The sequence below is a fragment of the Uloborus diversus genome, chromosome 6 (assembly GCF_026930045.1).
Source record: "Uloborus diversus isolate 005 chromosome 6, Udiv.v.3.1, whole genome shotgun sequence".
Taxonomy (NCBI): Eukaryota; Metazoa; Arthropoda; class Arachnida; order Araneae; family Uloboridae; genus Uloborus; species Uloborus diversus.
The window spans coordinates 78,599,559-78,743,737 of record NC_072736.1 but is presented as its reverse complement, the minus strand read 5'-3'; the positions used below and the strand labels follow the sequence as shown (position 1 = coordinate 78,743,737).

General features: G+C 34.2%; 1 protein-coding gene across 1 annotated transcript; it reads left to right on the top strand.

Annotated features, from left to right (window-relative positions):
* The first annotated feature begins 58,546 nt into the window (after window positions 1-58,546).
* Window positions 58,547-134,371, top strand: LOC129224121 (delta-like protein C). The gene is made up of 10 exons (XM_054858531.1): window positions 58,547-59,353; window positions 91,714-91,998; window positions 96,209-96,257; window positions 118,055-118,312; window positions 123,302-123,362; window positions 124,952-125,082; window positions 126,109-126,278; window positions 127,013-127,232; window positions 128,423-129,314; window positions 132,626-134,371. Exons 1-10 carry the CDS (start codon window positions 59,276-59,278, stop codon window positions 132,753-132,755), a joined length of 2,274 nt encoding a protein of 757 aa, XP_054714506.1. The 5' UTR covers window positions 58,547-59,275; the 3' UTR covers window positions 132,756-134,371.
* The last annotated feature ends 9,808 nt before the right edge of the window (window positions 134,372-144,179 follow it).

Genomic DNA, 144,179 nt, shown 5'->3' with positions numbered 1-144,179 from the left:
AATAAACGATAACGGGGCTAAGTAAAGAGACATACTAGGATTTTTATCACAAGTAACTTGTACGCTATGAACCAATCTTTTGCTTATATCTCATCAACTAGACCACTTAGAGACTTCGGAATTTCAGTAAATGACTTGTTTAGCGTTAAGTTGTACCTTAAGATTAAAAAAATGAAAATCTAAAATAAAATTTTGTTTGAAAACGAAAAACTTTAAAATAATAGATTTAAAAAAAAAAAAAAAATACTAAGCACTTATCATAATGCGCTCAAAAGGATAAAATAACTTTTTTGGGTCAGAAAAGACAATTTAAGTATTCCTGCAGTTTTCAATTATTCCAAGAAAAAGACTTCACAAAGGAAGAAAAGTGCGCTCAAGTCATTTCAAACTAAACTTTCCCATTAAGAAAAATATGCATGTTTCAACATTCAAATTTATGATTGAAAGCTAGATAATGATAAAACATTCTCTACATGACTTGAGCCACACTTTTCTTCGTTTCTGAAGTCTTTTTCTACGAATAATTGAAAACTACAGAAATACTTAAATTGTCCTTTCTGACCCAGAAAAGTTATTCTATCTTTTTGAGTGCATTATGATAAGTGCTTATTATTTTTTAAAAAAATCTGTTATTTTATTTTTATTTTAAGCGTGATTGTTGAACACGCGTAGCTTGACATAACTTTTATTTTCGAGGTAGACCGTGCAAAGCCGGGCGACGCAGCTAGTATAAAAATAAATAGTGAAAAGCGCTTGCCAAGGGGAGAAAAAACTGTTGAAAAATGGTAAGAAATTTCCACTGACATTATTAATATTCAACTAACGGAGGCTGCTGTCGGATATCGCAATCAACTCTAAATTGGTTGCTTGTTCTCTCCTGTTGATGTTCGGATTACTGTTGTCGTCTTCCGGACATGGGGACATGTGTAAACGTAAATTATGGTTTTAAGTGTTCTTAAGTGAATTAATTCGATCTGAAGGTAAATAAAACTATCAAAATATCAAAGCAGTCCCTTTTCCAGAGAAATTCTCATAGATTTTTTCGAATGTCAACAAGGAATAAAAAATATTTTTCTTATTCGATTTGTAGATTCAAATACATACAATAAAACCTATCTACAACGATATTGTTGGGACCTAAAAAAGTATTGTTATAGGCTGGTTGTCGTTATAGACAGTTTGATTATTCATGCTGACATTTTGCTGGGACCAATGAGAATATCGTTATAGACAGGTTTGTTGTTATAGACAGTATCGTTATACACAGGTTTCACTGTACTCTAAACAAGGAGAAAGTTCCCGATTCTTGAGACCTCTCCTAACCTTGTCTCTCCCCCCCCCCCCTCTTGTGTTTTTAGCATTATTTCGAATTTTTCAAGGATATGGGCGTGCAAACATATGTCAAGTGGTATTTTCTTTTAAGCTAGCCTTAAATTCATCAAAAAGTTTGGGAACCCACCCAACTTTCGAAGTAGAACGTCGGAAGTCTTACATTTTTTTTCTTACGCTGGGTTAATTATTAATCTAGGTTAGTCTAATAAATTGTTAGCACAAATCTTTAGAATAAATTTGGATTCTCAATCTAGGCTATTCGTCTTTTATCCTTTAACCAGTATCTGTTTAGAACACTGGATAATGAGGTCGTTTCCAAAATTTTAAAAGTATTTTTTTCTGAAAGAGCATGCTTAAAAACATAGGATCTGACCATTTTTTAAATAATTTATTTAAGTTTAATATTTAAAAAAAATTACTTAAATCGGTGCGCTTTCATTGTTTACACTTCTGTCGTGTGACATCACAAATGATGAAATGCCATTCAATGTTGCCATTCACAGAACAAAATATTTAATTCGCATCTTTACTCACGTGTATTGGCAACGATATGGTTGATAGCAAGCGTAAGCGCAATTTTAATTTGCTGCTTGATTATCATAACGTAGAAACGTAGTAGAAAGATGCGCCAAATTGCATCATTTGTGCCGTCATAAAGACCACGCCTTGTTTGAAAAATCGGACGTTTTAAAAAATTAATTAAAAAAAAACTGTTGGGAAAATAAAAGTATTTTCTTGGTCCATGTATTTTTTTTTTCTCTCATTCTATCCATTTCAATGACTAAAAGTAGTACTTTTGACTGAAGGAAACCACCCCATTGTCAAGCTATTTCTATAAGACTACTTTTTTCGTTATTGTTTTAAAAGATATTCTTCAGCTTATTTCCCATTGTTCTGAAAACTTTCAGCTCCTCAATGCAATGTTGAGAAAAATACATCTACATTGCAAAAATAAATAACAACGTTAAAAAATAAAATTGACAAGAAAAAAAAGTGCAAGCATGAGTGTATGTGTTTCGGGGTTGCAGAAGCCTCTTTTTCCGAGCAAAAAAGATGTGAAGACATCCGACAAAAGATTGCTTTGTTGGCTATCTTTGCATCCATAATAATTTTTGCATTGGAAAGGAGTTTCCTTGTAGCTCCGAAGCACGTGCCTGCAATTTTTTAAAACGAAGCGGGTTTTTTTCTTTTTACGTTATTAACGTAAGAATAAAATAAAAATAAAACTTATTTTACGTAACTTCGAAATAAAAATCTACTATAAACTTTTTCAACGAACAAATACTTATGGTCTGCTATTGGGTCTCACCCCTGCTCACTTCGCTCGCCAACACTCGTTCACCATCTCAATGTCACCTGCGGCTGGTGACAATTGATGATTTTAATGCTTTTCCCCCTGGATATCCTCCGAACGTTCTAGATGTCCTTCCTCTCCCATTCCTTATGGCTTGGACGCAAGGGTCTCGAAACTTTTTGGCCAAAGGGCCAGATTTGAAAATTTCTCGAGAATCGCTGGCCCCTCTCTTCAGACAGAAGAACTGTCATGCTTTGGTATTAGAACTAATTGAAATGTGCATTTTTAATTAAGTGTTACTCCGGCATACATAGAATTTAAAAACAAATTTCAAATTTTGCTTCAATACTTCAGTGCTCATCTGTCAGATGTCAGAAAAATAAACAAGGGAAGCTAAGAAAAATTCCTTACTAGCATCAAAACTAACTCTTGTTAATTAAATTATCAAAGTTACTTAAAAATCATTCCAATTAGGCTTATTTCAGCTGCTACCAAATCCATTATTTTTTTTTAATTAATAATCATTAGTTATAATTCGTGAAAAAATAGCATTCAGCACATGTTAGAAATAAGTAAAACCAAACGACAAATGAACGAAAAGTTTCGCTAGCGATCCAGCTTTATCCCCCAACCAAAAACTATGGTTAGTAAAATCTTTGGTTCGAGAGTATTTATGAAGATAAAGTAGGCACAGAACTACCTAAAATAATTAGCCATCTGTGGTCGCTGAACTCAGAGAAGGTTGCATTTATTTTTTTTGATGATACTTAAGGAAAAAAAAAAAGATCAAACCAAAGAAGGCTGCGAAATTAAAATCCGAACTAGGAGATAATGAAGATAATTGTGATTTTAGGGATACAAAAGCACAGCTCAGTATGAAAGAAGCTTAGTTTATCACACAAAGTAGATTTTTTATTTCTCCTCAAACTTTTTAAGAGATTCAATTTTTTAAGGAGATTTAAAATCGATACAAAGGTTTTAAATACTGATCTTGATGAATAGTGTGAAAACCAATATGATATTAAAGCTAAAAAGATTGTAAAGCGATTAAGGGTTGTCAACAGGCCCGGACTGGCCAGGTCGGCTAGTCGGCAATCGCCGAGGGCCCCCAAGCTAGGAAGAGCCCCCAAATAAAGCGAAAAAAAAATTTGTTGCAAAAAATGATTTTACAATTCTTTGATTTCCTTGTAACTATTTCAATCTGTTTCCTTATACGTTTTGCCAGGATCAGGGCCTGATTACTGAATGTACTAACTAGGCTGTGGTCTAAGGCCCTTGCTTTTTAGGGGACCTCCAATGGCGAAAGTTATTTTAGCTAATGACTAAAAGTAAGATTTAACTGCATAGTGGCTCCAAAAAATATTTGCTTAGAACCTTCCTATATCTTAATCAGGCTCTGTCTGGGATGCTTTTGATCTCTAGTTTTATACAAATAGCACACTGGACCTAATTAAAGCCAGGTAGGGCCCTGGGGCAAACATTATTTTTAGGTTAGGGGCCCGTAGGGCTTTAAATTCTCTGAATTTGTCCCGTAAACAGGGCCGGATTAACAAATAGGCAACTTAGGAATCGCCTAAGGGTCCCCAACAGAAATGTTCAGCCTCCCTGCAAAAAATCATCTGGGCCCCTAACCGCCCACTGAATTGCCCCCTCCCCCCCGCTCAAAAAAAAAATTAAAAGAGTGGTTGTTGTTTGTGTTTGTATGCTTCAATATTTCTAGGTTCAAGTTTTGGGGAGCCCTGTATTCAAACTCTATACATTGGCTAAAACAATTTTAGCCGCAAACTAAAGTAGTTTCAGCCATTTGAGGGCCCCTAAATATCCAGGGTCCTAGGCTACGGCCTAGTTGGCCTATTCAGTAATCAGATCCTGGAGGTGTTTAGGTGTTCGATTTATTTTTAAAAAGATTCTTTGGTTTCTCGGGCCATGAGCCCCTAAGAGGTGTGCCCTCCCCCTCTTCGCATTACAGAGTCTGCGAGTACGCAGATCTCCAGAGTAATCCTAAAGTTGAAAAAAGTTATCTTTTGCAAATTCCAACAAATAAAATTTAACCAACAACTTTTCTTTCCTTCCTTCTTTCTCCAAGTGTACTACCGAGGCCTCCGGGGGTGTTGGCGGTACTACACAGGAGTTCTCTCTTTGTCAATTTGGTTCCACGCATGGTTAAGTTACTCCGGTGACAGGAGTAAATTAGGACCCCTTGGAGAGTGATGTCAGCTTTTGTGATCCAGGCCGCTAAAGGTGCGTTTCTCCACGTTTCTGCAAGTTCTTGTAGAATCAAAATGATGAGATAAGACAAGAACTTAGAATTTGGGTATGGATGATGACCGTGTGAAAAAAACTCAAACAAAAGAGAAATGCAGGTGTAATAAAAATAGGAGTAAATAAAAACTTCATGACTCGTTCAAGACTCAATGGGTTTATGTTGATTGCTTTAGTGCCCCATCTCCTTTTGCTTTTAAACCAGTAAATAAATGGGAAAATTGAATGCATATGGAAATCTTTCGGATAGGGTCCGACCGGATATTGGCTATAAAACTATTCCACGTGGGGTTTTGTCTTCTGCAATCTGCATTATAGTAAGATAATTGAAGGTTTGTATTTTACTTGCGTGCAAGCCAACTATAATTTTTATTATGGAAATTAAAAGATAGATACATTGGGACAAAATAGTGACAAGATGAAGCAAAAAAGGTATGATAATTTTCTACTATTAAGGCATTGCTTTAAGCTTAAAATAGCGTGTGATAAAAAAAAATCTCAGCCCCTTCCAACAGTGGCTCACCCACGGAGAGGATAAGAGGCTCCCTCTTAGAGACTAAGCTACCCCTCCCCCCCATTAGGCCTAAAAATGGAGAATTTTACATCTGATTTTCAAAAATTGTTTTGAATTTATATTTTTAATAATCAAATCAGTTTTCCCGTGCGGGAAAAACAATAGTATTTCCCAGGACGGTAAATACCGGTTGTGGGAAAAATCTTTCCAACCCTGGCCCTGCATCACAATCCTTCTCCACATAGTCCCCGCTTACAAGGTAAATAAAATTAAAAAAATAATAATAATAATAAAGGAAAAAAAAAACGTTCAATTCAGAAATAATGATAAATAAAATAACGCACTTTTAATAGATTTTGTAAAAATGGTATGAAATTTCCTTCTGCTAAAGGGTAAGTCAAGTAAAACTTCAAACACATGTTTTTTATACATAAATTTAACATGTCCAAAAAGAAAAAGCAATTTTTGAAACAATAACTTTCTCACATTTTCGCAGGAAAGGGCCCCAGGAACCTCCGTACCAGGAGGCCGGGGCCCCTTTCTAGCACCTAGCCGACCACCCCAGATGGAGCCAGTCCGGGCCTGGTTGTCAATGGCACAGCTGAAGGAGATGTAAAACTAATTTCTAACTAAAGACAGTTTCTATTACAAGTTATGACTGAATGCAGGCACATTTTTCCACATTCATCAAAATCTACCTTATCGAAGCTATTCCCACATTAACTCGTCAATGAAAAGTAATAATATAATGATAACTTAGCAGTGTAATTAATAAAATGCATTACTTTTTTTTGTAATTTTAACTCTTTGCTTTCTCTTCTGAACTGCTTAGTTAACTTTTATTTTAAACTAGTGGTACCCGCACGGCTCTGCCCGTAATAGAAAAAATTAAAGGTCTTTTGGTTCGCCTGTATATTTACAAATAATGTATGGTGAATTTTCTCGCCAATTGGCTTGTACCCGTGTTACGGTTCCACGTTATGATAATTTCGTATCTCGCCAATTGGCTTGTGCCCATGTTACGGTTCCACGTTATGATAATTTCGTAATTTACTCGTCCAACTTATGATATTTTTGTTCTTAAAATTGGAATAGAAAAAGAACAACATCGAATTTTCGAAAAATCGTTTTGAGGTGCACACCCCCATGCTACAAACTAACTTTGTGCCAAATTTCATGAAAATCGGCCGAACGGTCTAGGCGCTATGCGCGTCACAGAGATCCAGACATCCTCCGGACAGCGAGACTTTCAGCTTTATTATTAGTAAAAGATTAGCAATTTGTTGCATTTAATTTTTTAAATACCTCCAAATGAAGCCTTTTTAATGGCTAAATTAAAATTAACAAAGAGCAAATAAATGTAATTAAAAATTGTAATGCTTTTAGGTATTTGCATGAAAATTCCTTATTGATAATATCTTCTATGGCTGACCTGAAAAATGCCAAGTACCATTCTGTAAATTTTGTTTAAAAAATTAGGAAATCTTATCACGAGAATAAAATTTTATATAAAATGAGACCAGAACGAAGTTTCTAGGATGAAAAGTTTTGTTTTTAAAGAGGAATAATGAGTCATTCCATTTCAAATCAGGCAGGCAGGTATGAAAAGTGTCATATGACCATCACCGATTTTTTTGAAAAAAATACAATAGTTACAGCTAAGGGACATATGAAATATCCCAAAAGGATTTTACAAGAAAAATTTTTTTTCTTCAGTTACAGCCTACTAAAATTCTGCACAAAATCCGCAATTTTGGAAAAAACCGGCAAAACTCTCCATTTGAAATGGACACTATTTCAAAAGTATTTAACCTATTTGAATAATTTTTTTTCTAAAAATAAAGAAGGACCCATATATCCTCTAGACATCGTTTTTGCAAGTTTAGTTAGATTTTTTGATAAAGAAAAAAATTCATTTTTGCCGCGAAAAAACTGCATTTTTACCGATTTTATGATTTTTTTTTCTCTATGAAAAAAAAGATTTTTTACTAAACGGAGATGGCAGTCTAAAGCCCTTATATGATAGTTTCCTAACATATTTTATTATAATCCTTGGATGCATACAACCTCGGAAATAAAATTTGAAATTTTGAAAATTTTCAAAAATTAGCGATTTTTGAAGTGATTTTACTCAAAAAACCCATTTTTTAAAAATCTAAAAATTAGCTCATTTGAACTCCATATAATGCTTAACGAGTGGATAGACACCGCATCCCGTATTTTTTCCCATAAAATGTTTTATGATTTTTTGAAAGTGACCTTATCGCCTATGGCATGCATGTAAAATAAAAATTTCTAATAATTTCAGTCACTGAAAATCTGATTATATTAATGCCTAATAGCTACTATAATGGTGCACTTTATCAGCAGCAAATAAAATTTTACTGACTTTTAATAATATAGCAGAATCAAACCGCTTCTGATGACCCAGTCAATTCGTCTTTTTGTGCTTCGTTATATGAATATATTTTTCTTCTGATCAGCGCCTAATTGTTATGGGAGCTGAGCTCCCATACTTTCTTATTTGTTTCACTCAAACTTTTGTATTTTTGACCGAATTCAGGCCACTTAAGCATTAAAATAAGTTTTGAGGACTATAGGGATCCTGCACTTCTTTTGTTAAAAATTGTATCCCTGGCTATAATAGCTACCTTTGGTGATCTGTTTGGTTACCTCAACTTACAACCATGTTCAATTGATTACTTCTCTCATAAAACAGGTGGGCTTTTTAAATTCTTAAACTACAAGTGAGTTTTGCGGTTTGAATTTAGTATACATATTCTTACCTATAAAAGTAATCATACGAGGTATTATCTAAACATTATGTGACAACATTCGCCAATGACAACCAAAGCACGAAATTAAAATTAATTGTTTTAAATGCATTGTATTGTTTTTCCCTTTGATGGTTTCCCCTGTCGCGTAATTGAATTGAAGAGAAAGAGAATTGAAAGAGAAAAAATATGATTCGTTGCTGAATATGAAAGTAACGGTGAATGCATAGCTTTGGAGACAAAATAAACTAATATTTATAAAAAAAAAAAAAAGAGGAAAGATTTTAACTGTTACTGATAAAGTACATCATTATCGTAGCTATTAGTCATTAATATAATCACCAAAGGCTCTTCTATCTAAAGGTTATACACAGAGTCTTACAAAAAGACGAATTGACTGGGTCATCAAAAGCGGTTTGTTACTGATATATTATTAAAAGTCAGTAAGATTTTAGTTGTTCCTGATAAAGTGCATCATTATTGTAGCTATTAGGCATTAATATAGTCAGAATTTCAGTTACTGAAATTATTAGACATTTTTATTTTACATGCATGCCATGGGCGATAAGGTCACTTTCAAAAAATCATAAAACATTTTATGGGAAAAAATACGGGATGCGGTGGCTATCCACTTGTTAAGCATTATATGGGGTTCAAATGAGCCAATTTTTAGATTTTTAAAAAATGGGTTTTTTGAGTAAAATCACTTCAAAAATCGCTAATTTTTGAAAATTTTCAAAATTTCAAATTTTATTTCCGAGGCTGTATGCATTCAAAGATTATAATAAAATATGTTATGAAACTATCATATAAGGGCTTTAGACTGCCATCTCCGTTTAGTAAAAAAAAACTTTTTTTCCATGGAGAAAGAAAATCATAAAGTCGGTAAAAATGCAGTTTTTTTGTCGCAAAAATGATTTTTTTTCTTTATCAAAAAACCTAACTAAACTTTCAAAAACGATGTCTAGAGGATATATGAGTCCTTATTTATTTTTAGAAAAAAGAATAATTCAAGTAGGTTAAATACTTTTGAAATAGTGTCCCTTTGAAATGGAGTGTTTTTTCCAAAATGGCGGATTTTGTTCAGAATTTTAATAGGCTGTAACTGAAGGAAAAAAAAATTTCTTGCAAAATCCTTTTGGGATATTTCATATGTCCCTTAGTTCTAACTACTGTAATTTTTTCAAAAAAATCGGGGATGGTCATGTGACAGACCCTGCCTGATCTGAAATGGAATGGCTCTAATAGAACTTTAAAAAGATAATAAGCACTTTTCATAATTCACTCAAAAGGATAAAATAACTTTTCTTGTTTAGAAAGGACAGTTTCAGTATTTCTGTAGTTTTCAATTATTCCAAGAAAATGACACCACAAACGAAGAAAAGTGCGGTTCAAGTCATGTACAGAATTTTTTTTTTATCATTATCTAGCTTTCAATTATAAATTTGAGTGTTGAAACGTGCATTTTTTTCTTAACGGGAAAGTTTGGTTTCAAATGACTTGAGCCGCATTTTTCTTCGTCTGTGGTGTCATTTTATTATTAAAAACTACAGAAATAATGAAACTGTCCTTTCTGACCCAGAAAAGTTATTTTATCCTTTTGAGTGCATTATAAAAAGTGCTTATTTTTTAAAAATTCTGTTATTTTATTCTTTTTAGTGTTAATGTATTTCAGAAATAGAATAATGTTACCATCACGAAATTTCACCTTATTTTTTCACATAAATGCTCCGTACTAAAAGAAAACGAATCCTATATACGTGTCTAAAACTTTAAACAATTGGCCCTAAAAATTTATCCTTGTTATTCTCTAAGATTTATTTGTGTGCTAAATTAATTAGAATTATTTAAATATTAAAAGGTTTCCCCCAAACTATTTTATGTTTCACAGCGTACAAGTTACTAGCGATAAGCATCTTAATATGTCTTTACTAAGCCCTATTATCGATTATTGGCATAGATGAGGCAAGGCTTCACTTGATACGCGTCTTAATCTTGATATAGAAACACGTATCAAGTGAAGCCTTGGGTGAGGATAAAAATCCTATGAAAGCAATGATATTGAATAAATTTCATGCTTGCTCCAGAGAAGCCTTGATTCAAAATTTTCATTAACATTACTGTTGCAAGGCAACAAAATTTGTAACAATGGCGTTTATGTTTAAACATTTAATGGGGAAATTACATGAAATTTGCCATTTTCCATCCTAACCGAAATAATAATTTTATTTCAGAATTTTATTTTTTCAGCGTTAAGTTGTACCTTAAGATTAAGTAAATTATTTAGTGAAATCCAGAAGTCTCTAAGTGATCTAGTTGCTGAAATATAGCAAAAGCAAGCCTCAGATTACTCCGTGACAAGCAGGCCAAGTATAGGAAAAGTGCTTAAAAACTACGATATTTTGCTAAAAAATGCTCTTTTTCGTAACTTAGCCTCTTCGCTGTACGTGTTAATATTATCGGATTAAGCTGAAACTGTGCAAATCATGTTTTGTAGTCCATTGGCACATTTTAGGGGGTGCCGCTGAAGAAATTCGAAAATTGATTTTTTTATAACCACCCTAATGCAGCTTTAAACTCTCTCTGCTACATTTATTGGACAAGCTTGGAAAAGCTTTTTCACATTTTATTTCGCAACTAGCTGTACCCGACGCGCGTTGTTACGCCAACAAAAAAATACATCATTATACTGATTTTCATGACAATCGGTTGAACGGGGCAGAAGTTGCTACTCTGCAGTGCCACCTGGTGGCGAGTGGCTTCAATGAGCATATTATGCACCTTCTCCGTAGAAAAATACATATATATATATAGCAGTTTTCATAATAATCGGTCCAGGTATCAAGTGAAGCCGTGACTATACTCAAATTTTGTACTCACGCAGTTTGCAAGATCAATCAATCGCTAAAAATATCAAATAGAAAAAGTTTTAAATCCCCCCGTTGCATGAAAAGCCATAAAACAATAAAGAAAGAATTTATTTGTTCAAACTAAAGAAAAATGGCAACAGCTAACTTCTTATCAATGAGATCTTTCACGCGAATTAATTTCTGCAGCCGATAATTTTATTAGTATTTATCCAATGGATTGTGACTTAAATTGGAATAAAAAAGGAACTATCGATCGGATTTTTTTTCGAACTGATCTATAAACATTCCCAGTACCAAAAATAACAAACGGTGAAAGTTTCAGCCAAATCTGCCGGGTAGTTTTTGAGTTCATGGATGACATACAGACAAAGATTCATTTTTATATATATAGATAAATACAGTACTGTCCCATTCCTTCAGATTCTCTTTTCCTATCATTTCCTTGATCGAACTTTTTTTTTATTATGGGTCTTTTTTCTCCCCTTAATTTCTAATGAAAAAAAAAAGATTTTTTTTAAATGTTAGATTCAAGGGCTTATTCTAATTTGATAGAGTTAGATAGAATTGGATACGATCAATTGTATCTATTTAATTGCGCAGCAAGAAATTTCCTTTAACCCACCTAGAAGTAAATTTTTCGTTACGCTACTGGTAGATAGAATTCGATCGAATGGAACACAGTCGAGAAGAATATGACCTTAATATAGAATACAGGAACTAAATTACACGATGGTAATAGACATATAAACGATTGTTATTGCATTTTTTATGTTAATTTAGAAACTAACAAAATGTTAATACATAAGAAATTCTTGCTGTATAATTGAACATTTCTAGTAATTATGATGGTTGTTTTATTGAGCAGTTAGCCCGCAAGCCAGTTTGGTGACCCCTGGTTTATAGGGGTGAGACAGGGAAAAATGGCTTTCCATGGATGTCTTGCAACCCACAGTACCAGTATTGATCTGGTAGACATTGACAGCATGGGCGCCCATTTGCAAAATTGTAAGGGGGGGGGGGGGGGGCTCAGATATTTTCTCATGGTTTAGCAGGATATTTTCTCCATGGAAACCGGTTTCAAGACAGATTAGAGTCATTAAAGTTTGACATTTTTAATAACCCATTCATTAATGGCTGGAGATGAAATGTTTTTACATTTATGCAAAGAAAAAAGTACTAAAAGCAAGGAAGTTTAAATTTGTAAGGGGGGATCGAGCCCCCACTTGCCCCTATATGGGCACCCTTGTTGACAGTCCAGAGGAAATAGAGCTAAAGACACACAAATGGACGAGCACAAGTTTTATTTGCATTGTAAGTGTTGACATACTTTCATTATAGCGATAAATATTGTTATGCTATGCAGAATTTTTTTTTTTTTAGTTTATTTCTATTTTCAATGAAATTTGTGCATGATTAAAAAAAAAAGAAAGTCTCCATTATTTTGGTATAATGGTACACATACGACGCGATTAGCATTTTCTAAAATTGTCTTGCAATGCAAGTTTGTTTTCCTGCATTCACGCTATACAGGCAGAAAAATAACTTTTACAGAATTTATTCATGTTGATTTAATTATTTATTTATTTTTTCAATTTAAATGTATTTATTTTTCAAATTAAAGTAGATTGTTTCTAATTTATTTTGAATTTTTTTTTTTAATTTAATTTTAGTTTTAATCTTTAAAATTAAAATTATTTTTGTTTTTATTGTATTTATTTGTTTTGTCTGTAAAGGTAAACACTGCAAAATTATAACTTTTAGAAACATACTTAACATCTGGCGGCAATTTTTGACCTCGAAAACTTTAATTTGTCAAAATTGCATAAATATTATTGTTAATGTTAAAAATATCTTAATTTTTGCTTTTATTTTTCTGAACAAAGGTATTTATTTACTAGCTGCGTCGCCAGGCTTTGCACGATCTACCTCCAGAATAAAAGTTACGTCAAGTGACGCGTGTACAACAATCAGACATGATCAGAAATTTAAAAAAAAAGAAAAAGAAACCTGCGAAATTTCCCGACAGATTGCGGAAACATAACAAAAAAGGAAAAATTTTAAATCCTTCGATTACAGGAAAAGTCTCAAAACAAAAGCAAGAATTTTATTTGTTCGCAATCGAGAAAAAAAAATGTCAACAGATCTTTCTTCTCAATGATTTTATTCATGCTCATTAAAACTGAGCTCGTGGCAGACCGATTTAATATTGATGTTTCGTTACTTAAAAATGCTTATAATCTGGTGATTTTTTTCAGTCTTCGTGTTTTTGAAATTCGAAGGAAGTAAATTCACTTCAGGGGTAATTTTCGCGGGCTTTCGAAGGAGACTTAAATCAAGAAAATCGGATAATTATTTTGGGTAGAAAGAGCCATTTAATGCCATTTTCGGGTCCTAAAATTAAAATTCGAACGGTTAGGTACTATTTTGAAGTTTGAAAACATCCTTACGTTCCTTCTCGGGTGTCTAAGTACCTTCCTGCCAAATTTGATCGAGATTTACTGTTATAAGAAATAACTTTATTAGGTAATGAAGGACTTAAACTTTATTAACTCTCGACGTTTTAGTGGTCTAGGGTTAGAATCGCTGCTTATCACTGATATCCACCACTGACCTCGTACTATGAGGGAAGCCTGTAAAGCAAGGAGCCGGTATGGATAAGCTGTTAAAGAATTTTTACATAAGTTAATATTTTGATCGTCTTTATTATTTATTTACTGTAGTATTCAAATACAAAGATAAATCACGGTTGTAATAATTAATAATTACACATACACAAGTAAATAATTGTAATTATAACCTAAACAACAGGGACAAACACTACAAATAATTCATTCGTTATCGAACCGCTAATCCAAAACTATTGCACGTACAATGATGAGGAATTTGAAAGTAACCACAAACTCGTCAGGATTTGGCATTGTGTTAACCAGGTGGTAAAACGAAGGAAGTTAATACGAGTCAAGTGAAGTGTTTTGAAATGGCGACAAAACAAGAAAAGTTTCTTTTTTAGTGTGTGTGTGTGAGGTCCTGGTAGTGTCCAGCGTCTCTTGGTAACGGTCATCACTGCCGCATGGATGCTATCCTTGAGTTCTTCTAACACTTTTGCTAGTGTGGGGGGGGGGGAGGGAGTATGAACAAAGTTTTAATGTGCGGACAGATCATAGCAAGATTAGATGGAACATCACTCATAATGTAACACACACAGAGAGACGGGCGCGGATGGGCAAGGGAGGGGGTTTATGGGGATCATGACCTCCCTCCCCCTTAAGGTGCCAAAAAATGACCTAAAACTGGGCTTTGGGAACTTCTATTTTGAAAAATTCTTCCCCGACTCCCTATTTTTGCTCAAAAATGCACTTCTGACCTTCCTTTCGAAATGATCCTCTCCAAAACCAGAAGCTGAAGTCGCCCCTTGTACAGAAAGAGAGAGAGAGAGAGAGACAAGCACGTATACACACACACACACACACACACACAAAGAGAAAAAAAGCTTGTTTTGTTGCGATTTTAAAAATACTGTACTCGTATTACTATCTGGTTAACACAATTCTAAATCGTGACGAGTTTGTGGTTATTTTCATGTATTCTTCATCGTTGTACGTGCAATACTTTCAAGTTTCAAACATAACAGCGTTATGAAAACGAAAAAATTATTTGTAGTAACCCTGTGTAGAGTGTATAAAGAGATTAGAATAATACAGAATTAGATGTGGAACAAAAATAAATAAATAAATAAAGAAAAAGAAAAAGAAAGTGGGAAACTACCAGGGTTCGCCGATATATATCAGTGGATATACATCATGATATATATCACGATATATATCTTGATATTTATTTTGAAAATATCATGATATTTTGATATTTATTTTTTTGACTACAGTATTTTCAATATAAAAATTACATTATAATCATAGTAATATATTATTTACATAGTAATCATTTATTAAAAATAACCAAAAAGTTATGTACTATATTTTTATGGTGTATTAATACATCATTAATATAACAACGTAATATAATATTCTTTTTTCTACTGGTATTTTATATTCATAAAATTAGTAGTGATGCTCCAATTTTAATTCATATAAAAGTGCCTAATTAAATATCAGGAAAAAAAGAAAATATCTTGCGACTGTGCACTGCTTAATGCATATTATTACTGAATCATACAACTGTAAAAGTAGCTGACAGAAGAAAAATGGGTAAAACATAGCTAATGCTTAATTAACTCCATTAAAATTGATAGAAATGTAAAATGAAATGTTTGAAATAAATAATGAATATAACCTTAATTTTAAGCCTACATATTGTATTTATAACGTAGGAAAATAAAGAGCGATTTGAGGATGCATTTTACAATTTGAACACTTGAGTTTGTGCTGATTGAAATATCGGATAGATATCAAAATATCCTATATATGTCAAGATATCGGATATTTTCGAAAACATCATGATATTTTCGAACCCTGGAAACTACAGATATTTCTGACCGAAAAAAATAATATGATTTTTAAAATCTGAAATGTATTTAATGTATTACTGTATATATTATAAATATTATAATTCAAAAGCTGAAGGAAACATATTTTCGCACAGAAATCAATAAAGGATCTGTTTAACAAAAGATAAAAGACGAAAACCCTTGATGTTACAACAAAGTTCCCCTAGTTAAAATTCCTACATAGAGATAAAAGACATACAGTCTCTCTCAAAGTAACCTTGATTAATATTTAACGAATTTTGTGATTATCTCCTCGACGCCCGTTTTCCGTGGAAATATTCTTTCCCTGGGCGGATTCCTAATCCTTAACGAGTTCAAGGTTTCCGGAGGGAAAAATATGTTCGATTTATGTCGGCACAGCGACGCTTTCACATGGTGAAGCAAATTAGAAAACTAAATTATTTATGAAAGAATTAAATATTTATGCAGCCTTATATCCACAGTAAAATTTTTGAGAAATATGGAAATCACAGTTCGCGTAAAAAGTTAAACGCAATGTTAATAAATGGTATTGTAGTGAGGGATTCGATATACATTTATTTCGACACATTTTCAATATTTAATTCATAATTGCATAAAAAAGTGAAATATATAGAAAAGGTGAAGACCATTGATCAGCACAATTTTAACAACTTTTGAATCACAACTTTGAATAACATCTACTTCTAACTCATGGCGTAGTTAGAATCGTCATTGACTCATTGAATTGCAACTGCAAAAGAATCATTTAAATTTAGTCAGCAAGCTTTGTTGTAGTTTCAATGCTTAGAAAATAATGGTTACTGCTGGAATGATGACACCTGCAATAGAAATTAAAAAAAATAATAGAAGCTAAATTTAAAACTAAAACTGCCACAGTAGTAATTCATTAAAATCAAGATTTTTTGGGCACTTTGTCAAGTTAGGTAGTTGCAGGAAAAACTCAGGGAAAGATCGAATCTACGCTATTTAGATCGCAGGACAACGCTCTGCTAAACCGTTGAAAGTGTTTTTGATCTCGGATCATAAACTGCACGGAAAGTATAGAAGTAATCCTCATATTTTTAATAGCGAATTCATGATCGAGTAACACTCTGACGTCATCAACAATGAAACTCGCGACATAGCATGATAATTTGAAGTATTTTTTTGGTAATGTTTGACATGCAGGGAAATGCTTTATTTTGACAAGGCTGAACTAGATCCGGTAACTTAACTGTTTTACTGGTAAGACTGTCATTTTAGGAGAGTGAAGAAACTGAAAAGTGGTCAACAATGAACGCTACCTACTGGAATTGAGGGTTGATCCACTGGAGTTAGAATTAAAATTTCAACCATCAAAATATCACCAAACAGCAATTGCTTCGTTCAAATGTAGAAGCAGTTTTCATCCGTCATACCTTGACGGGCGATTTTCTAGTAAAGAAAGTGGAAGAGTTTAAAAACCAGAATTCGTTAGAAGGATACAATCTTAGTGTCCTCGCGAAATAAGAAATGAAATTCAGAAATTATGAAAATCAAACTGGATCATATTCTGCAGACAATATATTGTATAAGTATTGATGTTCCTATTTCCAAATGCGATTGTTAACATTTAATTGTGTGGGGTGAAAAGAAAGTCAGAGTGTAAAAATTTGCCGAGACTAATTTTGAAATGAAAAAAAAAAAAAAAATGTCGTTTCGCTGTATCCTGAAAGACATAGACCTTACTGATCTCCACACCCTAAGGAAGCGCAGGAAACAGTGTAAAAGGAGAAAACCTAGCTTGGGCCCTGCCACGGATATGGTATAAGGCTTGGCCCCCATAAAAATCTCAAGATTTTTTTCCTTCCTCTGTATCTACTTTCCCCACTCCCTGGAAAAACTCGTAATAACAAACAATATAAAAGCTAAGATCTCAGCCCGAAAGGCTGGGTTCTTGAAGGTGTGGAGGAGACTTTTAAAGACCTTCGCCACAAAAACTTCCCGGGAGTCAAGCCTCCTATTTTTTTTTCTCCCTCCTTCCTCTCCCCGATTCATTCACCAGGAGTTTTCCTCCCAATAAATCCCAAAATTTTATGACGAAGGGTCCGTCCAGATGTCCTTTTGCTTTGCCACTTGTTCCACTCAATTAGGACGACCTTTTCCTTGGAGAAGGGACTCGAGGCACGCGACCGTCGCGTGCCGACCCCCTCCCATCTTCCGTGTGTTGTGCCCACGAGCATATATACACACCTTGGACTATGTAGTACCCCACACCTGGGGAGATCTTGCTGGAGAAGAATTAGGAAGAGCTTATTTTTCGTCGCTATTATGTGCTTGCTGTCAGCTGGGCTTGCTCGAGGCACCAGCATATAAGAAAACACATGCTCTCCCCACTGCATGTATTTCGTCTTGGCACGCGTGGATCGCATTGAAAAGGAACATTAGGTTATTTAGAATGTTTGTGTTGATTCTTCTGACGTTTTGGGGTGCCCGATTTGATATTCGTCTTAGTATGTGTCTCGGTATGAATTCGATGAGAGTATATTGTCGAGTGTGTAGAAAAAACATTGACAAGATATTTCTGCTATTCTATTGCCGTGCAAGTCATCCTTTCAACTTTTTTTTTGTTTAGAGCACTCACGATTGCTAATTTCAGTTCTAAAATTTTTAGGATTAATTAAGTAGTTCCAGACTTACAGACCACACCTAACCCGCGAAGCTGATGCGTGTGGCCCGTTGTTTTGTTTACTGTTACAAATCGAAAACCACAATTTTTTTTACACAGATACAAATTTGGAGCCAAATATTCAGAAACAACCTGCGTCGCCTGGCTTTGCACAGTTTACCTCTAAAGTAAAAGTTATGTCGAGTGACGCGTGTTCAACAATCACGCTTAAACCAAAAAAAAAAAAAAAACAGTAAAATTTTGCGGCAAGTTCTGGAAAAATAACCAAAAAGGAGACATTTTAAACGTCCCGATTTCAGGAAAAGCCTCAAAACAAAAGCCAGAACTTTATTTGTTCATATTCGAGAAAAAAAATGGCAACAGATCTTTCTTTTCAATGATTTTCTTCACGCTACAAATTTCAATAAAAGCATTCTTGCGGAAACTTGAAATGAAGCACCGAATAATAATTTGAATGGAGGAAAGCCTTCGAAAATAGGGATTTTATGTTGAAATCTTAGTTTTCAATTGATATCTCCGCTAACTATTATCGGAGGATTTTGTTGAATAGCCAAACATAAAGACGGGGAAATTAAGAATCCATCGATACCTGGTTCGATGGTCAGTTTACTAGCGTTCGGGAGAAAAAATTCGAACACAGATACATAGGTACATACGCTCAGTTTTTAATTATGTAAGATTAGCTACTGGAAACAAATGCATTTAATGAAAGAAGCATAGTAATGATAACAACAATTATTCGTTTTTAATGTTCTTTCTTTTTCCATATTTTCCCATAATATTTAAGATTTTTTTAAAAATATTTTTAAATGTGTGTACTGACTAACGAGAAACATTTTGATGTGTGGTGCTGTCCTCGGGTCGAATAAGGTTGGCACCACTGAATAAGTCTTAGTCGTTGCTCGACTCAAAATTTTGATTGATGCGACCTACTTTAACAACTCGAAGATAAAAACTAGACCTTCATGAATGATGGCGCACGACGTGCTCGTGTGCGTCTACTGTCCAACCACGGATTGTATAGAATTTTCAAACGTCCAGATAAGACGAATCTATCTGAATAAGGGGGAAAAGTAAAAATTTGATGCCGGTATTCCGCTCATTTGAATGAGACTCTGCTTCTGCAAAAGCTGGCATCGTTAAAAAATAATAGATTCGTCCATTTCCGGCTGTAAAACGGATGTTTGTCTTCCCATACAATCCGTGGTCAGACAGTACATTATCTAGCTATGCATTACAGTATCATACATGATACTTTGGTGTTTGCGTATGATGTTTACAGGACTCGGGTAATATAATCAGTTTTTTGGAGAGCACATGTACAAAGCAGTCAAAAACACAATAGCGAAATTATTTATAATGAAAAAACATTTTTTTTTGAATCGATATATCATACTAATTATTGAGAAAAATTAAAAGCAATGTGAGTTGAGCATGCAATTACAATGGGGTGGTTTCCTTCATTCAAAAATACTACTTTTAGTCATTGAAATGGATAGAATGAGCAAAAAAAAAAAAAATTACATGGAACTAGAAAATACTTTGATTTTTCCCAACAGTTTTTTTAAATTTATTTTTTTAAATGTCCGATTTTTCAAACAAGGCGTGATCTTTATGACGTCACAAATGATGCAATTTGGCGCATCTTTCTACAACGTTTCCACGCAATGATAAGCAAGCAGCGAATTAAAATTGCGCTCTACGCTTGCTACCAACCATATCGTTGCTAATACACGTGAGTAAAGATGCGAATTAAATATTTTGTTCTGTGAAAATGGCAACATTGAAGGCACTTCATCATTTGTGATGTCACACGACAGAAGTGTAAACAATAAAAGCGCAGAGATTTAAGTTTATTTTTTAAAAATTTTAAACTTGAATAAATTATTTAAAAAATGGTTAGATCCTATGTTTTTAAGCATGCTCTTTCAGAAAAAAAGCTTTTTCAGATTTTTCAAATTTTCGAAACGACCCCATTAAAAGACTTTAGTTTCTGTTGATTTTAAACATGGACACGTATCAAAATATCAAACACATGTCGAAATTCCGGATATTTAGGAAAATGTCAAGATGTTTTCGAATTCTGACTAGCACAAACCTTTCCGAAATCGCATACATTACCTCCATTCATTTCTCCGAATGCACTGCCTTCTACTGCGTAGGTAGGTACATCATCTGCTGTTCATTCCAACCCCTCCCACCGTGCTTTCCAGATTCCTTTGCGAAGAGCGATCTGTTTTGCACTGGCGTCTTTCCCCTGTTGGTGCTCTTCCGCATTTCCAACATGGGATTACATTCGAAAGCGACTGATAAATTAATACGCCGAATGTTGTACGCCAGAAACAGGTGCCAGGTAAGTGCCCAGAAAGTCAGAAATTGTTGCGCGATGTAAATCCTCAATAATAATCCCGCTTACAGAAGTAATGAATTGATGAATTGCCGGAAGACCTCTGCACTACAAAAAATTAAAATAATAATCATAATTCTTATATATATATATATATATATATATATATAAGAATTATGATTATTATTTTAGAAGTTGCAGATATTTTACGCGACGCCCCCTCAATTTGTTCCATTGTACAAATAAATGATCCCTGCAAAATTTTATGTCAATCCATGAATATTAACCCGTGTCCCTAGGGCCCCCTTTTTTGACTTTCGAATAAAAAATTGCGGATTTTCTCATTTTTATGTAAAAATATTCTTACGTTTCATATTTAAAGTAATTTTGAACCTCAATAGATGTTGCTACTTCCAGACCGAACCATTCTCTCACTTTCATTCTGTAAAATTTTACATATTACAGATAGTACATGTACACTAATGGCCTTGAGACAGGCATACCGCTATTCGCGCTCAATTCAAACCAAGCGGCAGGGAAACATTTCTTTCCACCAAGATGGACACAAGAGATTCTAAAGGCCATTAATGAATGGCCTAGGCCATTAATGAATGATCTTTGACAACAACAAATTGACAAATTGCCTCCTCCAGGCTTTGGGGGTGTTAATTTAGAAAATTTTCTGTGTATGTAATAGTTGTGGCAAATAAGGTCGCTAGGTTTCAATGCTATAAATATAAGTAATGGCAATTATATTTTAATTCGCTGTTCTTCAGTTATAAATTTTCTTAAATGTTTATGCATTCTTAAAATATAAATTTTGAAAAATCCTCAATTACTCTACCATAAAAATATACTCTATTTTCCATATCTAAAATATAAATGTAAAAGAATTCCAGATCGGAATAATGTAAAAATCTATACTTTAAATTGTCTTCTTTTTCAGTACCCAGTCCTTTATTATCATCAAATTCTCCTTGCAATTCACAAGATTTAAAAATTGAAATGGGTATCTATCCTAACCTGCTGAAACTTTTTTTCTATATCTAGTCTACCACAACGCAAAAAAGCTTGACAACTATTGATATCTGCTAGCATTTCATCAATGTTAGACAAGTGCCATATTAAGGACAATGATGCTGTTCATGTATTAACAGCCTATGTAGATGCAGTAAATTTAAATCCAAATGACCCTATGATCAATCGTACATCCCTTAAGAGTGCAAGAAAAGTCTTCGAGAGGTAAAATCAGATTTCATGAATTTAAATTTAGATTTTTTAGTTATTCACTGAGACACAAAGCTACATCCAGATGTAACTGAAAAAGAAAAACGTCGATAGGCTTAACATGATAGCTTCAGGTCCCAATGTTGAACATACTCAGAATTCCTGAGATATTTCTTCAGTTGTATATGATATCTTAGATTATATTGCTCTTTATTGTTAACTGTTCAAGCTGTAGTGTTTGATACAACGGCTCACAATACCGGCCGTATAAATTGTGCATGTAATTTTTTAGAGCAAATGATGAACGGTGATATATTACATTTGGATTGCCATCATCATGCACATGAAATCGTACTGCAGGGTGTCTTTAAAGAAGTTTTTGCCTTTCTTAGTTCTCAACTCAATATTCCATTATTTAAGCACTTCAAAATTTTGTGGAAAGATATCCATCATTCAGAACTTATAACATTTCAATCAAATACACATGCCATCACTTAAATTCTAAAAGACGAAGTTGATGACACATTAGATTCGTAGAAAGCGGAATTGAGAAAGATTACAGAGAATTCTCATAACTTGTAATAATATTTCTTGGTAAAGTCGTCCCTCCTACAGGGTTATGTTTTCGGCAACCTGGAGCTTATCCCTGAGCCAGATGGGTGGCAAAAAGAATTTATTGTTTGAATATTTATATATTTAAGAAACAATTTATATTGAGCTTACATGAAGAGAATGCACGTAACTGCTGATTTACTTATAATGTTGCATGAAAATATGGTTTTTCGCAGCAACCCAATCTAGGCCCTTTAAAATAATGTGTCTAAAAAACTAGCAGTGTACAAAATGATGACAAACATGCAGGAGAAACAGTGATTGGAAAATTATAAATCAAACTTATGGTACTTAGGGGATGACTAGTAGTTTTGTCCGTATTGGATGAAAGAATTAACTTTGAAGATAGAAAAAGACTACTCGAAAAAAATGCTTGCTGAAAAGGAAGACGTCACTGATGACTGTATAAAAATTTCAGATAACAGTAGATGATTTGGAATACTTTCTTAGTAAAGATCTTCCTCTTTATAGAATCAACTAGCAAAAATACCCGGCGTTGCCTGGGTCAGAAATAAATGTAAGAAACAATCGTTACTTTCTTTCGTTTTCTGTTTTAACTGAAAGAACTCAAAACATATCACTTTGACGTGATTAAAAATCGAGTTTCTTCCTTACCCATTAAAGTAAAATAGCAATAAGTATAAAGAACGAACGAATATTCGTTTAGAAACGAAAGCACGAATTTAAGCATATAAAAATTTGAAGAATTTCCAAAATATGAACTAACAAAAACAAAGATCACTGAAAAAACCGTGCGCTTTATTTAATTAAATAGTACACACTCAAAAGAAAAAAAACAGCTCTCTACTATGTTTCTTTAAGGATGCAAAAAGTAGAGTTTCCAAATGTTTAAACGACTTTAAACTCACGTCTTCTCCGGAGAAGCCTTGATTCAAAAATTTCATTATGATTACTTTTATTGTTGCTGTTGTTAGGCAACAAATTTTTGTAACAATGGGTTTTATATTCGCAACTTCAAAGCTCGCATACGCTACCTTGCGGTGATTACCAATACTAAAGAAAAATGTAAAACATTTCATTCCACGAGTTTTCTTTGGTGTAAATTTCCGGCTTCAAGCAGTTTGTGGTGTAATGTAATTTCAGAAGAATAAAAAAGAAAGCTTCGCACGAATACGATGAAAAAGTACTGTCATTCACTAAACGTCAAAGCAAGTTATAAGTTATGGCATTTGTTTGTTTCACCTTTTTTCATCCGCCATTAGACAGTGGCTGTTGCGCCCCCTATAATTTATTGGAGTTGCGAATTAAATTATTTTATGGGGAAATGATATGAAATTTACTGTTTTCCACCATAACTTTTTACAACTAAGTTTTTAAGGAATAAATTACAGCCTAAGTTGCTCCCTCATAATGTATCTATCTATGGTAAAAAAATGGTTAAAATCCGCCCAGTAGCTTTGAAGTTTACCCCGGACATCCGGACAGAGATTAGCCCTTTATGTATAAAGATGAGGATGCAATTCCTAAGAAAGCAATGTCATGCTTGCTCCAGAGAGGCCTTGATTCAAAATTTACATTATGATTACTTTTAATATTGCTGTTGTTAGGCAACGAATTTTCGAAACAATGGGTTTAATCTTTAATCATTTGATGTGGAAATTAAATGACATTTACTGTTTTCGATCACGACGTTCTTAAACTAAGTTTTTTAGCAATAAATTATAGCCTAAGTTGTTCCCCGATTATGTAGCTATCTATGGTGAAAAAATGGTTAAAATCCCTCCAGTAGTTTTGAAGTTTACCCCGGACATCCGGACAGAGATTAGCCCTTTATGTATAACTAGTGGAACCCGCACGGCTTTGCCCGTAATAGAAAAATTAAAAGGTCTTTTGGTTCGCCTGTATATTTACAAATAATGTATGGTGAATTTTCTCGCCAATTGGCTTGTACCCACGTTACAGTTCCACGTTATGATAATTTCGTATTTTATCATAGTTTTTTTCTTAAAATTGGAATAGAAAAAGAACCACATCGAATTTTCGAAAAATCGCTTCGAGGTGCACACCCCCATGCTACAAACTAACTTTGTGCCAAATTTCATGAAAATCGGCCCAACGGTCTAGGCGCTATGCGCGTCACAGACATCCTACAGACATCCTACAGACATCCAGACATCCTCCGGACAGAGAGACTTTCAGCTTTATTATTAGTAAAGAAGATGAGGATGCAATTCCTAAGAAAGAAATGTCATGCTTGCTCCAGAGAGGCCTTGGTTCAAAATTTACATTATGATTACTTTTAATATTGCTGTTGTTAGGCAACGAATTTTCGAAACAATGGGTTTAATCTTTAATCATTTGATGTGGAAATTAAATGACATTTACTGTTTTCGATCACGACCTCCTTAAACTAAGTTTTTTAGCAATAAATTATAGCCTAAGTTGTTCCCCGATTATGTAGCTATCTATGGTGAAAAAATGGTTAAAATCCCTCCAGTAGTTTTGAAGTTTACCCCGGACATCCGGACAGAGATTAGCCCTTTATGTATAACTAGTGGAACCCGCACGGCTTTGCCCGTAATAGAAAAATTAAAAGGTCTTTTGGTTCGCCTGTATATTTACAAATAATGTATGGTGAATTTTCTCGACAATCGGCTTGTACCGACGTTACAGTTCCACGTTATGATAATTTCGTATCTCACCCATTGGCTTGCGCCCATGGTACGATTCCACGTTATGATAATTTCGTAATTTATGATAGTTTTTTTTTCTTAAAATTTGAATAAAAAAAAACCACATCGAATTTTCGAAAAATCGCTTCGAGGTGCACATCCCCATGCTACATACTAACTTTGTGCCAAATTTCATGAAAATCGGCCGAACGGTTTAGGCGCTATGCGCGTCACAGACATCCTACAGATATCCTACAGACATCCTACAGACTTCCTACAGACATCCTCCGGACAGAGAGACTTTCTGCTTTATTATTAGTAAAGAAGATTAAAAGTCAATAAAACTGTTTGATAAGTTACAAACACCAAAAGATGTTTTCCTATTTGATCTTGATTCATACGGCAAATAAAAGGAAGCTATTTAAAGGGAAGAGATATCGTTAAAATGCTGAAAGTTGTGAATGATACAACTGAAAGAGGAGCACAATTAATCGAAGAATTTCACAATCAATTTACCAAATATGAGTCACAAAAGCAATTTAGTTTTTTACAGATACTCCAAGATTATCGGGAAAAAAATGCACACGATTGAGATACATTGAGAAAAGCGTAATTTTAGTGCTACCTCACTGTAAAAATATTTTGCATACCTAGGAGAAACGATGTACTGAGTATGAAGTAAAAACTCGAAGATTTGTGGGAAAATTATCAAAAGTGTTCAAGTTCAACGTCCTAGGGGCACGTGTTATTATTGACCGATCGAGTTCAAATTTTGCACCGATTACTTTTTATTATAGTGTCACAAAACTAGGGGGCGTCACTTGTTGAATTCCGAAAAAATATTTTTCCCATATAAATAAGGACCACCCTAATATATATATATATATATATATATATATATATATATATATATATATATATATATATATATATATATATATATTATAGCGAATTCACTAATCGAGTAAAGCTCCTGATGTCACCAACAATGAAACTCGCGCCACGGCATGATAATAATTTGATAATATTTTTCGGTAATGTTTGACATGACATGGCAGGGAAATGCTTTATTTTGACAAGACTGAACTGGATCCGGTAACTTAACTGTTTTACTGTAAGCCTGTCATTTTAGGAAAATGATGAAACAAAAAAGTGGTCAACATTGAACGTTATCTACTGGAGTTTATTGTGAAAATTTCAACTATCAAAATATCATTAAATATTCAATTGCTGCGTTCAAATGTAGAATCAATTTTCACCCGTCATACTTTGACGCGCGATTTTCTAGTAATAATAATAATAATAAAATGCGTGCCTAGCATTAAACTTTTAATATCAAAATAGAAATTCTATTTCTACTGAAGTTTTAATAGCCATAAGCAGAGCATACTGATGACATCAAAAAAGGAATTTGAATTATACAACCGGAGGAGTTAGGTGTTAGCAGCGACAAGCAGGGCCTGATTTGCCATAAGGCTCCTGAAGCCCGGCCTAGAGAACTCCGTCCCTCGGGCGAGCCCCCAAAATTATACATCTTTAGCCAGAATACTAATTAAATATTGTTTAAATTTGTATTGTGATGTTTGAAAGCAACATAGGTGTTTAAAGTGTAGATCAATATGGCTTTTAACATTAAGACAAGCATTTTCCGCTATAGTATTTCTTTCAATTCTCAACCGGCGGTGCTCGCTCATATTAGATGCATTTCCTTACTTAAAAATAAAAAATAAATAAATAAACCCTCAGCCGTTTGCATATTTTTTTCACGATTGCTTAACGGTCCTCGAGAGTTTTTTTTTTTTTTTTTTTTTTGAGCAATCACGATTGCTTATTGTTCTCACTTGACTGTCTTGAGTTCCTATGATTTTATTTTCCCCCCGCCTCCCTTTGCAGCATCACCGTCGACCGGCCTCACGATGCTGCTCCTCTAGCGAAAACAGTCTCCAGGTTGCGTCCATTACATACACACACGCACATACATACACAACTACACACCTACACACACACGCACATACATACACAACTACACACCTACACACACACGCACATACATACACAACTACACACCTACACACACACGCACACACTTACACACACACACACACACAAGCCTACATACACACACAAGCCTACATACACACACACTCGTGGTTGCGAAAAACATAATTTGAATTCCAGTTGTCAAAATTCAAATTAATTTTTAATTTTTTTTTTTTTTTTTTTTTCAGAAGAAAACAAAAAGAAAGAACCCTCACCGGTTCGTGAAAAGATTTACGTGTTTTTAACGGTTTGCAAATGCAAGATTTCTCTCGTTTTTTCCTTTCTTTCTCTCTCTCTCTCTCTCTCTTTTTTTTTTTTTTGAAAAAAAAAAAACCGTTTTGCGATATTTTTTTTTCAAAAGCTTACCGGTCCGCCGGTCAAAAAGGTTGAGAAACACGTGCATATACATCCTCAGTGTACCGTAGTCTGTACCATATGCTGTGTACCGTTGCAACTCTATTGCACTTTCTACGATTGTATGGACTCATCGGCTCATATGATCAATAAGGGCCCTGCAGATGTGTTTGACCTATACTGTTCGAATTTTTCTAAATCGGTCCTCGGCTATAAGACATTTTCATCAAGGCGGCGCGATTTTAATTCTTCCTTTTTTTAATCTCCCATTCGCATCGTCTACATTAATTTCTTAAACTTTTATTTCACTTTGCATTGAAATTAAGTGATGGTATTTGTTATTTTAACTTATTATTTCTTGGTAAGTATTTTCCGCACGAATTAATAAGTTTCAACTTCTCGTTGCTTTTTTGTGTAATGTCGTGCGGTGTGTAAGTACTGTTCAATTGTGTAAGTAAACGGAGTGCCTTGCAAAAACTATTTGAGAAATGATGTTGTAATAATAATTCCCTTTCATATCAAGGTGAAATTCGACTATTTTTTCATTCCACATTGTATTTTATGGGTATATGCTAATGAAGGAGGGGTGCTAAAACTTCGACACAGAGCGAAGTTGAAAACGAAAAAAATTCTCAGCCTAGCTATTGAAGCAACACTTTGAATGATTCTTTCATTAGCAACTTTTATCAGCCCCTTTTGATCAGTTAAATACTTTAATTACTGACCAGGAAAACACGACGATAAGAAAAAGGAAGTAAAAAAGACGCCGAGAAAAACAACATGGAAACACAACGAGCAGTAATCCTTTTTGGCCTTCGCAGTAAAATGTTCGTGGGAAGAGCCCAGGGCAGACATTTAATTACTTAAATGTGATTCAAAAACTGACATCGAGCGAGAACAATTAGGACCCGCAAGTGGTCGTTTATATAAGTTATTTGACAATACTTTCGTGATTTCTTTCTACGCCAAGCAAAGGCAATTCATTCAATTGGCTTTTTTTTCCGTCCATATAACGTGTTTGCGCTTTATGTTTTTTTTTTCTTTCTTTCTTTTTTCCATTCTCTTCCATTTAAAAACGTTCATGCCAAATTGGCGTCCTTATTGGCGTTAACTGGGAGCCTTAGTGCAGAAAAAAAAAATTCTGGCTTTAAATTGAAAACTTCGGTGTAAAGAGGGGACAACTCCACTTCTTAAAAAGGTTTCATAAAAAAAGTTTCAGAAATGAATTTTCAAATATTTTTCTTTTCACAGTGAAACTTGTAAAGTTGACCACCACTCATTGTAAGTTGACCGTTTTTGTCAGTTACAGAATTAGTCTTCGTTATATATTTGTTTAAGTTGATCACTAAACTACTGCACCGCAAATGGTCAACTTACAAAGGTTTCGCTGTAATTAAAACTACGTTAGAAATTGCCTCTAAGACATAAATTTCAGTGATATTTTTATAAAATACTGTGCTACCCAAGAACTGAGGCCGACAAAAGCTAAATTATTAACGCCCATTAATGTACAACAATCTCTTAAGAAAACAACGTTAATCTAGGGGAGGTTCGGGGGGGGGGGGAGTCATGCCCTTTCTTTAAAGAAAACGATCGTAAGTAGTCTAAAGGTTGTTGATACTTGAACCTCGGGAAATTACCGGGGAAAAGCCTAACCTCCTATTAGTGCACGAATATTGCACTTTGATCCCACCGATAATGGTCCCCTTCCAAAATCAGAGGCTTGATCCGCCCTTGTTATTAAAAACTTGAAAAGAATTTTCTTGGGAAAGGGATGACGTTTTATGTGATAACATTAATTTCGCATATCAAGTGAGGAACAGAATTGATGCTCGTAAGACGGCAGTTTAGTAAAGTTAACAGGGCTCTGTTAACTGCAAAATAAACCTAATGTCATCTCTGGCGTAGAATGCCAAGAAATGCTCTTACTTTTACCGAAATCAAGAACTAAATCCTTTGAAAATATTGCACTACAGTATGTAACCGTCTTGCTGTTCAACTCCCTCTAATAAGTTGGTGTTCTTGTGGAGCGGTAGGGTAAGAAAAGGGTTACTGTGTGACAGTTCCGGTTCTCGTATTGTCGGCTTTTTCAAAGAGACGCGTCTGGTCCCACCAATCAATGGTCTGATCCTGTGGTCTCTTGAATGGAGTAATTCTGACGAACCTTCAGTATGTACTGGAGTCGGGATCCCTGGGAGTTATTGCTTACCCTTTTTCTGTCTTCCGAACAATGATTGCAATTTACGATTGTAACCCACACATGCAGCTATCGATAAGGCGAAGAAAATACTATTCTATGCCTTGATTTAATAAGAAAATCGGCTACTGATTTTATTGTTGTTGTGTTACTAAATTTCATTGCTTCTCTTTTGCTTGGTTTTTATCTGCAGCAGGATTAAACAAACATAAGCAGTCGCTGTAGTTTTAGTGGTGCAGCCAGAGAGGTTTCGGGGCTAAAATAGACCCTTGGTTTTAACACACATAACCAATACTAACACTACAAGATAAATAAATACCTTTGTGCTGAACAGTAAAGTAAGAAAAAACAACGTCAAAGAAAGCACTTTGCAGTATAAAGTATTTGCTGTAATTGGCAATTTGTGCTTTCTTTGACGTTGTTTTTTCTTACTTTACTAACACTAAAGTTTATGTGCATATAAAGGTGGTTATGACCAAAAGCCCTACCCAAAAGGTAATTTTTGGCTACGCTACGGTTTATTACTAATGAGCAGGGGCGTGCACAGAAATTTTGGGGCACGTCACATATGACTTTTCCGGGCTCCTTCCATATTGTTTACCCCTATATTTCACGCCAATTTTAAAAATATTGGACGTCTTTCAGGCCTGGGCACGGGCCAACAGGTGTCCCTTCTCTCCCCCCCCCCCCCCGTGCCAGACAATAAATCTTTCAATTGATTGCAATAGTGCATTGATTCCGAAGGAAAAACTTTTTTTTTTCTTTCAAGTAAGGAATTTTTGGAGGTTTTAAAAATTATATTCTTCTTTATTACTGCTTTCAAATTATTTCAATTGGTTTGAAATTGCTAATTCCTGAGGCATTGGAATCCAAAGTTGGTACTGAACTAAAGATCCTTCGTTGAATTTTAAGATTCATTTCCGTTCATTAAGTTTTTGAAAATATTAACTTTGACATAAGAAAAAAAAAACCTATTACTCTTAGATTCAAGCCCACACTAACCTTTATACAACACAAAAATGAAAATATCAACAAAGAGGAAAAGAATAAGTTAAAATCATAATGGAACAGTTTCGACTTAGTATGAACGTATATACTTTAATTCAAAATATGTATTATGACCTTGCACATATTGATTATATTAAGTTTTATAGTTTGATGCATCACTTCCGGATGAGCAATGTAATGTGATGGATGAGTTAAAATACAAAGCTTCTAAGAAATAAAAATCTTGTATATAAAAGAGAAAAAAAAAGTCTTGAATAAGACCTTCTTTTTGATAGTAATGCAAGCTCAAACAAGAAGGATAAATGTAGACAAATAAGCGTTATTTTGGCTGTAAAAATTGAAATTAATAAGCATTTTACCAAAGAAATAAACGTTTTTTTAAAATTAAGATAATGCTTTAAAATGAAATCAAACCTTTTATCAGTTACCTGTAGTACCAAAAACGAAAAATTTAGACATTAAGCGTTTTTTTTAAAAACATTTTTCGTGCTGCAAGTTTTTTTTTTTTTTTTTTTAATTCAATTTTTATTGCAATGATGCTTTCAAGTAAAAAATTGCCATTTCCATCATGTCATGAATGAATTTATTTATGAAAATAATATTGCTAAAATTAGACAATTGGTAACTAGTCAATTGTTCCTAATTGCTTCTTAATAGTTTTTCCCCATCTAGAATATTTGACCGGAATGAACTTCGAAGGCAAGTAAATAAAACCAAACAAATTAAGTGTATCCTCGATCGTTTAATCTGTTTCTCATTCAGGAGAAATTTGTAGTTCCGCTTTTTTGAAAAGTTTGCCAAAAAGCCGCAGTTTCCATGCATCGTGAAAGTGTCTCGGCAAATCCAAATCCAATAGGATCCGTGTCTTGAACCTTCCATCCGGAGCCTATCTTTTGTCGTCTACTGATCCGGCCGCAGTGAAGAAGCGTAGGGTGCGGCACCTTCAAACCCAGGTGTGAGTGGAAGCCAGGATGTTCTTTGAGGGGGGTTTGGCCCTTCGTAAAGGTGCTGCGAGACGGTCCTTTTGGGCCTGGCCGCTGGGCCTTCTTCGCCGAACGAGTTGTGAAAGGATAGGTTTGGATGCAGATGGACGGTTTGGTCTTTGATGCTTGGTTTGTGAGGTTGTCTTCGACCGGTGTCATAAGTACTGATTCCTCAACTGCGTTCTCGGAGCGTTTTTATGTGTAGGGGAGACCGGGGCACGTTTACGCAGTGCCATTTTCTCAAAACTAATTATAACTAGTGATAGAGAGTCAACAGTCATAACAGATTGATGCTACTCCCTAGCAAATATTCTCACAAGTTTTTGAGCATTAGTCAAGTTTCGGTCCAGCATGCAGATAGGATAATCTGTTTTCTACCAAGTTTGAGTAAATTTTGTGTTGAACGTTTTCAAGCTTATTGTGAATAAATATTAGTTAAGAAAGAACAAATAAATAAAAAATAGCAGAATTTTATCATTTTTTGAGAATTGTATTTGAATGAACTGAAATGTTATTAAATTTTTTTGCACGTTAGAAATAAATCCAAACTTGGCGACGGGGCAAGTTTACGCGTTGAACATCGGAGCACTTTTTACGATCGTTCTTACTGTGTCTTACTTAAACGTGCCCCTGACACACTTTTTTCACTCCAAACTGTCTCAAACTTTTTAGTGTTTTTCCAGCTATTTAGTTTTGAATATTGCCATTTAATTTTAAATTAAGTTTCACATTCGTATCTTATAGCTCACAATCATATAGTGCTGTCTTCATGCCCCTTCAGCTTCAATTGTATACACTATTCAGTCTGTAATAAATTTGCTTTATTTTAGCAATGGTAAGATATTATGTTCAAAACACTAACAGAACCACTATAGGTGTCGAGATAAATATGTGTAAATGAGCCTCGTGTCCAGGGCAAGTTTACGCAACCGACTTGGACTCAAAAATAGTTTTTTTAACGGTTAAAAACACAAGCTGAGCAACAACTGAATATACCAATTTTGACGCCATTAAACTGCTTCATAAAACCGCAATGTCTAAAATTTCCTAAGTTAAAACATAAAAATTAGAAAATTCATTGAAAAAAATCCGCCCCGGTCTACTTTACCTATTTTTAGAGAGATGTTTTCAATGCCCTTGTGCATTGCAAGATTTTCTGTGCTTTCATAGGAAAGAGGGTTTGACTAGTAAATGAGCAATTAAGCAGTCTCATTTTCAGATTTGCAACATCTCATCGTTAAAAATTGTGCCTTTGTTACTTGACATAAGAATATTTTGTCCTATCGGTGCAATAATTAAAAAAAAAAAAAAAAAGTCGCTTTTATGGTTCGCTTCAGATTTTTTTTTAGAGGTTTTAATGAAAGGTGGTGCAGTTACTCCGAAAATAAACACGTTCCTAAAGACCCATTGAAAAAAGAAAACAAATTTTAAAACCTTACTTGAAAAAAAAAAAAAAAATGCATTTTTGAGTGTTTGTTCATCTACTGATCGAATAACTTACACGAGAAATTCTTGTCACAGATGCATTAACGCAACCTGAATTTTTAACTGGGGAGGGGAGGACATAACAGTCCTTACATGAAAATATTAACCTACTAGGTTTTGTAATATGGCTTAAAACCAATGGTTTTGGGGGAGGATTTTAACTCATCTCCCTTCAATCAAGGGCGGATCCAGCTTCTGGATTTGGAGGGGTTCATTTCCAGAAGAGATCATAAGTAATTTTGAGCATAAATAGGAGGATTGGGCCAATATATTTTTGGAAAGTATTTTTCGAAATACTTTCTAATGGGGCTGCGTTAGAGGCACGACTTTTTGCAGACCTAAGAGCTATCTTTTAATATAGCATCCATTCTTTCATGCAGCTACACTACCGGCGAATGCCATTACCACGATAACTTTGACGCCCAGTTTCCCCACCAGACGAAGGTACCTGGACTCTCTTCAATACGAAACTGCACTAGGAATTTAATTTTGCCTCGAGCACTTCAAGCTAAACGAGTACTCGAGGAATCTTTTAAATGCGAATATACATACAGCATGGACGCTATTGATTTTCTGCATGTTGAAAATCCACCGACTGGAGCCAGGTTCGAATCTGCGCTTTTGGGCGTAAGAGACCAGTGTCTCACAACTACACCACTGTCTGAATTTTTCTAAATATAAGTCTTCAAAACGCAGTTTCAGCCTATCTTCGGTCACTTAAAGGTGATCCCTACATTTAATATCCAGTCGATATTGGAATGGAAAGGTATTTAGGTCTAATGGAAAGGTATTTAGAATGTAAAAGGAAATGGAGGATTTGATTAGAGTTTCTTACATCGATTTTTCAAAACATCAATGTAAGAAATTAAAGCATCGATGGTATTGATACATCGAAACAAAAAATATCGATGTTTTGAAACATCGATCTTTTTATCAATATATAACATACATTTTTGAATATACTACAAACACTACAGACTTACATATATGATAATCTCTAGAAAATGTTTCTAAGTGGATCAGTGAATTCTTTGGCATTGTGTCAATTCGTTGAATAATAGCTATTATTTCAGAAACTAGAAAGTCGCCCGTTAAGGTATGACGGGTGAAAATTGCTTCTACATTTGAACGAAGCCATTGCCTGTTTGGTGATATTTTGAAGGTGTTGAAATTTTAACCCTAACTCCCTAACTTGGTTAACCCTAACTCTATGAGATACCGTTCATTGTTGACCACTTTTTCGTCTCTTCATTCGCCTAAAATGAGACTTACCAGTAAAACAGTCAAGTTACCGGATCCAGTTCAGCTTTGTCGAAATAAAGCATTTCCCTGCATATCAAACATTACCAAAAAATAATATCAAATTACCATGCTGTTGCACGAGTTTCATTGTTGATGACGTCAGGAGCGTTACTCGAGCATTCGCTATAATATCCTCATATAAGATATATTTGAGGATTTCTAAATAAAGCCAATAATAAATTAAGAATACGTACCCGACGAATATACTGAAAATACTGAACCTCAAATCATGAATTCAATTTAATAGGAATAATTTCGCAACTCACGTTTGACAATGAGATCTGTATTTGAGAACTATAGGGCTTAAGTACTTCTTTTGTCAGACATTAATTCTTTGGGTATGTAATATAAGGGATATGACATAGATGTCGATGTTTCCGACAGTTTAATGGTTTTGGGTCTATTTATAGATGCCACCATTTTTTTTTTTTTTTCATTTTGAAAATCGATGTTTTGAAACATTGATGTTTTGCAATCAATGTCGCTCCTGTGTGAGAAATTTTATTACAATTTTCAATTAATATATAAAAAAAACATCAACACCGAAAAAACATCACAAGTAAAACATCGATAACGTCGATATTTTCAAAACATCGACATCGACGTCTCACCCCTGGTATAGATGCGTAATTTAAGCGTATTTGTTCTGGACGATAGTTAATAGGGGGGGGGGGGGACTTTCAGGGAGATGTCTTTATAAAATAAAAATAGAAGGTACCTACGTGTGAAGATAAAAAAAACAATAAGTAAAGTTATAGATTTGTGGATCAAAGAACATACTTTAAAATATAGTAAATTAGGTAAAATCGAGGAAAGTTTAATAGTTGGACTGGAAAAGCAGGAGCTCAATTCCTGTGAGTGCCCATGCAAAATTAAGCCCTGGTTTAATATACTTTACAACAAAAATGTCTGAAACTGAAATAGCCGCTCTTCTGCAGTGGGACAGTATCTACAGAAACAGTTTTGAGACATTTAAGGAAGCGCGTTTTGGATTCCATACTAACAAAATGGAAATGTTGGAATTTCATGTTGCTCTGATTTTTCAGATTACCATGGCGACGGTTGTTTTTAATGTTTATTTAAAGAGCAGGGAAATTTTTGTCATCATTGTTACACATCGTCTGCGGATTGAATTTAATTCATATATATTTTTTTTTCAGGGCTTCTTAACTCAAGCAGACTTCACATTTAAAAAAGTTTTTTGCACAAAATTACATTTTTTCAGGGGAAAACACCTATTATAGATGAACTTAAACAGCAAAACGTCATCAAAATGCAAAATTTTCAGATTACTAATTCCCATCATTTTATAAGAAATAAAAATACATAAGATTATACATAACTCTGTAAATAATCTTTATGATAAGGGTGCTGATGGATACCAGCTCCAAAATCATAATCTTTATTACCGCATTCTAATCACCATTTTTGTGGACATGCCTCGTTTTTTCTGTTCTGGAAAATCATCAGTTATAATATTACGGGTGCCTATTTCGTGGCCATTTCCCTTCCACTCCATTTGTAGAAACAAGAAACTTAACGAGTAGGGTTTTATCGCAATTCGTGATTACGAAAAATATAATTCGAATTCAAGACGCCAAAATTCACGGGAATGCTGGATGGTTATTAAAATATTTATTTAATGCTTTATTTTCAGCGGAAACCAATTTGCAAGCTTGTACAATAAAGTTAAAGTACAATAGACGACAAAAATGCAAAGTTGAAAATCCGCAGATACTGCCCTTCGCCTTTCCTTGACAGTATTATTCTCGTTTACATATGAAGGACTCGGGGAAAGAAGGTGATGTGCCACATGATGTGAATTTCAGTAGGCCAATTTCCAACTCATTAAAAATATTTGTAGAATTTCTTAAAGGTAGTATAATCCTGCATGCAACACTAAAACCAGATATATTTTTCTCCAAATGACGTAATCGATTGTCGTGTGATTTTTTAAATTTTTTTTTAGTTATGAGAAACAAAAAAAAATTGATAGAAAAGTCACTCCTTTTGGCAAGGGAGGATCCAGAAAATGTTCAAGGAGGGGGCGATTGTTTTTTACTCTTTACTCTTTGGAGCTTCAATTTCTAAAAGCTTTCGAAGGAGTGTACTGAACCCCTCTCTTACCCTTACGTAATTAAAGGTGTCCCATAGCTGTGTTGCTTTCGAAACATATTCAAGGTGTTCCTTTGAAGCTTTCCCTGATATCATCTAAGATCGTCTAAATTGAGATTTTGGAACTTCAATTTCGAAAAAATTCCTGTTGAAAGTTCCGGTCCCTATCTTCAGAGTAATATGAGATGTGCTACGATTGAAAAGGCTTCAATTCCAGAAGAATTCCGGGAAAGAGCTACCTCTCTTTCTAACACCATCAAATATCACGTAAAATTGCGGTTTCGAAACTGTTATATTGAAAATATACATAAAGAAATTTCCTGTCTCTCGGCTCAAGGAGGGGGCGATCGCACCGTCCTTGTATCCGTCCTTGCCAAGTGGCTGTCACATTTCTGCCCCGAGCCCTTTATATGGTTCTCAACCCTAAAAGCAACTTTTGGCGCCGAACTCTAGCCACGTGCTAGTAGATTGACTTCAATTCTTTTCTACCCGCAATATTAGTAAATTGGAAACATATGTAGGCTTCCGTTTCTCACGATTTTTCTTCTTGTTCCGGGTAAGCATTATCGGCAAGTGGTTATTTTTATTGCTTTCCTTTCTTCAGGAAAGAATCGCGGCGAAGACGTCAAACCACCAGGCTTTTGTCCTGTGTTTTGGAATGAAAGGGCTATCGGCACTTCTAAAACGCACTCTTATCTCTTCTCAGGCCGAATCGGTTGTTCCTTTGCGTTTTCAGACCCGGGGACGCGGTATAAAGATGCCCCAATGAAAATAAACATGGCCAAATGTTCTTTCAGCTTCACATCAGATTGTCAGGATTTTAGGAGCTCTGTGCTGGCTAGAGGAAGGCAAGGTAAACATTCGCTTTGTATTTTAGTAAATTATGTAATGAATATTTTAGCGATTATTTTACATTGTTGCATTGCTTTGATTTTTTTCTCGTACTCGGCGTACGTCAATGTATAATGATTAGAGACTGCTCTAGAAATTATATGCTTTAGAAATCATTAAAATATGTGTGCAAATATGCAGTAAAATATCTAAAACATTCACATTAAATACCTAAAATATGGGCTGGAAGAAATAAATAAATTTAAAAAAAAAAACTTGCGTTTATAGAAAAGTTGTCATATCTGAATTTAAAAAAACAACTTACGTTGAGGAAAGTTTTCACATCTGAATATATAAAAAAAAAAAAGAAAAAAGAAAAGGGATTGGTCTTTCTGCTTTTGCATTTCGTTATTAAGTGAATAAAACAGTGTATTAAAACAGTTTTGTTCTCTAGTATATTAGTTACTTTACCATAATTCTCATTAGACTTTTTCTTGTGTCTCATTAGTCGTTACGTACTATTTCTAAAGATGGAAAATATTTTTTCAAATTTTAGATGTTTGGCAGTATTTAATGTCTGCGCGAAATAATGTTTAGGTTTTTATTGATAACTTTTATTCTTTATTTCTTGAAACCAAAAATTAAGAATATATTCAGAATGTGAACAATTTTCTGATTTTTTCGGAATTAAAAATAATTTTTAGTGTTGGTTTCTTGTGTAAAAAGGTTTGAATTACTCCCATTTGAATTGATGCTAAAAGTTTTTGAATTGTTCATAAAATATCTGTAAACAATCGAATTCGTTTTTTGTTTTTTTAATTTATTTATTTTATTATTATTTTTTTTAATACTTGTTCTCCTATATGAACTTTGTCAAACAAATTTTGTTTGAAGCAAATCCACCTTTAAAATCAGAATGTACATTGGCCTTAAATTTCCTCGTAACCGTTGATGTTAAAGTACTTTAACTTAAAAAATTGATTAAACCAAAAACTGAGTTATGGGGATGGGGTGCCTCTGTCGAGAACTTGCGAACAAATATTTAAAAAAAAAAAAAGCGTTTGTTTGAATTGGACTATTTTTTTTTAAAATTATTGTTGGGAAGGGGGGGGGGGGTGCGTAGTCAGTAAATGAGTGAGGCTTATTATTATCTTGTCTTCAAAAGTCTCTTTAAAATATCAATGAAAGCTCCTTCGTTTTAACTTTCAACAATTACGTGCGAACGTATTTTCATTAACATTTTTAAGTATTTAGTTCCTTGTTTAATATTTTTTATTGATATAGAAAAGTTAGTCTGCTTTTATATTTTTATTTTGTTTCCGCATTTATTTTGTTTTATTTAGTTAGTTTATTTTTTGAAGATTCGATCGTTGCATTTGCTTCGATATTTTGATTTTAGTTCAGTTATACTCATCCTCTGACCTGCGAGTTTTTTGATTGGGCCTTGGGCTAATATAGTCAATTAAGCTCAACAAGCAGCGATGTAAACTTGTTTTTTGCAGGTGCATCCTTAAAAGCACTTTTTCCTTTTCGCTAGAAATTTCGGATATATTGGTTTAGCCTTGAAAAGGGCAGCGCATTAGCTGGATTTAGTGACTTCATCAAAAGACAACTGTTCGTTTCTGTTCGACAACTGATTTTTAGATTATAACACATGGGGAAGTTTTCCTGTGTAAGCGATCTAAGAGAGAGAAAATTTTTTTGAAGTTGAACTTAATGTTTTTAGAACTGTTTAAACTTCAACTCGAAGCGTCTGAAATATGGGGGGGGGGAGGTAAATTGCGAGGCAAAGTGAAATGATTCAATATTTTCAGTTTGCAATTCAGTCAGATGCAAACCACAAATCTGACAATACAAGTCCTTTTTATAATTAGATGCACCATGCACATATCATTGTAATATTTTGCGGTTTATCAAAATTAAATATTATTATCAAATGATAGCAATTAGCATTTTAAATATTAATTGGAATCTACTGATATTCGATGCATTACTTATTTAGTTAGTATTAAGCACTCAGTGAATAGCTCATTTTGTTTACTTATTCATTCATTTTATGTAATCGCTTACGTGTTCATTCATTAGCTAATCATTTACATCCCTTCATTTATTAGTTCACTTCTTTATTCACTAGTTCACTTATTCTCTTATTCATTCCCTGTTTTTTACTCATTTAGTTTTTGTCATATTAGTTTATTTATGAATTCCTTGTTTCATTATTTATTCATTGAGTCACTTATTTATTTATTCATTTGATGAAAAGATTTTTAATAAATCCAATAAAAATTACTTCTTGAGAATTTTTTTTATATTTTTTATTAAGAAAAATGTTACGCTTTTCCATTCTATTTGAAGGTACGAATTTACTGCCAAAAATTAAAAATAATTTTCAGTGCAAGTTTTATAATTATACATTGGTCTTTCTTTGTGTACAGTGATGTTCAAAACAAATCTCCAAATACCGCTAAGTTTCGTCATGTCTATCGAATGCCTGAAATGAAAGTTATTTTTTTACTTTTATGACATCGGTGATGGGATCTATGACTCAAACTTATTTTTAATTCTTAGAAACTGGAGAGGGAGAGGGGGTGGGGACATTGACTCAACAATCTCTCGCTCTTACTCTCTTTCATCTCTTCCTCTTCGTATAACATCTCTCGAGCGTGAATTTGAAGTTCTTTCTTCTTGTCCGTATTACTTGTTTATTCACAGTTTCAGCAAAAAAAAGGAAAAATACTTTGGGTAATTTGCGGTTTGGCAATATCAAAAAAGCTTTCGCTGCTGTAGAAAAAAGATTTTCAAAGTGATATGCTTTTGCTGTGTTTCGGTAGAGACCAGACCAGTACACTGTTAAAAATTTTCCGGAAAATTTACGGTAATTGTTACTGGCATCCATGTTGCCAGTAACTATTACCGTAAAAATCAAATGTTACTGTAAAATTTTACGGTTTCCTCGGTAGGCCACAGCAACCAGTTGGCGCTGGGATCGCTTATTTCTCCGGTATAAATTACCGTAAAATCAGCGATGCGTCGGCGATGCAATTTTACAGTAACAATTACCAGAAAATCTTCCTGAATTTTTAACAGTGTAAACATACAGAAGGGATGAACCGTGGATTGCTTCAAACAATACGGTTGGTAATTTATATTTTGCATTTAAATGCATTTTTAAAAAGTTGAGGAAAATAATTTGTGGTTGGGTTGAATGGTGCGTTACTTCTTTCACTGCACGGTAAAAAATAAATATATAGATGAATTAAAAATATCCTTATATGTATATATATATATATATATATATATATATATATATATATATATATATATATATATATATATATATATATAATAGTAAATGATCGAGTAGCGCGCGTGTTTCAATAGTGAAACTCGCGCCACGGCATGATAATTTGATAGATAATGTGTTTTGGTAATGTTTATCATGCAGGGAAAGGCTTTATTGAGACAAGGCTGAACCCGATGGGTAACTTAACTGTTTTACTGGTAAGACGGTTATTTCAGGGGAATGAAGAAACCAAAAAAATGGTCAACAATGAACGCTATCTACTGGAATTTAGGGTAAATCCACTGGAGTTAGGATATAAATTTCAACTATCAAAATAGCACCAAACAGGCAATGGCTTCGTTCAAATGTAGAAGCAATGTTCACCCGTCATATCTTGACGGGCGACTTTCTAGTATATAATAATAATAATAAAAAAGTTCATGCTTCGGACACCCTTTTGGCTCATTCTTGTATAGAAGAACCTCCTGAATTCAAGTATGATAAAGGAGCAGGGTAATGCATATTATGAGGCTGTGAAAAGCAAAGAGATGTTAGTGACGGAATTAAAAGTTGGGAAATAACTACATGTGGTATGAATGGTAAGAGAAACTTTCTTCTATTTTGGGACAAAAGATAATAGCTCTGGTAGTTAGTGGTGTTCCCATACAGTCATACTCCAACTACGCCGTATACTCTCAAATATTTTTTAGACATATAGCGTATACCCTCAAGCTTCAAAAATTATCATATAATGAAATGACATATTACGTATATGATCGCATACATATATTGTGCATAATGGATTACTGGGAGTATACCCTCAGAAAAATAGATGAGAACATCACTGCTGGTAGTTTTCCCCCCATCAGTATCTGAAGATAACCGAGGACAAATATTTTCAAAGCTAAAATTTTTGTAACACATTTTCCAGAGGAGAATTCTAAATCTCTCAAATCGTCTTCATCAATATCGTTTCGTTCTCCTTATCTTTTGAGCTAAGTAGTTACTTTTATTCCCATTGTATTTTTCTGTGCTGTTTATATTCGTTGTCAAAAATAATGAAAGTTAGTGCTGTTTGAAAAAACGTTTTTGACTGTTTAAAAATTTTTACATATGGTAAAAATATATAATTAAAATATTTGGGGGGAAACAAATCTTTGCTTTATAGCCATTAAAACAGATTGTGCGTTCTGCCCAACATTTTTCTTCCCGAGGGAGGCACCTCATATTAAAATCTTTCTCGCTGATCAGAACACATATAAAATTTTAAAGTAGTTCATTATTTTATAAATAACACGAGAAACAATGGGAAAGGAAATAAAATAACAAATCAATAAAATTGTTATCAATTTCTTTATGCTTTTTTCAATAAATGCATGTTTTTCAGAAACTAATTTCTGAATATTTGGGTCAAAATTTGACATTGTCACTAATCGTGCTTTTTGGTTTGCAACATTGAACGAAACAACGAGCTGCACGGATCACCTTCGCGGGCCGGAAGTGGCCCGCGGACCGTAGGCATTGGCACCACTGCATAAAAGAAAATAGGTATGCATAATTAAATAAAAATTTTTTGATGGTAAGTGAGTCGTATGGCACTTGAATATGCAGTTGACTAACTGTATACAGTGGAGTCTCGAATCGGGCTAACCTCACCTCGGATTACTGAAAACTCGGATTATCTGGGAAAAGTTTCTACATTTAAAATTTATACAGCTCAGAAGACATTATTAGGAGCACCTTTTACTTTGTATCAAGAAAATGAACTATTGTCTTCACGAAAAAAATTATCACTCAAACTTCAACATAAAATTTCTTTTTGATTGCTTTCAGACGAATTCAAGCTACAATTTTTTCTCGATCCTACTCATATATATGAGCAAGGTAACGAAAACACAATACACCTCTCAATGTATTTTTATTATTTACTGAACGTAGTCAAAAAGTTTTACTGCAGCAAAATATTTCTATTTTCAGATTTTAATGAAAATCAAATTTTTAGCTACTAAAAAATGTAACTTTAAATATCTCGGACTAAGCGGAACCTTAAACTTTCGAGATTCTACTGTATGTAGTAGCTATCACATCAACAAAGAAGTAATTTTCATCCGGCTCTTGGTGAGAAAGCTATATTTTATTGGCTTTTAAGCCCTTACTTAGCCATCATTTAATGAAAGAGCATATTTATGAGAAAACAAGAATAATGCAACGGCTTTCAGTCACGTTACGTCCAGGTACTGCTAAAGAGGAGCCATTTGCCGAAATTCCGAGTATTCCTGAGTGACTCAGTCTCGAACATTTTTCACTCCGCTTTCTGGCAACCCCTCGCCTGCCTTTTTAAAACAGTTAGCATTATCGAATCCAGAGCCTCTCTTTTACCAAGACAAGCCGATGAAGGAATTAACCGATCGTTTGGCTGAAAAGGTTTACAGCTCCGAGGCAAGGTGGAAGGGAGGAGGAAGAGCCTCTACAATGGTGTGGCACGAAACCGCTTTTGTATTATGGTAGCAGATTTCGTGAGCAAAGTGCTGGCTGCTGTCAATTAGGTTGACCTACCTGATTGACCTTGAAGGGGGAAAGTGTTATTCGGTAGCTCTTGGAGCTGCTGCGCTCGTTCCTCCGGGAACGCTTTCACAGTTTTCCATTAGGAAGGGAGAATATATTTTCTCTCTCTCTCTCCTCCCCCCTCCCACCAAATTAATATAAATTAACTCGTTGTTATTTTGCCGACTTTAGCAGAAGATGTCCACTTCTGTATCGAATTCATTCAAGTACCATCGTGTTTATTTTCCGATGGTGCACGGTGGAGTTATTGCAACATATGAAGCAGTGAGAAGCAAAGGGATGTAAAATTGGAGATATCCAGTAAAAATAGCGGGGGAACCTCTCCTTTGTTTTGGGGCAAGAGATAGTACTAGTAGCCCTGGTAGGTGCTGCTGTACAGCATGAGTTAGGGAAAAAAATCGATGAAAGCCTACCTAGGAACTTATTTTTAAACGCGTTTTACTCACAACTTGAAAATGTCCACTTAGGTTAGATCCCTTTGCTTCTCACTGCCTCATATGCATTTAAAGAGCATTGTATCTGCAAAATCTTATGTATAATATTGCAGTGAAAATCTATTCCAACGAACCTTGAGGGACAGCAAAATATGCATTTAAAGAGCATTGTATCTGCAAAATCTTATGTATAATATTGCAGTGAAAATCTATTCCAACGAACCTTGAGGGACAGCAAATTTTGTTCCTTGTAATGATATTTCACTGTATTTCAAAACTTAAAATTTATTTTAATATGTTTATACTTCATAAATGTAAAGATTTTTTTTTTTTTTTTTTTAAATAAACGATATTTGCTTCGCAGAAATTGATGCAATAGAGCTGCTGATCCTGAAAAACGGCAGTTTATTTACTTCAAACTATCTGTTTGTCCAAATACAAATTTGAAATTAATTTTGCGGATTTAATTTATGTTTTGAAAAATCAAAACTGAATAAAATTTTACGTGCGGATTTTAAAGTGAAATGCAAATATTAAATACTAGTTCGTTATAATGTTCCTCTTTCAAGGTCATGTTAGCATACCAGGATTTAATTACTTCGCTATTTTCGAAAAATGTTTCGTTTTTTTTCCCTTAGAAATACTGGACCATTTCACGCAAAATAAAGTACTTTCAATTGATTAGAGGACAGTCATCCATTTTTTCCCCTTTTTTAGCGGTGAAGATGATGTCGGTGGTTGTTATAATTAGTAACTAGGGTTACTAATTATAACATGTTCTCATGTTTGTCAAACTAGTCAAAGTTACACGGAAACTAGATTTTGACGATTTTTTACATTAATTATCTTTTTATAGACTTTAAAAATGTATCAAGTCATAAAAAATATTAAAATATAAAATAATCCACGAAAGTGGAAAAAAAGCCGTTAACGTTTAAAATTATTTGGCGTTGGCGGATAAATAACATAAGCCATGGAATATCATTAAAAATCCCATTTCAATGTTCAAAGAGAGAAAAAAAAGGAAAAGACAGAAAAAGAAAAGAAAAGGAAAAAGAAAAATTTAAAGATCATTAAAAGCTCCGTTAAAAGTTAAAAGAACGCGCCAAATCAATACGTTAAGCGATAAGTCATTAAAAAAATAAATAAGTAAATAAATAATCAAGTGTCACATTAAATTGTAAAATTGAAGTATGAGTAACAAATATACTGGTAAGTGCCAAAGTACCCTTTTTCACTAGACGTTAAATCCCGGTTATCACAAATTTGCCATTTCAACTGCGCTTAGCTTTTCGGGCTTTCTGTTTTAAGATTTAGTGTTGCTTCTTTATATTTAGGCTGAGTGAGAGTCCCACGAAATTAATGAATGTGATTAGATTATTCTCACAGCGATTTCGTGATATTTTATATGAAACTAACGGATATGAATAACTGATAATCTTAAGAGAAAAATGACACTTCAATATTTATTAGTTTGGGAATATTTATTTAACATAAATGTAAAACACGTTGTGTACTTCAAAATTGGTTGGAATATTAGTACAGAAATCCGTCTTTTGCGGTACATTTTTATTTAAGTTGAGGGTTCGGCTTTGTATTAGAAGTGATGCTGCAATTCTAGTACGTTCTTCTGAGGTTAAAAATTTGGTCCTGAAAAAGGACAGACAAATCAGACACCGAATCCATTAATAATTAAGACACAAAATTCAATCTTTACCGAGGCCTAAAAACTAAATCAGAGAAAACTTTGTGATTTCTAATTTTTATCTGTTGCTATCTCATTACCAAATTTAAAATTTTTGTAATTAATTTTCGCAAGATTTTTCAAATCAGCTAAGTCCGCGCGCAAGCGCAGTTGAAATGGCAAATTTGTGATAATCGGGATTTAACGTCGAGTCCCTTTTTCTGCCTTCTTATCCTGTACTATAAATCTGTCTAATTGAGGAATTTTATTTCTTCAGGGATCAGCGAGGCAGGGTTTTATTTCTCTTGCTCCTTTACTAGGAACATCTTGGAAGTTTTCTCACAGCTCATTCGGTTGGATTAAAATTCTTCCAGTCACATTCTTCCTGTTGAAGCTTTTTCTTCTCTTCGTTCTAAATTTTGTTATCTGCTATGTAAAACAATAGCAGCAGAAAGACATTTTTCTCGTTTCAAACGCTTTGATTTATTTTCAACATCTGAAACGATACATTTTTCCATATTTCTTAAAGCATGACCTGAAATACTATAACTCTTTACTTTAGATGATATTTCCAATTACTCTAAAATACATATTAGAAATTTAAATTTTAAATGGAATCATCCGTTAATAAAATTATGAAAGTAAATAATAAAAATGGCATTAAAAAATCTTTTATAACAGTTCACAATTTTCGAAACGCTTGTTTTAAGGTTATATGTGTGTTACAAATCCGCTTTTCCACCTTGATCCATTTTGATCCTCCACTTGCGATCAAAATTTTGTTGAAAATTCATTCACAATCGCAAACTTTGTGGATTTCGGTATTAAAAGCTCTTGTTATCTCTTTAATTCCGATCCATCTTTATCTTCTTTACTAATGATAAAGCTGAAACTCCGGATCTCTGTCTGGATGTTTGTGACGCGCATAGCGCCTAGTCCGTGCGACCGATTTTCATGAAAGTTTGCACAAAATTAGTTTGTAGCATGGGGGTGTGCACCTCGAAATGATTTTTTGAAAATTCGATTTTGATCTTTTTCTATTCCAATTTTAAGAACATTTTACCGAACAAATTATAACGTGAACGAACAAATTACCATAACGTGGACGAGCAAACTACAGTAACATCGGCGAGCAAATGAACACAGCGAATTGGCGAGAAATTCATTATCCATTATTTGTAAATATACAGGCGAACCAAATGACCTTTTAATTTTCCACTACGGGCAAAGCCGGCCGGGTACCACTAGTTTTCAATGAAACTGATCTTTGCATGCTACTAGACTCAGTAATACCTAACACAAAAAAGGATTTTTCCGATACAGCAGAAAACTCTTGTGTACGAATCATTCCCGAAGCATTTTGATACAATTAAAACGAATTTGTGATAACAGAGCATGGTTGAGCAAGAGAGTAGTAGAGTAAAATACCATAAATTGGTCTATGACAGCAATTCTCAATCGCCGGATCGGCACCAGTCTACGGGAAAATGTAACCGGTCCGCAGAGATTTTTACTTGTTCTTATTTTTAAAAAAAATCCAATAAATCAAAAATTAATAATAGTCATATTCACACGATACTTTTGCGCTAGTTTTGTGATTTATTTTTAAAAATTTTCTCTGATTTTTCTCAAAGGTTGATTTGTAATTGTGTAATGAGTGCACAATAACTTCCCTTCCTACCGATATATTTGTGTAAGGAAATCATAATTATAATATTATAAATAACTTATGTTGCATTTCTTTAATACCTAGACAAGTTTCTTTGTTGCTTTTGTAAAAATAAAATTAAAAAAAAAAACTCTCCAATCCGCGTGTTAAAAAAGATTCAGAAACGCTGTTCTTTGATCTATGATACATACTTAAATAAAAAGGTACTCTTTGAGCTAGTCATATTGATTACTTTTTATAATTTTGTAAAAACGTAAGTCAAACATCAGCTAACTGTTCAGTCATTACATTACAATTTAACAAATTCCAGAGTCCGTTTAATACCTGAAAATAAGGACGGCTACGCCACCTGGTTGATTTACATAATAACTTCCTTCTTCAAAAAAAAAAAAAAAGACACATTTTCAGTTCGAAAACTCGCTAATTTTCTGCTTTTTGACAAGTTCGGTCTGCATCACAAACCAATCCAAACATCAAAATCATGCTTGGCCAAAATAAGACAGTGCAGCATCACGGAGCACTAGACAAGAGCTTTTTTTTTCTTTTCTCCATATCTCTCTCATCCTTCTTTTTTTCCTCTCTCTCTCTCTCTCTTTCTCGGTTCTGAAACCGAGGTTATTTTTAGGTTCGTCGTAAAGGCAGACGCCGGTTAAAGTAGTCTGTACGTCCCCCTTTCCACCTCTTTTCGTTGACCCTGACCCCACAGAAAAAGTTCTTCCCTTACCTTCCTCTTGCTTTCTGCGTTATTTTTTACTCGCTGTTCTTGGGAAACACTGAAATACATGTCTATACAATTGCGTAGTTAAGCCCTAACAGTTTAAATTTTGTGGAAGAGAGTTGTGTAATGTTTGTTGTGATAGCTTGCTAGAGTAATGCAATAGGGGACAGGACTTTGAGATATGAGTGGAATGCAGTAGTTAGTTGTTTCAGAAGAGGTATCCGTGGTTTTAATGGTTTTACCGAGAACACTTGATATCCCCCCCCCCTCATTATAATAAAATTGGCTGCACTGAACGACATTAGGTCCAAATGTATGTTATTTTTAGTAATGAAAGCAGTGAAAGCTAAAATAGGTGAAATCAAATTAGCGTATGTTTTTAGTTTGCACCGAGTTAGTTTATCTTTATGCCAAAAATATCGCTTCTTTCTTGTTAGCGACTGACGACTGCACTACCAAAATTAATTTCTGGGTACGCCCTTCATATCAACTGCAGTAGACTCTGTCTATTATGAACACTCATGAGACCGAACAAAAGTCTTCAGATTCATTACAGAGGGAGACGGAATTAATGCATATGTGCTCCCCTTGACTATCAAAATGTGTTCAAAATGTCGGGGTATTCACATTAGAGAGTGTTCAAACAGAGTCCATTTTATTTTATACTCAACGTGTACTTACAGGTATAAAACAAACTTATCAACTTTCGTTAAATAAAAAAAAAGAAAGAAAGAAACGAAAAAGTTAATCAGAGAGTTCGGCAAAAGTTTTTATAGAACAACGTGATAAAAACTCATAGGGGAAGAACCACGAGTTCTTTTTACTTCCTTTTACAAAAAAGGAAGTATTGTATTCGCGAAAAAAATTTCACTCAAAATTCGGCTTTAATTTCCATTTTGCTCACCCTCGAATTACTGTTGAGTGTTTTTTCAACCCGACCACTCGCGGAGAAGTGCCTAAAAACGTATAAACATCCGAAATATCCATTTTGACATTCCCCGAGTTATTACGACTTTTCTCGTGACGTCCGTATGTACATATGTATGTATGTATGTGCGTATGTATGTCTCATAACTCAAGAACGGTATGTCCTAGAAGTTGAAATTTGGTACGTAGACTCCTAGTGGGGTCTAGTTGTGCACCTCCCCTTTTGGTTGCATTCCGGTGTTTCTAAAGAGGTCTTTTGCACCTTTTTGGGGGGAAATCATTGTTAATTTCGATTTATACTCAAGTGATGTTATAATTTTGCAGACACTTGGCGATGTATCGCCATTCTTTTGATCGCCAAGTTGGCGACAAATTTGGCGATTTTTTTTTTTTTAAATTTTAAATCTGGTTTCATTTTGGCCACTGGTGGTGGTATTTGGAGAGTAAACGATTGAATCACATTAAAATTGCCAATAATGGGAAAATGACACTAAAATTGGAGTAAAAGGAAGTCATGTGATGCACACTTCAGCTCGTTTGATAGAAAGAAAAATATGACGTTCTTGACTAATATTCATGTAGTGTATGGATACTTGAAATAAGAGAAGTTCCAGTTTCTTTGCAATGAAGATCTATGTTTCTCATATGTATATGAAATGACTTATTGCATGCATCTAAGGAAGTACGACATGAAATTCATTTTTACCCTCCGTTTTAGTCAGTTCAACAATGCTATAGCGAAATAAGGATAATAAACAATAGAGGTGTCATGTGTATAGCCTTTTGAACGCTTCGGACACCGTACTCACTTATTAGTCTCATCATAGGCCTGGACGCAGGGTTCACCGATATATATCACGATATATATCTGATATTTATTTCGAAAATATCATATTTTGATATTTTCGATATTTATTTTTCAAACTACAGTATTTTCAATATAAAATTATATTAATCAAAGTAATATTGTTCATTTGTTATAAAAAATAACTAAAAAGTTATGTACTATACTTTTATGATGTATTAATGCATCATTAATGTAACAAAGTAACATAATATTCTTTTTTTTTTAATTTTATATTCAGACGATTATTAGTAATGAAACAATTTTAGTTCATATTAAAAGTGTCTGATTAAATATTGAGCTTTGGTTAGAAAAAAAGAAAGTTTCTTATGACTGTGCACCAATTAATGCATATTGTTTATTTCAGAATGATATAACTGTGTCAAAGTAGCTAACAGAAGAAAAATGAGTAAAACAGCTAATGTTAAATGAACTCTATTAAAATTGATAAAAATCTAAAATGAAATATTAGATATAAATGAAAGAAATATTATTTTTTAAAGTCTATATGATAATAATTAAAAAGTGATTTGAGAATGCAATTGCAATTTTAAAGACTTTAGTTTGTGCTGAATGAAAATATCGGATATATATTTCAAAATATCCGATATATATCAAAATAACGGATATTTTCGAAACTATCATGATATTTCTGAACCTTGCCTGTATAGAGCTTCAGAAATTGAAGTACATACCTATATATACTGTACCTATAATTGAAGTACATACCTACTAATACTAGTGATCCAGGATCTTGCATTATCTCCAGAAGATTAATGCTCCACCACGGAAAGTAATTAAGAATCACACGTAAAAGAAGCATTTTATAACCCCTTCATTGATGAAGTTCGTTTTTCTTGCTGTTTCTCTTGGAAATCGATTTGTTCAATCCATTCTCGAAAGATCACAGGAGATGCCGGGGGAGTTTCAATGTCTTAGGTACTTCGTTCCGAACAAAATCGATCAGCTGAGGCACAGCGCGAAATTTAACTGTAACAGTTGGCAGTACAGCGGGCATGGACTTGCGCCAATGGAAATGTTTCCTTCAGTCAAAAGCACTACTTTTAAGTCACTGAAATTGATAGAATAAGAAAAAAATAAATAAATAAAACAATGAGCCATAAAATACTTTTATTTTCCGAACAATTAATTTTAAATCACTTTTTTTTAAATGTCAGATTTTCCAAACAAAATATTTGATCGCGTGGCGTCATAGCAAATTAAAAACAACACAAGTCAAAATAAATTACATAATTTAATGAGTATTGAAAAACTAAATAAATTTCAAAAATAGGGTGAAGACGAGGAAATGTGTGCGTCGATCGATCAGTCTGTTTGTCTGCATTAACTGGAAAAGGGATATTATTTCAACCATCGCCATCTCGTAATTTTGATTTTTAAATTTATTTTTACATTGCCGTTTTCCAACTTTTTAGATCTAGTGTAGCCTATGTTTATGAAACACAGGACGTGACTAAGCACAGATGAGGCTGTTTTCTTCTAACATGATTATCCCAACCCTTTATGCGTGCATCCGATCGAAATAAATTAACTTATATTTGAGACTTTATTCTTTCATTTTCACCTGTTTTTTAATTAATTCTTTAAAATGTCAGATTGTTCAAACAAGGCGGTGTCTTTATAATATCACAATTGACGCACTTTGACGTGTATTCCACTGGCACCCGAATGTTTACGCTTGCTGTCTACTGCGTTTCCTACTCATGATAATTCAAAGCGAATTAAATGTTGCGCTTTGCGTTTATGGCAACAGTGGATGGCACATCATTTGTGATGTCATGCGCAGAAGCGTAAAAAATAAAATTGACTCTGCGCACCGATATAAATATTTTTTCAAAAATAGTAAACTTGGTCAAATTATTTTAAAAATGATCAAAATCCTATGTTTTTAAGCATGATCTTTCAGAAAAAAATACTTTTAAACTTTCGGAAAGACCCCGTTAGGATCTTACCTTTTGTGCGTTTATAACTCGACTAAATTCTAAAAATTACCTTTCCAAAGTTAAATATAATGCCCTAGCATACTACTCTCGCACAAATTAGCAACAGATTGCAAACATGTGTTTCGGGGTCACAAGGAACTCTTTTTTCAATGCAAAAAAAAAAAAAAAAAAGTGTGAGCTTTCAGATGTAAAATCATCCGACAAGCCTTGAAACCCCGAAAAACGTGTCTGCAAATAAATTGCTAATTTGCGCATTTTCAACTTTGTTTTCCTTCTGTTATTTTATTTATTTATTTTCACAATGGTATTTATTCTTTTCAAAAAAACTCCTGCTTCACCTATATACAGTGTCTTTTCTGCATTCTCCCTTTCTTCAGGGGAAAAAAAATAGGACAAAAATCGTCGGAATAAATCCACAATATTTTCTTCAACGCAGTTCGTACATCATCACATAAAGAAAGCTCGTGGACCGGAAAAGCCTGAAGAAAAAAACGCATCAAACCAAAAATTAAACCTTCATCCGATTATGGCCTACACAGAAAAACCGCTAAATAAAAAGCGACTTTAAGCCTACATAACCAGCAAAAAAAGGTAAGAAAATGGAAGGGGAAAGCAAACTACTTTCTTTTTTTTTTTCTTGTGCGAAGTGGAGGCAAAGGAGTGCAGTAAAGCCTGCAGGCTAGAGCGTGGGAACTTTTCCTGTTCGACTCAAAAAAGCAATAGTAGCTGCTACTACAAGATAAGAAAAGCGGGCAGGTGTGGCGACTGCGGCGCTGATTGCAGTGCTTACTTGCGCCAATTAAAGCACGGGGCCTCTATTCCTGGCGCTTTCTCGCCAGACAATAGCAATGGAATTTCGTATTGTTTGGAATGCTTCCTTCCGTGGGTTATAGGATTACCACAGATTTTTAGAAGTCGATGAAATGAAAAGTAATCCGTGGGCAAAAAACAGTTGTAAGTAGGGAAAGGTTAAAGGATCAAAAATAATATTTTCCAATCAAGTGGAAAACACTTCCTCAGAAAACCCTAGAAGAACCTACTTGCAATATACCAGACAACCCGGTTATCGCATCCAGAGACTGCAGTTTCGTTTTTGTTTGTCCCGTTGTCGTTGATGATAATTACGGACTAGATTTGTAGGCAGTTTTTTTTAATGCTATGTTCATAAAAATTTTTAATTTCACTCTGAATTAACGCATACTACAAATACATCGTCTTTCTTTGTTTTTTTAATAAGACATTTTAGTTTCTTCATTATTATTTTTTTTCTTTTTCTAGTTTATTATTTGCTTCTTAATTTACGATACGTGACCGTAGGGAGCGTTTACGATCCACGTCAACGATCCCACTTTCCTATTTCTTTTCGCAGGCAGATTCGAGCTATGATGGTCACGTCTTTTGTAGGAAATATTTGTGGTGTTCCAATAAAAGTCTGAAAAACTTGCAAAATTTTTGGAAATAAAAAAAAAAAGTTATAGGAGCCATGGATACCAACTTATTATTATTATTATTATTATTATTATTATTATTATTTTTTTTGGTATTTATCACTTTTAGAGAAAGATTCGGTGTGGATGGATCAAGCAAAAGTGATGTCTAGGGATGCTAAATTTGGTACCTATCTCACAGGAATATCCCTATACTTTAAAAGTTGTTGCATACTAGAGAACCAATTGAATATTCATACCTATGTAATTTACACTCCTCCTACCAACTAAAATGCACACTAATGGGGTGGTTTCCTTCAGTCAAAAGTACTACTTTTAGTCATTGAAATTGATAAAATGAGCAAAAAAAAAAAAAAAAACATGGACCCAGAAAATACTTTTATTTTCCCAACAGTTTTTTTTAAATTAATTTTTTTAAATGTCCGATTTTTTAAACAAGGCTTGGTCTTGATGACGTCACAAATGATGCACTTTGCCGCATCTTTGTACCGCATTTCCACGTTATGATAATCAAGAAGCGAATTATAATTGTTCTCTACGCTTGCTATCAACCATATCGTTGCCAATACACGTGAGTAAAGATGCAAATTAAATATTTTTCACTGTGCATGGCAACACTGAATGGCATTTCATCATTTGTGATGTCATCTACAGAAGCCGTAAACAATAAAAGCGCTCCGATTTAAGTAATTTTTTTAAGTATTAAACGTAAACAAATTTATCAAAAAATGGTCAGATCCTATGTTTTTAAGCATGCTCTTTCAGAAAAAAAATACTTTTAAATTTTTGGAAACGACCTAATTGTTAATAATGTGAGAGCGGAAGAAATTTGGGCTACGCCCCTGAAGTTATGGCGCCCAGGTTCATGGACCCGGGGTAGAGAGAACTTTGAGAGAGTTGCTTTAACCAGGCTCTGAATATGGTTAGTTTGCCATCATTTTGCAATGACCAACTTACCTGAAAGGAAAAAAAAAAAAAAAAAAACCTTGAACTTTCTGTTTTCTAGTAATACTGTAGTAACTGAACTAGTATATGTAACTGAATTGTTCATTTCCAAATTATTGACATACTATTATTATCTTTACTAATAACAATGGTGTTCCCATAGGGTATACTCCATATACGCCGTATACTCTCAAACATTTTTTAGACATATAGCGTATACCCTCAAGCTTCATAAATTTTCATATTATGACATACTATGTATATGATCACATACACAATGGATTACTTGGAGTATACCCTCGGAAAAACTGATGGGAACATCACTGCTAATAATAAAGCTGAAAGTCTGTGTCTCTGGATGTCTGTTACGCGCCGATCTTCATGAAATTTCGCACAAAATTAGTTCGTAGCATGAAGTGAGCACATTGAAGCGATTTTTCGAAAATTCAATTTTGTTCTTTTTCTATTCCAATTTTAATCCACCATTGGTGGATTTAATTCCTCTGCAGCAATATCGAGCGATTACCATAAGATGGACGAGCAAATTACCATAATATGGGCGAGCAAATTACTATAATATGGGCGAGCAAATTACCAAAGCGTGGGCGAAGCAAATGAACATAGCATATTGGCTAGAAATTCATCATCCATTATTTGTAAATGTACAGGCGAACCAAATGACCTTTTAATTTTCTACTACGGGCAAAGCCATGCGAGTATTACCCATGCGAGCCCTCTAGTTAATAATATTTCTTTTGCACTTGTTTATACATATTCGGACAGTCAGACTTGAATAATGTATCTTCCAGGAAAAAATTAGAAAATGTTGATGACTGGAACTAGAATATCTAATTTTTTTACAAATGTAAATATTTTTTTACTAGTAAAATACTTTGCTCGGAAGTTTGAAGATACAGGAAGACTAAAGAAAAAGTGAAATAACGTTAGACTAAAAATTACATTTGTGGTGGACTTTTTTTCCCCCTAGAGCAACGAGAAAACCCCTCGAGCGGGATAAAAAAAAAATTCAATGCTTTAGCCTTTTTAGTATTTTTGTTTTCAGTTAGGTAAGAAATTTAATGAAGTTTTAATTATTCAATTGATTAATGAACCAAAATCAAAGAAAATAAAATAAAGGAAAAAATTGCATTCATAAAATTTCTAATTTATTGTCATTAACTTTAACTCACTATCTCTAAAATAAATGTGAACTTTTGCAGTTTAACAAAAATAGGTTTCTAAAAAATACCAAACGGCACCTCTTGTGAAAAATCAGTTCGGCGTGCAAAATGACAATTTTCAATCGTCCATATCTTTTCTCTTTATACAAAGTGAGCATCCGCTCCTCCCGAAAGGACTGAAAAAATACCTGCTGTGTAGATTAATTCTTACCCACCGTGATTTGCATTGCGAGATGTTGCACAACGCTGCTCGTTGTTCAACATTCAATTCGCCTTTGTCTTCATTTTGATCTGCGGAAAACTTGGCTTCTGCAATTTTCTTCTCTTTTCCGATTTGTAATTAAATTTCTTAAAAGCGTAATTAAATAATTAGAAATGGTGATTTTTATGAATGCATTTTGTACATAAGTTTGTATGAGATCCTTTTTTTTTCGATGAGGGGGTGAAAAAACTTTTACTCAATTGATTTACAAAATTTCTCAATTAATAGTAAAACTTGGTAAAGCGGCAAGGATTATAGCTTCACTGTAATGCAAATGGGCCATTCCACCGTCCCGTGCGGGACAATCAGACGCTAAAATTTCACAAACATTTGGTCATATCTCTTAATATTTTAATTAAACAAGATAAAGCAATTTTTTTAATCTTTACATTTGATGCAAAGATACTCTCCTGACACAGTTATATTTTTATTAAATATTTTTTATTTTTATGCGTCACGGGCATCCAAAATCAACCTCTTGTAACTTGCTATATGAATGAGTTAATATTTTCGCTCTACTAATATAGCAATGACAAAACAAATTGTAGATTTTGAAAACAAAGGTTCCGATGTAAAGGAAACATATCTCATTTATTGAGAAATAATAGTTTAAACCCTTGAAAAAATTATTTATAGACCCATTCTACAAAAAAGTAGTCACTTTTCCCCGCATGTGACGGTTCATATATTTCATCAAAAAGTAATAATTTAAAAAGGTAATGACGAAATCTTTTGCTTAAGGAATCACACAAACATTTGTAATTTGTTAAGCAAAAAAAATTTGCTCATTATCCTTTTAAGTTATTATTTTTAATGAAATATATGAGGCTTCACTTACTCGACAAAATGATCGTTTTCCGTGGAGTGGCACAAATTTAATTTCAGTTTATTAGGGAGAAAAATAAGCTTTAAAAACGTGGGGGCTTTTAAACGAATAATCTTTATTATTCAACGATTTCGATTTTAATCAATTTCAAGGTTTAAGTATTGGTCGAGCCAAGTTGCAGCGTCATTGATAACTGCTGATGAGGTTAAAAATGGTTGGAGTATGAAGAGGAGAAAATATGTTGTGCTTATAAAGTCTTACACTGCTAGAGAAAGTTTATTTTAAAAAGACTATTTAAGATTTATGCTTTTTTTAAAAAAAAGAAAATCCTTTTCTCAATTAAGTTTTTTTCCCCTCGTTGGCATAATGTTTCCCCCATTTCACAGTATTTTGTCCAAATGTAGAGGCCGCAACATAACACTTTTATTGCCTAATTTTTTAATTTATTGTTTGATTAGCACAGAGTTTTATTTTGAGTTTTTGTGTTGGTAGGACTAACTCGAAATAAAATTCTGTGCTAATCAAACAGTAAATTAAACAGTTATGAGGAGAAAAAGTGTCATGTTGCGGGCTCTACATTTGGACAAAATACTGCGAAATGGCCCTTAAAGACAAATATAGGGAGCGTTAACATGAAAACTGAAAATGGCGTCAATGAAAGAAAAAACTCCCAGGGGAGCTGCGTGGGAAGATCTTAGAGGCAACCCCAAAAAACCTTTGGTTCTAACACATATTGTCAATTTTAATATGACAATTTATATCGATTTTGAGAACTACGAACTTTACTACGTAAAACCTTCGCCCTCCAGAAGGTAAATTCCTTATAGAGGTGAAATTAGTAAATGGAAGGAGCAAATCCGAGCATTGGCTTAGCAAAAGCTGAGGCAACGAATCGTTGACACGTTTTTCGTGAAATAGCGAAAGAAACCTTATTTCTTCCAATGCTTTGCTTTTAAAGCCATCACGTGACTTGGGGGGTCTTTGCTTCACTCCCTCCGTTTTATCTCTCCGCAATGATACATACTGTCTGCTCTAGTGCCCAGCGGGAGGTTGAAAATCATCTAAATCTTCGCATAACTACATAAGGTGCAGAAGTAGACCCTCTATAACGTCAAAACATTTTATTGATTTTTTTTGAAAAAAATTATATGGAAGATTTTTTAATTTAAGTATTGTTAAATTCAGAAGTAAAACTTTTATTTTTTCGTTGCTGTTTCTAAGAAAGAAGTGCTAAAAACAATGTTAAAACATTAATTTACAAAAATATTGCTCGTGTTTCGGTTTTACAACGAGCCCCTCTATCGATGCATCAATATAGTTGTGGATTTTTTATTATTTAAATTTTTGTTAATTAATGAATGATGATTTTGTGTGATTTCACCGTAATTTTTTTTTTTCACAATGCTACGAAATGGCTGAATATTACCTGTTACATGTTGAAAAATTAATTTTTCTTATTATTACATTATATTGCTAAAATAAGCATATCTATTTGACAGTTTTGCTTTGAATTTAAATAATTCAGTTGGAGTTGGTAACTTTATTTAAAACATTAGTAAAATCGAGTTTTTAACCAATTGGATATCAATTCGCCATAATAGAGTTTTTAATTTTTCAATCAATCGAAATGTCTAAGGATTTCTTTCATTGCACTAGATGAATTACTGCAATTGAAAGTTTGAGTGTTGAGTGTGATATGCAAAGCTTACATTAGCCTTATTTCCTGATTTCTCGCAGTAAAGCACAGTTAACATGACAGGTGGAGAAAAATATTTACCTTACTGCAAGAAATGAATAAATACTTTTCTGCAACAAAATAAAAAAAGTTATAAATGTACACATTTGCAACAAATTGTGAACATTTGTTTTGAAGCTTCAATGAACCCTTTTTCCTTGCAGAAAAATGTGAGCTTTTGGATGGGAAGTTATCCTAAGAAACATGCAAACTTTTCTGCATTGAAAAAGGGTATTCTTGAAACCCCGAAACACGTTCCTACAATCTGTTGCAAATTTGTTTAACTCTGAACCTCGGAGGATACAACACTGTCTAATCCCCCCCCCCCCCCAAAATGACATTACAGAGTTAAAATCAGCTTTTCGCATATTTCCTAGAGGCATAGAGCACTATGTCCAAAACCAATTATTAATCAACGCATATATAGCGTATTTTAAAAGAACACCAAGTCCACTTTCACTTAGAGGGATAGAACACCATGTGGTTAAAACTACTCTCCTTCCTATAAAGTTATGAAAATGGACATAGTGTTGCATCCCTCCGAGGTAAAGAACTATAATATTGTTGTCCCGACTGTAAAATCGTACCGCATTACCGCATTCTTATTTCCATCGAAATGAAAAAACATGTGTGACAATGACAGAAAAATTCGAAAATTTCGTTCCCAACTTGGCGTCAGTTTCGCTCGCCAAACCGGCGCCGCGTTCGATCGCTGTCCGCTATCTGTTTCCCAGAGCGGCCCAATCGGTCGTGAGGAGCGGATGCAGCGCATTGCCTTTCTCGTTGACAGTAACCATGGTAACGACCAACGCGGTGCACCCCTCAGGGAGACTCCGTGTGGATGTAGTACAATCGGCATCATCGAATGGCTGCGGCGGCTCGGATTATCTCGCTGCTATGTGACGGCGCTGCATCTTTGGCCCCTATCCGCATCCTCAGATCAGCGATTATCCGCATCCGCACCCATGGAATCTCAGGTGAGCCCGGCCCAGGCTGGCTGCGGCTGAAAATCTTGCGCGCGAAATCCGCATCTTCCTTTTCTTTTCCTCTGTTTTTTCGCACGCCAAGGAACTAAATGTATGCGTTTTGGAAAAATTGATCGCGCTAGCAAAGAGCGTTTGATGCACGTAGAATGTGATAACACGATGTAGTCAACTACCTCTGCAATCCTGCTCACACAAAAAACACTCGGTGACGTTTGAAACCTGGATCTGCTTTTTATTTTTTGCGGTGAATCTACCTGTGCACCATTAACTGAGCTTTCATTACTTCTGAATGCATTTATTTCTACCACCGAGACACGAAAATGTGAATGTTTGAGTACTGTGGACCATTTGTTCTGCATTTCGTAACCTTGTGGATTATTTGAAGACTATGTGTTGTACTGAGTGCCTACTTACAAGGAGCTGCTTGTGTTGTACTTTTAGGTGATCAGTGATCAAGAAGGTGACTAACCTACTGGCCTGGACGGTGCCGGGCCATGGGCACATTGTGTCATAACTTCATTACTGCAACAGCCACCTTGTTCCTTATTGTCTTTGCGGCGCACCTCTGTGAGGTAAGGCTTTTTTTTTTTTTCCACCTTACTCTTATTCACTCCTATATTTTGTGCTGTTTAACTTCAGGCATTGAGAAGCAAATGGATGTGTACAAATGGCAAATTTTGCAAAGTATCACTTTAAAAGTCGCTTTACTCTTGAACTGAAATGTCCCCTCAATTAAAAAATAAGGAAAACAAATAAAAATTCGGAAAGGATTGAAAAAAAACTCTTAATTTTCTTAGCTCTGGGACCCCCCCTTTTTTTTTGGAAATTCAAATAAAGAGAAAGCTGGGTGGGGGGGGGGACCCTTTTCACCCTAGTAGTAATTTCTTTTTCTTTTCTTACATAAAATAATTTATGTTGCTTTCGTTTTATCGCTATTTGAAATTGAGGCGGTGAGAAGCAAAGGGATGTAAGTGCCAAAATTAAAAATTTGGAGATAACAGTACAAATCGCAGGGGCTGTCTTGGGGAAGAGATAGTAATAGTAGTCCTGGTAGGTGCTGCCATGCAGCATGATTTAGAAAAGCTTTTCAGTGAAAGCCTACCTAGGAACGGAACTTCAAACGCGTTTTACTCAAAACTTGAAAATGTCTACCTACATTCCTTTGCTTCTCACTGCCTCAATTGTGCCTGAAATCACTTTCTTGTGAATGCTGCTTATATCTACGCTTACCAGACGTCCCGGTTTGACCGGGACAGTCCCGGTTTTCAGACAAAATCCGGGGTTCCCGCCGGTTTACTTCATGTCCCGGAAAAATATAAATTTAATTACAGATATGACCAAAAAAGTCTGAAAATAATTAACTGGGAAGGATTATCTAGGATAATTACTTTGCCTTTGTAACTTAAACTTGAAAAATTAATATCGGATTAGTTTGTGAGGATTTTTACAACATGATTGAAACGAAAAGAGACTTTGTAAAAAGAGCCCTTGCCAATGAAAAGTAAAAGTAAATAATATCAAATTTTTTTATTCCTCATGCAAAGCGTTTCTTCTTACTAAAACCACTTCTAAATATTCACATTAAAGAAGTAAAATTTTTGAATTTATCAGCTTGTGTCATTTTTTATTACCCTTGTTTTAGGTTCATAATTAGTACTCATATCACTGAGACTGAGAATAAACTGCCCCATAAAATACTCTAAAGGCCAGCCCTTTTAAATACTCACGACGCTGAGGGGGGGGGGGGGGCGTTCCGGTGTCCCGGTTGAACATTTCAGAAATCTGGCAAGCCTACTTATATCGTGTTCCATTGTAATCAGTAGTGTAGCACCTGGGGGAAAAGTGGTGCTACGTTAACAGGTATGAGCGCAGCTTCATGAAATCGAAATTAACTTAATGAAAAATCAAAAAGTGAGGAGACACACTTGTGTTAAAAAAAAAATAGCGTACACGGCGCGAATGCAAATTATACAAATTCCCTCTGCTTTCCCTCTTGGCTACACCTCTGGTCGTATTTCATAACTCTTTGGTAATCATTTGTGGGTCAATCGGCCCGAAATTCATAAACACCCCCCTTTTCCCTCCCCTCCTGAAATTTTAACTACATTTCTAGAAATAAAGAATGGTAAAAAATAAAGTGAACATTTATTTTAGGAGCTGGATAACAATGTTTAATTATTTATTAAAAGTATTTATTTCTCTTGGAAGAGAAATCCATCTTGCGTCAACATTAATCTTTCCTTTCCGGATAGTTCGTTAGATTTGTATTTGAACACCCCGGATTTGTTTTTAAAATGACGTTTTTGATAGATCAGTGAAACTTTGACTGAAGGTAGTTTTCACCGGATTGGCGTGCTGTAGGCGCATAAATAATAGTGTTTTTGAAGTCTACCCCGTAAATCGTCGATTGCGTCCAGATCATCAAACTCCTTTTTTATTCATTCCATAATCAGTTGCTTGAGTGAAATAATTTCCATATTTACGCGGCAATCTCTGAAAAGCAAGCTAGAGATCCGACACAACTTCCATGTTAGGGGGGGGAAAAACGAATCATCATTTTTTTTTAAATCATAATAACCTGTAACAAATGTTTTTATGGGAAGAGTGAATTGCAGTACCTGAATTTATCAATTTATGATGTAAGACTTTTAACCTGTATAATAATAACAATTTTATAATTATTGAGTTTGTAAACTGTATCTTCAAATTAAGTAATACAAAAGAACAAGTATCTAATGTTTTTTTTTTTAAAAGACAAAAGACTGAAACAGGAATTCAAATTAATGGGAATAATTTTATTACACCTTAATAAATACAAAAATGTAAAAATAAGATACTCAATTAACGATTAATACAAGCTAATTAGAGCAGTTACATATTTTTTTCAAACGATGACGTGGGGGGGGGGACTAGTAAAATATGAACTATAAGAATAAATAGGTCTACGTAATATTTACTTTCAGTTGAACTACGAGGAGGAGAAGAGCAAATTATATCTGAAACGTAATATATACGTTTCAAAGGTTATAAAATACTTGTAGCGATTTGAAATCTGTTACTAACAGTATGATACGTCTTTCAAAAAGAAACTAGTATGTTGTGGCCATTACGAAACTTTCTTCTATATTTTTCCTTTTTCTGATCCCTCCCCATGCTTGACGAGGAAGCAATATTCCTAACAAAAACAAAATTACACATGCAAAAACTTGACGACCATCCCAATGTCTAAATTATTGTAAAAACAAAACAAAGAGCGAAAATTGAAAGTTACTTTAAAAGCCTTACTTGAATTAATTACAAATATTTTATTTATTAACAAACATAAGATGGCAACAGTTAAAAATTTTAAATCATTGAGATAATATTTCCGATCATTTCTATACAATTAAAATCACGAGAAATACGCAGATGACAATCTATTACGATTTATCTTTCTTATTGTTGCATTAAAAAAACTATTTTTATTCGCAAAAAAAAAAAAAAAAAAAAAAAAATAATATCAACACCTCTTGGAGCGATTGGAGTCAAAATTGAACCAAAGCCTGTTTACGTATGGATTCACATATATTCCAAATTTCAACCAGAACGTAGCATTACTTCTTGAGATAGGGCACTCACAATGGAAAAGAAGAACGGGCGATTGCGCTACCCCCTTTTTAGCTGTTGACACCAAACTAAAATCAGCTCTTATACCCACTAAGGGGTACTTGTCAAAAGTTTTTTGTTTGATTCCGTTCGTTATTTCTTGAGATACAGCAGTCACAATTGACGACAAAAAAAGTTCTATAACTCAACCCCGTTTGAGCTATTGACACCAAAATTGAATCAGCACCTGCTCTTGTTAGGGGCAACATATGGACCAAATTTTGTTTGATTCCGCCAGTTACTTCCTGAGAAATAGCAAGCACGCGTAACTCAAAAAACGTCCCATTGCTCCATCCCCCTTGGAGGAATTCGCGCCAAAAACCAATGGGCACAATTTCACATAAGGGCACATATGTGTACCAAATTTCGTTCAATTTCATGCGGTAGTTTTTACTGTAGAGCGGCCACAAAAAAAAAAAAAAAAAAAAAAAAAAAAAAACTGGTCACACACAGACGTGACACACACACAGACACACAGACAGACAGACATTTTCCAAAAATAGTCGAAATGGACTCAGCACACCTCAAAACGTTCGAATCCTTCAAAATTCGAAATTCGAAAATTTGCACGAATCCAATACTTTCTTCTATACATTAGATATAGAAGAAAGTAAAAAAGGCATTTGAAGTAACGACTTAAGAAGGAGGGGAGGAGGGGGTGGGATAAGTATTATAACGCCTTATGTTTGCTATGTTTGCCAAAAAAGGAGGTATGTTCACTTTTTTCCCCAATGGAGGCTATTTTTTAACTGTTTTTAATGATCTAACGAACTATTGCTTTTTTTTAATTACTTTTTTTGTTAAAATATTAAACATCATCATCGGAAAAACATCGATATTAGAAAAGCATCGACCTCAGAAATAGAGCTTGAAATTTTTGTTAAAAATATTTTTTTAAGGCTTGAAAATACGCCTATAACATTTGGGGGGGGGGGGGGGGGAATGGAATGTATGAAAACAATAATTACCATAATAGTGATCAGTTAAATAAAAAATCTAAGGGTGAGATGGCTGATGGTTGGGAAAGAAAAAGTGATGAATTATTTAGGTTTTTTTTTTAACCTTTAGAATGTTCGACGTTTTGAATTTGAGGGGAAAAAAAAAAAAAACTTTCAAATGTAATAATTCCAATTGTTTTCCCCCACACACCTTTTCCTACGATGGTGATTCTTTTTTTCTTTCTTTCTTTCTTTTCTCCCCCCCCCCCTTTTTTTAATACAGTGCGTGAAAATGCGCTTGACTAAAATTTTCAGGCATATTTTCGATTTCCAAAGAGTGAAATACGCCTTGTAGGGTAACGGGACGACATCGATGTTTCAAAACATCGATGTTCACAATTAAGACATCGATACATTGATACACAACATTGATGTTTTGAAACATCTATGTTCTGAAACATCGAATTTTTCAATGCATATTCCTGCATAAATAAACTCTAAAAAATGTTATAATGCTAGAACTCAATTCACAACAACCAATTTATTAATTAAGATGGGTTTTGAAGTATCAAAGAAAAGCTAATAATAATAATATTCATTATTAGAAACATTCTAAATTAAGTAATGCATAGCGATAAATCTGTACCTTAGAACCAGAAGGACGTAAGTCACATTATGATAATTTTACAGGAGAGAGAAAAAACTTTTTCCAGGCGCATGCAAAAGATGGGACGCACGCTCTTTTAACACTGATAAAAAATTGAAAAGGATTTTTTTTTTAAAGGAATTACTTTCACATGGCTCGGAATAAGCTTTTACATACAATGCACTTATAAACGGACAGTCGTAATTTTTGGATTTACGTCACTCTGACTCTGAGCTATAGAAATACCCTATACATTTATTTAAAATACAAGAACTTAAAATATCAATATAAATTGGAATAAGTTCGTAACATCTTTTAAATTTCCACTTGAGTAATACAAAACTGGAAGTTATTTAATAATCAATGTGAATCAATTTGAGAAATTTGTAATTTTTTTCAAAGTTAATTGCACACACAAAGAAGAAAAAGAAAAGAAGAAAAATAAAAATTGCGTAGAAGAATTGTACAAACTGTGTTTAAAACTCAAACTATATTCAAAGATTATAAACATTTATAGCGACTTAAAATGCATACTAAGTACATATTTAAAGTATAATTATTATTATTATTATTTTTTTTTAACTTACTGAAAGCGATAACAGTATTATGGGTACTTATACTATATGATGTATCTTAGAGGAAAACTATGATTAAAAAAAACTCATGTTTATATTTGGGGAAAACTTTAGAAACACTCAATATTCTATTTAACAGTGTACTGGAAAAAAAAGGTTGTGTTTTTCTGCAATACAAGTCAGCTTCTATGGACTACTAACAATAGAAAACTCTTTCCAATGTGATAGATCTGTCTATAATTAATTTTTAATAAAGCTTTCATCATAACTTTCAACATATTCACATTTTTTAAGGATATTTTTGGTTCACATATAAAACATTGACATTGAACGCAAAACGTCGATGTTCGAAAAGACATCGCTCCACAAACATCGATGGAAGAAAAAAATATCGTCTATTCCAACCATTTGACCCCCCCCCCCCCCCCCGACCTCCATTACCTGTGTGCTGTACAGTGGGCATGATATATTGTTTTTAGTGGCGAAAATTCAGAAACACAAAAGAATTTCTGGTCAAAAACGGTATTAAGAAAAACACATCGTAATATTTTCTAACATGAATTAAGCTGAATTTATGAACAAAATCAAATAAATTCTACTAAGAGTTAATAACTTGAAACAGTCAACACTTGAACTGTTTCTTTGTTTCAATAAAAAAACTAGATTGTAATTTGTGAAATTATTGGTAAAGTGAAAGCAAGTAAACATTTCTGCCTCATTTTAGTAATTGACTGATGCCTCTAATTGAATGACATGAACATGACAAAAATGTGAACGGTCGAAAACGATCTCAAGTCTTTAAAGTCAAACATTTTATTGTTTTATTCTATTATCTTTTGCATTCAAAACTTTTCTAATTGCTTTCATATTTTCCCAATGATTTACATACTGTTTTCATATCTGATTATGTATAGTATTTTTTTTCTTTTAGTTACTTGTTAGTTTCAGATATTTATTTAACTAACTAATCAGTGATTGATTGTTGATGAGGATAATGTAAATTTTTGCGTGATGTTTTCAATTTAGTGTACTTCCCTAATCTGAAGGGAAACGGGCCGGTTATTTCCTGCCTGATCACCTTCATTTTAATTTACTAATTTATTTTTATGTACTTTAAAGCTTGTCAAATCTTCTGAGAAAATATTTGTACGTTTGCTTTGTGCATTAGATATTGTAATGTATGTAAAGGGACATGCACTATTCTCTTAACTAAGTGATGGAAAAACTTCTTAAATGGGCTTTTCGGTTGGTTCATTTTGTTTTTATCCATTAAGATTCAAGAACAATTGAGGCAGAAATAAGTCCCCTAAGTTCACGTTTAGTTTATACATTATCGAATCCAAATAATACCCCCCCCCCCTTGCTGTTGAGACATCAGAAACATACTAGGGTAACGGCACCAGTAACAGACTTGCTTAAGACATTGCTGTCAGGTTAACTCAATTTTCTGAACCTTTTAACGTATTTAGAATTTTTAAACTTTTTTTTCCTCATGCAACTGCATCTCATCTAACGTTTGATTGCGTCTGGGTCCTCTGAATGATTTAATTCAATTTTTATTTGCTCAATTTCGAAAAAAGGTCCCACCCACCAGTAACAGACACCGAAAAATCTGATGATACCCAGAAACAGATAGGATTAGTAATGGACAAAATTCCCGCACCGTTATGAGAACTAGCTTTGTTCGAATTGAATTAACACCTTTGTGCTTGAAAAGTAGAATAAGACATAACTTTTTGTCGCACAAAATTGCTTTTGTGGGATATCTTTTCACTTCTTTTGCATTGAAGAAGGCGTTCCTTGCAACGCCGAAACACGCACATTCAATGTTGTTTGAAAAAGCGTTTTTACATTCAAGTTGTTCGGGTAAGAAAGCGCAATAAATTCAGATTTTATTTCTTCTTCTTTTTTTTTTTTCTCTGCTCAATTTTACGTAAAAATGCGTAACCTTACTATTTATTTTTATCTCTCTGTTTTTGTTTTCTTAGTAAGAATTAAAAATTACCGGGAAAGCTATTTTTAGTTCTTTATCCATATCGCTAGTTATTTTTCCACACTACCTTCCTTGAACCGGGCTCCGAATAAATATTTCTATTTTTACCATTTTGATTTGGTTATCTATTCTCAAGGCTACAAATCTTGCTTGGCGATTTTAAAAACTATTATTTATTATGCCTGTTCATCATCCTGCTGACAGGACAGCCAAGTCGGATTCCTTTTATTTCGGAAAGCAAATCGTATTTGCAGTGCAAATCAAAAACCAGGAACAGCAAGCCTAGTGAATCAGTCAAGCAAGTTGTTAAGAAGATCCTATTCCACCCCAATGTTTGCCTTCTCCCGTTTCGGAGTGACTTCTACGCAAATGTTACGTTATTTATTTCAGCTGAGTGATTTGAATGGGAATACCCGAGAGACATTTTCTCCTGAGCAATTTCTCTTTTAGATCTGATTTTGTGCAAAAAAGTGAAAAACATAGCATGATTTTCTAACGATAAAAGGATAAAACTAAGGAACAAGCACTATTTGATAGTATCTGTTGAGAAATACTTTAGCATTAGCAGATCAGCGAGAACAAGTAAAACCCTTAGTTTTGATCAGATTCTAAGATTTGCAATATTTGTTGTAACAAATAGAAGAAAGAAAACTACGTGGTTGACATGGATAATAAGTTTCTTTAATGCTTATTCTTCCTCTATTTCGAAAAAAAATACTTCGGAGGGAAAAATATCTTCGAAATTTTGGCAATATGGCACCATTTTCAGACGAAATTGGTAAGCTATTCACCGATTTTACCCAAGTATCACATTTCATTCCATAAACGTTTTAAATGGTTGTCAACGTTATGACAACTGTTGTAAAATGTTTATGAAACATTCAAATGTTAAGGGAGCTACCTGAAAATCCCTCAATATATTCTTCCAACAAAAGTATGATGATGAATAATCAGGGAATCTCAACTGCTGATCCGGTGAACTAGTACAAGTTGGCAGATAACTTTAACCGATCCACTGATCTTGACCTTGTCCTAAACAATGTCCTCAGTAATTTTTTTGATGGGGGGGGGGGGAAGAAAAGAGAAAGATAAAATTTTGCTCGATATATTTTTTTGTATCGATTTTAATAATTTTAGGATCAAGAATTTATAATGTTGTCTTTTTCTAAGACCATCTATAGTGTTGTCAATACTGGAGCGTGCTTATATTTGAGGCAGTGAGAAGCAAAGGGATGTAAGTGGACATTTTCAAGTTTTGAAGTTTTGAGTAAAACGCGTTTAAAGATAACATCCTAGGTAGGCTTTCATTGAATTTTTTTTTCTAAATCATAATGTATACAGGGTTCGTACGCCCTTGAAAAACCTTGAAAAGTGCTTGAAAAAAAATGTTCATTTTCAAGTGCTTGAAAACCTTGAAAAAGTTTTAAAACCTTGAAAAAGTTTCTTAGTGCTTAAATTCTCCCAAAAATCAACGAATTGTGCTTAGAAGTTTTAAAAAAGTATTTCACCAATGCAATTTTCTGAACATGTGTTCAGTATGCAACATCGCGAAAAATTGCTTCCGTGTTTGGGATTTCAATCCTTTTGCATCTTGTAAATATTTTGATGTTTTTTACAACCGAAAGATATTTTGACATATGGTACCTTAGATTAGTTTATTTTTTGTTTAATTTCATTAATTAACAAAGAAATTAATTTGGAAACCATGACAACATTGACCTTACTCGGGTTTCGCGGAAAATTGCTCTTGTGTTTGAAATTTTAATCTTTTTGCATCCTGCAAATATTTAAATATTTTGGCTAATCAAATGTTAGTTTCGCATATGCTACCTTAGATTAGTATATTTTTTGTTTAATTTTGATAAAAAAACAAACAAATTTATTTCATGGGAAACATGCCACGTCGAACGAACTCAGACTTTGCGAAAAATTGCTTCTCGTGTTTGAAATTTCAATCTTTTTGCATCTTGCAAATATTTAAATATATTCACTAATCGGATGTTATTTTCATATTTGCTACCGTAGATTAGCATATTTTATGTTTAATTTCAGTAAAATATAAGTTTATTTTATGGGAAACATGACAACATTAAACTTAATTCGCGAAAATTTTCTTCCCTTGTTTGAGATTTCAATCCTTTTGCATTTTGTAAATATTTTTATATTTTTGGCAATTAGTAGTCATTTTGACACTGCTACATCGGATTAGCTTATTTTATTTTTTATTTTAATAACTAAAGAGTTAAAGAATTTATTACCTTGGTCTTGTTTAATTATTTGCTAATTTATTTTTGCAATTTTGAATGATTATCTTTACCTAATTTTTGGTCATAGCAGATTTTTTTTAAAAAAATTTAAATTTCAGCAGTTGAGCACCTAACAAATTAACTTAAAGTTTGTATTTTAAATATAAAGTTGATTTATATAATTTTATTTATAAGTACATCATTTTTTTATGTCTGCTAAAATAAATAAGGTGTATAACAGGGATGGTTGTGTTATGATTATTCACTTGAAATCCAGTAGTGTTCGTTTTTATGCTTTTACCTCCCTATATCTCCAATTTTCCCATTTTCCTCAAATGTTCAAAATTACTACTTTATTAAGGTTGTGGGTACTTGGAGCTTACCGAAAGAGGCTTTAATCAGCAAAGGGGTAGATAGCTTAAGGAGGGTCATTCATCTTCATTTGGATCTAATAAATTGACCAGTACAAGCCTAGCTAGGCCCAGTGCCTGTTGCTGGTTATCAACAGGCACTGGGCATGGTATTTCTATGCAAAATATTTTGACTTAATAAACTATTTTATGAATTGTATGCATAGCAAAAGTTGTTGTTGTACATATGTATATTCAAGTAATAGGGGTCTTAGTTTTAAAAATTATTCCCCCCCCCCTCGCCCCATTTTGCTCTTTGAAACTTTCAGGTAATTTTTTATGAACTCACAAATCACCTGAATATTATTGCCTTTCTAAATTTACATTCTAATTTCAACAATAACCCATTTTTTCCCAAAATAAAACTACTTTTGTCATAATATATGTCAACTTCTTGTGAATCTTTTCAATTTCGAAATATGGCTCTATAAATCTGAACTTGCACATTTATTGTCTATTGCAAGTTAATCAATGAAAGCTGAATAGGCTCAAGTTTGCATTCACAGTATTTATCACTGCTTAAGCTGCTTTTGTATATTTTGAGGTGTAGAGACTGGACTGTGGACTTACATAAACTTTTCTTACTTCCTAATTTTTAAATTTACTCGAGGACAGTTGAAATGCCTTATTGTCTGAAAAGCTAATAAATACATACGAATAATTGATTTGCATACTTATAAATGATTTGCAAACCTAATATTTTTAGAACTTAATAGTGAAAACTGAAATAACTTTCTGGGTAGTGTTTTTGTCCTAACCGCCCTTATATTGTAATAAACCACTGTATAGATATTGGAAATAAATGTTGAAACCCGGGGGGGGGGGGAGTGACTTCAAAAACTCCTCTCTGGCAATGCCATTGAACTTGGGTATTTTAGTTTCTTCCCTTAAAAGTTAAAAGCACTTATGAAAGGTTTTTTTTTTAAGTATTAATTTGCTGATTCTAGAACATATACAAACCTCTGACTGCTGCAACCTTTGAAAAACCTCAAAATTAAACCTTTTGGTATCTGCTTCTCTTTATGACCAAACTTTTCAAACATTTTCAGAAAAACTTTCAACGCAGTAGATCTTTCATCAAAGCGTCTCTCGTTGTAGAAAAAGCAATTTTGCTTTCCTATACTTTTTTGTATTATTGCCTTATTGCTATGTGTTTGTAGTAAATGAAATCTGCATACAATATTTTTAGTACAAATTTATGATATTGCCTTGAAAACAAAATTTTTTACCTTGAAAAGTGCTTGAATTTTTTTCTGCCTAAAGGGTATGAACCCTGGTATAGCAGCAACTACCAGGGCTACTAGTAGCATCTCCTGCCCCAAGACAGAGGAGAGGTTCACCAACCATGTGTACTGGATATCTCCAAATTTTTAATTTTGCCTCTTACATCCCTTAGCTTCTCACTGCCTTATTTGTTACTTGTCACATCTCGCCTCAACTTCTTTACCTCAACTTCGTAAAAGTTCAAAATCATAGCAATCGGTTTTTTTTTCTCTTTCAATGAAGATTAGATCAAGCTTATAGTTTTTGCCCCTGGGTCAGTGCCGTTCCAATGACCATGGAAGTTCCTCTTCCTTTAAATATATAGAAGAGGCTTACAGTTGTTCTACGTTGAAGAAATTGATAGAAAATTTACATTTTAGGTTCTTTTCTGAGTTGGCCTTTAATCAGTAAGTAAAGGGTGCTGGGATGTCGACCTTGCTCTCGGCACGTCGCCAACACGTCCGTTGTTTCAAGTAAAACTACCAGAAACTTCAAAACTTCTTCTTTACTTATAATAAAGCTGAAAGTTAGTATGTCTGGATGTCTGTTACGTGCGTAGTGCCTAGACTGTTCGGCCGATTTTCATGAAATTTGGCACAAAATATGTTCGTAGCATAGGGGTGAGCACCTCGAAGCGATTTTTCGAAAATTCGATTTTGTTCTTTTTCTATTCCAATTTTAAGAACATGTTACCGAGCAAATTATTGTAACGTGGACGAACAAATTATCATAACGTGGACGAGCAAACTAACATAGCAAATTGACGAGAAATTCCTCATCCATTTTTTGTAAATATACAGGCAAACCAAATGACCTTCTAATTTTCTATTACGGGCAAAGCCGTGCGGGTACCACTAGTATTATATAAAACGTGAAATTTATGACAACTATCAAACACTGGCTACTTTCGTTTTTTTCCAAAGCGTGATTTGTTCACGATTCCGCTAAACAGTGATTTTGAGACTAATAGATCCAAAACTTCCTGTGTCGTGATATTTGAAATGGCGAGACCATGACGAAAACCAGTTACGTTGTTTTCGTCCATCTCTAGTTAAATTCATGGTCCAAATTTTGTTCGTGGTCACTCATATTTAATTTTATTTTGTTACTCCTTGTCACTTCTTCAAAACGAAGTCCAAGGATCTACTTACATCTGTGAAAACGAGGATAAACATCTATTCAAGCTGTGATGTTTTGTCCTGGAAGCTGTCGTAGGGTCCTCTCCCAGGCAACTCTTTTGCGTCCCACATGCAAATGAGCTTGCAACTGATTTATTCAACACTTGTTTTCGGTTAGAAAATTATGAAACACTGTACTTTTGGCATTTTTTTTCAGACATTTCAACGTTATTGGTGGTTCACCGCAGAACTACGTTCCAAAAAATTATTACTTTTTATTTTTTTTTACAATTTTCCATAACTTTCATTTTACTCCGATATTTATTTTATTTAAAAAAACTAAAAGAAAATAAAAAAAACGCTGTTATCTTAAATCTTCTTAACTTCCACCAAAAAAAAAAAAAAAAAAATCGAAAACCCGCGGGAGTAAGAAGGCGAGTGGAGGAGAAGGGGTAAGAGCAGTTTTGAAATTGGGGGATGTAGGCGCGAAATTGTCAGAGGCCTTACTTAGTGTAACCTTAAATTAAGTATACATTTTGCTTATACACAAAATATTCCTTTTGAATAGCGTATTTAACTAATACTTATTCCTCAACTGTTGTAATTTAAACAGTTTGATTTTTAATTTTATAGTTAAAAAATATTAATTGTTGATTCTATCACTTTCTTTATTGTTTGTTTGTTTTAACTTGATTCTTTAGGTATCGAAAAATAAATGTAAAACATTATGGTAATCTGAACGGAGTGAAAAGGTGCTGTAGTTCCAGCAAAAATCTTATTCACTTGAACGAGTGCCTAGTTGATAATTGAAGACTGAAATTGGAAAACGCATCAAGTGACAAAAAATTTTTCTTGTTTTTTTTTCGTCAAAATGAAGTAAATGCCAAGTATTTCACTGTGGTATACAATTTATGTGACTATCCCCCCTAAAAGTAGTTAAAACAACGTTGTTAGGGTTCGCCAGTGGAGCAAGTGTTAGCGCCCGTGCGGTGGAGAACGCAGTAAGTGCCATTAAAGTTTTTGAAGGTTACTATCTTTGTTGGTCCAAGTCCTAAATGCTAAAAAACAGAAAACGCCGTAAGTGTCACAATCCGCCTGGAATCTTATTTTTGATGCCCTGTAAAATTTGTTATTTGACACTTACTGCGTTTTCCGGTTTTAGACTTCAATTTACAGATTATGTAGGTAATTTTGCTAATTACGAAGCCAATTTGGGAAACGAAACAATTTTTGGTACTTCAACCGATCATCGTAAATATTCTGTAGAATAACTGAGTCCAGTACTTCAGCGGCATCGCATATATAATGTTACCTCCATTAATAACCATTGCTTTTTAATGTGTAAAAGGGGCCCCTTCGAGATTTTGGGGAAAGCGGGGCCTCTAGCTGCAGTAATATAAAACGAAAAAAGGGGTTTTGTTTTTATTTAAAAACATGCGTATCATTGAAGTGCATTGCTGACAATTCGAAGGTGAGATGTTTCTCCTCCCCCTTTCATCCATTTCGAGGGTAGTGAGGCGGTTGGATTAGCGATGATGTTCGAAAAATTATCCTCAGCATCAATCTTAGCACCCCAGCCCTCTTTCTCTTTTCATCCACATGCAACCCCTCGCTTTCTTTTTGCTTTTCTTTTTTTTTTATAAGGCGGGAGGGTTGTTCTAGTTACGGAAACGGTGAGATGTTTGCTTTAGGATGCTAGCAGAGGGGGGAAGCTCGCCGTCCAGGAAATGTCATTTCGCTACAGCACCGGAAATACAGCGAAGTCCGGGTGTCGACACTGTGGGAAAGCCAGATTCTGTGAGGGATGCAAAAAAGGATAAGAAAAAAAAAAAAATCCTCCCGACTTTTTTTGTTTATGTCTTTCTTGAAGACATTATCGTTTTTTCTTGCTCTTTCCTCTTTCTCAAGCACTGACAGAGAAAACCCCGGCTCTTGTTTATAAACGAGAGCCGATCCGTGAAAAGTTCCATGATCGCGCTATGTCATGCTATTGTAAAAATGTATTAAATATTAGTTTGTTTTTCCCTTTCGTGCTTTCATTAACAGAAGAGAAAATAATTGGTCGTAACTCATACAAACTATATCTTAAAGTCTTTTAACAAGGAATGTTACCTTCCTGGTACTTTTCCCCCTTTCAAGCTTTTCCTACTTCTGAATAGAATAACAGATGAAACGGCTGTACCTGTGTAATTCAAGGTTTCGATCCCTCGTGTAGCGGAGATAAGGTAAACGATATCCACGCCTTTGCGAATTATCTAAGTGGGCGCAGCGTAGAAGTTGTAATCTTGACAAAATCTGCACACTCCAAACGCTGGAGGGAATGGCCATCTACTCAAGGAAAACGAAAGAAATTTCTTTTGCCTAACCCAGAACGAGCTTTCAAATTATTAGGGGGGGGGGGGAGTGACGGTTTTAAAACTTCAATTTTGAAAAGTTTCCGAGAAGAGCCTCCGATACCCTAACGACACCACAGTCGGCCTAGACATAACTTGGGTTTTGAGAATAATTCGGCGGAGGACCCCTATACCACTTTTTCCCTTAATTCTTCCAAAAATTGCTTGAACTTAAGATTTTTGTCGTTAGTTTTGTAAAAAAAATTCTGAAGTAGATCCTGACTCCCTCCTTTCCTCAATTTTGAGAATTTCTCCGAGAAAGATCTTTGAACTCACTTCTGATTCAATCTACCCTTTTAAGACTTTAATTTTGAAACTTTTTTTTTGGGGGGGGGGGGAGGTTCCTCGACCCCTTAACTCTTCACTGCATCTGACTGTCACCTGTCACTAAAGACAGTCTAAAATTGCATTTTAGATCTCGTAACTTCTATTATGTCTTTCCTTTAGAGCAATAAATTGGAGAAAGAAATTCTTCGTTGAAACTTATCTTCCTTTTTTTTTTTTTAAATTCACGCTACTTTTGTTTTCTTTCTTTAAAAAGTAAATAAATAAATTAAACATGATATTGAAACTTAAAGGAAGATGGATAATTACGGCATTTTGAAGTATTTGTCTCGCATTGGATAGAAAATCCTGCACTTTTTAATTTAAATGAAATCATTCTGTTAAGAGGCCTCGCCAGAATTCTCCATTCGGGACCCTCATTTGCTAAGACCAGCTCTACAGCCTTTATCAAGAAGAAAGTCCTAGTTATCACAATTCTGTCTGCGTAATGTTTTGTGTCAAGTTACTGAAAATATTTTTGTCTGATTTTAATGTAAAAATAATCTGTAGATAATGATTCACGGACAAAATGGGTTCCACATCAAAAGTTTTCCACAATCTTAACTCATATGAAGAATCCAAATGTGAAGGATGTTTTCCGATTTAAATCATGTGTGATCGATCACTTATCGATACTTTGGTCGTTTTGCAAAAAGACCGTTAATATTGTAGAATTTGAGTGATGGTATTGTCAAAAACGTTCATTGGAATATAAAGTTTTGTAACAGTATTCTAATATGATTAAGATGAAAAAACAACGTAAATAAAGCACAAATGTTCGAGAAAGTAAACATATAGCAGCACAAAGCTTATAGATAATTTTTCATTTAATATTCTAATATCTCCAGTTGGTACAGACGACCTCGCAGGCGCAGCATGATTTATAAAAACTTTTCAATGAAAGCCTACCTACAGTTTAAACTTCACTCGAGTTTTACTCATAATTTTAAGTAAGCTTACAACACTTTGCTTCTCACTGTTTCTCTCAATGTATGTCTCACTTATGGTGTTTTTTGTTACATTACATCTGCGGGAGGACGGGATGAGTTACAGTTAGGGTTGCCATAATTTTGATCTAACGAATCGAGATATCAATGTAAATACTTGTTACACTGGGTTTGGAGTATTATTCCTCTTTTTTATTTTTATTTATTTATTTATTTTTTCCAATGATAGTATGCGAACTTTTATGGGCCATGTATTGTGTGGGAATGATATACTTAATGCAACATGAAATACGTTTTGTAATAATTCGTAAATGGATAGAAAAGTAACGGTTCGGCCTCGTACTTTTTATTTTACAGGATACCCTTTAGCAAAAACGTGGAATATTGCACCAGTAAATCATTAAAGGAAAATTAGACATTTAATATTATAAATCAATTATTAAATTTAGGTAACTAACAAATAGTTCAGTAATAACAGAAATGCCCGTTGCAAGTGTGGATACAGGGTTTGAGTTTTAAGGATCATGTTTCTTCCTCTCTGAGAGAAATCGAGTACAGACTGAAGGTATTTCGTGCTACTAACAGGAAGCTTACGTACAACTCTGTACCTCAGAGAGATACAACACTATGTCCATTTTTTTCAATTTTTTTTTTAATTATAACAAATGCATGATGTAAATAACAATAAATAGAATGTTCTGGCAAAATATTGTTTCAACATCTCAATAAATAGTTGTGGCAATAATATTTTTTTGCTGAAAAAAAGTTTAAATCTACGCTCTTGTAAAGTTATGAAAATGGACATAGTGTTGTATCCTTCCGACGTACAAAACTGAATTAAAGGTAGTGTTGGAGGGATGGGGGGGGGGGAGGTAGATTTTTCTTTTTCATTCTTTTTCAGCAAACTGCATTTTATTATCCTTGTTGGTATTTTCGTTTTTAACGTTCAAGGTAGTTAAGATCTTTCAAGGTCACGCTGTATTTTGTTTTCAAAGAACCAAAACAGAGTATTCTAAAACTTTAAGCGGTGCTATTTTGCCACCCTAAAATAGGGGCAATCCTATTTCTCGGGACGGATGGCAATCCTAGATTTAGATACAGTTCAATGCTGGCTTTGCGGCGAGCCCGAAGAAGGCTACGGCGCTTATTTACGTTTAAGTTTCATACATCTCGAAGTGTATATATATATATATATGTACTACTGTGTATGGGTTGGAGGGCCTCCGAGCGTGAAGCTCAAGGAACGGATGAGGGCTCTCATTGAATGAAGATGTGTACGTGCGAGAGCGGAAAGACAGACACGGTGCTTTGCTCCCTACTACTTGGCATTTAGTTCAAGGACCAATGTAGTTTTGGTACTCCCTTCTGGAATATCTTCACGCTTAATAGGGTTTACGGTTTCGTTGCCGAAATTGTTACAATCTGGGCTGGGACGGGCCCGCCCCAGCCTGATGCAATTCATTGCTGTCCTAGGATTTCTCTTAGAATTGAAGGCATCGGTGCAAGGAGGGGGTACCTCTGCTTTTTTACGGTTTTGCGTTTTGCATTGAGTACATCGTCGCCTCAGAGCAACAGTAAGACATCTAATCCCAGGAATAACAGTAAGATTTCATACTGTTGCTTTGAGGAGACGATAATACAGATGAACTGATACTTTTGCTGCTGTGCAGATATATACATCTGCTGTGGAAATAGGCATTGTCCGATAATCGTTAGTTAAATCTCAATACCAATATTAAACATTAATTATCTTAAAATATGTTGACAAATTAATGAAAAAAGTTGACCTCTTACTTTTATGGAAACATGATTGAAAGTAAAAAACATCGCCGAACTAAATATTGTGTCCACCCACTGTATAGTTTTTCAAATAGCACACCTAATACAACACCACCACAAGTCAAAAATTGTCGATTTTCAGTTATGTACATGTCCTGGTGCATTTTTATTAGTTGAATTTAAAATGTAAAACAGCCACAATCGAAAAAAAAAACCTCTTTTTTGAGATGTGACAGTACCTTATTTTCGTTTTGAGATGTGTCAGTGTGTTACTGTAAGAATTTAAGCTAAAGCGCATTACATTTAAATTGATTTTACTCGAAAAGTAGTTTTTGCAGATGTGGCAGTGTTGTACTAGGTGTACAATATCTGCAGATGGTTTTGAGTTGTGTGCGCAGATGCTTTATATTTGTGTCTTACTTTCATAAGATATTAAAGCGAGATAGCTGAAAACAGGCTAATTACATTTCAGGAGAAGAGCAATGCAGCTCCTTAATAATTCAATGTGTATTATTTTTAACTTTTTTTTCTTTCAAAATTCACGAGATTCGCATTTTTTTTCTTATTAGAACCAAATATTATTTGAAGCACTATTAAAAATACATAATGTAATTGAATTATTCAATGTATTTGAAGCAAGAATAGGACAGCTCTAATTCATAACAATTAATTACACATATGTGATATTATAGGTTAATAAAAGATGATTGAAATTGGTTTTATGAAGGCAAATGCGAGCGGAATATTATATATAAAAAAACAAAATCTTTAAAAATGAATTTTTAAATTACTATTTTTATTTAGTTATTTAATTTTTGATTCCAGAACGTTTAAAATGTGAAGATGTCACCTTCTTGCTTTGAGGTCTTCAATTTTTATTGCGAATTTTTTAAATTCTTTAAAGAGAGGATCAAAACTGAAATTTTATTTGTTAGGTCAAGACGGTAATCGGTTTAGGTGAAATGAAGGGATTCATAAAATGTTTTACAATTCATTTAGCTTTCATTATTCATGCATTCCATTCGTACATGTGATCTTCCATGTGAGGGGAAAAAAGTTAAATCGAAATTCAAATTTTAGCAGCTTTGGGCGAGTTCAATTTGGAAATTTTTTCTTGAAAATTCATGATTTCCGTACTTTGAATTTCGCGGTTTCATCCCATCGCGTTTTTTCCCCTTCCAGATATATTTATTAACCTTTTTTTGTGAGGCTTGTGTTAAGGAAGTATTAAAAAAAATGTATAATGTTAATGATATGGTATTTGTCGCGTCTAATGTGTCTTTTTTTTTTCTCTTGTGTATTGGGTAATAATTGAGTCTAAAATGCGTTATTTCATGTCCAGAGGGCTCTAATAATGTTAAAAACCATGCATTAAAGGTCTGAAGTATGTTTTCTTCGCTGTAACTACTACGGGGTTGCCATCTGCTAGCGAAACTCCGCAAAGAAATTATTTTGCTCCGCATTTCCCGTTTGGTCTTTATTCTGACCAGACTTACCAAAGATTTCAATAAAATTAAATTTGTTTTTGTTACATTTGCTGGTTTATTAGGCATGTAAATATGAAAATTAAACCCTTATATTCAAGGCATTACATAGTGTTTAAAGTTCATGACAAAATTATAGGGTTAAAATGGTTAAAGTATTATTAATTTAAAAATAATTATTCTTATGCTCTTGAAATGAATGATTATCAAAGCTCAAAAGCAATTTTAGATTAGAGGGTTTTTTTTTATTGATTTTTATACAAAATACCGAGCTGCTCCGCAAAATTTTAAAATGCTCCTCAAAATCACCACAGATGCTCCTCAAATTGTTTCTCCAAGGTTGGCTACCCTGGTACCAATGTGTTTGATTGATAAGTGAAGAATCATGCGCGGAAATTCATTTATCGCGGTAGCGTCCAGACTTGATTTAACCGTGATAAACGAGAACAGACTGTATTCATGAAAGGAAAAAAAAAAAGAACGATGCGATTGATTTATTAATTTATATTACAATTTATTTTTGCCGTTGCATTTTTTTCTCCCTTCTGCATCAGTATTTGTGAAGTGATTTCACATTGAATTCGAGGTGTCTAAAACCCTTTCTTCTCAGATATGGAAAACACTTACACACGCACAGGAATATGCGTGTGCTCCGTAGCAGAAACAGTGCGACGTTCGTCGCAAATTCTTGAGAAAGTTTGCTAACCACTTCTTAATTTGAGGGAGAAAAAACGAAAATTTTAAGGAAAATGTCAAATTTTCGCAAACAAAAATATGCACCGTACTTTCTGGGATATACTGCTGTACTAAGCGAAAAAGTTGTAATCTGCTACTGAACCCAAAATGAGAAACTGCATTTTTAAGTTTTACGCCTCCATATAGTAGTTGATTCAGATTCTACTTTTCAAATTTTTTAAAAAATATTTTCCGTTCACAAATAATCATAAAACATTACATGTGGGTAAAATATGTCATTAAGAACCATCTGGTGATAATAACAGTTTATTTATTTATTTATTTATTTTTTAATTCGGTAGATAGGGATCGCATAAAAAAAAGTCTCACGTAGAACATAACTCAAAATGTTATATTTAAACGAAATCAAAGTAAACCAAGTGATGATAATTTTTCCGACTCCCGAAAAATTTCCCGAATAAAGAAATTTTTGGGAGGTCACAGTGACTTTCGATCGGGATGCCCCTGTCGTCACTTGAAGATACTACCTCGCACTCGTTTTATAAATAATTTTCATAAATCACACAAAAAAAAAAAAAACGCACAAAAAAAAAATCGCTCAAAAAGAGGTTTGGGTGTATTTACGGAATTAGTGATTAGTGGAAAAACGATAAATGAAGAGAAATACTTCGTATAAATAAAACAATATGTATGTCTTTTTTTTTTTTTTTTTTCTCTCTTTTCAAGACTTGAGGCGCTCTCTTGGATGAGCAATTTTTGATAAAGGAGACATTACTCTTTCTGTTTTCCGGCTTGGCGCAGGGAAAGGAATTTCTCGCCCTATCCTTTCGCTGTTTCCTGAAACAAAAACCTTAAAGTTGATGAAAAAGTTAATCATAAGTGCGTGTTATATATTTTAGGGCGATTCCACCGTAACGTGTGCGACATTTTTAGTTTCCTTTTTTCAAAGTTTTTTTTTTTTCATTACCTCAGCATAAAAAAAAAATCAGGCATTGGTTAATATTATCTTTCCTTTCATAAAATACAATGTAATTTTATATGCATCTTGCACAATATTTCATGTACAATATAATTATTTCAGTATTTTTATAATAAATTATTAATTTTATAACGTGAGGGACAGCTGAAAACTGAAATTGTCACACTTATAAGTTTTATAAAATGAATAATTAGTTTTTAAAAACTGAGAATAATGATATTCTTCATGTAGTTGAAAGTAAAAGAACGTAAAATTAGATAATATTAACCGAAGTTTGATTTTTTGATGCTGAACTAATGAAAAATAAGTTTGGAAAAAGAAAATAGTGCATAAATGCCACACACAATACGGTAAAATTAGTGGGTCATAAATGCAAAAAATGTAATTTTTTTTTGCGATTACATTCAGATTTTATTTGCAATTTATATTAATAATTCGGAAAAATGAAATGCTAGTCCCCCGTGACAAACTAAATGCACAATTTGTCGAAGAGACCGTCGACAAATGATATCTAGCTTTGATGGGGAAGGGATGGGGTAACGATAAGTGATATCAGAATAAAATTATAAATTTTATTTCGACCAAAATGTGTAAATGTTAGTCGATATAAAATCATTATTCCTGTTATTTCTTGTGACAAGGGCAGGGGAGGTGGTAAGGTGATGTGTGACACTTTTTAAACCAAGAAAGGGAGAGGGGATTAAATATGTTGAAAAAGTGTGACATTATTTGTGGACACAGGAATGTTATCATACGAAATAAAAATTTCTGAAGCGGAAAAAAAAAGCAACAATACTTATTGAGTTATTTTTGCTTCAAGGAAATTTCTCTTGAAATAAATAATCGCATATTTTTATCTTATGTTTTATAAAGTATTACTCCTTTACATTTGTTTTTCACTCTTGCAGAAAATAACTCTCACATTTTCTATCATCTCAGAGGTCCGAGATCTTTGATAAGTTTCGGTCACGCCATCTAGTGTAATAAACACTAACCAATTGGATCTGCAGGAGAAAAAAAACCCTACAATTTGTTTTTCCCGACAGATTTATTGCTCTTGAAGCAAATCTTTTCCCCGTTTTTCTTTTCCGTATTCGTTATTTACTCTTTGATTAGAGTGTGAAGCATATTTTTATTGTGATTTCCTTTTGTTAGAAGGATTTTGAAATTCATTAAACTATTTATTTTACTTGTGAAATATATTTTAAAAGTACACAACATTATATTTAGGACGTTATTTCATGTTTTCAATTACGTTTTGAATGAATTTATATTAGAAAATTAATAATTTTGTGAAAAGTCTTTATTTTCTTTCGATTACTGTTTATCTATTTATTAATTGTACTTGTGTGTGACTGCAATTTTTGTAAACAGTCGTTTCCCCCCCCCCCTTTTCCTTTTTGCGGATAGGAGCTTTCAGATCCAATTTTAGGAACCCAAAAAAGGTCTTGAATTTGCCATCGAAAACTAAAGCAAACGCCCATCAAATGACTTCCTCTTTTTTTTTTTTGTTAAATGTGATGATTGTTCTGAACTTCCAACCCCCACCCCCTTTCCCAGTTTTATATTTAGTATTGAGAACGGTATGGTAAATTTAAAAAAAAAACTGCTTTTTGATGAAAAAAAAAAAAATACCGCAAAAACTAATTTTCCTAAGTACCTATGGCGGCAGCGAGGGCGGTTTTAAGCTATGGCTAACTTCTTATGTCTTAGTTAAGCTAATATGATAGTTTATATAGACTTGTAAGAACTTATGATGAAAACCACTCTCCCCGAGATTATTAATTCTATCTGCGTTAGTAGTTGAATTCGTAACTGATAGAAATAAAATTCCGTTTCATTTTTAAAAGTAAGAAACGTTTATTCCTTTGTGAAATAAAAAATAACTTATATAGTAGTAAAAATAGTTTCCAGTAGAAATGTATGTGCTTCCACTGAACACCCGCAGTTTATTATAATATGTTGTACTAATATTTTGTTAATTCTTGGAGCTAGCTCTCTAAGGTTCTTTCAATAACTTGCGAATATTTATCAAAAGTTTGATGTAATAATTAGTAAGGTTGAAGGAACTTTTTGTGTGCCTTGACCGTTAAAACAATTTTATAGGTTGCCATAACTTAAATGAAGAAATTGTTTAGTGGAGCATGTCAAGAAGAGGCTCCGTTTTGAAATGAATATTTTTACAACATATTTATCAGCCATTAGATTTGGGATAGCTTGAGCGCAAAGGGTTGCTTTATTCAAAAAACAAAATAATAACTTCACAACATGAGGGTCTCTAGGAAGAACTCGGCCCAACGTCTGTCCCTGACTGTATCCGGTGGCACGGACCGAGTTTTTCAAGCTTCCTCCCATGCCTCCACAGGGCCCGATCAATTTCCAACTGTGTAATGAGAGTGTGCATATAACGGTAGGGCTAATGCGGAAAAGAGGCAGTGTCGGCTTTTGTTGACAAATTGGCTGCGGCCTTTTTATCCATCGTAACCGTTTCCCCGGCGGAATTCTTCTGAATTGCGCCGGAAGTGGACAGCCGGAAACAGAGCACTGCTAGAGACTGCTAGATATATTTTCCCCCTTTTAGGCCCAACTCTCTCCGTTTTGTAGTAAATAAGTAATAGATAAACTACGCAGAAAGTTGTTCGGCCCGTTCTTCTGAATGAATTGGTTCTGGGAAGCTGAAGCATGGGAGATTAATCTGGCGATATTCATTAGAGAGTTTTGCATAATGGGCAGAACTACCACGTGGTTTTGCTTATCCTTTGTTTTGTCGGCCAGGCATCGCTGCGTCGTGTTCTTTCCTTATTTAATTGATATTTATTTATTTATAGAAATAAACATTGAAAAATAAAGAAAAAAAAAAACCATTGCGCCGCTAAGTATAAATATATTTGCGGTGCAAGTTGAATGAGTTGATACTACTCGTTGAAAGATGATTCCTCAAACATATTTTTCGATGAAATAATAAATTATCCAACGTATTGAAGCACAAAACATGCAAATTATTGCACGTTTTGTGCTTCAATACGTTGGATAATTGATTATTTTAATTTTCTGCACAAAGGTATTTATTCGTTATATTTTACGATGGTTTAAAATTTAATGAGAACAATAAAAAATATGTGGGATGAAAAACAATGTAGGTGTTTTTATATTTTGCGTATGTATGGTATAATTCTCTGGAAACAGAAAATTTGAGATGAAATCAGGCAACTTGGTCCGACTCAAGTCCTTTGAAGCAAGTAGGAGAAAACTGGAGCAGTTTGCCCCGAATCCCCAGCTTCAGGTCTTCAGTGTTTAAAAACAATTATATGTATTAAATTCCCCCCGTGTTCTATACAGTATTTCAAAGGGACTTTAAAGTTTTGCATTGAACTGCCAAAAAATAGTTAACCGTGTCCACCTGAGACATTACCGAAATGAATTTATTCAAAAACATTAGCTGTGATAATCGGTCTAAATTGTTTATTCCGGAGATGATTTCACTGTAACAATTATTTGTCTTAACTCAAGAGTTCCCAAAGTGGGTGTCGCGGCGAAGTCCCCATGCCATCAGTATGTACTACATACATTGCAGCGATAGACTAGGCTGCCGCGAAAAAACTTAATTCTTTAAAGGGTGCCCGAAAAGTGTGGGAAAATCTGTCTTAACTGATTCATTCTATGCTGAATCTGTCACTTTTTTTTTCGGTTCTTTTATTATAAAACTCGAGGTCTATATTTATTTTCACTTAAAGGGAAGGGGTCATAAAGGTAAGATTTTCTCCTGGACTGAAGCATAACAGATAACAGCCTCAGTAACATATTTTTTCTAGCATATTATTGTTTGCAATATTGCTTAAAACGATAGGTTCGGGGCAGGGAAGTAACTCCTGTAACTTTCTTTGCTGTGCTCGGGAACTCATAGTACTTTAAATTTACCAGATATGATCATATTTTGTGTTTCCTTGTAGATAATTTTCTGTTGTCATCAGTGTAAGTTGTTTTATTTATCTTCTAATTCTAGTCTTTCATAATTTCAATATTTTGACAACGAAATCACCTTTAAGAGGCAGGATAAGCTAGCCCACATAGTGCGCACTTTCATCGATCCTCTTTGCTCTTTCAACATCCATAGTTGCGCTCCTGCTACACCTGTTTCCCAAGCGTTATGAGATCTTTAATAAGCCTTGAAAACCTGACCACGAAATTATAGCATCGGAGATGGAAACCGCTTAACCGACACTTGTCATCCTTATGGCCAAACAGGTTTATCCCAGCCCAGCTATAATGTGTCGGCAATTACGCCCAGAGAAAATTATTGGGGAGGGCAGCGAATAAAGTAGGGGCAGGCAGAGTGAATCGACTCCGATTGACCTTAAATCCAACCTCCCCCCGTCCACTTCAAGTTGAGTCATTTACAATGTCCTCTTATCGAAGCTTTGTATCTTTTCTTCCCATGGCAATGGAGTAACAGCTTGTCTTGTTGGTATGCAGGAGACAGATTTTTCGGAATAGTAGGATACATTCTCATGGTTTTTTTCCTCCTAAGTTTTTGTTTTGGTATTGGCTCTTGTTGAACTTCACTCGCTGAGGATATATTGTCATCGTTAAGAGGTCGATTATGGGATCGAGATTAGCTGTAATTGTCATGGTCGTTGGCCAATGCAGTTTTGGTTAGTCTCATCGTTTCGTGCACTTGCAAATTTAGTATTCGCTGCGACTCATACCTCGATTTCTCTCTTGATGGGTGCAATTTTTGGTCATACGTACGAGCCTTTAATGGGTGCTGTTGGCAATTGGCAAGAGTGAAAAATCGTTCTTGTTTGACTGTGCGTGTCTTCAACAATCAACGCTTTGCCAAGTTCGCCGTTAGCAGAAGTTACTGTTCAATAGTGAATAATAAAGTGGACAAGAGTTGAAACGTAGAAATTTTCTTTTTACGAGTGTAAGTTTCATTTTAGAGATCACTTTAACATATAGTGGAGAACATTTTTTACAAACTTTCTATCCGATTTTTTTTTTTTTTTTTAATTTCCGTTACAGGTAAGTCAAAAAATCGAATGTTTGCACTTCGCGGAAGTGTTTCGAATCAACAGCGGGCGGGAGTTTCCCGTACTATTTTCGAGGAAAAGATCTGATAAATTTCTGTGGTAATCCTGCAATCCCGCCGAAAATTTGAACCCATGTGAACTAACTATGTAATATATAAAATTCAAATACACGGGGTATTGGACTGATCAGTTGTTTTGAGGGTTTGAAACAAACTTTCTCTACTTCGTATGGGTTTTACTGCTTCTTGGCAAGATTTTCATCTCTAACGATCTCTACTTTTTTGTGAGTACGGTAGAATATAAATTTCATTCACTGGTTTTATTGACTTGAAAGAAAATATCTGAAAAAAGAAAAAAAAAATTAATTTGAATTTTTGGCATCTTGAATTCAAATTATGTTTTTCGCAATCACGAGCGTGTGTGTTTGTGTAGGCGCATGTGTGTGAGTGAGTGTTGTGTAAGTGCGTGAGCGTGTAGGTGTTCGTGTGTGTGTGTAGGCGTTCGTGTGTGTGTGTAGGCGTTCGTGTGTGTGTGTAGGCGTTCGTGTGTGTGTGTGTAGGCGTTCGTGTGTGTGTGTGTAGGCGTTCGTGTGTGTGTGTGTGTAGGCGTTCGTGTGTGTGGGACATGGACGCCACCGCCCAGCAAAAGTGGATTCCGGGGGACAGTGCTCAGGACCAGCCGCGCCGCCGCCGGTGGACGGTGGTGCTGCAGGCCTGGTCCAAGCTGAAAAAGGCACGGACACCAAAAACGGTCAAGTGAGAACAATAAGCAATCGTGATTGCTCAAAAAAAAAAAAAAAAAAAAAAAAAAATGCTGTGGAAAACATACGTGACAGAAAATTGTCTATTATACACTGATTTACTTCAAGATCTACATTGCTTTTGGGGGAAAAAGTACGAATAGAATGCGTTCAAAATTCTACGTCTGAAAGGAAAGACATTATGAACTGGTAATTGACTAACAGTGGAAGACAAATTGAGTAGAGTTAATTTCCAGGATCAGCCTAAATAGTGACCTGCAAAAAAGGGCTGTTTTGATTAAAAAAAAAAAAAAGATGGGGGGGGGGGGGGGCTCTATTTATAATTTTAAGATAACTATCTTATGCTCACTTTTTGTTGTTCTGTATTGCATAACAGGATTAACATTTAGTGTAGAGTTATCTAACCAGTGAATGAACAGTACGGATTTTTTTTTCTTTTTTTCAAACAACGATTTAAAAAAAAAAAAAAAATTTCTTAGATGAATTAACAGCAATAACTTCTTTCTACTCAATTGCAAAAAGAAAAAAAGGGGGGGGGGGAGAAAGGAAAAGAATCTGTTAAAGATTACAACATGTTTAAAAGTGAAGAGAAAACGCGTAAACCAGAAAGCAGAGAAAAGAATAAAAAAGAGAGTACATTTATAGACACTACAAAATAAATGACGAATGTGAAATAAGTACAAAATCTGAAGGAGCCTAATTGAACCTATGTTTTCAAACGAAAGTATGGCCTGTAAAACGAAAAGGTATCCGCAAAGAGTGGGGCAAAGTAGAGAAAATTTCATTGACTGGATTTTTTTTTAAAATTTTTTTTTGCTATTATTTATACGTCCACTGGGCTGGAGCAGAAAACCATAAAAAGAGTACAAGTTTGTTCGTTTTTTTTCTTTTTTTGAAAAAACTACATTTATATATAAAAATATTTTCACTGTCATGCACCCATGGCTACAGTTTTTAGTGATGAGTTTCTGTAATTGAAACTACTTAATTGTTCATTTACTGATCTGACAACCCTATCTAATATGGATCTTGTGATCGGCATATCATCGAACCTATAGTTTGTTTTAATAAACGTCCTATAAACCTCAATGATGGTATACAATACATTAACTATGCACATGAAGAATAAAATCATCCAATTTGTTTCATGAAAATGTATTCGGGAAACTAATTGTTCGATGAATCTTACATAAACTGCCGAAAACAGAAAACACTAGCTAATTGTTTTCCAGTCGAACCTCTGTTCAACATCACTAAAATATGTTACAAGTCATCTTTACAAGCTGATCTTAAATGCATCTTCCGTGATGTAGTGTCTCTTAGTTCGACTCATTTTGCCAGTTGTTTATTGGTCATTGTTCAATCTCTACTTTAAGGGTCACTGACTTCTCGCAGTAATTCACGGCGTTTCGTGAGATATTCCGTTTCTTAGACGCAGTTATTTTGTTTTCTCCATTTTAATTAGCTTTTGAACTACATTCGTTGTCAAAGAGATGAATGGTCCGTGCATATTGTCCATAGTTTGTTTCGTTGTACTTGTATATCATTATTTAGTTTTTTAAGCACCTTTTTCCTGTTGTAGTTTCATTTTGATGTCTCATAGTATTGACCGTTTTTTTAGAAATGAATTTCGTTTTAATCGACAATTGTATCAACTAGCTCATTTTTGATCGTTTTTAACAGCTTTATTTCATTGTCGATCCTTCAGAGGGTTTAATTTTGTTTTGATCCTCTTTAATTAGGATTTTTTAAAAGAAGTTTCGAAACTAAAATTTCGTATCGATTCTTTTTTTTTTTTTTGTCCATCCATTTCTCACTGAATGCGCCATATAGTCTATAGTTATTCTTTTAATTTCTGTAGTTCTTATTTCCTTTTTTTTCTTTTCTTACTCGATAGAGGCTGATTTCACATGAGTCCCGCTCTTTATCTATGTGCAATATATTTTTAAAAAAAAATGCTTTTAAAGAAGTTAAAAGTATTAAATCAGTGTTTTCATCGGAGTTGCCAGTATTAACCTTCATATTTTATGCGAAACAAAACGTTATTGGCTGAAAACATGAAAACACGTTGTTTAAAAGGGTTGCCATAAATAATCGTTCTTAATAGTTATAATAACTAATTACGTTAATATTTTTTTTAAAGGAAATGAACTTTGTGCGATAGTAAATTCATTGAAACTTTGCACTTTACTTTCTTTGTTTAATTCTCCTTTTGTATTGATCAATGTCTTGATGCACAATGCTTTTTATAGCATTTTTCAAACATCTTTTAATCAAAATTTGCATAAATTGGATTATGCGGACCGAAGCATTTCCCTACCATCCCATTTAATCTTGAGTCTACTGTAATACCAAAATCATTAGTAATTTTTCTACTCTCATTTTTTAAATTTTGTGGAGTGCACAAGAAACATAATGATCGGGTTATATCCCCCACACCTTATCACTTACGTTACGAAAAAACCTTCAGAGAAAGTTAGGATTAAAAATCCACATCTTCCTCTTGCTTTGTGTGGGAAAGTAACTTTTGTAAATTAAATTAAGTTCGGCAATAATTATAACTTATCTGTTTTTGGAAAATACTTTTTTTTTCTGTGAAATCTCGAAATTAGTTTTATCAGGAATCAGCTTATTTTACTTTGGGGCTGTCCATAAATGATGCCACACTTTTCCCCACCTTTTTTAACCCCAACCCCTTTTGTCACAGAGTGTCACATTTTTTTCATACCATATCCTTAAACAAATGCGTTATGCCACGCTTCTTCTTAATCCCTCCCCCTTGTCACTAACTCACAATTTCATGAACCTCCTCCCCTCCCCCCCAATACGTGACATCATTTGTAGACAGTCAGTTTACTGTATTTCTCAAAGTGTAGTAAAGTTTAATTTATTACTCGAAAGTCGAAGTGGTTAATTTCATGCTCTTTAATATTAATAATCTTTTCTGTGTTACATTATTCTTTTTCCAAAAAAGAAAGTTTCCCTACCTCTGGTGATCGAGCATGATTAGACAATTAAGTTTTATTTTGTTATTTAAAATATTAGAAAGACGATTTTACGGAAATTTCAAATCAGAGTTTCAACCATAAAGAACTTTTAAAACTAACCGCGGAAGCGCGAAAGAATTTAATTGACGAAACCCGTGAGTGATTTGTCCTTTATCAATCACTCCCTATTTCGCCAAAAGCTACGGGAAGTTACTTACAAGTTCATTCCTTTCACCTCCCGCGATTTCTAGTGTATAATAATAAAACAGTGGCTACTCCCTTCCTTAGATCCTGCTGCGAAAATAACGGTGTGGTCCGCCCCCAGCCGACACCCTCCAGCTCAGTTTTGCTTCTGCTAATCCTCCATGAGCAGCAGTCAAACTATTTCAAGATTCAATTTATTTAGTGTAAAAAAAGAGATCGCCTCGAAATTTCCAAATGACCTGACAAATGGACGATTAAGTGACCTTTTTGTTGCAACCACGAATAATTCATCTATGTATTTTCTTACGAAATGCGCTGGAAACCTAGAGATCGTAATAAGCTATCGTTAGTCGCAGGGGTCGATTATGATTTTTGAAATCCCTGGGCCCAAATTATTTGATGCCCCCCCCCCCCCAGCTTATTCTATTTCGTGAAATATTTTGATACTTGCGCATTAAAGGTGCTAACACAGTAATTCTAAATCTGGCGATATGTTATATTACACTATAGAGACGATATAGTACATATACGATAATTATTAAACATTATAATATAAGTTGTCGTCAAGCTTTGCAGGTTGCAGTAAGTCATAAATATCAAAATTGTGTATGATATAAACTGAATAGTGTAAATATAGACTACTTTTGGAGTGGTTTTGGAATTTGCAAAAGAAATTACATTTTTAAGGAGAATGTTTTTTCTTGATTTAGCATTTACAGCTTGCTATAGTGAGATATGAAATGAGTCTAATTAAAACTTTATTTACAGATTTGTTGCCTCCAAATGTTGGTGCCCTGGGACGGTGCCCCATGTGCACATCCCTTAATCTGGCTCTAGATAGTCGTATTTAGCAATTAAAAATTTTAGTTTAACGACTATGATTACATATCCAGGCGTCATTTTAGACGCCTATCTTTTCATTAAAAAAATTAATTTGGCGATCTTAATTTTATGCCAAGTCGTAATTTTTTATTAAGTGAGGCTGCGATTACAAAAATCAATATATTTTTTCTTGGTTCAAATCAAAAGAAACTTTTTCACAAGAGCATGATTATCGTAACAGTCGAAAGTTCAAAGCTTTCCTTCAGATATTTGAATTATTTGAAAATTACGCCTAACCAAGGCGTTTGGCAACTATAAAAATAGGCTAGTGCCAATGACGCCTCACTTTTTTGTCCTAATTTCGAAACCTTAGCCGTACTTATTGGAAACCGAATTTGATCATAAAACGCTATGTCGGATTCATTATTAGATGATATTTTTGCCACAAAATTGTATTATAATAGCCGTTGTAAGTGAGTGCTGATACCAAAGTAAACAAATCTTCTTGGTCGTTGAAATGAGTTTTAGTGTTTATTGTAGTTATGATCATGGGTGCTCAATGGGGGGGGGGGGGGGGCGCAAGTGGAGGCTCAAGCCCTCCTTTAGGAATTAGAACCTCCTTGCTTTTAGTACTCTTTTCTTTGCAAAAATCTTAAGAACATTCCTTTTTCAGCCATTAATGAATAACTTATTAAAAATGTCAAATTTCAATAACTAAAATCTGTACTGAAATCAGTTTCTATGAGGAAAATATCCTGCTGAACCATAGAGAAAATATCTGAGCCGCCACCCCCCTCCTTAAAATTTTGTCACAGTTAGGGCTATTAAATAATGGAGCTTGAACTTCTGGAAAGATAGAATCATAAAAATCACGTTCTTTCTGAATTCCTTTATTGCACAGTGATACGCCACAAATATTATGCCTAGGAATCAAGTTTTTCAGTGAGGTTTGTTTTTGACGACTAATTTTCAACTACATTACACCCTCCTAAAAAAAAGGAAGGACTTAAATGAGAACTGAAAAAGCACAGATAATCAAATATTAAATTGCAAACAGTTTCCTGTTACGGAAATACTGGGGGAAAAAAGAAAGGGGGGGGGGAATCATTATTTCGTTGTATTAAGCAGACTTTAAAAAGTTGCCTTTGGAACAGTCCTCCTGAGCTCTCAACTTTAAATGTGTCAACTAACCAAGGTCCTGAGGAGTCGTCCACAAATGATGCGACGCTTTGAAGGGGAGAGTTCGCGAAATTGTGACAAGGGGCAGAGAGGGAGTTACAACTGTGGCATTGCATATTTTGTATAACAATTTGCTTATAAGAAAAACAGCGTAACCTGCGACAAGGAGAGGGGTAAGGAGGACTGTGACACAGGGGGCGAGGAGAAAGGAGGGTTTAAATTTGTTGAAAAGGTATGACATTTATGGACAGCCCATCTCGCTTCTTTCAATTCGATTTATTTCCGTTCACTTGGAAGCTCTATAAAATAGATCTCAGCTGAACTATCTATTGACTTAGCTCTAGTTTCTGGATTTCTGTTCGAAAGCCTCGTGCTTGGTGCCTCAATAGTAAAAAGTTTGGAAAGGGTGCAATTGTAAGTGGAGGGGGAAAAAATCAAGTTGTAGGATAAAAATGTGGAATGCATTATATGTGTTGTTATTTCGCAATGACAAAGATGATATTTCTTTTTGCAGGTGGAATCTTCGGGCATTTTCGAGCTGGATCTAGTGTCTTTCGAGAACCGCGGGGGCCGAGACTACCTGGGCGGCTGTTGCAGTGGCCGGTCTGAGGGCCCTTTCTCTACTCGCTGCCAGGGCACCTGCCCCGTCTACCTGCGCGTCTGCGTTAAGCACTATCAAGCCACTGTTGAACCCGATAGCGCTTGCACTTTCTACGAATTCTCGACTCCCGTCCTCAACGAAACCTCCCAACTCTCTCAGCAGCACAACATGTCTTTCGATCTCAAGTTCACCTGGCCGGTAAGTGGAAGAAATTATTTCTTATGTACAGTATAACTCCAATTATCCGAATCTCTCACTATCCGAACTGCTTTATTAATTTCAGAAAAAAATAATAAGACGGAAACATGCTGCGATTCGCAAATAATGATTCTGTCTACGTGCGCTATTGTCCTTCTCTCTGCGAAACTGGTGTGAGCTCAGCTCGCACATTACTGATATGATGAGCTACCGTCTCTCAGTGAAATTTTATTATTGGCGGCGACCCTTTCATTTAGTTAATTAAAGACTCCTTTTCTTCGAAAAAAGAATTTCTTTTTCATCACAATGCAGTAATGAAACAAAATAGACCCATATTTTCGGCTAAAAATCCAATTATCCAAATTTTTTATTCTCCGGATGTGTCCCATCTCAATTGATTCCGATAGTAGGAGTTCTACTGGGATTACAGGATAATGCTCGGTCGCACACAGTAAGGGTGTCAGAGAACTTCCTCTTCCACATCATCACCTTATCTGTCTAGCTTAATCCCCTGATTTGTCCTAGATCGAGCATATCCGGGCTCGCTTTGGACGGTAAGTTGAACGGAGAACCTGTTTGAACAAATTAGTGGCGCCTTTGCAGTAAATGTGGAACAAGATGACTCCAGGGACTGATTATTGAATAGGTCAACTAGGCCGTGGCTTAGGGCCCCCAAATTGCTAAAACTGTTTTAGCCAATGGCTAAAATTGTACAGTTTGACTGCAGAGGGGCCCCAAAAAACTGTTTGGCTAAGGGCTTCCCAGTATCTTAATTTGGCCCTGTATCACGTACAGGCGCGGATCCACGGGAGGGGAACTGGGGGAACGTTCCCCCTCCAAAATCCCAAGTGTATCTAAAAATTTTCAGAACAGAATACAGCACAATTCTTTCGTTTTTTAAAACTTGAACTTCAAAAAGAGCGTCAGAAAAAAGCGAGGAGAGAATTGCAAAAGCAGATTCAAATAGGAGAACTGTGGGAATGTTCCCCCCCCCCCTCAAAAGGAAATCTTAAGTGTGCCTAAAACAGTTCAGAAAACAGGAGTACGAAATTTTGTTAAATTTTTTAGAACGTGAACTAAGGTATTAGGAAAAGCAATTAGACAACAGCAGAAGGAGATCCACGGAGAGGAACTGAGGGAATGCACCCCCCCCCCCTAAATCCCATATATACCTAAAAATTTTCACAAGAGTGCAGGAAAAATCTTCTATTTTATAGAACTTAAAGAAAAGCTCCAGGAAAAGCGATTAGAAAAAAGCAGAAGTGGATCCACGGAGGGGAACTGGAGGAATGTTCCCCTCCCCCAACATATCATGTGTACCTAAAAGGTTTTACAACAGAGAATAGGAAGATATTGTTTTATAGAACTTGAACTTGAAAATAGGCTCCAGGAAAAACGATAGGCAGTAAGCGGATGGCGGATCCATAGGGGAATGTCCCCCTCCTCCCAAAATCTCACGTGTACCTAAACATTTTCACAACAGAGTGCAGCAAAATTCTTCTGTTTTATAGAACTTGAACTTGAAGAAAAGCGCAAGGAAAAGCTAAGAGGGAATTGCAAAAGCGGATCCAAAGAGGGGAACTGGGAAATGTCCTTTTCCAAAACACAAAATTCCAAATAAACCAAAAACTGTTCAGAAAACAAGGTAACGTAAAACCACCAGTAGTTGACATTTTAAAGATTAATTTTTTCTGTTTGGGAGTATTCTGATAGCTTGGAGGGAATTCATCCTAGGAGAAACATTTAATAAGTGATAACTGTACCAACTAGTCCCCTATTATAATGCAACAAAATTAGATTAAAAAACGAATGCACATTTTTTTTAATAAAAAAAAAGACATTGTGTTGGAGTTGACACTAAACTAAAGCGAGAACATTCCATTGTTGACACACTTTGTTTTCAGTATTTGATACATGCTTTGATACAGAAAAACAGGAATTGCTTAATAAATGAATTCGTGCCTACTTGTGTGAATACAGGAATCGCACTGCCGGATCTAGGCAGCAGCAAGCCCTTGGCTTACCTTTTTTACATAGTCGATACCCTTTGCCATTCCCCCCCCCCCCCAGTTGCCGGGAGGCAACTTCTAGGAAGATGCAAATTTACTCTATTTCTGTTGTTTTCTCGTTGAACCTCAATATAAAATTTCAACGAAGGTGGGTAAAGGGTGGCAGGATTTGGATTTTGCTTCGGTTCTGAAAAATCGAAGTTCCGGCCATGCAGGAATGTAAATACAGTTATAGAGAAATATAAAAATTAAATGCTTCCGTCATAGGGGTTATAAGACTATGAGAAGTTCACATAAAAATTTGAGTTCGGGGACTGAGAAAATATTTTTCGTCGTACTAAAAAGCTCATCGATATGGCACAGTACAGCTTCCGAGTAGTACTTCAATTTATCCACTTTAGGGCTATTTCTAGCCTTCCAAATTTTCGTACTTGCTTTTTGCATCTGTTTTCCAGTAATCTTTCAAAATAAGTCTTTTTGAACACAAACCTGCTTAAACTATCTTTTGTATTCATTTGGTGTTGAGTTTATCAAAAAAATTTAAAACTTCTACAATTCAGTAGTGCAACCAGAGGGGGGTGAGAGACCACCCCAGAATGCTGATTAGAATGTTTCTCAAAAGTATTTCTTACAATTAGAGAAAAATAGAACGGACCTCGGAAAAGCGAAGTTTTTTTTTAATGAGTGGAAAAAAAGAATGTCGCGAAAAAATCTAAACTTCTTTTGAAAAGAAACTTGGAAAAAAAATTCAATCATGGTGGTTTATTGATCAGTTAATTACATCCCCACCATTTTTTTTCTTTTTCCTACTCGGTCTAAAGATAAGAAAGTCTTCATAATTGAGAAGCCCCCTTTTCCCCGCCGAAACCTTTAAATAGTGTCTCAAATCTCGTTTTCGGGGCTTGAATTCCGAAAAAATTCCAGGGGATAACCACCTAACACCTCGCATTCTAAAGACATCGAGAATCGTTTAATATTGCTTTTTTGAAGCTTCAAATTTGAAAAATTGCCGAAACCCTAATGTTACCAAATATAGTCTGCAGTCACGTTTTTATGACATCAATTACGAAAAATTTCTGGACAGGGGCCCGAATGCTCTCGTAAGAAATCTAAAAATGAAAAAATTACAATTTCGAAAAATTTTAAGGGGGAGAGCATTTGAATCCTTCGTCAATGAATATCGCTTAAAAACTTCGTTTCCTAGGACTTCAATTTCGAAACATTTTTTGGTAAGAGCCCCAGAACCCCACTGCTCGTAACATCATCAAAGTTAGTCTGTACCTGCGTTTTAGGAACTTCAATTTTGAAAAATTGGGCGGTGGGGGTGATCAATTTCGATCTATTTTACAAAAAAAAAAATCGATCTGGGGCAGCCCCCAAAAGTCCCGTCTTTTACCTTACCGTCAACAAATATCAGCTATAATCGCGTTTTTAAAACTTTAGTTTCTAAAAATTTCCGCAAAAAGCCCCTCGAACTTTTCCTCCCCGTAACATCATTAGATGCCGTCTAAAACTGCGTTCTTAGGGTTATAATTTCAAAATTTTTCCGGGGAGAACCCCCGGACCCCCTTTATCGGCGAAAATTTTAGGATTAAAAAAATATATAAGTTTAACAATAAAAATAAGTTTTTTTAAAAATATTTTCTGAAAATTATACTTGCAAAATTTATAAAGTAAAAATGTTTTATATAAGAAGCGTTAAGATTCAGAGGATAAGTTGTAAAACTCAGTTTCTACGGTTATTTTTTTAATGAGTAATTTCATACCCCTCTTCCCCCATAAACATAAACTGCTAAAAAAGTTCCCCTCCCAAATCCATAGTCTGGATCCGCCCCTGATCACGTAGGACATTGTACGATACTTTTTAGCCTCAATCCTAGACAGTATCTCCTCTTGCATTCATTCTAGAAGTGGCCCAACATCGTACTAGAATCTGCTATTTCATTTGAGATTTTTCCTGTAATAAATAATTATTATGCATTTATTTCGTTATCACTTTCTCATATCAGTGTTATTTTCGCATATGTAAAATTTAGTTTCATTCTGACTACTGCTTGGTGCGTCATTTCTTTTCTTTTTGTTTGTTTTGGAGAGTATTTTTGCGCAAAACTAATGGATGCAATTATTTTTGTGGCCAATTTATGAACTTTTTTCTGTAATGTTTGTATTGCTGACACTTATTCCATTTATTTGTGTTGCAGGGGCAATTTACTTTGATTGTTGAAGCCTGGCATCCTACCGCCAGAAAAGGTAAGAATATATATATATATATATCTATATATATATCTATAAGTGTTTATTCAGTTTTGGTGATTAACTCTTGTAATGAATTGCGCAAGCAACATGAAATGTATACTTGGACTAGTCAGGCTTGGAAGGATGTCAAAAAAAAAAAAAAAAAAAAACTTCGCCGAAAAGAGTGTATTTTGAAATATATTACTTTCAGTGCATTCACATTGACTAGTTGGACGTGGAAAGCCTTCCCATGATCAATTTAAATTAGGAATATGTTTTTTCCTCTATTCAATTTGAAGCGGAAATGAATGCTAATTTTTTTTAATAGTAAATCGTGCGCTCAATTACATTTTTTTTTAATTTTAGTTTTATTATTACTTTTAATTAATATTCTTAATCGCATAATTTATCAATATTTTTGGTGTATTGAATTTTGTTAAAGAATAATTAACTACGCATTCTTATTAGTTATCACTCTTAGACTAAAAATATACCATTCCTCATTTCTGTCAACATTCCTCTTTGAAGCAAACCATATTATCCTACGAGGCCCACCCATAGACTAATAAATTCTTATTAGTCTATGGTCTTACCAAGGCCCCCCTAAATTGTATTGTTTGTTTCCCGATTAGCCTTTTAATTGCTTATGAGCGATTTCCAAGTGTATGAGTTATATTTAAACCCTTGTCCCGTTATTTCATCATTTTAATCCCAGTAATTCATTTTCTAACGCATTTAGCCATAGTATTTTGCAAGCTACATAACTAGTTTAAAAAAGGGAGGGGGGGGAGACTAAGTGGAAAGGGGGAAAATTGTTACGAAACTAAGTTTGATGTTAATTCTTTAAGGGACGTTACGGGACGTTCCCTAACTCACATTTTAAAAAATAAATATTCGAACCCAAAGAATTTATAATTTTTTTTTGTTTTTAAATGTTATTTACGACATCAGAATCTTTTTTTTTTTTTTCTTTCTTTCTTTCTTTTTTTTTTTTTAAATGCCATTAACTTTCATCATCTACTGCAAAGCTTATGCCCAAAGGTTTAAGGCTGTTCCGGTAGAAAAACATGCTAAACTTGACTCTTTGGGAACAGCGACAAAAAAAATCTAATCGCCGGATTGCAATGAAACTTTTTACTATATCAGATGAATGTGTAAAAAAATACGTGCATGAAGTAAATTGCTGCTGAGTTACCTACATTTATCACAAAATGATATTAAAAAGTACTTTTTGTCAAATATGAAATATTTCTCTTAAACACATTCATGAAAAATCATCTAAACACAGAGATTCGAGATTTTTTTCTCTGAACCATAGAAACAATGTAGACGCATTGCAATTGAAATATTTTGTAAATATCATTAAAAAAATTTTCAATGCTCACGTGTTCTGAAACTTACTCGATTCTGTCCACTAATCTTATAGTTGCCTAAAGTGCCAATAGATGGCGTCAAAAACTCGAATAAGTAAGGATACGTGAAATTAAGGTCTATTTTATTAATAGCTCGGCTTTTTTCTCATTTTTATGCTAATAAATGATTCCATATGGACCATAAACTTTCTGTAACAAGTTTCATTCCTTCATATTCTTCATAAATCAGTCTAGATTTTTTTTTCTCTAAAACCAATTGTTCGTGATCGCGTGGAGATCCCGCCGGACAAATATCGCCATCAGTCAGTTTTGCAGATGAACTAGATTTTTGCGAAAAAGTGAGGCTTTCCATGCGTGTGCCCGAAGTGATGGCCAGTGGTATCGGATGTCAGTGCTTGTAGCTTGGGCTCGAGGCGGCAGTGATTGTAGTCAAGGAAAGAGAAAGGGGGGAGGGAGGACGTCCCCGTGTGTATTTTCCGTGTTATTAGAAACAGGTGGGTGGAGGACGTCCCCGTGTGTATTTTCCGTGTTATTAGAAACAGGTGGGTGAACTAGAATTGGAGGGTTGGCCTACGAGTGCTCGCCACACAATCTTTCCTAATCCGCAATGAATATCTTTCTAAATTGACGCAACAGAGATCATTAAAATTTCGTGATATTTTATTTCAACAACGATTTTAACTATTTTTCAAGAAGTAATTAATATTTTCTAATGTTAACGAAGGACAAAGATGATCTGAAAATAGTTCTTATTTAATTAAAAAAACCTTGCTCAATCCATTTGCGCAGGTGTGACATCTTTGTGCATATATTTGCCCTTTATAACAAAGAGCAAAGTATTATGTATGATAATATATGAACTTTCAAAAAAAAAAAAAAAAATTGAACTTGAAAAGTAAAGATTTTTACATATTGTGTGCGTACGCGTAATAGGCTCAAATCATTACCTTGTAGACACGAAACTTTTTTAGAAAGTAGGTACTTCGTATATTATGTAACGTTTAATGGTTTTTATATTTGAATGTATCAAAATTTTAAGACAAAGCTTAAAATTCTGGGAATAAATTGCAAATACAAGCATAAAAATGTCAAATTTGTGCAAATGGATTAAGTAAATCTTCATCTCAATTTTATACTTTAAAGTTTTAGACTTGGAAAAGTAACAGATTAAGTAAACATGATATTGATAAGCGTTTATTTAAATTGCACAGGAAGTATTATAGTGTGATCCGCGAGTTACTGACCATCAGCCAGTAAGTTGAACTAAGTTGTAACAAAGGTTTTGATTTGACCATTATGAAGGTTACGTACGATATACTTACAGAGACATCTAGAAGTTTTCAAGGAAGTCACTTTTCTTACTGGTGCAAATTGTTATCAGATAAAATGTTGAATCAACTTTTTCTAGGTTAAATTTAATTTTACAGGTTCATTTACTGAGATATGCTGATCAATGCTTATTCTCAGTGAAGGAAAAAAAATGCATTTAATAACTATCCATTTATGCTGTTTGTTATTGAAGGTTGGTCGATTACATGCATTGATCTAAAATGCCTTCAACGCCAGTAATTAACAAACACGATCTACTTGTAGTAATGACATAGTTAAATGCTAGTTTTAAAGCTTTTTTCTTTATACCAAAGTAATTACAAACATTTTTATGCTAAAGATATGAATGTGTATAGTACAACTTTTATTGAGAAAAAAAATATTTTAACCATTAATTGACTAGCTTGGTTAATTACTAATGCTCCAGATCAGCGGTTCCCAACCAGCATGTTGTGACTTCCAAGGGAGTCGCGAAGAATTTCTTATAAGAGAACACATTCAAAAACATATCATTAAACAGTTTAAAAACTAAAATATGTAGAGGAAAAAAATCATTTTAGAGAAGCATCAATACTTGAGCGTAGTGGCGAATTTAAAGAGCCTGATGATCCCTCAGCATTATTACATTTTGGTTTACGGACTTGCATCCCTACAAATTGCCGCGAAAGAGTCGAAAAAAACCTCACTATAACATTATCTAAAATTGTCTGAAAGTTCGTTTTTGGAACTTCAATACCGAATTTTTTTGTGAGACAGTCTCTTAACCCCAACCCTCATCCTGAAAGATGTCATGTAATTGCGTTTTCAGGACTTAATTTTGGAAATATTTCGAGAAGTTCCTAGAACCCTATCCCATTCCCTAAAAATAGCAAAGAAATGAATTTTTAAGCTTTCAATTTCGGAAATATTTCACAGGAGTGCCTTCTATTCCTTTTGCATAATTAAAGACCGTACAAACATTCCTTTTCAGGATTTAAATTTAAAAAAAATTCCGGGTGAGGGTCTCCGATCGTTTCGCCTTGCCATCAAAGATAATCTACTATTCTATTTCTGAAACTTAAATTTCCAAAGTTTCCTTCATATTACCCCCAATCATTTCTCCCCCCCCCCCCAATCACTAAAACTTGATTAAAATGCGTTTTGGTAACTTCAATTCCGGAAAAATTCCGGGGGAGAGGCTACCTATCCAAACATTTGCCTAATATTTAAAGGAACAAACAAAAAATACGAACAAAAAGACTACTTTTTTTAAAAATATTTCTAAAATCCAGGGGGTTCCAATGGCCCCTCCTCACCCTGATTTCTCAAATGACGGACCTGAAATAAACTTTGAAACGAAATCCGGGAAGGATAGATCGTTTTATTGATTTTTAAAATATTTTTGGGGGAATACCCCATTGGATCTCTCTTTTTGCTACATATTTTCCTGGTTTTCACCTCTCTAGCCCTTCCGAAGAATGCTCGTAGTCATAGTATATATTCCATTCTCCTCCAAATAAAAATGATGACAATCAAATGACTACTCATCATCGAAGTGGGGGGGGGGGGAGTTCACTAATCTTGCTAAAACAAAAGGAAAAAAAATCAGTATTTAGTTAAAATTTCATCACGTTTGGGAAGCAGAGAAGTGCTTGAACTAAATCCAATAAGTAACTTTTCTAACTTGGTTGTCCGTTTTCTGCTCAAGTCATTGTGGCAAAACAAGACGCATGTTTTATTCTGATCAACGTTTTGAATACAACCAACTTTAAACTATAATACTCAAAAATATACTGTCGTGAAATGTATGATAAATTTACATTTTCCCCAATCAAAATTGAACATTTATAACTCTCATATACAGTCGGCTTCCGCTCCAAAGCGATTCAACTTACGCCAAATGCCTATAACGCGAGTTTTTCTCGAGTAACGAATGTTAGAGCTAACGCAAATTTCTCACCCACAACACGAAAACTTTTGGGAAGGAATCGTGGCGCAAAATGACGGCTTCGCTATTTACTATTAAATATTAGTTTCGTGAATATACTTTCATCCTTTTAGCATCACTAACTGCTCTAGTTCCCACCCAGCGCTAGTCAAAACATTGCTTTGTTAGTGTGTATAAATAACAACTCCACAATTTTCTTTTAATATTTTAAATTCTAAATATGAAAGGTGATGAAATATTCTGCACCAAAGCACGCTGTTTCATGCTATGTTTGTGAAGATAGAAAGAAAAAGTGAAAATTTGTGACAAGATAAGGAATTCTTGAACGCTTGAAACTCTAAAAAATGGTTCGAAGGCAGTGGCGGATTTACCAGGGGGGTGGTGGAGACGACCGCCCCCTCCGTAACTGTCATTTTCGAAAACCAATAATATAGAATTAAAGGAATTACTAGCTTTTGCTATTAATTTCAATCAAGTACATTCCACAAATTTGCTTTAAATTAAGTTGAGACAGTGTAGTCGAAGATGGACAGCATTACCCACTTTTTAATTTGAAACCGAAGCTCGCCCCTCCCCTCTTTTTTGAACATTAATAATTTTTATATTTCTATATGTATCTTCCAACCTTTTTCTTCCATGGACTACACTATACTGGTGTGATGATACATTTTGCTATGATTTAGAACAGTGGTTTCTAAACCTGGGGGTGATAGCCACCAAAAGGGAGATTTAACTCTTGAGGGGAGCGATAAGTTTGTGAGGGGCGATAGGGGGTGATTAAAATTTAAAATACAGGCTAAAAGTGGGCAATTGATTCCCTCCCCCCTACATAGTGGGTTGAGGGGAGAAATATGGCTTCCACGTTTTTCAACCGCCACCCCCTTGAAAAGAATGTAAATCCGCCACTGATCGAAGATAGCACAGCAATACTGTATAGTACTATTACTACTGCATACTCTATATGTACCGTACTGTTTTTTTTTTTTTTTCATGTCTCTCTCTCCCATTGATAATTGATATTGTGCATCGTTTGAATACTGCTGTTTTTTTTAAAATACGGTAAAAATTCAGCTGTTTATGCAAGAAACGGTAATATATTGTTAAGAAATGGTCTGGAACAGTTTAAAGGGTGTTTAAAAATGTCTTAAATAATTGGATAAGTTAATACAAAATTCGTATATTGTACACGTACATTTGTATATAACACACACACAAAATCAACTCCTTCAAAGTTTCAGTAACGATACTAAAGTTAGTTGAAATCTATGATCTAATAAACTTTAATTTTAAAAGCACCAGCTTTGATACGGTGCTCCAAAACTTGAATTTGTTTATATATATATATATATATGTTTTTGTTTTTTTTAATTATAAAATGAGAAAAAGCTTACTGATGATCAATTGGGTGACGGAGAATTAAAAACAGCAACAATAGCGATAATAATAATGAACAGAAATTTAAAATTAACTTTAAATTTCTTTCTATTAGAATTATGTTGTCTGAAAATTAATTTTTTTTCTCTCTTTTTTCTTCAAGTCCTTATTCTATTATACCCTTCTCAAATAGTTTCAATTATGCGTGCTCAGTCATTTAAAACGAGGGGCATCATGACCGGATAATTGGACAGTTCGGGCAATTAGAGTTTGGATAACTGGAATCCTACTTTGATATAACACAAATGTAATGTATCTTCAAACTCAGAAACCTGTAATTCTGTTATGGGGGAAAAATTCACTTCAGAGAACTCATAATTTAAAAATATTGATTTTATTTTTAAAAAACCATTTTTTGTGAAGTTATTTCTGAAATTAGATTTTTTTGGAGTTTTAAATAATAAAAAATGTAATAAACATCCATGGAATGACACAACCAATGATTAAAAAAATTATAATAACGAAAATTTAAAAAGAATCGCCGTTTTTGGTTCTGGACCAGAAATGGCAGCCGGGGGGGGGGATTTTGGAATGCCTCCCCTTTGTAAAATTTTTGTTTATACAATGTCTACAAGCATGCCGAGTTTCATAATTTTATCACAATTTGCAGTTTCTTCCCCCGTAGCCCCCCGACTATTTCCAAGTTAGGCGAAAACTAAGATCGATCTCGGGGGGGGGGGGGGCTGTTCCTCCCCCTCTTTGCACGACTGGGCCCTGTTAAATGCCGTAAAAAACTGTTTTCTTCTTCAAAATTTTAAAAGATTCGTACCACCAAGTTTTCTCTGTAATTCCATGGTAATTTTTGTGGACCTTTGTCATGAACAAAAGGTAAAATTCCTCGTAAAGATTAAAAAAATGTGACCTTTCAAACACAATTTTCTTTTAAACTGTCCAAGTCTGATTTAACAAACTTTCCAGTCTTTTCTATTACTATTTAGCAATTTCTATAAATGCAGCATGAAGGAAACAAAGCTTCTAAAGATTAATATTTAAAAAAAAAAAAAAATACATTAGATTGACAACTTTTATTAGTAGATTTAATAGCCAAAAAGAAGACATTTCTAAAATATGTTGCGATAAATTTACCGAAGTTTCCGCGGTTAAAAAGATGAACCCTTAGTATAACGAAATCATTTCTGATCTAAACTTCAAATCGAAGCAAAAATGCTCTCATCTCATTTCTCTGCAGCGGTTTTGTTTGCTTTTCCAATTCCTTCGCGCTGTCAATGCCTGAAGGCACTTGAGGGGTGTGTTTCGAACAATGAAAGACATTCCTCCACTGACTCCTCTGAAGAACAATATCTCCTCCACACAAATTCCGGTTTGTCCCCTTTTCTGGATGTCGCGTAAATCCTGTCAGTTGTAAAACTAGTTTGCGGCTAAAACGTACAACGAGCATGATGCTTTCGTCACAACCAGGGTGCAACATTTTGCGCCATCTATTGGGTAAAGGAAGTTTTTTTCATAAAATGGGACAGTCTTAAGGATTCGAAATAAAACTTTGCCTTGAACCTTGTCTTGAGATTTATCGTACTTTGTATTTTCTAGCGTAATCTGGGTAAATTTAGTACATTATATGTATTTTATTTTTTTATGAAAAACATATGTCTATTTTAATGAGACTTCGTTAAAAATGTACCAATCAGAGAGTTTAATATCTTTAATTATTTTTTAATGCGGTTGAATAAAAAATGCCATTTTGGTTCATTTATTTTTCGAAAACTGCCTTTGTTTTGACTCCATCTATATTTATCAGTATTCAATTAATAAAAGTGAAGAACGATAAGTAATCGACATCAAAGTAATTTTTTTATCTTCACCTTACTGACACAGATGCATAAGCTAAACAGATGATTTTAATCAATTTTCGGGCAAAATTGATTGATTAAACTGATTAAATTCGAAGCTTTTTTCTACATTAATTTTATCATAAATATAATTAAATTCTATACTAATAATAATGTAGATTATTTTTTCTTCTGTATGTAAAATGTCCTAGTTTTGTCACTCAAAGACTTCTTCGGGCTGGTTAGCGAAACGAAACTGAAATTTTTCGTGATTTTAATTTAAGCTTACGTTTCCGGTTTAAGATTCGTCACGTCAACACCATTCTTTTTAAAATCACTTCGTTTGCGTACATACCATTGATATTGATCTTCTCTTAACCAACCATAATCACAGGAAAAATTTATGATTTTGATTCCAATTTCCGTTTAATTTCGTGGAATGTTCGGAATAGTGACCCAGTTCTTTTTTGAATCGCCCATTTGCGTTCCGCGCGATGCCGATCGCCTCTTAATCGCTCGATTTTAATTTAAGTTTCCATCTTCCATTCGACACATCGTCACAGTTCTCTTTGAGGGGTCACAGTACCTTCAAGACATTTTTTTTAGTTAAAAATTTTTTGTTTTTCTTTGAAACCTTAACATGCACACTTACTTCAATCACTTTCGCAATCAATTATTTACTTTGAAATGTATAAAAAATTGGCCACTTATTTAAAAATTCAAAACAATTAGGAAAATTTATAATTTTTTAAATTCCTAAGGCTTTTTCATTTTTGAACTTTTTAAAAAAAAAGTTTTTTGCTAAACTATCACAATATTCATCGCTAAAAATCTGTGCATTCATTTGCTTATATATTTATTAGAAAACTTTCTGTGATTAATGATATTAAAAATCGTAATCTTTTTGAAAAAAGAAATTGTTTTTATAGGTATAACATACTCTAAACATTTTAAGTTTTTTTTATAAAATGCTCATCCAATGCAGTTTTGTTAAATATATTATCCTAGTATTACTTTAGCTGTATCTTTAATCTCTCAGCTTTAAAGCTGTATCTTTAATAGAAAAAAAAATCCTTAGGGATTCTAATGACATGAAATCGCAAAAAAACTATCTTCGAGAAAAAGCAATTTCAAGTTTTTCTTTCGCATAGACATAGCGAGCATGACTTAAAACCACTCATAACATTTTAAATATTTGAACTAAAGCCATGAAAGTTTTTCCCAGTGTTTGAAATAATTTTTAGTTTTGAAGTATGCAATAAACTATTTTTTGATCGTTTGATCATTTTTGAGGTAAAGTAACCCCTTAAAATCACTTCGTTTGTGCACCGATCATCTCTTAATGCCTCTCATCTGGTGCACCTGCCTCGTAATCGTAGATGGCACCAAATATTTATACCTTGCTACATCACTCGAAAACCCCGTCCGCGGGTTAAAGTTTTGGCGGGAGGGAGGCGACATCCTATCTCGGAGGAAAAGAGAAAAAAAAAAGGGGGTGCGCAGAGGAAAAAGAAACTTTATAAAAGAGGAGAAATTCTCCCTCAAGAAAAAGTGAAGAAAACTCTGGAGCCCGAAATAAAACTTCTCCGTCTCTGGGTGATGCGAGCGTGGGAACTTAGGATGACTTTGACCACCTGGTACCTCAAGGCCGACTGGGCCCCTCCCCGTTCGCGCGGCCGACCGTGGGAAAGTGGATGAGCAGCCCCCTTCTGCCTTACCTTTTCCCTCTTTCTTGGCTCCTTGTTCTGGTTTCTTTCGCTTTTTTTTCTTTTGCTTCCATTTTTTCTTGCCCCCCGCCTTTATTCCGAGTTAGTAGTACGATGCGTGCGTAGATATATAGGTACCGGTTGTTTACACGGCTACCTACTTACGTTATTCAGGACGTTAACCTGTTAGGGCCCTGTGTTGTGATGTGGAGCACGTGACTCTGTGTACTCATGTGCGTGTGGTGAGCCCTTTAATGTTTAGGGTCTGGACCTCGAGATGCGGTTCGCACCGATTGTCGTCAGGTTTGACGTCGCTGTCGTCAACGTTTGTTTCGATCCTTCCGTTAGAAAAACCGTCATGTAACATTTTGAATCTGTACATTGAATTAAATGTTGTGCATTAGCCCTTCATTGGATGTATATTAGTGGCAGCAGTTAGGAATATAGTAATAGATTTTGGAAAAGACTTAGTGTAGAATATGTGTGTTTCTAGTTTTACAGGCTTGTACTTTTAGTCGACTTTTTTTAATATGATCAGCGACACCGCAAAGGGGAGTTCCGGCAGTGCTGGGTCTTCGAATTTTTTGAACCGGGGCAAAAAAAAATGCAGAAGTGGGATGGCCTTGCCGCCCCAAAAAGCAAACCGGGGCAAGGCCCCCATAGATCCAGCCCTGAGCTCTGGGGATCAGTCCCCCGTAGGTCTTGGTTTCAACATTATTACCAATCTTCTAAACACAGTAGTATATTTTCATGTGCATCACACACAATAGTATATTTTCATTCTTTTTCGCCCACTGCATTATTGAAAACACTTCAAAATGAACGTCTGGGAGAATTAAAACAGAATAAAACAAAGGGAAACTTACGGCAAAATTTCATTCAAGACAGGAGCGCCGACTTTCAAAAATTATTGAGGGGGCCTGACTTAACGGGGGGGGGGGGGAGGAGTCTAGGAGGCATGAAATTTTCCCCAATAAAATGGTGTCTGGGGTTATCCCTGGAACAATTTTCTGTTTTTGTACCTTGAAAATGCTATTAAACATATTTACAGATGTGCGTAACTTGCATGAACCAACAATACTTGACACGATGTTTTTAAGATGTAGGAATCTAGAAATAGGTATGCAAATTTTCTGGTTTAATTAGACCAGGTCACTGGTTTTAAGGACATTTTTACAGTAATATTTTGTGAAGATCCGTGCAGTGGATATATATTGCTTGTGGTTGTTCGCTCTCCAGTCAAGGCAGCTCAAGGTCTGGCGATAGTGTAAAACTAACTTTTGAAGTCCACCAAACTTCCCCCTCGCATTTGACCCAACGCAGTGTAAGCAGTCATCAAAGATCCGGAAGAGTCAAGTCTAGACGTTATATATTTTTGTAAATTGAATATGGTCTTTGCCTTGACATGTAGAATTTTAAAAATGCCTACAAATTTCCAAAAAACACTCAAGTAAAAGGAAACTCTTCCTCCCGTAAAACACTACTCACTCCATCATTAAAAAAAAAAAGTTTAAAAAACTAAAAAAACACGCTTTAGTAGCAAAATAAACTAAAAAGTTAAAAATAATCTTTGGATGACAAGTATGTAAAGTAATTGACCAAACACTTAATTTTACTGTAATAGAAAAAAAGCGTGGGGGGGGGGGGGGCTGCCTCTTTACATTTTTGCATGGATAACAAGTGGAAGAAATTTAAGACAACTTATAAGAAGCCCCCCACGCTTTTTTTCTATTACAGTAAAATTAAGTGTTTGGTCAATTACTTTATATACTTGTCATCAAATGATTATTTTTAACTTTTTAGTTAATTTTGCTACTAAACCGTGTTTTTTTTTAGTTTTTTAAACTATTTTACTTTTTAGTTCATTTTGCTACAAAAGAGTGTTTTTTTAGTTTTTTAAACTATTATTTTATTATAATGGAATGTATCTTAGTATTCTATTGCATTATTTGCAATAGAAATTTTGAATGCTTATTATCAGACATTTTGAATGCTTTCTGGTAAATTCATGTGCAAGCGTTGTTACACTCCGCAGCTCTGATTTGTACCTTGTAAGTAATTCTAATAAGCCACTGGCTATTTGTCCAAAGGAAAGTTGGACCCACAAACATACCCACAAACCAGGGTTTGCCGGATTGGACCCAATGGGTTCTTTTGAAAAACCCATTTAAAAAAAAAAACATTATTTAGCCCACTTTTGGGTTTTTAAAATTTTTTTAGAAGTTTTTAAAAAAATTGATTAATTTAAATACTTTTTCAATTAAAACTTATTTTTTATTTGTTCTTTACCACAGACAAGGACATAAAAAATGAATTTTGAACTTTAATAGTATTTCTTAACTCTTGACGGCATTAACAAATACTTCAAAGATTTTAAATAAATATATTTAACTTTTTTCTTGAACTGGTCTCTCTCTCAAGAAATAACTCAAATTATCTTGACTTAGTCCTGTCACGTCTGATTTTCTCAATATTTGTAGATTGTACAGAGGAAACTACTCTAGCTAAAAGACTTTCAGATGAATTATTTTCTGCAAACCAACACGTCACAAATCTCGAATAAACAAGGTATATTTTTTAGAAATCAACAGGTTTCTCAAACGGTCAGCCAGAAAACGGAATAGGATGTACAGTATTTTCATTATCTTAAGAAAAAGTTTAATATTTCTTACTCTGTACACAGAAATAGAAAAACAGGCAACATAAAGTTAAGCTGGAATTCAGTAAAAAGGGATTTAAACTACTTGAGGTTCTACAGTAGTTTTGCATAACAAAATGAAATACGATAAAGTAAAATGCAAAAAAAAAAAAAAAAAAAAATGTACTAATTAAAAACGAACAATAGATTTTATCACTCGAGAAGTAACTTTGCCGTAACTGTTGGTGATCATGGAAACTAAAAAATCTGAAACTTCACCATTCTTGGGTTTTGTCTTCTTTTATACATTTCTTCAGAAAACGCTGAATTTTAATTAGTTTTCCAGCTTTTTTTACCCCAAGACAGTTTTTGCGCTTTGTCCATATACTTACGCTACAATATGCTACAAGTACCTCGCACTTTTACTATAACAAAAGACAAAAAGCCACATTTATTTTAAAAAACCCAGCTTTAGTTGAGTTTTTTCGGGTTTCATGTAAAAAAACCCTGGGTGCATGGGCTTTTTTTAAAAAAACTCGGGTTTTTGCCAACCCTGCCACAAACATAAAAGTTAAGCTAATAAAAGCGTGTTAATTAGAATAAACTAATAACTTATCTTCTATATATATAATAAAATAAGATGTTTGTGTGTGTGTGTGTGTGTGTGTGTGTGTGGCGCGCATCCCGGGAAAACGGTAAGGCCTAGAAAGATGAAATTTAGTATACAGGTGTAGTTTTTGCTGAAGTTGTGCACCTCGGGCTTCGATTTTTGATATTTTAATTAGAAAAAAAGTTATTTAATGTTTTATGTGATTTTTAGTACTTTTAACCTCACAGACCCCGAACCAATCGCGCCAGACAAATATTTTTGGTACTATAGTGTCGGAAATTTAATTTTAAATATGATGAACAAAAAAATTTTCAAGATAGAGCAATTTTTGTATTTTTTATGAATTTTTGAAAAAACCTTTAATTTGCATGTTTTTCTGGGTTTTATTTTTTTCTAATATCATCCTGCGAGAAGTATCAAAGCCTCATTTCTGAAATTTAAGTTGGTAATAGTAAAAACATTTCGCCCTCTTCAGAAGAAAAAAGTTCTTAAAATAACGCAATAGTTTTTTTTTCTACATTTTCTGACGTGATAACCACGTGTTTTTTCGGCAGCGCTTGCTTTTTTTCTTTCCTTTTTTTTTGTTTTATTTAGGGATTGCATTTATTTCTTTTTCCATCTCCCCCCCCCCCCCAAGCTGGACCTTTCGCTGTATCTGTATTACGTTACATTTCATAGTTGTACGCATTAATTCAATAAAAGCAGCGAGATTTTTTTTTTATAGCCGCCAAAGGCGGCAATCTTGGCGTAAAAATGTGAATGGCACAAAAAAAAGATAGAGATGGATTGATTAATACTGCTGCCAAATTTATTTAAACAACCGCCGAAGGCGGCAAACTTGAAGTAAAAAGGTAAATGACAAGTTAGCCAAACAGCCGCCGTAGGTGGCTGCTTGCACATTGGATGTCAATACCCCTCTCCCTCCCCCACATACACCATGACTTTGAAAAAACAATGCTTTCACATAAAAGTGGAAGTGCTTTTTGTTATTTTTCGACAAAATGTGCATGAAGAGTACGTCATTTGTGTCTCCCCTCCCCCTCCTTTAAAAATATTCCAAACGACGAAACTGGAGACAGATCTAGAAAATATTTTATTCAAATTATTAATGATATAGATAGATATAGATTGATTGACACCGCCACGAAATTTATTTAAGCAGCCGCCGAAGGAGCCAACATTGGCGTAAAAAAAACGAATGATAATACTGATTTATAGAGAAAAACATTGATTAATGTCGTCGCTAAATTGTTTAAGCAGCCGCCGAAGGCGGCACCCCTGGCGTAAAAAGGCGAATGGCGTAAAAAGGCGGACCAGCTGGTCGCCGCAGGCGGCTAGTCGTTAATAAATTACTTTGATTATAGAATATTGCATTGTCATCGGGTCTGAGATTGCATTCCAAATTTTAAAAGAATCCGATCATAAAAAGTGGGCGAAAATTGTGCTGCAAGATTGGGATTAGAACGCACGCCCAATGATTCCCGGAGGTGGACGTCAGCGAAGATCCGAGCCTTAGACCGCTCGGCTACGAACGCTCATAAATTGGTGGAATGTACTAACAGTAATAAGCCATTAGCTCTTAGTCCAAAGGAGAGTTACTCACATACAAGTGAAGCTAATAAAAGCATGTTAAAAAGAAAGGACACACCCACACACAAATTATTGGGGGGGGGGGGCAAGTCCCCTCAAGCCCTGTGGAGTTGGCGCTAGTATTCAAGGATGCGCAATAAAAAGTAAACCGTTTTGTTTGAATAATGAATGAATATGTACCTGATATTCAACTATTTAAATCGTTCTCAACTATCTGCAACAACGTACAATTATATTTCTATGCCGACAAAATGTTTTGGAATGAAGAGTAGACATCTTGATAACAGTAGTTTGGTTGGTAGTACATTGTGTTCCTTTTTTTCCCTTCATTTTTCCCCATTTCAAAAGTGGTCATCAATATGGTACTTCTATGCAATAGCGTTGTGAATGAGTGAATGCGAATTTTTAAAAACACTTAATCCAAAGTATTCTATGAAGAACAACAACCTATTCAGCTTCAAAATTTTCACCAGTGATCACTAGGACAGACATAATGAATAATTCTATTTCTCGGGTATCTATATATCCTCCCGCCCTTATTTTTGCTTCTTTATAATGGAACAGTATGCTTTCTGTGATTTGTTTTGATAATAGTTGAAGAATAGAAATTTCTCGATAATGCTAGAATAAGTTTTACATGAGAATAAGTCAGAACAATACAAAGTATCCGAGACGTTCTATGATTAGACTAGTTCGAAACTGTTCTGCAGTTATGATGTATGGCAAACGACCACATAAAATTATGCGACATTGTAAACCAGAATCTGGTAAGAATTATAGTCCTCTATTCTTAACAAAGAATGATCTCATTATAAGGTGGGCTGGGTCCATTGTTTCCAACGCCGTTGATTTTAATAAAGATGAACCTTATTCTTTAGAAAACTAGTGATGTCAGAGCTTTTGAATACGGAATATACATATGTATGTGCTCACGCATTACACATTTCGCGATATTTCTTTTACACACGGAAGCCATTTTCTGCTCAGTGAGCAAAGGTTCACGAAAAGATAGCAATTGCGAGCTTAGTTTTTGGTCATTACAGCTTCGGTGGCGATTCTTCGGAAATCCTTCATTGTCTCGAGGGTCCATTGTTTCCCCCTTAAAGTCTGATCTTCGACCCTCAAAGGTGCTGGACTAAGGTGGCGAACTTGGGATTTTTTTTCGCATTTTTATTGTTTGATGTGTATTTTTTCCTCCGCTCCCTTTGTTTTTTTGCGTGAATAGGCAGCCGATAACAAGACTGAAACTGTGTATAAGTTTGGATTATGAATGGGGGGAAGGCGTTGTCGCGCGCAAAGCCAGGGAAGGGAACGTCGAGGTTGAGTGACTTCGTCTTGTCGAGGACAAAAGGTGGAGGCGTTGTGATCTGTACACAATGGATCACGTGGATCTGTCTTATTTGGAGTACCAGTAAGTAGCAGATCGAAAGTGGATGATCTTACAGCTTTTCAACTATGGATCTCTTGTCGTGTGTAATCGGCCTTTCTGCTGTAATCGTTTGCCTGGTGATCAATGAGTTGGCTCACGTTTGGCAGGGATTGATGACTCCTTTTCATCGGGGGAGGGGAGACACGGTTCTTCCTTAATGTGACAACTCTTTTTGGGGGAAACGCAAGCGGATTGTAGCCAAGAAAGGTTTTGTTCTTCGAGACTTAAAACTGCTCTGTCCTAGATAGAGTGGTGGGTGGTCTTTAAATGGAACAGAATTATACCCGCTCGAGTTTTCTAATAGTATTTTGATAGCAAATAATGATGTCTTGTTGTGTCTTTGTAAATACATTCACCGTGATCACATCTATTGGCTCTCGGAGGTTTTCAACCTTGTTCGGTCTGCAGACCAGTAAAATATTGTAAAAGAAACTGTTGAGTCGGCTTCTTTTTGCAAAAAGTTGATCAAGTTTTTAAATATTTTATTCATTTATTGTCATTTACTAATGTATAAATGTTAAGATAGGCGATTAACGTAAAGCACATTTTGAGTAAAGTCACATGAAACTATTTAAAAAAAAATTAAAAAAAAAAAAAAACACACAACACAAAATCCAGTCCAGTTAAAGAGGGAAAAAAAGGGCAGAATGTAAATTTAATTGCAAAGTTTAATAGCTTTTCCATGAATATTTTCAAAACATCCATCAAGTGATTTCAGCATCTTTCCCCCTTTTTCTACTTCATTTAAAAAACTAAAATTTTTAAATAAATTTCAAATACTTTTGAAATTTTTCTCATTGCTATTTTACGTAGCTGTTGCTGTAATAATTTAGTAATATGTGTAGAAATATGCATGAAAAACAATTTCCTGCTAAGCATGTAGAAAATATCATGCATTCGATTCGAAGTGCTCAAACTGGAAATCACTTCAAATGGCAAATTAACTGGCGTGGTACTTTCCTGCAGCCCTTTTTTCTTCAAGCCATTCGATGTTGTTTTGCATAAAAATAGAAGCATACGAACGAAGTTTCCTTCATTTGGGGGCCGAATTTGTTATCAGGATTTCAACTTCATAATACTTAGAATTTATCTATTATTTCGTAGGACTCGTCTTCCTTGTTGGAAATTTTCATTTTGTTGCACCCTTTGTGAGTTTACTCGAGAAAGTTAAATGATGGATGATGAAAGTTGTTTTATGGAAGGTTGTTCTTGTTGTAAAACCAAGCTATTTATGATTCATGCATGTTTCGCCTTTTGTTACCTAGGTGGTATCAAAAATTTGTAGTAGTAAGTACCTACCTCCATAAATCGCACTTTCGTTTGGCGGGATGAATGCGACATCCCTATTTTTCTTCTTTTCTTGTAATCTTGGAAGGTTCCCAAATGATGTGGCACATCCCCCCCCCCAATCTTGTAAAAAAGGTATTCTTGTGATCTTTGATTAATGTTTTCGTTTATTAATGAATTAAAAACAATTCGATTAGAATTCCAAACTTTTTTTTTTAATTATTATTATTATTTTAAAAACTCTAATTCTCATAGTAAGAAGAAGAGGTAGTCCAAGGGTTAAAACTAAGTAAAAGGCTATTTTATTTGTGTGTTGTCTCTAAAGCTGTTTAAAAGGCAAAAGCATATTTCTGTCCCATGTTCGTTTTAGGTTCATCTTTTTGTCGTCGAATAGTTTCTACCCAACTGAGAAGATGTTGAATCTTCCATATTGATGAACTGCTTGGTCCGCTTATAAGCTTTCTAAAAACCGAGCTTGTTTTTGATTCCCAATTAAAATCGCCGAGAATTGTCATCCAATTACATTGTTTCTGACCGGTCAAAGAACCTCCGACAAACAAGGCGGTAATGACCTCCGGAGATTTCACCCCCGTCCCCGTCAGCCGATCAACATCGGATGGAAGACAATCGGAAATCTTTCTTGTTAAGTCGCCCTTGCTCGTGAATAATCGCCCTGGGAGCTTTTCTCAATGATTCTTCCTTTCCCTTCGGGTCATGCCCGAAATCTTTGTTGCTTTTTTCGGGGAGTTGATTTCTTTTTTATTTCTCTCCCTGTTTCGGCCAAAGGTGCTGAGAAAAGGAAGTTACCCGTGTGCCACATGATAGGGTATTTGATTCGATCCCACTGCGGGGGGCATCTAAAGATTTTTCTTTTCTTACCATTCCTCTGGGTAATGAACGAGAGAGCAAGTTTCCTGCCAGTTAGGATGCCAGTTAGGATTGAAACTAATACCGAAGATCGGTGAAATATTTGATAGTTCCAGAAAAATATGTATTTTTTTAATGCAAAAGTTTAATACGGTTTTATTTGGACTCTACTGCTCGATTAGAAGCAGAAGTGGGGTGAATACAGGAGCGTGGCGAGAAATTTTCATGGCGTATGGATGGGGGGGGGGGGGGATGTCATATGACATTTTCCGAAATTCAAGGTCGAAAAGCACAATTTTAGGTTTTGAATGTTTGTTCAGTTCATACATATAATTTTGAGCTTCATGGGGGATGAAGAAGTAAATGTATTAGTATTTTCTGAATGCAACGACATCTTCAATTCGTAACAACAACTGTTTTGCGATAAAAAGTATTGTGCTTGAAAAAGTGGTTAAGAGAAAGACATATTTAGCTGAACATCCCCCTCCCTCCCCCATGATGCAGGGCTTGTTTCGTTTCGAAACAAATATTCCTGGACTCGATGAAGGGAATGAAAAAAAAAAAAAAAATCTTTTTAATTTTATTTTCTTAATTTGATGATCTGTTTTGTTTTTGTCTTGAGAATTAAAAACTAAAATGCATTTTTTGACGCATTTGACGATATGAAATAATGAAACATTTAACTTATCTTATCCACAACCAAAATAGAGAAATATAAAATAGTTTAGTTCTTGTACGTCTTTATTAATGGCTCTTTCAGATACGTACCTTTCATAACTCATCTAACAATAATGAATCAGCAATCACTATTACAAATGGATAATAATTAAAAAACATGATCATCCATAGTTTTGTATTACAATTTGTAAGCTCTGTAAGCGAATTAATAGTCGAATAGCCCACCAAGGAATGAACAATTCGTTAATTGTCTTTTAAAACATAAATTTTTTGATGTTTCCCCTTGGATTTAAAGACAAAACAGTAACTCCTTTCTATGCAATTGCAAAAAGAAAACGACTAGAAAAATTTGTTTGCCCTCTGGTAGGACGAGTTTTCATTAAGTGGATTGAGCTGCAACACATTTCATTTTTACCTCCAAAAAATTTGAAGCAGAAGTATAAAAATTCTCCCAATTTCTTTTCTTTCTTTTTGTTTTCTAATGATTGCACATATAAACAAAATGTTTTAAGGTCATGTACCAAATGCTAGGGTGCTCCCCTCCCCCCAAGGGCAATGGCTCACCCTCTCCAATTCTGCGCAGTAACCCCCTGAGAACGAGAGACCCTGTCAAATTACCCCCTCCCCCTAAAAATTTCAATGTCACAGTCTGTGCTATGCCCCCCCCCTGGTGGGCACCCCTGCAAATTGTACATTGTTTTACGATATTGATAATTTCTGAAAGTGAAATAGTGCTTAAGAATTTATTTATTCGTCAGACTATCCTATTATACTCTGGAGTGCAGAATCTACAGTACATGTTTTAATGAGAACAATATTTTTCGACCAATTTCTACTGCTTTTACTTAATTTTGAATCTTCGGTGTTCAGAAAATTAAATTAAACTATTCCCCCGAATCAGTCATCCTCAGGGAGTCCGATAATGCTTCAAGAGGAATGGTCAAGCTTAGACACCTCTCAACCTCCCTTCGGCAGCAAAACACAGAAAGGGTCCGGCGGAGGTGAAGGGTGAACGGAATATATTCTGAAATTGCCCATTCTTCTTGTGTGCTGTGAACCGGAACCGATTGTTGCTTGAGATAAAAAAATATTTTTTTGATAGCATCGTGTCCGGCGACTGCTTTTCGTGACGGTTCGATTTCTTTAATTTTTGTCACGTTTCGACTCTGACAGATGATACTAAAACCAAAAGACTTGACGTCTCCCCAACAGTAGGTTCTACGAGTCCCTCGTGGCAAGCATGTCAAAGGAAAAAACAAAAAAGAAGAAAAGGTTTCCGCCGATTTTTGCCCTCTTAATTACACACTTGACAAGGATGCCCCTTACCCCCATCACATTTGGTAAATTTGAGATTAATCAGATATTGGATGAAACTACATGTGCTAACCGTTCAAAGCTGCTGTTGTATGAGTGACAAGATGACAATTCAGAGAAATCTATCATCGATTAACATAGTAGGCAAAATAAATTAAGATGTCTTCAAATAAGGATGGATCGATGTTTTTTTTCCCCTTTTGTTTTTTGTTCGCTAAGTCTTTTGTTTTATTAAACGGATAGCAATTCCATTGCAAAGCATTCCTTTTGAAGTCTGTGCCCTTATTTTCACAGAACCTATGTGCAAACTGTTTGTAAACTTTTTGAAGGTATTTTAAGTCTTGGAGCTGGTCTAGCTGCTCTAGGTCAAGTGAGATAAGTTGCATTACAACTTCCAACAAGCTGTTATACTCCACGTCCTCATAAATTGTTATTTTTTCTATCTTCATGACGTTACATTTATGAACTATGTCAGTTTAAATCAAACGAAAACTTAACTGTTTCAAAGTCTATAAATAAAAACACAGTATCTAATTCTAGATTTGCTCGAAGTCCTTCTTTACTTTTCGTGCTTATAGACGATCGAATTCAGGAAATCCTTAAAATGTTCATGAATGGGTAAAACCAACGATGTAGAACGTAAAGAAATTGAAATTTACTTTCGCCCAGACTATGTCCAATGGATAAAATTTGGAGGGTAACTTTCATTATATAAATAAATAAGTAGATAAATTAACAAAAAGGCAAACTTTCAATTTCGGGTGTGCTGTGTATGAATCCGTAATGTGGGATTCGTCTTCGCCCTTCACAGGACAGCTAACTCAATGTATATTTGAGGAATTCAGTGCTAAGTGAACGGCTGAGCACTATGGGACTGCCAAGCGCTCAGAAATATTACTATATTAGTTAAAAAGAGGTCTTTAATGAATTTGTTACAGCATTAGAATAAAATAGTATTTGTTTGTCGTGTAAACAAATACTATTCCGTAATTCCTGTTTTTTGTATTATGTGTTATGTTATAAAACAAACCTAATGTCACATGTATCAAAAAGAACGTTTGCACTTTTATTCGCATTTTGAAAAATGCTTAATTGTGTATGTGCTAAAAGGATTTTGTTATTGAAAGAGAGAGAGAGAGAGAGAGAGAGAGAAATTTTGTCTGCGTTCGTTACGGCAGGAAAAGCAACACAACTCAAAATTTCGCATGAGCGTACTAGCTGTTGTTTTAAAATTTAAATTTAATCAGTAATGTTCCCATAGGGTATACGCCGTATACTCTCAAACATTCTTTTGACACATAGCGTATACCCTCAAGCTTCAAAATGTTTCATATCATGACATATGTATATGATCGCATACACATATTGTGCATAACTGATTGCTGGGAGTATACCCTCAGAAAATTTGATAGGAACATCACTGAATTTAATGCCCTTTCTACCCATTAAACTCGCACGAAGTTAGATTACATAACTGGTGCGTGGTGGCGTAAACGACATTATCGATAGTGACACACACATCATTAAAATTTCATCTTTTGGAAGAAAAGTTTTCGAATTTCAAGTATGGATTATTAATGTGCACAACAAAATCTAACCAGTAGGCATCACAATAGAGTTTTTTTGCGCGTATTGTAGTATTTGTGACGAAATCACTTAAAAGTACTATTGAGTAAAACCTTGATTTTCTCCAAAATTTTTTTTTTTTTTTGAGTAGTGTCACTTTCCTTGCTGGAGTGCGAATTGAAGTCAATGTAAATTCAATTATGTTGTGATCTTAGAATTTTATTGATTTTTCTCATTTCTTTGAAATTGTAATAAAATGTTCATGTGTGTTCATTAGGTGGCAACAAAATTCTTGTCGCGAGGTTCATAGCTCAACGAGCGCTACAGATTGGTGCTGATTGGACCGAAGATCGACTTACCAGCAACGAGAGTACTCTGGACGTTCTGTATCGCGTGTACTGTGCGGAAAACTACTACGGGCCCAAGTGCGAAAGTTTGTGTCGACCTCGAAATGACAAGTTTGGGCACTACACGTGTGGAGAAGACGGTGGAAAGCTGTGCAGGCCGGGCTGGACTGGAATTTACTGCGAAAGGGGTAAGTGGGTTTAAAAAATTCTGCCGAATTACAGGAAATTCTTGGGGGATTGGAGAATACAAATAAGAATGGTCCAAGTTTCCTTAAAAAAAGTCCTAAAAGCAAAATTTCGTTCATATTGTACAGCGTTCGAAATCATTGATGGTCCTCTGGTCATAAACCAATAAACGTTGCTTTTGGACCAGAATAGAATTCAGTGGGACCAGAGGTCAATCATAGTCAATTAAGAGTCGAACCTCGTTAGCGTGAAATTAACAGGAGTATTATAATTATATCATGCTAACCAGATTTTCTCCTAACCGATCACTTATTAAGGTGATTTTTAACTCCCTGGACCAAACAAGTACTTTATATGAAGCAATATTTAATGTTTTTTAAATTTTATTTTTATACTTACAGTAGTTTTGTGTTATTACATTTAGGTAAATCTTTCTAATATGAATTTTAAATGAAAGCTAATCAGCTGCGCCATGAAAAATTTGAGAAGTAATTGTTGAAACAAATTTCATATTAAACTACATTTTGGGTTAAACGGACCAGTCGTTGCGGATCAGTATATCTTCATGCTTACTAGTCCTCGGTACCAGTTATTTTTTCCAAGGATTTCTAACGCTGTTGCCCGTTGTATTTGCAGATTGCACTCGGAAGAGCAGATACTTACAGATTTTAAGTGTTTGTTGTTGTCATACTTTTATGCTCAAAAAAAGTTTTATAAAGAACGACAACATAATTAAGCCTCATGAACGACACCCATAGCAGATCCTCAATCTCTTCCAAGAATTGGAAGCCCTAATTGTTCGCGTGTCTTGGACATCCGGTGTGGCAGCGTTGCGTGCGCTGGAAAGATAGCAATCGCCCCCTACTGCCCCTGCTTTATTTTACTTTACTTTTTTTATTTGTGGCTTTTCACGGTCCTGACTCCTAAAAGGAACCAGGCTCCAGTGGAAGAGACTGGCTTGGCCCTTTTCTTACATGCACTCTCTACTGTTAGCGCATTGTTTCGAACGTTGTAGGAGTGAATGAGGGAAGAAAGTGAACTTATATTGGCGCCCCGTTGCGTAATTTCCCTCTCCAATTAACGTCTGCGAGATGTGAAATAAACAGCTACCTGAGCTGTAAATTTTATCTGTGTATTGTACTTGCTAACTAATGCTCACTTCGAATGTCAATATAGGTCTTAACAAAAGCGCCGATCGACAATTGTGATGGGTATTTAATGTTTATAACTGAAGCATCGCTGTGAAAATATTTAATTACTTTTCGAAGTAAATCGAAACATATGTGTGTTTTTCATGTTTATCAAAAGCTGAGATATTTGCCTTGATGATTGATCAAATTGCATTTATTTAATTGATTGACCACACTTTAAACTGAACTTTAACTGAATGTGTTTTATGTTCCTTGGGTTGTTTTCGTGTCGAGTCTTATGTTCCCATTGAATATCTTCTTTATCGACCCATTTGGCTTGGTATAAATACTTGATTGATCTGTGTTCACTATCGATTTTTAGGTGTTTTGAGATTTTTTTTTTTTCACTGGTGAAGGGGCTTAACTGTAGTCTTGAAATGGCTTCTTGCAACATATACTTTGTTGTCAGTCGTTACAGCTACTTGCAGCATACGTTTGGTTACAGTCACAAACCATAAGCATACTAGACACAGACCAGAACAAAAACTTCTAACTATAAAACTATGCAGACAAAGCAGACTTCGTTTTGATCAAAACGATGCAGACTTTATTTCGATTGAAAGAAACAAACAGCAATTTTTAAAAAACTAAATCCTGTCATCTACAAATAAGTTGACGTACGAGTAGCACACTAGATTTCATCTTTAAGATTTTCGGCTGATCCACTTCAGTCAGTACAGAGTGAGATAAACATTAATAGGCATTCTTTTAAAACCGCCAAAATTGCGCTAACAGGGTGGGAGTATAATTGTATGATAGAAAACTATGGAAATTTTTTATATTTTAATTTTTATACATTATTGAACATGTAATCTGAAATATACGTGCATCTAAAGCAAGACTTAAATTCTAATGCGCTAACATTTTTAAATGAATTTTGGAAAAAAAAAAAAAAAAAAAAAATCCAGCACACAACTTCTAGCCTCTGGTGCCTGGTATTATTTGAATTTTGACGTCTTGTACTCAAATTATGTTTTTCGCAATTTTGTTATTGCGAAAAACATTTTTGCTTTTCCAATAACATAATTGCGAAGTACATAATTTGAATTCAAGATGTCAAAATGCAAATGAATGCCAGGGGCTGGATGCTAGATGTTGTGTGCTGTATGCTGTTTTTGTCTAAAGAGCATTATGTAGGATCGGGTACAAATAAAGTCGATTTCGGGGGGACACGGACGACGACGAGGAGCCCGCTAGCGGACCCCCAAAGGTATAGGAGATCAACCACACGTTCAAGTGAAAAATAAATATTCGTGATTGCTCAAAAAAGTTTAAAGTATTAGTGTTTAAGAAACTAAATAGTAATGCAGCAAAAGCTTAGTTTATGACGCCCCCTGATGCGCCCGGGGTGATCACCTCTCTTGTCCCCTTCTTCGAACGGCCCTGATTCAAAGCCTTATCCCGCTATCTCATCATTTAAATACAGTTGTAAAGAACAAAAATAAATGTCCACAAAATGATGTCACGTTTAAGATTGTTCAGGAAATTGTGACAAGGGGGAGGGAGGGAGAAAGGCGAAATGTGACACTTTGAGAAAAATGGGAGGAGGGGGGAGCAAAAATACTGGGGGAAAAAGTGTGACGTCATTTAGGGACACAGCTTCTTATCCGCTCGTCATTTTGTAAGCTACATACCTTCGTATATCAACCAAGAAAAAGCATTGCAAATAAATTTTTGTTGCTTTAAAAACAAAAACTGAAACGGAGGAAAGGGAGGGGGGGGGACTAGAAATATTGTAAGTAATAAATGTTTGCCTTGAACCTTGTTCTGAGATAAATGAGCATAGAAGCCTAAATTCTAGCATAGTTTGTAAATTTAGTAAATCTTTTTAGGTTAGTTTTTACAAAAAATAAATAAATAATAATATTTTGTGCGACTTTGTTGAAAAAATTAGCAATCAGACAGGGGGGGGGGGGTTAAATACTTGTCATACATATTCGCAAGAAGCAAAACATTTTTAAACGTAACCACATTTTATTTATCGTTTTCTGTTCCTTGTACCGACGCACTATAAAGTTCAACAAATGTAACAACGTTTATAAAATTAGTAAACACATCGCGTTAATGAAGGTCCGTTGTTATTATCTTTTTGATTCGGGAAACCCCAAAAGAGTTTTTTTTCCGACATGACTTTATTATTTTTATTTTTACTATCGAGAAGAACCTCTTAAGATAGAAAACGCACGAATTTGAGCGGAAGTGTCGCAACGGTCTAGTACCACTTTGAATGAAAGTCGTTTCAGAAATAACTTAATGAAAAATAACATGCCAATTATTAAGATTTTCCCGCTTACGCCCCTAAGTACCATCCGGAAGTGTGCAACGACGCATTAACTTAGCACAGAAACATTCGATTCTTTTCTAAGGATCCTGAAAAAAAAGAGAGAATAATAATGATGATAATAATTATCGTAAAAAAGTTACATAAAAAGAGACCTCTAATCCTTCTGTTAATTGTATCTTATATTTATAATAACTCTAGAGACATGTGATGTAGTTTGACTTGTCCTCACTACTTGAAGGGATAATTAAGTTTTAAATATGTTTTTAATTTTAATTCTTAGTATGGGTATAATTGACTGGGAATACATCGCACCCCCAGCAAGGAAGGTAACGATACATAACTCAAAATTTTCGATAAACGTACTAACTATTGATTTAAATTCGAAATTTAATGCTCTTGCAATAAAACTCGCACTAAGTAAGCTTACATAACTGGTGCGTGGTATCGTAAAAACGATATAATCAATAGGGGCGCACGAGGGTGCCCACATAGGGAAGGGGGGGGGGGGGATCATGGCGCAGACTGCGTCGTTGAAATTTTTTTTTTTGGGGGGGGGGGGTGCACCCCTGCTCTTAAGAGGGTGGGCACCCTGGTGGCGCATCATTAAAATTTTATAATGTAGACAAAAAAAAAAAAAAATAATAATGAAATAAAATAACCAGTAAACATCACACCATGTTTTTGCGCGAATTGTAATATTTGAAGTCCAACCACTAAAACCTACTGTTTCCTAAAACCATGAATTTCTCGATTTTTTTTTTTTTTTTTTTTTTTGAGTGGTGTCTTTTCTAGTCGGCGTGCGATATCCGAATGTGGTAAGACGTTTTAAACCTTATCAGCGGTTGGATTATATCCGCGGCTCCCCCCCCCTTTTTTTTTCAACTTAGGATTGTGTTGTTCGCTTTTAGATTTTACATATATTTCTTACTAGTAGCACCCGCACGGCTTTGCCCGAGTAGAAAATCAAAGATCATTTGGTTCGCCTGTATATTTACAAGTAATGGATGATGAATTTCTCGCCAATTTGCTATGCTAATTTGCGCGCCCATGTTATGGTAATTTTCTCGTCCACGTTATGGTAATTTACTCGTCTATGTTATGATAATATGCTCGATAAAATGTTCTTAAAATTGGAACAAAAAAGAATAAAATCGAATTTTCGAAAAAATCGCGTCAAGGTGCTCACCAATATGCTACTAACTAATTTTGTGCCAAATTTCATGAAAATCGGCCGTAACAGACTGAGATCCAGACTTTCAGCTTTATTATTAGTAAGAGCAAAGATATAGATATGCAATGTTAGTAGATGCAATGTTTTTAGTTATAATTTAACTGTATGCTTGAGTGTTATTGATATTTTTTAGCTATTGTACACTTCGTATCGTTTTTTACCTATTATTCGGATTATCCGCGCTTACCGGGCCACCCTATTCCGCGGAAAATCGGGAGTTGACTGTATTACTAGAATGAAGAAAAACTATTTTAACTGTTTGTAATAATTGTTTCCTCTCTTTCAGCTGTATGCTTGCCAGGGTGCCATCATGAGCATGGGACGTGTGACCAACCTAATGAATGCAAGTAAGTTTCGCCTCAATGATTTGCAAGTATCAAAGAAATGAGTACCGGATTCTTGTTAATTCAAGCATTTAATGAGGAGTTATACAATGTAACGCATTAAAAGTTTTGAAAACATGAAATTTTTCCTGAAATTGGTGACGTCAAGTAACTCAGATTTTTAAGCAATATTTAGATTTAGTCCAATTAACATTATCATAAAGTTTGTAAATGAATACAATACGCCCATAATTAGATTTTTTTCCCTCTCTTGGAGGTTGGAGGGTGGGAGATAAAAAACATATCTTGATGTAAATTGAGATCGTCAGAACGGAGTCTTTTCGTAAAACCATTAACATAAAAGCAATATTTTTTAAGGGCCTTTATTATTTCACTGTACCCATTTCTAAAACGTAATAATTACTTGACAATGATTTACTTCATTCAGGGGTGCCGACTGCGGCATTGAAATTTTTAGGGGGTATTTTTCCCTTTTCGGAGGGGGCTCTTTTAGAAGGGGGGGGGGGTGTCTTCAGGATATTTGAGGTTAGCGACCTTGCTCTTGTCGGGGAGGGGGGGGGGGCGCCACTGCTTTTTTTTATGGTGTATGGTTATTTAACTTACAAACATTTCACAACCGAGTAAGTTGCACAAACGTTGATTCACTTTCTAAGAACAACTAAAATATTCACAATGATATGGGCGACCATATGCAAAATTTTAAGGGGGGAGGGGTTAATATAATTTTCGCTTGAAAACCGATTTCCGTACAGGTTAGCATTATTAAAATTTGACATTTTAATAACTTATTCATTAATGGCTGGAGAAGAAATGTTTTTACATTTTTGCAAAGAAAAAAGTACTAAAAGCAAGAAAGTTCTGATTTCTGGGGGGGGGGGGGCTGAGTCCCTTTGCCCCCTATATGTGCGCCCATGCCCGATGTCGAAATAATGTTATGCTATACTTGATGAGAACTTCTATTTGCAAGAAATGTAAACAATTGGTTTCTAATTACATACATGTTTGTGATATCGCGAATGTGAAGATTTTTGTGTTTTTGATACAATTATTTGGTGTCTGCTGTAAGCTTTTTGGGTTCCCAAACGAAACCTTCATAGAACTGGAGATCCGAAGGGGGGGGGGGGGGGAACCTTAAGAAATATATTTATGTGACAAAAAACAACTTTCCTTAATTAAAATCAATCTTGTTAAAAACACTTCTTTTATATCTTTTTTTTGAAATCTTATATTATAGACATGTTGCTTTGGGAGTATGAATCTAGTTAGTGTTTGTGAAATTTTATATTTCTCAGAAAATGTTTTGCTAACTCTTCCTCAGTGCATAACTATCCAATTCATCGAAATAGCGGTTATTCTCTTCACTAAATATGTTCAATCTTTCACCTTAGTGAGAATAATTTGTTTTAATTTACTTAATACAATTAGTTTATTTTAATATAATTGTTATTGATTATTATTTTGAGTTCAAAAAATGTCTTTGGTTACTTAAAGGAATAATTTCAATTTATTCTTTTTCAAATTTTTGAATGTCTGAAACCGATTGTTTTTGATTCATTGCAGCTTATATTTACTTTGAATGTTTTGAATTGTAGGTGTCGTCATGGTTGGGAAGGGCAATACTGTAATTCCTGCATAAGGTATCCTGGTTGCAGCCATGGGACATGCGATAACCCTTGGCAGTGTAATTGTGATGAGGGATGGGGTGGACTCTTTTGTGATCAAGGTATGGATAAGAAATGGTTTCATATCCCTTATTAACATCTCACAATTTTTTTTATTTTTTCTTAATGAAGTATGAAACTTTGCTGATGTTCACCTAAAAGTAGAATTTCTCTACGGAATGGTTGTAGTTTATTTATTTATGCAATCATAAATTGCTTGTTATCCTGATTTAACCAAACTTGATTTTGCTTTGACTTTTCAGATTATCATGACAATGATTGTTTTTAACATTTATTTAGAGAGTAAAATTAATGTTATCATTGTTACAAATTGTCTGCGGTTTGATTTTATTCCTATTTTTTTTCAGGGCTTAACTCTCAGTCTTTACATTAAATAATAAAAAAAAAAAACTTTATGTGTAAAATTAAGTTTTTTTCAGGGAAAAAACACCTATATATACCAACTCGTCTAAATACAAAATTTCCAGATTACTGATTCCCATCATTTAAGATTGATGAGTGTACCGGTGGATATCGGTCATAAAATCTTTATCTTTGTTACCACATCCGCATCATTCCCTCCCCCTATGGATATGCCTTGTACTACCTATTCTAGAAAATCATCAATCATAATATGATGGGTGCTAATTTCTTGGTCATTTCATTTGTAGAAGCAAGAAACCCAACGAATAGTATCCTAATGCAATTTGTGATTGCCAAAAACATAATTTGAATTCAAGATGTCCAAATTGAAATGAATACTAGAAGTTCATTTTTTATATATATCATCCCCTCAGAGCAACAGTGAAATATTGGAACACGGGAATAACAGTATGATATCCTACTGTTGCTCTGGGGCAACATGTAGAACCTTTAAATATTTGGCAATAGTGTTGCCAATTCCTTATATTAAATTTAAAAAAATCTGACATAGACTTGATTTGAGGTCTTAGAATATAGTATTAATTACATCAAAAGGAATTTTTGTTTAGATAATTCCTGTAATTTTTTAATTATGATTTTCGCTTTTATCTGTTGGCCCCATAAATGTTGTTCATAGATTACTTATAAAATCATCTTTAATTTAGATCTCAATTATTGTACAAATCACAAGCCTTGCAAGAATGGAGGTACTTGTACAAATACTGGACAAGGATCTTATACTTGTAGCTGTAGTGAAGAGTATATGGGAGAAGATTGTGATGTCCTTCGAAATCCCTGTGAAGGGAATCCTTGTAGAAACAATGGGATATGCAAGGTAAAAGAAAACATTTCTGTTCAACAACTTTTTTGATCAAAAAAATATGTGTGAAAATTGGTATTTGTCTTTAATAAATTATTTGATCTTAGAATTATTGAAAAATAAGAAACAATACTGCAGGCACATATGGTCTCTAGTCATAGCTGTAAACTTATAATTAAACTGCATGAATTTTTGTTCAAATTCTTGCTCACAACATGTACTTTAATCAATAATTTTTGTTGCAATATATTTAGTAATGGGTTTCTTTTAAATTAAGTGGTACTTCATAAGCAACAAGTTTTTTTTTTCTCTTTGGAGGAAAAAGAAAAGACAGTGAAGTTTTTTTTTTTTCTTCAGAACCAGTTTGCTGTAATTTGTAACTCAAAGTCAACCATTTCATCTTATAATGAATTAATTTTATTAGTTCAGCATTCATTTTTGTGGGCTCTTTTTTTTTGTCAACATATAAATTGTTACTTTTTAAAATCTGTTTGTAATTGATTTAAGACTAACTTTGTGGTAGATTTGATTCTTGAAAATGATATCATAATGTTTCTTTCATTTCTTACATTTTTCTTTAAGTTTTCCTTTTACTAAAAGCTACACACATAAACAGTTTTTTACAAAGTCAACATTTGTTAATAAGCAATTATATAGTCAAAACAAATCTTGTAGTTCACAAGTAAAAAATACTACAACAGTACTTAAAAGTTATGATAATCATTTTTTAAAATTTTTTACTGTTACAGAATCCCAGTTCTGGAGAATATGAATGTGAATGCAGAGCAGGGTTTTTTGGACCACATTGTGAAACTTCAGCTAGTATATGCACTGATAACCTTTGTGAAAATGGAGGTTCTTGTGTTCAAGATCCTAGTGGTTTTATTTGTTCCTGCCCTCAGGGATTTTCTGGAGTTTTGTGTGAGAAGATAGAAAAGAATTCTTGCATAGCAGGATACTGTCTGAATGGTAATTTTTATTTTTAACGAGATTTAGATTTTTGCAAATAAAATGGTAGTATAGTTAATTAGTTTTATTACTAACTTTGTGAAGATGTCATAATGTAACGTCGCTAGGGGGGGGGGGGGGTCACCCATAGTGGGATTGCAAGTTTTTTAAAAATATGAATCTATAATGCATTTTTAAAGCTACAATTTTGAAAATTTTCTGGGGGGAAAAACCCAGGTCCCCCCTTATCCATCATGGAGTGAATACTATACTACTCAAGATCAGGTTTATATTGTCAATACTTAGACCTTGAAGTGACTTTCTCTAAAACCAAAAAACTAAACCCTATTATCTTTCCCTGTGTTTGAGATACATTAGAAATAATTAAGGGGCCATTAATTTCACACACACCCTTACTTTTTTGACCTCTCGAGTCTCAACGACCTGCACATTTGGGTCTAGTGCAAGTTATATAAAAAGTGTTCAAAGTTTTTATTTGTCTTTTGTACATTAGCCAACTTAAAATTTCGTTATGACACAATTGTAGTTGTTTCTGAAAATTGTATGAATTTTATTTTTACATAGAATATTAAATCTTTTTTTTGGGGGGGATGCCACAAATTACCACCCCCGGTGTCACCAATGCTAGGTACGCTGCTGTATAATGGTTTGTGTAAAATGTTTTAAAATGTATTTATGAAATTGATATAATTAGTGTTATCTTGATATAGAATTGAGCATATGCAATGTCAAACGACATAAGAAACAATTAATTGTAAAATGCATGAGTTAAAATAGATAAAATGAAAAATGCTTGCTACCAGTACTACCACTTGTCCTAAGACAGAGGAGAGATTATCCTACCACTTGTACTAATTATTATCTGCAAATGTTTAATTTGGCACTTATGTTCCTTTGCCTTCTCACTGCCTCATGTGATGTGCAAAGCCAGTTACTCATAAATGTGTGTGTATACATCATTGGCGTATGTAGAAAAATATTTCAAGAGCGGGGGGGGGGGGGTGGCAATATTAGTTGACTGGTATTAAGGAATGGTGGATGACAATTTTCGGCTAAGCAATACCAGTGGGCTAATTTCTAGAGAGAAGGCCATAGCTCTAGTTCCCCTTATATATGCTTATGATATAAATGTTATGAAATAGTCTTTTTAATGTTCTTTATAATTAATTTTTAATGCTTTTATCTTTTAGGTGGCACCTGCATAGAACTCTCTAGTGGTTTTTACTGCCACTGTCCTCCAGGTCTTACTGGAGAACGCTGTGAGAACATAGTCACTTGTTCCTCAAGTACCTGTAAAAATGGAGGTACATGTTCTGAACATTTAGGAATTGTAAAGTGCAAGTGCTTAGCTGGATTTTCTGGTTCTCACTGCCAGATTAGACAGAAGAATTGTTCTTCAAAACCCTGTGCCAATGGAGGAGAATGCCGCGACCTCTACGATGGCTACCACTGTGATTGCAAGCCAGGTTTTGGTGGAAAGGACTGCAAACAATTACTTAACCCCTGCAGCTCATCGCCTTGCTTGAATGGTGCCTTGTGCCATGAAACGGCACATAGTTTCGTGTGCCGATGTTCCCATGGCTATGTTGGTGTGAGGTGCCAAGTGAAAGCGAGCGGCGATGCGATGGACAATCGTCCCTCTATAGCTTCTAATGTGTCCCATCGAGTGTCCTCAGAGGAAGATTTGCCTCTCAGTGGCAGTCAAGTGGCCCTCATTGCCAGCCTCTCAACTGTGTTGCCGATGCTTGCCATTCTTTTGTGTTGTGTTGTGTACTGTGTTTTAAGACGGCGGCAGCGTCAGCCTTGTGTTGAGGAGCCCCAAAGAGCCAAAGAATATGACTTTGATGTTGAAGATGAGCAACTACAGAACGAGTTGAATGCAATGCACATGAACAATAAACACAATAATATGCCTCAAAAAATTGTGAATGCATTGGACAGAGTACCTGCCAAAGTTACTAATGAGGCTCCTCCTAAAGTGCTTAACATTGATGTGAGTAATAGAAAGGTGCCAGACAAAAGCTTAGTCTGTACACCAAGAACTTTAGAAAAGAAAGACAACACAAATGGTGGTTCAATAAGGTGAGAATCGGTTTGGTTGTGTTTTTATTTTTTGTTTCAAATGTTGATTGTGGCTAACATTTATGATCTATACTATATGCATGCATATAATATCGTACACACTGTCAAAATTTACCTTCAGAAGGGGCAGGTCATATCAGTCCTTACATGTATATAAACTACCGTATCATGATCAGTAATATGTGAAAACCAAGATCTTTAGGGGCTAGTACTATAACCAATTTCAGCTCAGTGCTCAAGTATAAATTTTATTGTTTGCATTTGAGTTCTTGTATGGATTTTTACGTTAAACCATAAAAAAACTAAATGAAGTTATCAGAAATGTTGGGGAAAAAAAATGAAAATGAACCTGACACACACACACATGAGTACTTTTTAAAGGGCAAAAGTTTCATCCAGGTAGTTTCAAAAAGTTGTACCCCCCCTCCCCCCTTAACATTGACAAGATTCTTGAATAAAGAAGCAGATTAGATAAATACTTTAAAAATTATATTTAGCTTAAAAAAAGCATCCCATTTTGTTAGAGGTTTTAGTTATATTAGTCATTTTCACTGGTGCTTCGGAAGTTACTGCAATTTTGAGATCTGACTACATTTGGTTTCCAGTGACACTAAGAATAGCATGTTTTAAAAAAATTTAATCAATTCAGAGTGAATTTTTTTATTTGATAGAATAAGATGAATCAGATTTTTAAAATCTTTCTTTATGTATAACATTGATAATTTTTGGGAGATCATTCCTCCTAAGAGCAATAGTGTAGCCCTTCAAATAATATGGAATACCTCCCAGAAAGATACTTAAAACCTCCCTAAACAACGTTCTAAAGATTTCAACGACCCAACCACCCCCTTGTAGGCTGGACATGTAGGAATTAAATTTAGATTGTATTACATATCCAGAGGTATCCATGAGAAGGGGGGGGGGGGAGGGATTCAATTCTTACTACTTGATTTTCCCAATATATTTCAGACATTTTAAGAATGTTGATTGAAAATACCATACAATTAACAAACGTAACATGCAATAATAACTTGACTTCGGTTGTACAAAATGGCATTTTGATAGGGATAATAGTTTTGCAATGTTAAAGTAATATGAGCCTTAAGGTACAGGTAGTATTATGAAATACTGCATAGACTTAAATCCCTACACATTTCCATGATGAATTGCGTAATATTTAAATTTAAAAGTAACAAAGAATAACAGAACAAAATTGGTTCACAAGGGAGAAAGAGTTCATAAAATTATTCAGTTGTAATTGTATATCATTGAGCTATACATTGAAAACTATAATCTGTCTAAGTTCGAAAATGATCTTGATTTTAAATATTTTTATGAATATCATTTAAAAAAAGAGGGAAGAAAATGGAAGATAAAACTTAAGATTTCTGGGAAAAGTAAAACTTGGGGAAAAAATGAGTCTTTAACATCAACAGATTTGATTTATGGAAAATATAGGGTCTGGTGGGGTAAAGTGGTCATAAAATCGCAGGTTTTCAACTTAGGTGAATAATAAATACAATAAATTCTTTAAACACTTAAATTTTTTTTGTTTTTATTTAACATTGCATTGTTAAAGAACACAGTACATTCAGTTTTAGGAAAATAAATATTGATTTAAGTAGTGTTATAACACTTTCTTTTCCCTTTGTATTTATGACCACTTTACCCCATGTAGATTAGAGAAATTTTTGGCTCCCTATGAATGGACGTCAAATGGTTTCATCTGTTTTGCATAAATATGTCAATTAGTTATATAATAATAACTACATTACATTCTTTCACTATTACTTGTTATTCTTGCAACAAATATTATACTGTTTGAAAACTTAGTTCAAAATAATTTCAATTACTTTTTAGTTCTATCATTAATACACATTTGTTTTTATGAGTAATTTTAATAGTTTCTTAAAATTCTTATGCTAAGTAGTTTCTGGAAGTAAAGTATTTTTTTTTTCTTAATTTTCTATAATCTTTCCATTGTAGAAAAATTTAATATACTGTTTTGTAGGTTTTTTCCCCCCCCAAAAAATTGACTTGATATTTTTTTTTTAAACCATTTTATTGAAAAAGTAGCATATTTTCAAAATATATCTTTTGTTCAACAACTTTACACAACTTAAAACGTTTAAAATACGGCATTTTATACAAACATAAAAAGGATTTCAAGTAGAGCAAAGAAAGAAAACTATTATCATTGGTAGCGTAAATCAGGGAAATTTGGTGAACTTAATCAGGGAAATCAGGGAAAAGTCGGGGAACTTTTTTTCACAGTTCCTGTCGCCACCCTGTATGTAAGTGTCTACTCGAGTACGTACGTGTATATACGTGTCTACCTGAGTATATAAGTGTTTATATATACATACGAGTATAAGCGAATATATACGTGTATAGTCGAATGTATATCTGTATAGATTAAAAATACTTGCAGGTACCCATATACGTATTTATTGGTGCATTTATGTGAATACGTCTATATACATGCCTACAAGAGTATGTGCGTATACATATGCGCATATTCGTATATTCAACTCCATTTACTGTAAAAACAATATATATTAAGTGAAATCAATATTTAATTTATATCTGCCTTATACTTAACGATTGGGTGACATTAGAAGAACAATACTTGTTAAGTCTAATACTATGACCACTTTACCCCATCTTACTTAAATTGTTCTAAAAAACTATCTAAAAAAGATTCAGCTAACTGCTAATGAGTAAGAGTTCTTGAGACATGTAAGAAGCTTCCTATGCAGTCAATTTGTTCATAATTCTAACACACAAAATTTCCCAAGGAAGTTAAAAGAGGTGTTTAGATTTAAAAACTTTTCATATTCACACAAAATATTTTTTTTACCAAATAAAATTTTGCCAGTTGTAAAATTTTGAACTCAAAATGGTGTTTCTAACTGCCCTACTCTATAATAAAATTTTCATTCATTCGAACATTTATTTCCAAGCTATAGCCATTTATTTGTTGAATGACCACTTTACCCCATTGACCACTTTCCCCCACCAGACCCTATAACTATTGCAATGCACACAATAAAAATATCTTTGCGCAAAATAGTAGAATAAAAAATAAGAACCTTTTACTGCAACAACACTTACAGATTTTGGCATTACAAGAAACGACTTTTTTAATGGAAAAAAAATCAGATATATGGATGGTAAGTTGATAAAAAAAAAAAAACTGATTTTTCTCTGTTAAAAATTAAAGAATGGTTTGTTGTCTTTGTAACAGTTATTTGTTCATAATTACAATAAATTCATTGCTTTTAAAACTAATCCCTCGTCTTACCTTTTAGTTGCCATCATCCAGCGGAATGGCCGCCCTCAAGCACGGGAGGAATCTACGTCATTGAAGATCATTTCAGGTCCTGTCCAGAACCAGTTTCTGCCGCAGACTTTGAGGACATTTTAGCAACTGAAGTTTAATATCAGGCGCTTATTTAATGTTGTACAGTTTGTTGAAGTGCCTTTTTGTATTATAGTTCCATACATTTGTACAAAAGAGCTTTTCTATAGAAATTCATAGAGATTCTTTTCTATTTATAATACGTAGGTGGAATACCTAATTGCAACTGCATTGAGAGAGTGTCTTAATCAGCAATGGAATGGCTTTTGAGATACATAAGTGTATTCATCACTCATTTTCATGTTCTAGTTTGTTTTTATTCATAGTAGCTCAAAATGAGATTGCTAGTCGAAAACTGAAACTTCACCACGGTTTTCGAATTTCATTTTTGTGCTTTAAATTATCAATTTAAAGAACAAATTTGATGGTACACAATTATGAATATATATTTTAAGAACTTAATTTTAGTTCATACCCCAAGACAATCAACTGTTAATAAAAGCAAAATTAGCTAAATAGAAGTTTTTTGATTAGAACATCATTTTGAGCTACTTATGTTAACTGACATGACTTTTCAGTCAAAACTTTGTTGAATGTTATAATTTTAAAGAAAATTTATTTATTTGAGACTGTGGTCAATTATTAAAATCTCTAGAAAATTATATGAAGTAAGATAATTTTCCAGCGAAAAATAATTTGTAAATTGTTATTTCTGTTGTTTTAATGTTTTGAAATGTAGAAGAGAGAAAAATCTTCACTTTCATTTGCGAATATTACACCTTATTTTGTCTTGAAAACTTGTGCATTTTAAATGCATATATTGAAATACTCTTCCAAAAAATGTTCTCATTAGAATCTATTTTTAGAACATTTTATTTAAAATACAAAATTGTGAATAGTTTTTCAGATATGTATATAGAATCTAAAACAAGGTTAACTATATGCTTTCAGGATTTTTTCTATACCATATTAGTATTTTTGTTACTTTATCTTGTTCAATAAAGACATTAAATTATCAAACTTTATATAAGTCAAATAATGTACCATGCAGTGCAATTATATTTGAAAGATGTACTTCACTTCAGCAATGTATTCTTTTTTATTTAGGCACATTGCAATTATGACTTTTTTTTCACTGTTTTGTAATTATGACAATCATTGAGATCAAAATTTTTTTATTTATTTTAAATCAAAGTTCAAGATTTTTAATTTTAGTAAAGTTTTTAAGTGTCAGTTTAATGTAAACCACAGGTGGCTTGTTATTTGCAGAGTATGCAAAATGGTATTATAGTGAAATAAATGCAGCAAAGGTATTTTAGTTGATTTCATTCAGCCCTAAAAATCTTAAAATCTGTCAGCACTTCTTAACTTAATGCAAAGATGCCTTTTCCTGGAAAAATCTGCACAACTTAATCATTAAAATGAAAAAGTGACAACAGCTGGGTGTTTTTAAGTTGCATTCTATTATGTAATAATAGATCTTTAATTTAGAAACTGCATTAGATTATGTGGACATTTTCTTTACTAAAAAAATCAGTTTTAAAGTGTTTCTTTGTACTAGATATTGAATAGTAAAAATCCTAAAGTAGCTGTTGTAAATAGCGTGTGTATATTTCTAGTTGGATCTCATCATGTATATAAACGGAAGCTGTTGTTTTTATGTCTGTTTATGCAACACCATCTCAATAAATTCATAATTGTCTATTTTTGTATTCTGTGTTGAGAATTATTTTCTTCATACACTAACATGAACTGAAATCAAAATAGTCAAAGCAGTGGCGGCTCATGCCTTGAAAAAGTGAGGTGGCCAGATCATGGATGCTCTCATACCCCCCCCTCCCTGTTTTTGAAGAAAAAACATTTTTTAAAAATACTTTTTAATATTTAAACTTTTTAAAAATAATTCTTTGTGTTAAATAAGTAAAATTAAATTCATTTTAAACACAGGACAAGCTACAAAATGCATCACGAAACTTATTCATCTCACGCTTAATCCAGTACGCTTTCCGGCGCTGCAGTACACCTCCCTTGCAGCCCGCAGGTAAAATGATGCAAAAAATTGAAGTTTTGGTTTAATATATAATTTTAGTAACAAAATTAAAAACTTGAAGAAAAAACTTTTAAGGTTCATATTCAAAACTAATATAAAAAAGAATTTATAACAGGTCTTCCCAATCTTTATAGCCAGCAGAACCCTTTCAACAGACCAATATTTATTGCGGACCCCTATTGTAAGTTGTAGTATAGATACTTGCAGTTTGTAATTAATTGAACATAATTAAATTAACTGTGACTAATTACAGGGGAACACCACTATTTATTCAAGCAATTGGTAGATAGTTTACAATGCTTCACTTCATTTAAAAATTCTGGGGTACAAAAATGAAATTGATAAAACAATTCAATCGGTAACAAAGTATTCAAAATTGAGCATCAAATTAATGGGAAAAATGAGGTTATTTTAGATGGTACAATTTTACAATATTGGGTTACCTTTTTGACTGCTTTCGTCAAACACCCAAGTTCAGAATCTTGAGAGCTACAGTACTTAGTTATACACTGCAAATATTCGGACACTTTTTGAACTCCCTGTATTTTAGAACCCTTTAAAGCATACTTTTTGGAGCCGTTTTCAAAACATTAACTGAGAATACTTTGAAGCACACTTTTTAGAACATCTTTCAAAACACTTAACCGAGAACATTTTCAGAGAACTTACTTAGTTCAGCACACTTTTTAATCTCTGAGAACGCTTTTGGAAACATTTTCTAAACACCAACACATCTTTTTAAAAATACTTCGTAACTTTTTAGGACACTTTTTACAGCACTTATTAAACACGCAATTGATCATGCCAAGCAGAAATCTCGTGAGGCAGCTACCAACTTGCACCAAGCAATGCATGGTGTTCGATCATGGAAAGCCATCAGTTTTGCGGAAATTCTCGACACCAACCAACAGTGGTTCTTAGCAGTAAAACTTCTAGTGCTGTCATAGAGAGATTCTATTGATTGGTAGTTTAAAAAAGCTGTTGAGATTATATTTGTACAAAAGAAAGCAATGATTTCCCAACTGAACCAAAATGTGCCCCTAATCTGATCTTAAATTCCCCAGCTTAAATTTAACAAATATCCAGTATGATTTCTCTTCCGCAGAGCACATTCTCTCATTTTAATGTACATTCAGGTAATTGGAACACTTTTTTCTGAATTAAAGCGTTCCAATGTGTAAGGGTAAAAACAGTACTGCTTTTCAGGTTCCTATCTCATAACTGGTTACGACTAAGTATTCAATTAGTGTTCTAGCACTGAAAAATTTATGAAGTCACCTTGCTCGATAAGAAGTGCTCAAAAGACAACTCCATGCTTCGAAGAAAAAAATTCTGGTTTTCATAAGTAAAAGCATTAATCAAATATCATCTAGCGTTTCTAAAACATTTTTTTCCCAAGCTTGCGGCAGTCCCCCAAGGGGTTCGCAGATTAGTTTGGGAAGCCCTGATGTGAAAAATGATTTCGTCTCTAAATTGTCATTATAGTACGCTAATTACTTGAAGACGAGGAGTCAAGAAAGGAGCAGACGGTCAATCATCTTGTACAAATGAAGGCTTCTTCCTTTACTGTATGTCATTTATTTTACGTAGCTCAATCGCGTAAGAACATTCAAGCTATGTAAAATAAACAACATGCAAGCAGGGCACTTGGGGCGGGGGAGGGGGGGGAATCCTGCTATAAATATTGAGGTTCCATATGTTGTGTTGAGGGGAAAAAAACACGCACACATAATCCACGGCAGCGTATAATCCATAACCTCATTAATTTTACACTTTTTTCACATAAGCTGGGGATTATACCTTTTTCTTTTAATTTCAAGCACGTATGCACAGAAAAAAAAGGAAAATAAATAAAAAGTTATAAATTACCTACCGAGAGACTTCCCTTTCCAAGTGTGTACGCTAATTGAAACCACTTGTTGTATTGTTTTTCTTGAAAGACATTCCAGTAGATTTTTAAATAATTCTTTAGCCTCAATTATAAATTTTATTACGTAATGAATCAATCATTTTCAGGGTGGCGACAGGAACTGGAAAAAAAAGTTCCCTGACTTTTCCCTGATTTCCCTGATTAAGTTCACCAAATTTCCCTGATTTACGTTACGAACGATAATGGTTTAATTTCTAAACCCTACCTGAAAAGCATTGCATATTAAATAAAATGCAGTGTTTAAAACGGTTTAAGCTGTTAATTAAAAGTATATTTTGAAAAGAAGCTCCTTTTTTTGGTAAAAATAGTTATTAAATTATTGACAGAGAAATATTATAGGAAATCTAAAACAAGTACTTTACTTCCAGGAACCAGTTAAAATAAGAATTCTGAGAAATTATTAAAACCATTCTCTCTTAAAGGCATATCTAATCAAGATGAAACTAAAAATTTTAAATGGAAATAATCTTGAACTGAGCTTTTAAGCAGTATAATTGTTACTGCAAGAGTAACAAGTGATAGTTAAAGTAAAGAAGCAATGCAGTTCTACTTAAGCAAAAAATACTGAACCGTGTGCAGGTAAACAGCAGTATCTGCAGAAATTAGTTTTCGAGATACTTGAAGAAATGTGTAGTGGATTCAGTACTAACAATGGGAAAATGTTGGAATTAGACGTTTTTTTCTCGCCTTTTTTTCAGCAGAAACTAAATAAGCGAGCTTGTACAATAAAGGTAACGTAACATAGATGACAAAAATGCAAAAATAAAAAAGAATACTTTGCAGTTTCTGCCCTTTACCTGCACACGGCAGAATAGACATATTTATGTAAAACAAATTGAAATCTTTCAACAACCAGTCATATTGAGCTATTCTCTAATTAAGAACTTAGGTTTCAATGAATGAATACAGTATCTTAACTATTAAAAAATAAGAAAAATATTTACTTATGTACACCACTCGGTTTCAAATTATTTCATTAGTTGTCGAAAAAAAATCTTAGATTACTTTAGTTACAAACAACATCACAAAACAACATTTCAAAAACAAATATTAATTTCAAAATATATATGTATATGGTTAAAAAATAAAAGAGTTTTTAAAGTCTGGAAAAAAAACCCTTCGAGTAATCTGAAGTAACAGGGAATAATAACATGGCAAAAAAACAAATTTGATTTTAAGTCAAATTAATTTTAGCAATTAAATTAATTTGAGAAAACAAAGATCTTTTCTTGAAATCGTGAAATAACAGTATGCTAATTATTTCAAGACAATGAGTAAAAGCAAGGGAGCAAAGTCATTAATGATGGCTTCCTCTTTGCCTGTAGGGCTATTTATTTTACATATCATGGAATGGGTGAAGAAAAGTTCAAGCTAAGTAAAATAAACAACTTTACAAACACAGAATCAATCTTAGGAAGCTCATCCTAAGATTGAATACTTTGACCTTTAGGAAAAAAGATGCACAAATATTCGGCAATGTGTAATCGCACCTTATTAATTTTACTTTTTTAAAACGAATAATAAGCTGAAAATTCGCATGGAATCAAAGTACTTCATTTTGCAAGGAAAAAAATTTTTTTTTCTTCATTTGATCAATTTTCCCTGATTTTTTGTTATTTTTTCAAAATTTCCTGATATTTCCCTGATTTTTCCCTGAGTGATAAAGTTCCCTGACTTTTCCCTGATCTCCCTGATCTGTCGCCACCCTGATTTTGTTTAATGATGTTAAAAGTAGATAATTATCGTTTAATAAAATTAATTTGAAAAATCATACAATTTTAATTGTTTGTTTTTAATTTGTCATGGTAAAAATTTTTTTGACTCAGTGGCGGCTCGTGGGAGGTGCCGGAGGAGGCCCAGGCGCCCTCACTTTTTTCAGACAGAACGTTTTTGCATACTTAGATGTGCCTTCAAAACCCAAATTCCATGAAAAAAATAAAGGTATTTTAATTTATATATTTACTTTAAGATTTTTTTTATTTATAAATTAAAATATTACGATTTTCACCAGGATAAGTTCAAAAAGTACTGATGCATACATTCCAAATGTTCAACATAATTTTCGATTTTTTTTTCAGTTAAATTAAATCTTAACTAGTTGACGCGTTCGAAACTTCTCTGTTCGACAGTAGGAATTCAAAAACCAGGCTTTTTAAATAACTTTTTGAATATTAGCAAAAATGTGACGTGTTTATTTTTCGCTGATAGTGGTGAAAAAATCTTTAAAATGATGTTTTGATTTTGATGAAGTACCCACAAAAACACCCTTGATAGTGCGATTTACCTGGTAAAAATAAACTTTTCTTTTCTGATTTCAATACAGCAATACAACTGTGGTATAAAATTCTGCCCCCAATCAGTTAAGATTATAGTGGCATCCCAGAACAACAGTAAGATATCTTATTTTTGTTTCTAGGTTTTGATGTCTTCCGCACTCTGAGGCGATGAACTTTAAATCAGAATTCAGTTGAGGAAAATCATTCAAAATCTACATTTTGTATCTCTGGACATAGTATCCATTTTGGGATGCTACAGGGGTAGAAGTTGTCTCATATTCCCTATACAGTGAAGCACCATTTATATGTTTCTCTTTTATACGTTTTTATCAATTATACAATTTTCAATTTAGTCCCTGCAGAGTTTAATACATATTAATGTACACCTATTGTGCATTTTTTTCATACAATCGCTTCAGAAACCCACTTAACATCACTTTAACTTTTTCTCTAAACTAAACCTTTGATTTTTTTTAGAGGTCATCAAAAGTCATTTTCGTAGTGAAAAATGGGACTTTTAGACCTTTGCATTTTGGCCAAAATATATTTGAATTACATAAATGGCAGTTAATGTTATGCTTTGATGTTAGAGTGCATAAGATGATAGTCTTACATGCTGAGTTAGGTGGCTGTAACTTAATAATTAAAATAATGGCAAAAGGTCAAGGTCAAATGTAAAAATTTTACTTATTTCAAAGGGGGATAACTCGCATAGGGGACGGAAACACAAAATGAAATATGGCAAAAACTAATCATTGGAACCACACTGATAAGACTATGTATCCGTTGTTGTGTGTTTGTTTACCTTTTATAGATTACAGCTCCTCAAAAATCGGAAAAATGACATTTTTAGACCCCTGTAAACCAAAAGGGAATGGAATTAAAAATGAAATTTCTTCGCCAATTGAATATTCCATTCAAGTACTATACATGTTACATTATTTGTTTTGTGTATATGGTTTGTAAAAAAGATACAGGTCTTTGAAATTGAGCAAATTTTGCTACTTAATTCACACACTAAAACAGAAATAAAAAATGTGAAAACTTCATTGCACCTTCTTAAATTATGTATATTGTGCTCTATACTATTGTACCCTATATTATACTGAAGAAACATATTGTAAGTATAAATATAATTATTTTAATTTGATAACTTAGACATAATTGGACACGAATGAGTAGTTCATACTTGATTGACAGCTTAAGTAGTTAATTTGTAGACTATACAGATAATCCACACACAAATTTTCAATACAAACCAACATACTGTACATTAACTTATCTAAATTGCCTAAACACATAAAAAACAACATTATCTACATAGTTGAAAGGAAAAAAAAGTGCGTTTTTCATTTCTTGCTTGAGTGTAGTTTTAAGAAAAAAAACTCGCACAGTAGTATTATAGTTCTGGTGGTGAAACAGTATGTGGCGTGCTGAAATACTTTACTCAAATACACTACAAAAATAGAAAGAACTTTGCTAATTTATGTAATCATGAAACGAATGTCAACTTGAGAGCTGAATGGCATTTCTATGCAATACACCTGGTAATGGACAATATAACGAAATCAGAGCAACAATAAAAAAATATTTGATAAAAGACTAGCTTGCAAAGAACTACTATAAGTCATATTTTAATTCTCACAGAAATGTATACCTTCTGCATTTTTGCTACTAAACATTGCATGTATCCTTGTGAGCACTCAGTATATTAAACTAGCTGAAAAAATGCTTTAAGAAAGATTTGACTCTGCAAATAAAAATAATACTACCACATCTAATCACTGCTTTATGCCACCCTATTTAAGTATTATCAAAACAAAATTATTGTCCACTAACAATAGATATGAAGAATAGTGTGTTACTAAGAAGCCTATAAAAAGAAAATGACCATTATTGTCAAAAATGTTACTACATAGCTTGTGTTGATCACTAAATTTAGAACCCACGTCATTGTCTTGGTCCAGGTACAGTTTCAAAGTATCAAATTATGGATGTGCCTTGATAAAGCATTCCAAAACACAGTATACTTAAGTCACCACTACAACTATAGGACTGCTAAATGAGATCATTTTCTCAAAACTACACTCAAACAAGCAATTAAAAAATGCACTTTTTTACATTTAATTTTTGTACATATGTTTTTGCAAGGAAATGTAAGGCAATTTAGATAAGTTAATGTACAGAGCATAAGTTTGTATGTATTGAAAATTTGTGTGTGTAGATTATCTGTATAGTCTATAAATTAACTACATAAGCTGTCAATCAAGTATGAACTACACATTCATGCAGTGGCGCACCCATGGGGGGAGCTAGGGGCTTAATCCCCTCCCAGAAGCATGAAGACGAACCTCCTTGACCAAAGAGAGCCTAAAATTGCATTTTTTGGCCCTTGAGTTTTCGAAAATTTCCGGGAGAGAGCGCTGAATCTCCAATTCCCGTCATAATTTTCCCAAAGAAAATTTTAATTTTTTTCAAAGACTTTAAATTCGAAATTTTTTCGAGGGACAACTCTTTAACCTCTTCTTCTCCTCTAACTGGTACTAATATAGCCTAAAGTGAGTTTTGGAAACTTTATTTTCAAAGTATTTCCAGCATGGAACTTCCGCATTTCCCTCCTTTGTGTATCATCTGCAAAAGATAGCTGAAAAATCTTTTAAATCGCAGAACTCCCGAATCTTCCATCCTGTACCCCTTTGCACACCAAAAATAATTTATAATTGTGTTTTTAGATCCTCTATGTCGAAAAATTTTTTAGGAGAACCTTTGAAATCACTCAACATAGCATGAAAATGCATATATCTAATATCTTAGCAAATAATCTATATTTGCGTTTTTATAACTTCAATAGCAAAACGTTTCTGGGCAGAGCCCCGGAACTCTGATCCTCTTCTCCTAATACCACCAAAGATAGCCAAAAATGCATTTTTAAGACTTAAATTTCAAAAAATTTCCTGTTTAGAGCCCCCTAACCTCACTTTCACGTCACCACAATTGCATAAATCTTCAATTTTTAAATAAATTTCAGAATTTAGAAATTTCAATTTTGCAATGTCCTCCAGGGAGAAAGCCTCCTCATCTTCCGTTAACACCCCTAAAATGTCATTTTTAAGGCTTCACTTCCGAACTTTTTCGTGGCAGTTCTCACGAAACGCCCACCTCCGTCTATTCTCTGTCACTAAGGACTTCCTGAAATTAAGGTTTTTTCGGGATTTTTAATGTTTTGTAGACTTGTAACTTTTATTTCGGGGGAAGGCCTTTTGAAGCTTCATTGATTTTGCCTTTGACTTCACTCATTAGAGCTCCTCGCGAAACTTCTAGCTTCTCCCAGGAAACAATCCTGGGTGCACCCTTGCATTCATGTCCATATATTTATAAGTTATCAAATTAAAATAATTATTTTTATACTTACAATATGTTTCTTCAGTATAATATATTGTATAGAGCACAATATACATAATTTAAGAAGGTGCAATAAAGTTTTCACATTTTTTATTTCTGTTTTAGTGTGTGAATTAAGTAGCAAAATTTCCTCAATTTCAAAGACCTGTATCTTTTTTACAAACCATATACACAAAACAAATAATGTAACATGTATAGTACTTGAATGGAATATTCAATTGGCGAAGAAATTTCATTTTTAATTCCATTCCCTTTTGGTTTACAGGGGTCTAAAAATGTCATTTTTCCGATTTTTGAGGAGCTGTAATCTATAAAAGGTAAACAAACACACAACAACAGATACATAGTCTTATCAGTGTGGTTCCAATGATTAGTTTTTGCCATATTTCATTTTGTGTTTCCGTCCCCTATGCGAGTTATCCCCCTTTGAAATAAGTAAAATTTTTACATTTGACCTTGACCTTTTGCCATTATTTTAATTATTAAGTTACAGCCACCTAACTCAGCATGTAAGACTATCATCTTATGCACTCTAACATCAAAGCATAACATTAACTGCCATTTATGTAATTCAAATAGATTTTGGCTAAAATGCAAAGATCTGAAAGTCCTATTTTTTACTACGAAAACGACTTTTGATCATCTCTAAAACTAGTATGTTGTGGCCATCACGAAACTTTCTTCTATATTTTTCCTTTTTCTGATCCCTCCCCATGCTTGGCGAGGAAGCAATATTCCTAACAAAAACAAAATGACACATGCAAAAACTTGACGACCATCCCAATGTCTGAATTATTGTAAAAGCAAAGCAAAGAGCGAAAATTGAAAGTTACTTTAAAAGCCTTACTTGAATTAATTACAAATATTTTATTTATTAAAAAACATAAGATGGCAACAGTTAAAAATTTTAATTCATTGAGATAATATTTCCGATCATTTCCATAGAATTAAAATCACGAGAAATACGCAGACGACAATCTATTACGATTTATCTTTCTTATTGTTGCATTAATAAAACTATTTTTATTCGCAAAAAAAAAAAAAAATCAACACTTCTTGGAGCGATTGGAGTCAAAATTGAACCAAAGCCTGTTTACGTATGGATTCACATATATTCCAAATTTCAAACAGAACGTAGCATTACTTCTTGAGATAGGGCACTCACAATGGAAAAAAAGAACGGGCGATTGCGCTACCCCCTTTTCAGCTGTTGACACCAAAATAAAATCAGCTCTTATACCCACTAAGGGCTACTTGTCAAAAAATTTTTGTTTGATTCCGTTCGTTATTTCTTGAGATACAGCAGTCACAATTCACGACAAAAAACGTTCTATAACTCAACCTCCGTTTGAGCTATTGACACCAAAATTGAATCAGCACCTGCTTCAGTTAGGGGCAACATATGGACCGAATTTTGTTTGATTCCGCCAGTTACTTCCTGAGGAATAGCAATCACGCATAACTCAAAAAACGTCCCATTGCTCCACCCCCCTTGGAGGAATTCGCGCCAAAAACCAATGGGCACAAGTTCACATAGGGTCACATATGTGTACCAAATTTCGTTCAATTTCATGCGATAGTTTTTGCTGTAGAGCGGCCACAAAAAACTGGTCACACACAGACGTGACACACACACACACATACATACATACACACACACATACATACATACACACACACATACATACATACACACACACAGACAGACAGACAGACATTTTCCAAAAATAGTCGAAATGGACTCAGCACACCTCAAAACGTTCGAATCCGTCAAAATTCGAAATTCGAAAATTTGCACGAATCCAATACTTTCTTCTATATATTAGATATAGAAGAAAGTAAAAAT

Bases quoted from the DNA above. Each gene is read 5' to 3' on its own strand.
- LOC129224121 (XM_054858531.1), top strand. From the start codon at position 59,276: ATGGGCACATTGTGTCATAACTTCATTACTGCAACAGCCACCTTGTTC. The intron at 123,363-124,951 runs GTAAGTTTCGCC...TTTGAATTGTAG, and splicing joins GACCAACCTAATGAATGCAA to GTGTCGTCATGGTTGGGAAG. The intron at 127,233-128,422 runs GTAATTTTTATT...TTTATCTTTTAG, and splicing joins AGCAGGATACTGTCTGAATG to GTGGCACCTGCATAGAACTC.